This window comes from Artibeus jamaicensis, unplaced genomic scaffold, assembly GCF_021234435.1.
Source record: "Artibeus jamaicensis isolate MK-2021 breed Jamaican fruit bat unplaced genomic scaffold, CSHL_Jam_final contig_233, whole genome shotgun sequence".
In the NCBI taxonomy this organism is placed as follows: Eukaryota; Metazoa; Chordata; class Mammalia; order Chiroptera; family Phyllostomidae; genus Artibeus; species Artibeus jamaicensis.
In genome coordinates, this window is record NW_026521486.1 from 64,034,629 (window position 1) to 64,178,807 (window position 144,179).

At 39.6% G+C, this 144,179-nt stretch overlaps 1 protein-coding gene and 1 long non-coding RNA gene across 6 annotated transcripts; one reads left to right on the top strand and one right to left on the bottom strand.

The window, feature by feature from the left end:
* Positions 1–26,085: 26,085 nt before the first annotated feature.
* Positions 26,086–58,956, bottom strand: MDM1 (Mdm1 nuclear protein). Of its 5 annotated transcripts, XM_037133073.2 has the most exons (15): positions 58,809–58,911; positions 57,377–57,491; positions 53,674–54,047; positions 52,503–52,637; positions 48,295–48,462; positions 47,048–47,151; positions 46,867–46,966; positions 41,340–41,369; positions 40,835–41,010; positions 39,309–39,611; positions 38,434–38,546; positions 38,232–38,341; positions 30,518–30,770; positions 28,886–28,945; positions 26,086–27,712 (listed from the first exon to the last, which is right to left on the bottom strand). In XM_037133073.2, exons 1-15 carry the CDS (start codon positions 58,824–58,826, stop codon positions 27,600–27,602), a joined length of 2,172 nt encoding a protein of 723 aa, XP_036988968.2. In that variant the 5' UTR covers positions 58,827–58,911; the 3' UTR covers positions 26,086–27,599. The 5 variants fall into 5 exon arrangements, with proteins under 5 accessions (XP_036988968.2, XP_036988971.2, XP_036988969.2 ...); XM_037133076.2 differs by lacking the exon at positions 57,377–57,491 and having other exon boundaries at positions 58,809–58,956; XM_037133074.2 differs by lacking the exon at positions 41,340–41,369.
* Positions 58,957–59,233: 277 nt separating this feature from the next.
* Positions 59,234–76,423, top strand: LOC119040191 (uncharacterized). The gene is made up of 3 exons (XR_005080802.2): positions 59,234–59,319; positions 63,164–63,235; positions 74,232–76,423. It is a non-coding gene; the product is annotated as an uncharacterized LOC119040191 (long non-coding RNA).
* Positions 76,424–144,179: the final 67,756 nt, after the last annotated feature.

A 144,179-nucleotide genomic window follows, 5' to 3' on the forward strand; every position in this document is an offset into this window, starting at 1 on the left:
ATGAACCAACTTTCGGTGAGGAACCAACTGGAGCAAAGGTCAAATGGAATGGCTTGAGTGGGAGTGAGGGATGAGAATGGGGATGCTGGGGGTCAGGGAGACTATGAGTTTGACAGAGGCAAAAGGGAGGTGGTGGCTCCTGGATTGGGTCCTGATAGAGGTGGCCTGTGCCCCCAAGCTGGGAAACTGCTGGTGGAAACAAATACCTTGTTTGAGAAAGATTCTGTGCTCTCAGCTAGCTGTTTTGACAATTTCTTGACACAGCCTGAGCAAGATCATGTGTTGAGTAAGACCAAAACTTTTCTATTCTTTATCAGAGACTCAGACAATACAGACAAATGAGTAATGAAAACTGATTTCTTCAGCTTCCATGTCGACTCCCCCACCTCCACACATTGCCAACAGAGAGAAGCCCCTGGGAAAGTGATTGACACTGACATTTACCCCAAGATAAGACTTTCTCCAAACACATCAAGGAAGTGACCAGAGAAGTTCCTGCTGTAGTAGGATTTTTGGCATGACCCTTTTTTACTCTCCTACAAATGTCCCAGCCACAGCCCACCATTGGTCTTTTTCCCCCACCCCCAATGCTCCAGCCCCACCAGGACCTCTCTTTTCATATTCCTTAAGAATTGAGTTAAAGTTCTTTCCACACTTGGCATCATACTGGTCTCCGAACTGAATTGTACTGATCACCACTTGGATGTTCTCATGCTGTTTCAGGCAGTCTCAGAAATGTGCTCCTCATGGGCTGTCAGGAGTTCCACCAGATCCTTTGGGATCAAGAGAAAAGGAGAAAGTTAGATGATGTCCATGTGGTTTCTGTTGAAAGGAAAAGAGATGGTTTGTCTGTTGGCACAGCTGTGACACTGACTGGGTCATACACTTTCTAGTTTTTTTTTTCCTTTTCTCCATTAACACTAGGTCAGTCACTTGCACCTATAAATAACTATTTTCAGTTAAGATTGCTTTGAAGCCAAACTGTAGAATAAAATAAGAGTGCTTTGGAACCTTCATCTCCTTCTTCAACATTTTACTCACCAATGTCTCTCTGCTTCTTCCCTCCAGTTCCCACCTTCTACCTCAGTCTGTTTTATATTCATACTAAGTCATAAATCATAAAACTAATATCATCCATAATTTTCAAGCCACTCTCTTAGATTTCATCTCATTTAATAATCATAATAACCTATCTAATTATATTATTCCAATTCTCTACATATAAGAAATATGAGGCTCAGAAAGGTGAAATAACTTTCTCCAAATCATACTGTTACATGAAGACAACTTCAGGACTCATAAAGCATGTGTTCCATTCACCATGTTATGTCAGAGTGAAGTGTCAAGCTAAATGCACCTCTGATTACAAGATTTCAGATATTAGAGACTCAGGCAAAGGAACTATGTGGTCAACAAAGAGAGTTTCCTGAAATCCATGAAACTGTACCACTTCTCCTTCCCCTAAGTCACATAGTACCCTGTGTTTACTCTTATCATGGCATATATCGATCTAAATTAAAATATCCTGGTTGCTTCTTTAACTTCCTAACTATAGATCACTAGCTCCATTAGAACAGGGATATGGACAGGTCAATTTTTATTTGCTTCTCCTGGAATTCCATTCTCTCTCTCTCTTTCTCCCACCCCCCACCCACACACACACTACACCGCTTTATATTTTGCCTGGGGATGGCCTCAAATAAAATGAAAAGACTAAAAAGTAAGAATGTGACTACATCATTTTCAGTAAATTACATAATTATTAAAACTGAACATGAAAGGTTTTTTCAACAGGAAATCTCCCCGTTATGTGTGGAATAGAGATTGAGAGAATTATTATGAGAAGATGCCAAAGAAGAAGGACAGTGCCCTGGGGCACCATGGGGAGGGGAGAGACAAACTACTGGCTTCCTCATGTTGTGAAGAATAAAACCGACACTCACATGACCCAGACAGCCTCTTCATGGCCTAGCCTTTGAGCTAAGATCATGCCTGGAAGGATCACCCAAAGAAGGTCCAGTTGGAAAGGATGATGTCTTTGTGTCCCTCAAGAGTTGTTTCATTCTTCCCACCACAAGCAGGCATGTGTACCTCCAATGTAACTCAGTAGCAATGACTACCCACATTCGTCATTGATCTGCTCTCTCCACATAAGTTGCAGGGCCATCCTAAAGACACACTGGATGAAAACCCACAATGGCAACTACACACATATTCTTTGCTAGTTCAGTTCTCCACCTCTTGTTCAACCAGCCCTGGCCACCCTCTGTTGACCCCCATGTTATTCAAGGTCTCCAACATTTCCCCCATAGAGACACAACCTCAGTGGAAGCATCCCATGCTGTGGACTCTACATCTTGCCCCTAACTTATCAAAAATTCACCTGGCCTTTGTTGTTACTACCCAAGGTGGCACCACATCACTGAGACTATACCTATACCTGGGCATTAGGAGCTAAAAAAAAATTCAAAATGCAAACAAGCATTTTGCAGGATTCTTTAACATCTTGGCTCAAAGGACTGACCAATGGGAAATTTGACCACAATGACAGGCTTATAGGGGAAAGATTTTGAATAAGTGTCCCTAGGCAACTTTCTGTGCCTCTTAAATGTATATTGGGCTAGGCCTCACCCTTGACCCTCTGACTTTCTCATAACATTATGTTTCAGTGACCTCTTTGGAAATATTTGTGGTTGGTGACACTCATGGTAACTGAGGAAGAGTAGAGGGTGTTTTGATGCTTTTGCAGGATATCCAAGTTGATTTCAGGGACCTGACAGCATATTATTACCAGGTAGCCATTAATTAACTTTCCCAGGATGTCCAGAGGACCCTCTGTGAACATGTTTGCCTAAGGGATTCCCCTGTACCATTCTGGTGGTTTAGTATTCTCGACAATGACATAAAATGAAGAGGATTAGGGGAAAGAACTGGAAGCTAGCATCACTTTACCTCAAGAGCCACAAATGCTTCCTTCTTTCATCATTTTATACCCACAGATAGAATCAAAAGTCTACCTTAATCTTTTGAGATAATCCACTTTCCCAGATGTCTACATTTGTCATACTGTGTTGCTAGGTGACTTATTTCAGGAATTAGTAAAACCACAGTTAACCTAGCAAAAGCTTTTTTCATAATAATAAATTAAAAGTTCTGTCACTATGATACAAGTTTTGTCCTGAAATCCTCATTTAACTACAAAGGACCCTTTCAGGACTATGACAAAAAATCATTTCTCCCCACAGGTCATTCTCTCACAAGAGCATTTATTGAGTGACTTCTCTGTGCCCAGCCCTGTGCTAGCTGTCATTATGTAGGAGGGAAGAGATATAAGGAAAAATTCCTCATTATATAATCAAATTAGGGAGACAAACATAAAGAAGCAATTAGGAAGCCAAAGTAACAAAGAGTGTTGACATTAAGTATGATACAACATGTACAATTATAAATTTCTTGTTAAAAAATTCTTCTTTGTTTACTAAAATTCTTTTTAGTAAACAGATATGAATGCATTTCTGGTAAAAGTGACATCTAAGACTTGATGGATAAACGAGGAGTTAATGAGGAGTCTGGTTTGGGGAGTGTTGTGGGGTGGGGGTGGGGTGAGGTGTGGTAGAGTGGTATGGCAGGGAAGAGTGAGGTCTGGTAAGTTATTGGGTAGAGGAAATAGCATGTGGGAAGACCTGGAGTTGAGAAGGAAAATAGTGCATTCAACTACATGTAGTAAATTCTGTATGATCTCATTGCAATAGGAAAAGTAACAAGAAATCTTCCCCAGTGTGCATATGGCCCACTCCCTCACCTCCTTCAGGTGACTTCCCTCTCTCAATCTCCCTCTCTCTTTTTAAAAGTAAAATTTTAATTCTTAGCAACTGAGCAGAAGACACAGAGATTTCCCTTACACCTCCTGCCCTCACGCATGCATAACTTCCCTTTTCAACACCCTCCAGAAAGATACATTTGTTATAATTGATGAACCTACCTAGACATATCATTATCACCCAAAATCATCCAAAGTCCTTCAGGTGTTTGTTACAAGGCTCCCTCTCAATAAAACCCTTCCCAAGTCATCTGGGCAACTGCCAACACCACCATGTGTGTGTGTGTGTGTGTGTGTGTAGTCACTATTTTCTTTTCATATTCATTGTATATGACTATGTAACAAATTACCCCAAAACTTGGCAGCTTAAGACAACATTTGTTATCTCACGTGATTTATAAAGGTCTGGCTTTGGGTCGTTCATGAGGTTGTAGTCAAGATAACAGGCTGCAGCCAGAGGAGGCTTTGACAAGGGCTGGACCTCCGTTCTAAGAAGGCTCACTCACAGAACTGTGTTGGAGGCCTGGATTTCTCACCACATGGGGCTTTTCATAGGACCCACATGACGTAGTCACTAAGTTTCCCAGAGTGCGTGTGATCTAAGAGAAAGGAGGAAATTGAAGTGCCTTTCATGACCTACTCTCCAAAGTCACATACCATCACTTCTGACTTAGTCTATTCATCTGAAGTAAGCCACTAAGTCCAGCCCACACCTTGATGAAATGGGAATTTGACTTGACCTCTTGGAGGGAGGAGTACTGAAGAATGTGTAAACATATTTAAAATCATTACACCTTCTATGCTTTATTTTCTATCAGGGCCTTCATTGCCACCTGCATAATACATTTTACTGACTTGTTTACTGGCCTGTCCTAGTCCACTGGAATATAATCTCCAAAGGTATTTTCTCTTATTTTATTTACTGTTGAATTCTCAAAACAGTGCCTAAAACACCAATAAGTGCTTGGTTGTTGATGAAGGAATGGATAAATTATTTGATGAACACATGAAACAAAATTGAAGAGACCAGCAGAAGCCAGACCGTGGAAGATCTCCTAGACCACATCAAGGAGTTTAGATGTTGGGAAGAGGTCAAAGAGTTGGAAACAGTATCTGACATTTATGAATGTTGCGGGGGGACTCTGGCATCTGTTGTGGCATTTGAACTCTATTCCCTGAGGTTCTTTCTGACGTAGGATAAGTGTGGCCCATATGGTTATGGCACAAGCCCTCATCACCTTCACTGATGAAGATGCACCCACCGTACCCTCAGAGTACCACCTACTATTGAAGTAGTCTCACAACTTGGGAATTACTTTCTCTAAGTAAATGGCAAATTTTAGTTTTGGGGGGACATTATTATTCATTGGTTTTTGAAAGTCTCTGGCTTTTACAAAATCATATTATTTAGAGAATAATATATCCCAAAATATTTTAACAAAAGATACTTGCTTAGATAGGCTATATTCTGAGAATAACTTGTTCTTTTTTTTCCAGTTGGTAGCAATTGCATGACAAAGGGACCAAGCTAGAAAAAATTTTCCCCAGTGTTAAGAGAAAGTGGAACACTGGTGAATTTTACCAAACATTCTGAGAAGAACACCACTCCTTCTCAAACTATTTCATAAAATTCAAGAGGAGGGAAGGCTTCTAAACTCATTTAGTGAGGCCAGCAATATCCTAACTCCAAAACTGGATAAAGATATACAAAGAAAGAAAATTATAGGCCAATATCACTGATGAACACAGATGCTAAAATCCTCAACAAAAAATTAGCAAACTGAATACAGCAAGGCATCAGAAAGATTATATACCATGATCAAGACAAGAAGAAAAAATAAAAAGCATTCAGAGTGGAAAGGAAGTGCTAAAACTGTCTTTATTTGCAAATGACATGATTCTGTAAATACAGAATTCCAAGGACTCCACCAAGAAACTGCTAGAACTGACTAATAAATTTAGCAAAGTAACAGGATATAAAATTAATATCCATAAATAAGTTGCATTTTTATATGCCAATAATGAAACAACAGAAAGGGAAATTTTTTTTAAATCCCATTCACAATTGCTTCAAAAAATAAAATACCTAGGAATAAACTTAATCAAGGATGTAAAAGACCTGTACTCAGAAAACTATAGGACACTGAAGAAAGAAGCTGAAGAAAATACAAATAAGTGGGAGCATATACCATGTTCATGGATAGGATGAATTAACATCATTAAAATGCCCAGATTACCCGAAGCAATCTATAGATTCAATGCAAATCCAATAAAGATTCCAATGATGCATTTCACAGAACTAGAACAAATATTTCAAAAATTTATACAGAACTGTACAAGGCCCCTTCTATCAACAGCAATCCTGAGAAAGAAGAACAAAGTTGGAGGAATCATGCTACCTAATATCAAACTATACTACAAGGCCATAGTATCAAAACAGCATGGTACTAGCACAAAAACTGACACATAGATCAATGAAACAGAATAGAGAGCCCAGAAATAAATCCACATCTTTCTAGTCAATTAATGTTCAACAGAGGAAGTTAGCACATACATTAGGCTAAGGATAATCTATTCAATAAATGGTATTGGGAAAACTGGACAGATACATGCAGAATAATGATATTAGACCACCTTTTTACACCACACACAAAGGAGAATAAATTCAAAATGGATCAAAAACTTAAATATTAGACCCAAAATTATTAAAATCCTAGAAGAAAACATAGGCAGCAAAATCTCAGACATAGCAATTTTTTATCAGATATATCTCTCCAGGCAAGGGAAACAAAAGAAAAATAAACAAATGGGACTTCATCGAACTAAAAAGTTTTTGCACAGCAAAGCAAATCATCAACAAAATAAAAAGACAACCCACAGAATGGGAGAACATATTTGCCAATACATCTGATAAGGGGTTAATATTCAAAATTTACAAAGTACTAACAAAACTCAACACCAAAACAACCCACCTAAAAAGTGGGCAAAGGATCTGAAAAGATACTTCCCCAAAGGGGATATACAGATGGCCAAGAAACAATTGAAAAAATGCTCAACATCACTAATTATACGAGAAATGCAAATAAAAACCACAATGAGATACCATCTCACACCTTCCAGAATGGCTATCATCAGTAAATCAACAAACAACAAGTGCTGGTGAGGATGTGGAGAAAGCAGAACCCTATTGCACTATTGGTGGGAGTCCAGACTGGTGCAGCCACTGTAAAAGCAGTATGGAGATACCTGAAAATATTGAAAATTGATCTGACTTTTGACCCAGCAATCCCACTTCTAGGAATTTATCAAAAGGAACCCAAAACACTAATTTGAAAGAATATAAGCATCCCTACCTCTATGTTCATTGCAACGTTATTTACAATCGCCAAGATATGGCATCAGCCCAAGTGTCCATCGATAGATGAGTGGATAAAACAACTATGGGACATTTACACAATGGAATTCTACTCATCCATAAAAAAGAAGAAAATTTTACCCTTTGCAACAGTATGGATGGAACTAGAGAACATTATGCTAAGTGAAATAAGCCAGTCAGAGACAGACAAATACCATAGGGCTTCACTCACATGTGGAATCTAATGAATAAACTGAACTAACAAGCAAAATAGAGACAGACTCATAGATGGAGAGCAGATGACAGCTAGTTGCCGGGGAGGGAGGTTAGAGGTGGAGGGAATGAACAAAAAGGAACAAGGACTCATGGACATGAACAGCAGTGCAGAGATGGCTGTGGGGAGAGGGGTGTAAGGGGACTAAATGGTAATGGGAAAAAATGATAAATGTTGTATATTTTAAAAATTAAAGCCCTTATAGCTCTTGGAATGTTATCTATTCCTTATTCATTACTGCCTGGCAATTGATGGGCTTTACATATAAGCCCTGTATTCCTATGCAAACTAAACCCAGTAGAAGCCCATTGAGAAAGATGCTTGAGGCCCTTCTCCTCTGAGAGATTGACTACCTTTCCTGCCCAAGCAAAAAAAATAAGTATAAATAAATAAATAGAATTTTTAAAGAATTGTCTATAAAATGGGAGGGAGGTGGGCAGCACTGGGAGGGGTGGGCTAAAAAAAAGAAAACAAAAAAAAGAATTATCTTCTAAAAATTAAAAAAAGATGAAGTGGAATGAGGGTAGCAACAACAGTAATTAGCTAACTCATTTATTGATTCTTTTAGACAACACTTCCACTCCGAAGATGAAAAAAAGCAAAATAGTCCCCAGAATAAAGCTATAAATAAACATTTTTCCTAAAATTTTCTGCACATTTTTTGCAGAGCAAAGCAAGAAACCTGCAGTGTGGAAGTGAAGGTCCCCTGTGACCCCGCCCTCCGGGGAAGACATCTTCAGCAGCCACCCTCCACCATCTTCTGTAGACAGGCTGCCTAAATTACCCTGATGTGACCAAATTGAAGTATTGCTATACACTGTTTTGTATTTTTCTTTTTGTGCTTTATATTTTAAGATTTTCAAAAAATCAATACATGCTTTTTAATTTTTATTTTCTCTTTATCTTTATTGTTGTCACTAATATATGTGTCCCCATTGCCCCTCACTTTGCCTGCTTCCTATGCTTTTCATATAAAGTCCTGCTCAAACCAACTTAAACCCATTTCATAAAAGCTATTATGCCACAGTGAAGAAATATTTTCTTTCTTTGGTGTCTATTATCATATAACACTTGTTATCAAGTCTCCCAACTTGAATAGAATAAATAGAAATTACAATATATGCAAATCAAATGATATAACAATTCTATCAGTAAACCCATTATTTTTCCATGGGAAAAAATAGCAGCATAGAAACATTTTACATTTTACAAACATAGTGCAAAAGGTAATTTGTTGCTGGAACTCAGAGGACGAGACGAAGTATATAGGTAATTGGTTGTTGGTTGTTGGTAATTAGTAAAAGGTAGTTGGTTGTTGCTGGAACTCAGAGGATGAGAGGAAGTATATAGCTGAGCTTAGACATGTAACCAAAGGCCTAGGAAAGGGTTACAAAGCTTTTTCTGGTACGTGATTTCTCAGAGAATCTGAAAATAATGAGGATTTACTGTATGTGTATTTACTGTATGTGTGTATATATTAATAGAAGGAAAAGTCATTCTCAAAAAGATCAGTCTCCAGTAAAAGGAGAATACAAAAAAGTTTCACATTCCTCATAACACTCAAGTAAAACAAAGACTAAGAACCCCCAGTGATGTGAACATAAGATAATTGATGACTTTGTTAGAGAACTTTTGTGGGGGTAGATGAAACAAGAACATGGTTGCTATGGAATGGAGAATAATCGAGGTGGGGAATGAAGAACTGAACAGAGGTGAGACAGATCTTTTAAGGAAACTTGGTTTTGCTCTTCAGAGGAGGAGACATGCGACATGGAAATGTAAGCTCTATGAGGGTAGGAGTCTTCTTGTGCTCATTGCTGCTTCCTCCATGCCAGGGACAATGCGTGGAACATAGTAGGTGCTCAGTCAAATTGTTCCCTGATCTGTTAGAGGCTAGAGGGACCTTTGAGATCATGTGCCCACCCCTTTAATGTTACAAAGAAAAAAACCTGAGACCAAAGAGGCTGAACAAATTGTCTGCAGTCCCATAGCTAGCTAGTGGCAGAATTATGGCCAGAAACACAAGACCTCACTCTTACTTTAGTGTATGTTTTTCCTGACCACGGAGCCAAAAATAGGAGAATGGGAGTGAGAAGGTACAAAAGTATTTGGCCTCATCACAACAGGGATTCCAGTATCGAGAGGCTGGGTAGGCTCCCTGAGTGAAGAAAAAAATTGCAAAACAGTGTGAATAGTGTGACTCCACTTTTGTAAAATAAGAATAATGTAGCCAGCTTACCCTTTGGGGAAAAATTGAGGATTGCTAGACTGTTAAAGTGGTTTCTTCTGTAAGGTGGAATTACAAGAAACCTTCACTTCTAACTGTACCTATTTCTGCAGTGTTTGGATTTTATCTAAGGGTAGCTGTTACTTTTGTTAAGAAAAAGTAAAAGAAATACTTTTAACACCTATAGAGAAAAGCTCACCACATTAGAACTGTACAAGGTTGTCTAAGTGGTTTAATGGCTCTTTAGTCAATGTGTAGGACAAGGCTTGTGAGGACATCTGCCAAAGCCCAGAACAGCCATTGATGTTCTCTTCAAAGGCCAGAGGGATCTAGATGGAGAATGGGAGAAGATAGAATTGCTACTTCAAAGGAGAAAGAGAAGGTGGTGGGAAGAAATAGGAAGGTATTCCCACTATGGGAAGGAGCAGGGAAAGGGATGCTAAAAACAAACCACAGATGATCTAGGGATTAATAACATGGGCACCTACTGAGAAAAAAAATGACTCAGAGATTTGTAGTATGAGAAGCAGAGGGTTTCCTTCCCCCTCCCACCCCCACCTCCTTGCCCAGCTCACAGTCACACAGGCACGCAAAAACAGCTCTGCCACGCTCTTACTGCCTGCGCAGTTTGTAAATTAGTAAGTCCCTTGGAGCTAACTTCATAGGGCTGCGTGCCGATCCAGCAAAGGGATGCACACCAAGTAAACACAGCGGCAGACTCATAAAAAGCTACATCATGGTGGCTGAATGAAAAGGCCATCTTCATATTGCCTGCACCCTGGGGGAATTCACAGATTCATTTTATACTGCCCATCCATTTTCTCTGAATTAATTGCCATTTTACAGCATCATTTGGAATTGGGGCACATTGGGTGTGTGTACACACATCCTGCCTGAAAACAATGCCAGAGGATTTCCCACACAATGGTTCTGTTTTTCCAGAACATGGCAGACAAAAGATGGTGTAGGGGACTTGTTAACCAAAGGTCAGGGAGCACTCCCTTTTCTTTTCCAGGCTCTAAAGTAATCAAATCTTTGTGAAAATCAGTGAGCAAAAACTTTAGAACTCCGAGAGACAGGCCTCAAGCATAAGACTTCCAGCTTAGATGCCATTTCGTAGTAACAGATATTCTCTCTGTTGCTTTCTCAGAGCTCTTCCAGGGAGGTTCCTCTCCTGGAATTTTTCAAACATCCAGGTAGAACAGGAGACCACCTCCCCTCTCACGCTAACCCCATGCAATTCTTCCCTTGCAAATTGGAGGTTGTAAAAGAGCAGCCACCATCCAGTCCAGGTACAAAAGAGCTGCCACTTTCCTTGCCAAGAATTAGTGTGGAGACACCCTGCTACTAATACACTGATGTGTAAAAAGGTGAGATTTACAGTCAACAACTTTCTCTGTTAGGGCACTCAGAGGAGGACTTCCTTTCTTCCTTAAAAGAAGTGTCACAAATGATCAAAATATGCAATAACGTCTCAATAATTGAAGCAGCATGATACTGCAAGATGAATAGAGAAATCGAGTATTAGAAAAGAATAGAAAGTCAGAATTAAAACTAATTCCCCCTGGGACTTGCTGTATGACACAGATAGCATCTCAAATCAGTGGAGTAAAGATGAACTTCTTAATAAAACAGTGCTGAGGCAATTGGGTAGTTACGTGCAAAAAGACCAAGTTATTAACCAACATAATACTCGCCAGAATAAATCAAATAAGTCAAAGATTTACTTGGGGGGGACAAAAGGAAACATAAAATATAAGAAAATGCAAACGAATCCCTTTGTAACATCAGAATAAGGTAGGTCTTTCTACCATTCAAAACCCAGAGGTTATGAGAGAGAATAATGATGCCTTCAGGTACATAACAAACAAAAACCCTCTAAATGGCAAAATAATAGTAATAATGATACACCAAGAGCAAGTCAAAAGTTAAGTAACAAACTGGGAAAGGTATTTGTATCTCGTATCTCAGGGAACATAATCTCTCCACTATATATTTTTCGCAGAAAGGAAATACAAATGCCCTTGAACACACGAAGAGGTCCTCAACCTCAGCCACAAAAGCACAATTAACTGTAAGTCAGACGTGTATTACGAAACCATTTCTCGTCTGGTAGGTTGGCAAAAATCCAAGTCAGTGACAGCACAATACCAGCGGGGCAGCAGAGAAAGGGGCTCCTACAAAGCTGGTTCCAGACTCCTGTGAAGGGAAATTGACAATAACCATCAAAAATGCATCTGCCCTGCAACCTGGCAATCCCACTTCTGGGACTTTATCCTACAGATATAGATGTATAAGAACAACATTATTTGTACAGGTTTATTACTTGCAATATTATTTGTAATTACAAGATTTCAAACAAACATAAAGTCCATTGAGATTATCTTAATGTCCTAAATCCCCACTAATATGGACTAGTTACACTATGTATGATATTGCCACACATACAGAATACTATGTAGAGGTAAGCAGTCGAAAGTGTATGCTTTTTACATATTGATATGGAAAGATCAGCAGGCGTGATATCGTTATGTAACTAGAAACATGTATTCCTTCCCTGGTACCTGGCACAGAGCTCTGAAAACCTGTGTAGTTTCCTCCGCAACAAGGAGCATATTTTGTTGTATCATTTGTTTTTTCCCTGGTTTGTAACACAAGAGCTTCTAAGACCCTTGGCATCTCAGGAGTGAGAAGAATGTCTTTTTATATGCTAATGAGGTCGGCCGCAATTTAGCTTCTGGATGTGGCTGGTCCCCAGGGAAACCAGAGGAAGAAGGGATTGGAGGGTTTAAACTTTCAGCCTCATCCTCCAGACCTCCAAGCAGGGAAGAGGGGCTGGAAACAGTCAATCACCAAAGGCCAACAATTTAATCAATCAAGCCTTGGTCATAAAGCCTCCATATAAACAAAGGTGTTTGAAGAACTTCTAAGCTGGTGAATGCTTCCGCCTACTGAGCACACAGCATTATCCCAAACTCCACAGGGACAGCAGCTCCTGTGTTTGGGACCCTTCCAGACCTCTCCCTATGTACCTCTTCTTCTGTATGTCATTTGTATCCTTTATAATGTCCTTTACAATAAACCAGTAATAGTAAGTGAAGTGTTTTCCTGGGTTCTGTGAACCATAATAGCAAATTCTTGATCTGAGGAAGGTTTCAGGGGGACTCTCTCTATTTGTAGCCAAACTGAACAGAGGTGTATTCTGGGTAAGCTGGGACCCCCAACTACTTGCACCTGGCAACTGAAACTGGGGCAGTTTTCCAGGACGGGGGTTAAGACCCATGGCGTCTGCACTAACTCTGGGTGATGAGTGTCAGATTGTTTAATGTGAAAGAAAACCCCACACGTTTGGTGTCAGAAGTGTTCTGTGGGTAGAAATAGATCACAAGTAATATTACTGGGAAATGCATTAAGGGAAAAATGAGAAGAGTGAAGCTTTTGTGTAAGAAAGGAAAATAAAATAACATGTGTATTTATCTATATTTGCATTTAAAAAGTACAAGGTGAGTACACAAGAAACTAACAAAAATGCTTAACCAATTTGAAAGGAGAACCAGAGTGGAGGGGACATAAGTGGAGATAAAACAAATATATATGAGTAATATATATAAAATAATTCTATGTGTATAATTATTTTAAATTGCTCTGATTTTGAACCGAAAGAATATATGATTTTGTCAAACAGTAAATTAAAATTTTAAAGAAATCCAACATTGGCACAAAGATATAAAGACTGAAAAATACCCATGCTTCTGTCTCTTCGCTTATTGTTAACATATGAAAATCGCATCCTCAGGTAAACTTCTGACCAAGTCCCTCAGAACTTTTTCCCACCTAAGGAAGGCTTAGCACATGATGAATAGACAGGAGTCTCTGCTGATAGGATGGGTTTGTTCAAGGATCTTCAAGCACAGGAAGTGATCAAAGAAAGCCTCCGTATTTGAAAGGAAGGCAGAGCGTGGCAGTATGGGGTTTGTACTTGTGGATAAACAGCCATTGCAATCTCTCACCCAGGAAAGGGAGCCTGGGCTCTCTTGTGCGGGAATGCTGAGCAAAGCAGCACTCTATAGTCTTGTGGGTTTAGTCTGTTGTTTACTGGTTACATTTTCTAAGAGAGGCAATAATACCATGGTGTTTAAAGCTGAGGTCCCCAAAGTTGGGCTCAGATACCAGCCTCAAGTATGGGATGTGAACTTGGCTTAGTAACTCAATTTCAGTAAACCTCAGTTTCCTCAACTGCAAAACGCAGGTGATAATTAAGAAAATGATGCACACAAGTACCCTTAGCACAACTGGCACACAGTCGGGGCTTCATAAATAGTAACCATTAGCGTTATTAGGCCTGTGCTAAAGGGGGCCTGTTGTCCTGAATCTCATCAGGCAAAATAGCATGCAAAGTCTTTGCGGTTTTGAAGGAAGGATACAGAAAATGTCACTATTTCTCTCTCATTTTATTTTCAACTCATATTTAAATTAAGAGAGTGAAGCCCTCATCTGCACAGCTCCTACTGGAGCCATGTGTGAGAAGGTGTGGGTGTGAGTGAGACAATGCCTCCAAGCAATCCTATTCCTTGTGTTCCAGGCCAGGAAGTCTGCCCCTCTGAGCAGCAGCAAGCCACCTGCAGCAATTAACCACGCGTGGTAGAAAAATCTCACCTGAGGTTGGACAACTTTGACTGAGCGCAGTTTATCCTGTAAAACAGTTCAATTATTTGGCTTCTGAGAATCTTTTTACTACAGGTGCAAATAGCAGCTTAGCTTCCCCCGCCCCAAGATTTAATGATGTATTATTGACACATAATGTATATAAGTTCAAGGTGTGCAATGTGATGTTTTGCACATGTACAAATTGTGAAATGATTACACAATAAGATTAGTTAACACCTCCACCACCTCACCTTCTATTTGTTTTTTTTTTTGAGGTGAGAATATTTTAGATCTATTCTCTTAACAATGCTCAAGTATATAATACAGTACTGATAGCTACAGTCACCATGCTGTTCATGGAAGCCTCAGACCCACTCATGTTAGAGCTAAAAGCGTGTGCCCTTTGGTCAACATCTCCTCATTTTCCTCACCCTCCTTCCCCTGGTGAACCCTATTCTCCTCTCTATTTCTATGAGTTTGGCTTTTTTAGATTTTACCTATGTGAGATTATACAGTGTCATTCCCTGTCTGACTGATTTCACTTAGCATAATGCCTTCAAGGTTCATCCATATCATCATAAAAGGCAGGATTTGCTCTTTTTTATGGCCAAATAATAGTCCAATGTGTGTGTGTGTGTATGTGTGTGTGTGTACTACATTTTCTCCATTCATCCACTGATGGACACTTACATTGTTTCCACATCCTGGCTATTATCACTAATGCTGCAATAAACATAGATAGACATGAGTATAGCTCTTCAAGGAAGTGATTTCATCTCCTTCCCATGTGTACCCAGAAGTGAAATTGCTGGATCACACAGTAGTTCTAATATGACTCTGTTGAAAACCTCCATACTGTTTCCCACAGTGGCTGCACCAATTTCCATCCTTACCAACAGTTCATGAGGGTTCCCTTTTTTCACCAACACTTGTTTTATCTTTTTAATAATAGTCATTCTAACAGGTATAGGCAGTTTGTCTTTGGTTGTTGTGTTGCTCTTCAGTTTGGTTCTTCAATTCTCTTGTCCCATGGTTCAAGGTAACAATAATATCTGTATCCTAAAGGAGCCTCAGTAAATACCACACTTGGTGACTAAGAACCGAACCACTACCCGGAGAAATCATTTCACTGGTACAGCAGTGCAGGGGCGTTTATCGTTATCTTTTGAGACATCACAAGCTCTAAGAGGCTGGTGCTTATCTGGGAGTCTGGCTTAGGGAAATCCAGCACACTTCACTCCAGTTGCATGTCTATGGCCCTTTTGCAGCTTTGCAAGGGTGCCAAATTCAGCAAAACCTTTTTTGGAATCAATGCCCTTGATTGGCCTGGTTTCACAAGCAGTTTAGCAATGCTGAGTTTTCAAAAATCATCTGCAGTCCATATGTGTGCAAGGATGTCTGCCAAGTCCTTCGTGAGACTGGTTGCAGCATCAGAAAAAATGGGGGGAGGCTGCTTTGATTTGGGGAGGCAGGATAGAAAGGCAATGGAATGAACTAGAATACCTTCAGGGTCACACTCTGAGGCCCAAAACTAAACCTCATTTCAAAGTCCTCCTCTGCCCGCCACTAGTTTTGAGCACCTCAGAAAATTTCTATACCTCTCTTATCTCAGGATCCTCTCTGAAGAATAGGAAGAACAGTAGTGCTTATCTTATAGGGAATAAGTTCATTCATGTAGAACATTTAATACAGAGCTCAAAGCTCCCATAAATAAACTGATAAATCTTTCAAGTGGCAATATTAATAGCCCCTACTCATATGGTTATCGGGGTGCTCAGTGAATTCATGTGTATAATACCCTTTGACTAGAACTGAGGTCACCCTAAGAGCTCAGTAAGCATAAGCACAACACAAAGGCTCCTTGCCCTATTATGATACAAAATTATCATCCAGCCTACTTTGCAGAAGAGAGGTTCATCTGGAATTGCAATGTTAACCTGATCGGTAGTTTGCACTATATACATTGATTATTTGGGGCCTGAAAAACTGGAAATTTCTTATGGTCCAACCTAATTATTTAATTTAAACCTTTTAACTTAAACCTTGCTGTCTCAGAGAAGCACATGGAACTCTATCTGTTACAACCCAATCTCCTGTGTGATGTTACAGGGTTGTGCTTTTAAGGACAAGCCCCTTAGACCAGGTGTAGCTATCTAGGCCACCACTTTGGCATTGATGGAGCCGCCACCGGATGAGTAGTGAGTGGTGTCTCATCTCAGGCTCCGTGGAACAACCAGCCGGGCTTTCCCAGGCACAGCAGAAATATAACTACATGAAATACCTAGTATGCTTATCTCTACCAAGTTCCGAATACACTGTCACAACAAAGTGGCATACAACTTAGAATAAGATACTGTGATAGTTGTTTTTAAATAAAAATAAATACATAGGGGTTCAATCCCTGGTCGGGAGGCAAACAATGGGACAATGGGTAGATATCTCTCTCTCTCTCTCTCTCTCTCTCTCTCTCTCTCTCTCTCTCTCTTTAAAATCAATAAATATATATCCTCAGGTGAGGAACGAATAAATAAATACATACATACACACATACATACATTGATCTACTGTAACACCTTTCTTAGACTGAAGTGATTGAACTATCTTTGTTTAGAATAAACACAGTTTTCTTTATTCTTCTCTAATGGAAACCTTTCTGTTTTTTATTATATTTCAAAAGTCCAACATATTTTATGTAGCTCCTCATGATTTTAGAATCAGAATCTCTTGCAGGCAGTTTAACTACCATGTAACTATCGATTTGGCGCTGACTTGAGAGAGAGCTACAGCCACGTGCCCCTTGTCCGCTCCTCCGTGACCGCGGGGAGGAGCACGCAGGGCCCTGCGACTGAACGGTCTGTGTTTGGCTTCCAACTTATCTCAGCCTCGATATTTATTACCCACAGAAGAGGGACAACACTCATTTTTCAGAAAAATGAATTAAATAATACTGTTACTTCCCTTCTAATAATAGCTAGAGTTTACTGAGTGCTTGCTGTATACATGGCCCTGGGCAGGACCTTACCCAGAGGAGCTACTCAATGACATGCCTGGGAGGTGACATCCACACCACGAAACAAAGATCTGACCCAGTAAGTCTGACTCCACAGCCTACATGCGGAACCACATCACCCAAGGAGATGCTTTTTCCAAAAAGATATCACAAGTTGACTACTACTGTGTTGCTTTTACTTACCAAATGTTTAAAAGGCTTAGAGAAGTGGTTGTCAACTAGCTGATGCAGAGACACCCCAGAAGGTATTACGACTTTGTTAAGAGTTTAAGTGGCAAGTATAAAGCTCAGCTACAAGCTCAGGTGTGCAAAAATGCAATTGCACTCATTTTACTCTCTAATGGGACTTTCTTTCAAGTCCCGTTCAGGCAGGTGGTAGAATGGAGTCCAGGTAACCAAAATCACTTAAGTACCCCTCACATTACCATTCTTGCTCACCGGTGGCAGCGAGGAGACTAAGTCCTCCATCTTCTCTGCTCTTAGGTGCTGAGGTATACACGTCTTCCTGATTGGTTGTTGATCATCAAAGCCCACAGGCATGTCTCCATTCAATTTCTTCTGAGCCCCTCTCAAAAGTACAGGACAAATCTGAGTGTTCTCTCATGTCATCTGTGGCCATGGGAAATTCTGGGGCAGTGTCTTACAATGCTTCTGCTAAGATCCACCACAGGCCAGACAGTCATTTCTACTTTTTTTGCCAGACATGGGCTAAATATACGGCAGATCTCCCACAGTTTGCCACCTCTGTAGACTTTACCCAGGAAGTAATGCAGAGCCATCTCTGGCTACTTATAGATCCCAAACTAGTGGTGTGCTCATAAGTGTTTGTCACCCAGGTCTCCAAGGGCAGAGGTCTTGATTTGTCACAGTTTCCAGTTGCTGCAGGATAAATATTCTCAACATAGCCAATTTTAAGCTGCCAGTGTGAGAACACTGAATGTGGAACTGGGAGAGATGCCGTGCTTGGCTGCCATGAGTGGGTGCGGCCATTGCCCCAGGGCTGTGAATTGGGCTCCTCACTCCCTCAGTCAGCCCAGGGCTCCATCTGGCAGGGGCCAAGTCTCATCAACAACCCACCAACATCCACCCTTCTTCTTCCCATTTCTATCCCTAGTCCGGCTCCTTTAGGTCTTTTGGGGGCTAGAAGCATTGGCTTTGCCTGACCACAGAGTCAACCAGTTTTTCCAGGTTTTTTAAAACAAAATTCAAAAACTTGACTTTGTACTTCACTAGTTATTCATTCAATGGCAGGTACTAATGGCTTACTGTCTAGTCCTGAATTGGAAGAGAAAATATCAGATTGGAGGATGGGGGTAGGAAAGACTTACTATATCAAAATAATAGCTCGCTACATTACAGAAAATTCACTCCCTCTCTCACCTTGCAGAACACCCCCAGCACTGCTGCCAAAGATTATTCCCGCTCTTTATTCCCCACATAGCGAAGGCACAGCACGTTCTTCCGTGGATGCTCAGGCTACCAATTCAGGTTTGCAAAACACACGGTTTCATTTATTTTTCTCTATAATGGAAATTAACTTTATAGCATAGCACTCTGGCCAATTTTTAAAAATTTAAAATGTACACAATCTTTGACCCAACAATTTTATTTTTTATATATACCTGCTGTGGGTTGAATTGTGTCCTCCCTCCTCAAAATTTGTTGTTGAAGTTCTAATCCCAGTACTTTGAATGTGACTGCATTTGGAGAGAGAGTCTTTAAAGAGGTAAGCGAGTTAAAATGAGGCCATCCAAGCAGGCTCTAGTGAAATATGACGGGTCCTTACAGGCAGAGGAGATCGGGACTCAGAGGAAGACCATGTGATGACACAAGGAGAAAAAGTCGTCTGTAAGCCAAGAAGAGAGGCCTCCGAAGAAACCAACCTTGCCAACACCTTGATCTCAAACTCCCAGCCTACAGAAATGTGAGAAAATAAATTTTGTTTAAGCCACCCAGTCTGTGGAACTTTTTTACAAAAGTCCTAACAAATGAGTACAATATTTTAAAAAATACTTGCACATTTTTACAAGGTAGGTAGCTATGGGAAAGTACTCAGACTTTTAGAACTTGACTTCAATTAATCAGAACAATGGAAGACAAAAGAGCAGAGCGTGGAGCACACACTAGGAATGCCCCTCCAGTGCCCCCCAACATTTTTAGTGTACCCTACTGACTTCCAGCTGCAGCACCTGCTCTCCTTGGTCTGAGGGCTTTCTCATTCCTTCCAGGGCAGCAGTTGCCAGGGCACTGATGCAATTAATGCTCATTCACACCCCTTCCCATCCCAGCATCCTTCAGCCAGTGACTGATGGGAGCTCCCAGAACTTTCAGTGCTGAGCTATGAGCTCCTTGAGTTTTCCCAGCTGTACTAAGCTCCAGTTACTCAGCATGGTGGCTGGTTTAATAATACACCTGTTTATTGGATCCTTCTCTGATGTATCTCCAGAGCAGATGCACTTGCTGTATGTGTCTCCAATATGAAAAGTATCTTCTGTCCTCTCTCTCTTTTTTCTAACTTCTCATCCAAGTCCCATTCAGGTGGGTGGTAGAACAGAGTCGGTGGAGAGAACAATTGAGGTCCGGACAAAAAGCTGTTGATGTGCTATAAAACACCTGTTAGCATTGGCCCTCCTGGCCCAACGGCCACCTCCTTAAATTCCTGTCTCACTTGCTTAAAAGACTAAGTTAAAAGAATTTTTGGTCCTCTTGGCATTCCTCACCTTATTGAAAATAGAGCAGTTTTATAAAATGAGATAGAGAATAACACGAATAGTTGTGATTATTGAGTTCTGTGTACCAGCATTAAGTGTTTCACATGCTTAAAATTATTTAATTCTTACAATAACCACTGGAGACAACATATTACTATTATTAGTATGTTAGTATTTAACATACTAATTGACACTCAGAGTAATTAGGTAACCTACCCAGGATCACACAATTAACAAGTGGCAGAATCAAAATTCAAACTCTCATCTGACCCAAGAGTATAAGCTCTGTTTAAAATAAACTTTTGGGTGTTTCTTTTTCTAAGCTTCTTTGTGGTCTTAAGATTGTTAAAGAAATCTATTATAGGAAGCTGTTCAAATTGACTTATTCAGCTGGAGAAAAATGTGGTAACATACTCTAACACCTCTGACCTTGTGTCGTTGCTGAATCTGGGTTTGAGGCACCTTGTCGAGACCACAGGAAGGATAAGTTTTGGAGTTAACCAGTCCCCTAGACCCATGGAAAACCAGAAGGCAGAAACACAGCAAACATTTTTTTAAACAAATTGGTTTGGCAGAGGGAGAAGTTAACAAGATTTGTTATATTTTTATTTTAATTAATATGACTAAAGTGACTGCAGTGAATGATACGTGGCAGTGTGTTGGTGTTACACAAGTAAACACACATGCACGCACAAATCCCACATGGCGTATTCTATTGTGACTTGGGTTTTCATTGACAACACCTAGTAGTTTAACAAGGGGAACCTGACACTGGAAAAGAAGAGGAAGACTCGCTTGCTGGATATGCTGACATTCAGAGAGAAGCAATGGAAAGCATTTGTCATAGAAAATTTGAAAATTCGTGAAGCATGAGCAGCACATGACCTTTCTCCTTATATGGAATTAGCAAGAGACAATTACTACATGTCTAGTAAGTTATTTTGCAACTTGTGGCTGATGAAATTAAGTGGATTATTTTCTGAAGAGACACAAGATTCATGTGTTGTGCACAGCAGAAAATATCTGCAATTTTCACACATAGTTTTAATGAATGAACACAATCACAATTTATATAAAGTGAGGGTCATCACATGTTTTTCTAGGAGCTTCTCTAATCAAAAGTATTTAGCTTCTAGGTTTTATTTTTATTATATTAGTCTCTACTATTCTGTTTTTATATTGTTTCAAATTTGAAAAACAAATCTGAATGAAAATTTGTTTTCTTGGCTCCCATATTTTGATTCTGAAAGATGGGGAAATATTATGTTCTTAGAACATGGGTGTGTGATATCGTTAAAGTTTTGGCAGCTACCATTTGCAGTAATTAACTTACGATTAATTTAGCGTGATTGTTTGTGCCAGGTTATACTCTCTAATTAGTAAAGCACTTCAGATGTTTCAGCTTGCAAAAGTACAAGTTACAGTTTATAACATTATTGGTTCTTTAGGAATCAGAAGTGTGAGCATGGTCATACAAACCAGTTTTCAATTTTCTCTGATTTCTCCAGAACCTTAACTGTTTTGCCCTGAGTAATTTTAATAAGAACATTGAGTACGAAGGTACTCATTTTGGGCAAAATCTCCCTCAGTGACATACCCAAACTGTGGCTATAATTGGATTTTTGAGTGTAAAGCTTCTATATTTTCCCATAATAGGTGGCATTTACATTTTACATTTAGTTTACATTTTCTTCTTGAACTTATAAAACTTCAAGTTTTAATTCATCTTTTCAAAAAAAAACCCAACTTGAAGCAGGATAGGAAATCTTTGATATTGGCTGCACATTCATTCAGGGCCCAACCTTACTATCTTTCCTTTCATCAGTAATCACCGTGGGCCCTTTGTTTCCGCATTGCCTGACGCATGCCCGATAACATCTCCAATTCATGGTTACACTAATACAGTTTGCATACATCAGGTAATTGATTCCACCTTCTAGAGTTGCTGAGTCACAACACCGGAGTCACAGACATCTTTGCTTTACCACATAACGGAAGTAGACGAATCATTTCAGCTCCCCTGCCCCAAGCTGTCTCTGTGTTAGCTGAATGTAGGTCATCACAGATAACTGCAGTTGACACTTCCTCCCGCTTTCCAGATTTAACCTTTGCCTCTCCAACACACGTCTCTCGCTCCCATCATTTCAAAATGTGCCTTCAAATAGAACAAACATTTTGAACTAAATAACACTGGCTCTGTGAAACACCTTTACAGTCTACCAGCTGTGGAATCATACATTTTCTAGATAAGGAACACAGGCTCAGAGAAGTTTAACCAGTTTGCTCAAGCCTTATATAAACAAAGCCAGTGGTTTCCAAACTGCCTGAATATCGGAATCACCTGGAATCACACATACAGATTTCCAGGCCCCATCTCTAGTTAGTTTCATGGGTGGATCATGAGTGTTTTCCCACTACAGTCTATTATGTGTTATTTGTGTCTTATTTTTATTTTCTAGGTGGACTTCAGCAAAGAAAGGAAACTAAACCAATGTACTTTATTTTAATAAGTCGAGGAATATGTGAACGGTAGTGTAAACAGTAACTTATCTTGAGCCGCCTCTTTTCTCTGAAGGAGATTTTATCAGAAAATGCTACGGGAAGAAAAGCCAAGACTGGCACAGTGGCTGCGGTGGTGGGCTTGTCAACTGCCCTGGCAGGGAACTAGGAAGAAGCCCTGACTTACCGCATTTGCTCATTTCCATGGTATAAATACTCCCACCATGGCAAATTTCAAACTACTGATGGCTTAATAGCCTGCTCACAAAATTTCTAAATATTTAACAATCAGCCCCAAACTGTGCCAATTGTTAAACATACTACTAGGTTTAGAGTGTATTGGGGGCGGGGGGGATGAACGATTTCCCAACATTATCTAAACTGCCCATTAGGTGGTTCGAATTGGTTGGGAACTCCCCCAGAATCCCTCTGATGGTCTCATGCTCTGACCCCCAAAGGTGCCTGAGTGCCCTCCAGTCCTTATCTCCCACCCAGTTTCCAACCGCATGTTCTGATATAGGTCTGGGGCACCCTGATGGCCTAGGATGGGACTAGCAGATGGAGCATTTAGTGCCCAGGTGGCAAACACAAGGCCAAATCCGGCCCTCTGCCTTGTTTTATCCAGCCTGGCACCTGGTCCCTACCCGGCAGCAGTGCCGAGCTCTCGAGTAACTGTTAAGGAGTAGTTACATTTGTAAAATCCTAAAATTATTTGGCCCTTTGAAGGCAACCGTGAGGCTGATGTGGCCCCCAGTGAAAATGAGTTTGACACCCTGGGCTAGTGGAGGAGAAGTGGACGGCATCTTTAGTAGTAGGATGACGGCTCTTTCCTCCTTACCTGCTCATAGCAGGGGGAGTACCATAAGGGGGCTACACTCCACTTGAGAGGCTGCTATCCTTGACAAGCCTGAAAGACCAGGGTGAGAAGAAACACAAAATACATCGTGTTTTTAACTTGAGAGAAAAAAAAAAGAGCTGAGCCTTTCCATGTCCCCCTCACCATAGGAGAAAGACACAGTCAAAAGCAAGTGCGGGATCAACATTAATGTGAAGCTGTCCAGCAAAAGGCTGGAGGTACCACTGGCCTGCTTTTAATTCATGAGTTACACTAGAGAAACGGAGTGGCTTCTCGAAGCTCCCATGTGGCCAGGCCCAGCAGGGCACAACCAGAGCTCATCCAGTGACAGAGACTATTCTTTCCCCAAGTAGACTTTGTGCACCAGACTCCTCCAGGGAAACTGAGTGATGATGGCAGTCGGACATGGTGTGGGCCCCTGAGCCCACGCTACCACGCTACCACATGTAAAAAGCATCAAAAACACATTCTAAAACTAACGCTACCACGCTACCACGTGTAAAAAGCATCAAAAACACATTCTAAAACTAAATACTGTAAGTGATTGTAGGGTCACTTATATTTTAGATTACTTCTTTGGTAAACTTCCGGAAGTTGGGAGAAATATTTTCTGAGTGTTTGTACCACAACGAAGGCATAAAATCCACCCTTGCACTCCCTGAGTAGCCAAACACCGCACTGCTCTGGATAACATGTGTTCCATGTGAGCTCGGCTTCCTTCTGGCTGAACCCATTTGTACAATGTATGTGCATGCCCATATACTCTTTTTTTCGTGACTAGAAAGGTAGATGTTTGTTTCATTTGTCTTCTGTGAAGGCAAAGTTAAAATTTGAATTCCCAATGAATCAACCAGAGAACTGAATCACAGTCTGACTCTCACAACCAGCCATAAGATCTTGGTCCAGTCATTTAATGAGTATTTTCCCATCTGTAAAATGAACGTATTTATGCTTAAGTCTGAGGGTAACCTTTCCTACCATGTACTAAGTAATTTATCATGTTCTTTATCCTTAATTCTCAAAGTCATCCTTCAGGGGTTTTTAAGAGTTCAGATTCCCAGAGATCCAGGGATGAGAGCGGAAATGAACATGCAGGCTCTGTATATGCATATTTTGTGCATTTTTACCTGGTTTCTCAACCAGGGACACATGGGAATCTCAGCGTGAAGGGTGCAGATGGAGGGAAGGATAAAACTGGGGCGATAGGTTTGTGAACTTTGGAAAAACTTCCATTGTGATTTTAATGTTCTCTCCCCAGTTCAGCTTGTGAAATACCAATTTCTACAAAAATTACCACCAGTGCATAATATTGATTTGGGTATATACTGCCTGGAGGGATGGAATGAACGGCAAAAAGAGATGAGGAAACTTTTAGGATAATGGAAATGTAATGTTTCTTGGTTGTGGTGCTGGTTTCACAGACGTATACAATCTTTCCAAGCTCATTGAGCTCTAATTTTTTTAATGATTGCAGTTTATTGTACGTGAAAGTATATTTTAATAAAAATTTATTAAAACATTGAATTAACAGTCCCAGCTTCTAAATACCAACAAATCTCACGGAATATCTCTCAAGTAAACTACTTACCCACCGATTCAAGTGCATATCTTTTGAATTGCTCTACAGTGTAGTGGTAGAAAAATACTGACCCCTCAAGACTGCTCTCTCCCCTGGGCCACTGAGCAGGGCTTTTGAGAGGCAACAAGTAGTACGCTGCAAGGATTCACTGTCACACAGACACTGGGGTAATGGCCTTGACCTCATGAGAACCACACCATAATCCATCTACCACCCAATACATCAAGTTCATGTGGAGTGACTTACTGCAGTGGGACAACCCAGACTTTACAGTCGTAGGTAAGATAAACTGGGAGTTGTGCGCAGTTCCCAGCAAGCTAGCTGTAACTCGTTCCTTTACTGTAGATCAGTGGTCAGCCATCGGAAACTCTGTCCTGACCAACTTTCAGTCTCTAATTTACTTTACAGTATGCCTCAGTATATATTGTACAGAAGCTGAGATGATTTGTATTCTAAAAAAAAAGAATCCAATTAATTTCTAACTTATTTCCATCTTTAGTGCCTTGGTAACTTTTTAAAAAATCAACAAACTATTTTAACACATCAGTGGAATGTAAGCCAATCCGTGTATGCCCTCAGTTCTTTATAACCCCATGATAATGCTAAGATCGTTAACAAACTATCTTACTGCAAATCAATGATTTTGTACAAGCACTTTTGACCAAATAAAGCAATTTAGAACAGATTGTTTATTTGTTTTCTAACCTATAAGCACAAATAATCAGTTATCTCCGGTACCTTTTATGTACTAGTGTAAAGATTTTATGTATTGTTTTATTATGAAGTGTATATTTTTTAAAAATCAAATTTATCATGATTTGCAAGATAAAGAGTAAGAAAACAGAATATGTTCTACAAGAGAAGTAGTAAAAAAGTTTATGTTAAATTTTTTATTACTATTTATTTTTCAAGTACAGTTTTCTGCTTTGATTCTGCCTTGGAAATTCTATATTTTTCCTACATTTATGCAAAGATATTATGGGCTTTTGGATTGCTACAAAAGAACTATAACATTTAACTAACCCTGTTATGAGTAGAAAGTTTCTAAAAGATAATTATATTTTCCATGTAATAACATTCTGGAGAAACCAAACACTTGAAATAAACAGAAGTGAAATACTTGATTTTTATTTTGAAATGTCTACAAAGTTTTACTTTTCCATTATACAAATACTTTTTCAAAATTCAGACATTATTTAAATGTAAGCCAGTCCTCATACAAATAGAATACACACAAAGATAAAAATATACATATTCTTTCAGCAAACTTTGTTACATAAATAAGAAAAATATATACAGCTGGTCTTTTAAATCTAAGATAAAGTATCTTAACATTTAACCACACACAGAAGGTACTAAAAAACACTACAGGAAAACTTAAAAGCACAAAAAATTCAGTTTATGACATCTACAATTATAAAGATAATAGAACCAATCTTAGAGTAATATATATGAGGTCTGTCCAGAAAAAGTCCAGCCATTGTTAATATAAAGAGAACGGGTTTTGTGACATCGATTTAACCAGGCAGCCAAGGAGAGTGGACTAGAATGTGCATGTGCGAACGATGACCTCACTGTGTTAGTCAATGGAGGTAACTGACTCCATTGAGTGAGTGTGTGTACTGCATGACCATCACATCCAAATTGACTGAGCGAGTACAGCAATGAATCTGCATCAAATTTTGCAGTAAGCTTAACATTCCTCAGCAGAAACTGTCTGGATGATTCAGAAAGCTTTCAGGAACACTGCAATGAGTACAATGCGAATAAAAATGTAGCGTAAGTGCTTCAAAGATGGTCAAGGCTTTGTTGAAAGTGATCCATGTTCTGGAAGGTCTGCAACAAGCAGAACGCCTGAGAATGTTGAACATGTTGATGGGCTACAATCGACAAAGATAGGCGACTGGCAGTGTGAGAACTAGAAGCTGATCTGGGGATTCCCAAAACTACTGGCTTTTCCCAAAACTGAAATCTCTTCTGAAGGGGAAGAGATTTCAGACCATCGATGAGATCCAACAAAATATGATGGGGCAGCTGATGGCAATTATAACAAAGGATTTTGCAGAGTGTTTTGAACAGTGGAAGAAATGATGGGAGAACTGTGTGAGGTCTTCCCCTGCTTTGAAGGGGACTGAGGCATCATTGTCCTACATACAGCGTTTCTTGTATCTTGTACCTTCTTCAATAAATGTCTCTATTTTTCATATTGCATGGCTGGATACTTTCTGGACAGACCTTGTACTTCATATCAGGATCTTAATTTTTACTTCACTTTGTTCACTTTTTAGAATATTCTCTAGGTAGGTAAAATTCATGATTCTACCAGCTATCCATGACACCTAATACAAAAGTTAAAACGTGAAGAACTATGTAATCTATGTCTTTATAATTTGAAATAGATGTAAAAAGAATTCTTTAAAAGTTAAATTTGTATCAACGTGTGTTAAAATTTTCCAAGTAAATTGAATTGGCTATTGAAAAATCAAATAATTCTCCTTAAGTGGGAAATGTTAGGGGAAAAAACCCAAACACTTGAAGAGCCCTAACATAGCAAAGCTTATGAGGAAAAATTGTGCCAGTGGTTCCCTAGACAAAAGTGATTCGGCCAGGTGTATGTTTAATTATGTTTTGCCCCAGAAATTCTCCTTCCTTTTCTGAGCTCGTGCCAGAGTTTGAAAAGCCTGGAGACTAGAGGCTGCAGAGCGAGCAGAAATCTCAGATAATCTGTCCTCATCTGTAATGAAAGAATTATTGTCAGTGCAATATTATCTTACAGAAAAGCATCAAGCTTTGTAATGTCAATACTGACTCTGACAGAAAAAAAGTATCTACTAAAATATAAGCTGTTAACATTTTCAGGATAGTCCGCGGTAATTTTTCAAGTTGACCATGTTTAGAAGTCAAACATTTAAATGTTAAATGGGCATTCTGTTTCCTTCCTGAAGTCCCACAATGTCATTACCTCAACACATGGCTTATGATTTCACTACTACCTGGAAACAATTCATCTTCACACTGTCCTGTCCTACTTTAAAAAGTACAGCAAAAGCATTTTAGAACTTCTTAAAAATAAAATGCCAGAGCTTAACGTGGTACTTACATCACATTTCTAAAATAATCTTACTTAATGTAGAAATAATATTTAACTTTAAAATGCTACCCTTTCATTATTACTGAAATTCCTCACTCTGAGTAATCAAATCTACTATAAGATTATTTGTGAACATTGTTCTTCCATTAAAAACAGAAATGGGTTCAAATTGTCCAGATATTTGCATTTGAAAATGTAACAACTTGATTTCTATCTCGTTCAGTTCTGAAAAAAGTCCCAAACTTGCCAAGAGAAAAGAAAACCTTTAATGTACATGAACTTAAAATATATAAATTATTCATTCAAATTAATTTTAAATCCAAAATTTATAAATTCAATCATTTCATACTTCTAAGGATTAATTCAAATTGTAATTTCAATTGTTCACATCAAGAATTCAAGATTCCTCTTGCCACTATTAGAAGCAAGTGAATTTGTCATCATGAAAACTACACAGGGAGAAAACATTTATTTTCATATTTTTCTTGAGAGTTGAAAATTGACACTAATATACACACATTTGGAAAAATGATGGATATAATGCTAGGCCATATTCCTGAGCCCCCACCTAGACGGGGTAGAGAACAAAAAGGGGAGGGACCTCAGTGTGATATGAGGCTCAATTTCTTTTCATCTAATTGCCCCGGAGATAACTTCACCCCCTCACAAGATTCCAAGGATACAGTGAAGTAACATCTGTGAGAGTACTTTGTAAAGTCTACAGTGCTAATCAATTGTAAGATCATTATACTATTATAAGTGTCATATAATAAAACCTCATACTTTTTTATCTTGTGTTACAGACTATGGAAATACCTTCATCATTAAAGGCTTCATGCCGGGGTAACTGGAAATTGTTCTTCCTTGCTTTTCCAACTTAAAAAGAAAGAAACAAGAAGAAATTATCTTTCAAAGCTACCCAACAGTATATCATTTACAAAAACCCTTAGTGAAAGTAGGCTGTCAAAATTTTATTAATTTTAAATCTTTTATAGAAATTACTATCGAAGGGCCATTAATTCATAATGTGTTTATTATTAACAAATGTACATAACAATGGATAACCTCCTAGAATTGTTTTCAATGATTATATTGCTTTTCCAAATTTAAAAGAATGTAGCAGGGTTCTGTTTAAAGATACAGATAAAACACATAGATTTACAAATATGATATAAACCCATAGGAAAGAAAATGGGAGACAAGAACAAGCAACAAAATTTTAGAAAGTGGAAAGCAGATGAAGCAAGTTGAATCCTAAGGCAGCAGAAGAGGAAAACCAAGAAGCAACCACTTTGCTCCCCTAATGGCTCAGCATGTGGGAGTCCTGAGTAGCACTGAGGTTGGAGTGACCCTAGGACTGGACCAGGAAACTGGTTGGCTACTGAAAACATCGGGGGAACACTATGTATAGCATATGAGTGTCTGATCACTGTGCTGTACACCTGAAACTAATACAAAATATTAAAAGCAACTATAACTTAAAAATAAAACAGACCTCCTAGATCTTTCTATAAATTTGCACAGGTGGGTGACTGCCCATCTCTCAAAAGAGAAATGGAAGTTTCATCTGTAAAGGTTTATCAAAGCTACTGACTAACAGATACCAGGTTCACCTGCGGGCCAGGGTGTCCACATTCAAAACAGAGAGCTTATATAAATTTTTTAAAACCCAGAAAAGGTAGAACATAAAAATTAGTAACCCTTTCAAATTAAAATAAAAAGATAGAGATGGCACACAAGAGAGGTAAGGTAAGAAAATAAGATTGTGGTCAGCATGTCCAATACCTGAATTAACACGAGTGCCAGGAAAAAAAAAAAAAACAGAAAATGAAAGGGAAGAAATTACTGACTAAATGATTTAAGACAATTTCCCAGAAGTGAGGAACTGAGTTTCCAGACTGTAAAGGTCTACTGAGTGCCAGCAAAATGAATGAAAAGACACGCACTGTAAATTTCAGGGCATTAGGTATAAAGAAAAAATCCCAAAAAGCTGCTAGGAAAAGAAGCCACACATGAAAGATCAAAAATAAAAAGTGCATCCAATTTCACAAAAGTAATAGTGTAAGCTAGAAAAGAGCAGAGCATGCCAAATGAAACTAAAGGAAAACAATTTATGCCCTTGAATTCTAGATCCAGGCAATATTTGGCAATGTCTGAAAACATTTTTGGTTGTCACACCTGAGGAAGGGGTGCTAAGGCACCTAGTGCATCGCCTGTACACGTGTGGGAAAGAACTTGAGACACCTCTCACTTACACAAAAGTGAACTTGGGTACAGTACAATGAACTGCTCCAAAGTTGAGACTCTTCCTACTTAAAGAAATTACATTAATTTTTTAAAAACTAGATAGCATAATTCATTAACATAGAGTAGATACTTAGAGCCTTTGTACCTATGAGTGTAAGACTTTCATTTTAAAAGTCAAAAAATTGAAACCAAAATAATTACCGTTATGCTGAAATTCTGGGTCTCTCAGAGAGCCCTGAATTCGACGAGAAGGATGCCAGTAGGATGAAGCACAGGGTGGAGAAGGAGACTGTCCAGGTGTGTTTGTTGGACAGTCTTGAATTTCTGACACTGGATGAGCTGCCGCAGACAATTTGGGGATATTGATGTCAGAATCTTCCCTCAAAGGCAGGGGATCAGCTGTTGTCACACCAGCAGCTGGAGAAGTCACAAGGGCTACCGCATGACTTTCTTTCTAAATGACCAAAAAATAAAATAAAATAAAGATATATACATGTGTGTACATATGTGGTCTGTCTGGAAAAAGTCCAGTCATTGTTAGTAAAAGAATGGTTTGCGCCACATGGATGTAACCTGGCAGCCAAGGAGAGTGGACTGGAAGGCGCACGTGTGAACAAAGATGACTTCGCTGTACTAGTCAGTGGGGGTGGTAGACACTGTTGAGTGAGCATGTGTACTATGTGGCCATCGCATCAAAATGACTGAGAGAATAAAGCAATGAATCCGCATCAAATTTTGTGTTAAGCTTGAGCACTCCTCTGTGGAACTATTCAGATGATTCAGAAGGCTGCAGCTGTGGGCAACTGGTGATCGGCAGTTTCATCATGACAACACGCCTGCTCAAGTACCAAATCTCGTGTGGAGTATTTTGGCAAAACATCAAAAACCGCAGGTGACTCAGCCCCCTACAGCCCAGATTTGGCACTCTGCAACTTTTGGCTTGTTCCCAAACTAAAATCCCCTTTGAAAGGGAAGAGATTTTAGACTGCCAATGAAATTCAGGAAAATAGGATGGGGCAGCTGATGGCAATTGGGAGAAGGGTGTGAGGTCCCGAGGTGCCTACTTTGGGAGACTGAAGTGTTATTGTCCTATGTACAGTGTTTCTTGTATCTTGCATCTTCTTCAACAAATGTCTCTATTCTTCATAGCACATGGCTGGACACTTTATGGACAGATCTCCTATATAACTAAACCAAACATTTAAACACACACAAAAATATGTTGTTATAAACACAACAGGAGAAAATTTAGGGAAAACTTAGGTAACCTCCATATGGAGAAGACGGCATAAGCCTAACAGCCAATATAAACAAATTCAGCTATATAAAAAATATACAAACATTAAAAAAATTTTAAAAATCAAACTTGAGGAAAATATATAAATTAGATGACTGATGAATTACTATCATTGCTACATAAGTATTTCTTTTAAAATAACAAGAGATAAACCTAATTAAAAAGTCAATTTCAATACATATAAGTAATTCATATATACACAAAATATAAATGTCAAACATTCTACTTCATTTATAATCAAATAATTTCAAAATAGAAGTACTGAGGTACTAGTTTTTCACTTCGAAAATTACAAAGATTACTTTCTGAAAAAAAACAAACTATAATACCCAGAGCTGGCAAGAATGTAGGAAAATTGGCAGTACCGTGTTGGGAACGCAGTCTTTTGGGGAGCTGGCAAAACATGGCAAAAGCCTTAAAACTTTGAATTCTTTGGCCACACAATAACACTTAGGGAGTATTTACACAAAAAGGAATAATAAGAGCACAAACAAAAATGTAACTAAAGGATGGGCTTCAAAATAGGAAAATTAAGAAATAACAATAGGCATATACTTTTTAAAAATGTCATTCCTGGCTTGTATGATTCAGTGGATTGAGTGCTGGCCTGAGAACCAAACGGTTGCCAGTTCAATTCCCAGTCAGGGCACATGCCTGGGTTGTGAGCCAGGTCCCCAGTAGGGGGCACACAAGAGGCAACCACACATTTTTTATTTCTCTCCCTCTTTCTCCCTTCTTTCCCTTATCTAAAAACAAATAAATAAAATCTACAGAAAAATATTTCAATAAGCATCTACTTAAAACAACTAAAGTACAACTACAGACTGTATATCATGTTATTAAAAATGATATAGAAATGACATTTAACTAGATGGAAATATGTTCACAGTACACTAGTGAGAAAAAATAGATTATAAAGCCTAATCTACAGTATAATAAACAAAGACACTATATACCTAAATAACTCAAAAATTCAACAGTGGATATCTATGAACAGTAGGTGTGACATCATTTTTCTTTTTTATTGTGGTATTTTTTTGTTTTCTACAATAACATTACTATCCTAAAAGTCCTCATATAGTTTTACTTTTTAAGAGAATATAAACCAATAAAAGCAAATACAGTTCCAAACTTCCCTGGTTATTTCTTGTTGTTTTTAGTTATTAACTTTGAGTTTATCGATGCAATATTCAAAACACTGCTTCTGACCTTAGGAATCATTTTCTGCAATTAAAGAGCTTACTGCTTCAAAGTGCAGAGAGCCTAAGGTCTTATCCAACAATCATATATTTTTACATCAAAATCTAAGATAAAAACCACAAATCTTCTTGCTTCCCCTTTTAGCTATATCACTTAGGAAAATTGTTCTTTGATTTTATATGTGTGTGTACAAATTTTATATATGTATATAAATTATATATAAGGTCTCTGTCAAATTGGTTTTACTATTATTAAAAAGACTTGAATAAAATCTGTATATTTTGAACACAGAGGGTTTCCAGGTTTAATTTAACTGACTTAGTGATCTGCTTTTGAGCTTAAAGCCCCCTTATTGGCCTCGGTGCTTCCACTCACCCCCCAGTACAGTCTATTCTGCACTGAGTAGTGAGTGATTTTCCTTACTGTGTAAGTCACAGATGTGTACATGCTTTGTTGCTTCCACTCCTCCAAGGGCTTCCCAGAGCCATCAGAACAATACACCCACTCCTCACCCAGCGTCCCCTCTCCATCCCCAATCCCTACCCTCTCTTCTTCCCTCTCCAGGCTCCAGTCGCACCGGCCCTTTCACTCTAAAAACTCACTGTTGTACAGTTGGACTTGCTGTTTTTTCTACCTGGAAAACAATCTGTGCCCCAGATCTCTGTGGGCACCTCCCTCATTAGTCAGCTCTTAGACAAAATGTCACCTCCTCAGAGGTGCCTGTCCTGATGGCCCAAAGTAAGGCAGGCTCATCCCTTGGAAATCACTTGTGGTTTTAACTCACTCACAGCACTCACTACTACCTGGAATTGTCTTTCTTAAAACTTGTTTGTCTGTTTCTTCCAATAAAAAAAAAAAAAGCAAGCTTCATGATGGTAGAAACCTCCATCAGGGATTTTGTCCTGATTACCAATGACTCTCTAGATAAGAGCACCTTAAACACTGAGCTGAGTGAATGAAAACAAAACCCCTGATACTCCCCTCAAAAGACAGGTCCCGTCCGGTGTTCTCTTACTCAGTACGTAGCACCCGCTATCAATCCTTCTGGGCAAGCCAGGAACCCAGAAGCCATTCGTGGTCTCTCATCCCCTATTACCCAACCCAGCACTAAGCCTTCCCACTGTTCCCCATATACGATTCTTCAGTTGCTTGCGCTTCTATCTACACCCACCCTCCTCAGTTTCAGTCTATCCACATTTCCTACTAGACTACTACAATGGCCTTTTTCACAGGTATCCGCAGTCTACTCTCACCTTCTGTGGCAACCAAAAAGATCTTTAAAATATTTCAGTGGCTCCCCACAGCTCTTGAGAAGATGGCAGACATTCTCAATTCGGCTGTCTTTTCCAGCACCATCTTGTACCTGCTCCCTGCCACACCTGATACTGATCTGTTTCATAAAACCCTGCATTGTTTCTCTCTATGGAGTCTTGGCACATACTACACTTCTCCTCCCACCCTTTCACCTGGTCAACTCTTCCTCTTCCTTTATTATCCCAGCTAAATTATGACTTCCAAAAAGCTTCCTGACTCCTAGGACCATGCGAATTCCTTCCGGAATAGCACCATATAGCACTCTGAAACTCTTGCTAGTTTTAACTTTACCTTTTTAGGAGTGTAATTCTTTGAATAATGTGAATCTCTCTCACTGGGCTATGAGTTCCGTAAGACTCTGTACCATATCTATTTTGCTACCTCGTCTAGGTAAGTAGATAAGAAAAATCTGCTAAATGAATAAACAAAGTGAGCTAACAGACACTGGGTTTTTAATAACATTTATAAAATGTGTAAATGGTACTTGATTAAAACAATACCATGAGAATTCAACTCTAAAGTTCTGTGAGGCAGTATTGTTTCGGGATTAAAAACGTGTGCTCTGAGATTAGACTCCACCATTCGGCAGCTGTGTGACCCCAGTCCCATCATCTGGCTGAGAATAAAAACACCAACCTCCCAGAGTCCCAATAAAGACACGTAAAACACTTAGCACGAGGCCTAGAAAAAAGCAAGCACTCAGGAATGCTACCTGTTATAACCACCCCCATGTAAGTTACCCAACTTGCTGCTGCCCCCTAATACTCCCACATTTCAAAGTATGTCATGAAAAGTTAACAGTGAAAAAATGTTTGGACATTATGATAATATATTCTCCCTAATTTCTATAGTAAAAAGTAAATGATATGAAGTAATCAATTAATTAATCTACCAGAAACTGAATAGCCTATTTATTATATAATATTAGCTTTTATAAGAAAATAAAGGGGAAAAAGTATTGCTGCCTCCCAGCAATCAAGGGGTAGACACTGGGAAATAACCAAATCTAGCTCCTGGCACAGCCGCAGGTGGTGCAGGTGGCAGAAAATTCACAGGGAGGGAGTGCTAATCAAGTTGTTAATAAGAAGCCTGCTTATTTTAGAGGAGTTTATAATTAAAATGCTACAACTATATTATACACATGATCAGGTGGAAATTGGCATTAAAATGTTAAAGGACAGTATTACTCCATTTTAATTAATTAAAGTAATTTTATTATTCAAAAAATTAATTCCACAATAAACGAAAATACATATAAATCTAGCTGCAAATATGGAAATATGGATTAGGGCCACTCATTTTAGCTGAAGATAGTCAGCCCTATGGGCAAAGCTAACTAGACGCTCACACCTTCCAGGTGACAGACAGGATTCCTGAAGAAGGAACACAATAGTCCACAAGAGATTCCAAAATCTGGCTCTGAGCAAGCCTCTAAACTGCTATTGTCACATTTCTTTTAATAAACCAATGTATACGTAAGCAACAGGAAGCAGTTTAGATAATCTGTCACCCTGATAACACTCCTTCAACACACTGGGCCAGGCTCTAAGTCCCAGGTTTGGGGGTCTGGACTCTGATCCCATCTCCCACCTCTCCCCAGAACCCTCCACTATGCCCTGATGAACAGCCTTCAGCCAAACACCCTAGAGAAATTCAACCTTTTCTCTGAATATTCTCTATTCTAATTCAGTCACTTACCCTACATGTTAAGTCTTGTCATTACTAGTAATTGCAACCTCTTCAGAATCTAATTTTAAAATTAATCCACAGGTACCCCAAATCCAACAAGTCCTTAAGGCTGACAAGACTTCCCCCATCTATTGAACCCGGCGTCTCTGCACTGAACCTTACTTTCTTCCGTTCAATTTCCCCTCCCTGACCAACTCGACTTCCATGGGTACTCATTATAATCACTTCCCTACGAATACCTTAACTCCCCTACCCATTTTCTCACTTTGTCTTACTCCCTTGACAAAACATGAACCCCAGTCAAATCCAACTCTCTACTCATCCTGCACCTCTGTAGCCAAACATGCCCAGACAAAAACACACAAACCATCCTGACTGGTCTTACATCAAAGCTGTGACCTAAAAGGGCCCCTTCATGCTGCCCTGCAGTATCTCACATTCCCTCGGCTCACTGACTGTCCCACTCTCTGGAAAGACTATTTCAGCTTTATTCTCTTTCCTCAAACCTCCAAAATTTTCTTCCCCTACCTCATTCCCAGCAAGGATCTTTCTTCATATTCTGCCAAAAGCAAGAGACTTTCCAAAAGCTCCCGCCACATTTTCCTATGTTTCATCAGCAGTGCCCATATAATCTACTCTGCCTTCCCTTTTTTAACAATGAAGGAACTGTCGCAGTGCCCAAGGCTAACCTCTCCACACCTCCACCAGACCCTATGCCCCTTCTCCTACCCAGGAACATCTATCACACAATTTTCCTCCCACTCCTGCATCACCTTTTCCCTCTCTTTAAAATTGTTTTCATCAACATACAAATGTGCTATCATCTCCTCTTTCCTGATTTTACTTCTTCCAACTCCCACTCCCATACTCTGCTCCCTTTCATGAAAAAAAAATCTTCACAGACTTGCCTGCCATGCTCCCCTCCTTTTGTTCTCTTGAACTCACACGAATTTAGGCTTTTATCCCACATTAGCAAAACCACCCTCTGTCAAGGTCTCCAATAACCTCCTTGTTACTAAATCCAATAATCAATTTCCATGACTTGCTCTCCTCCTCAACATCTCTAGGACACCACGGTCCCGTTTCCCACTACTTCAGTCTCTTTGCTGCTTACTCAACTTCCCAGTATCAGAAACCTGGGGCTCAGACCTCTCTGCACTTACTCTTTTCTGTCTAAATCCACTTCCTGATGACCTTCCCCAGTCTCAAGACCTTGCACACCTGTATGATAAAGAGCTTCAGACCTATATCTGAACCCAACCTCTCCTCCACAATCTAAAATCAACTGCCTACTCAACATGTCTACTTGTATGCCTAAAAGCTTCTCAAGTTCAATGTGTCCAAAACAGGACTCCTGGTCTTCCCTGAAAATTTTTGTCCTCATACTGTTATCCTCTTATCAGCAAAATGGCAATTTGGCCCTTATTGCTCAGGCCAGAAATCCTGAGTTATCCTTGATTTTCCTCTTTCTCCCACCCCATATCTTATACATCAGCAAATCTTCTCAACCATACTGTCAATGAATATCCAGAATCACACTTCATCACATCACCTGCATTACCACTGCAATGATCCAAACAACTGTCACTTTTGCCTGGATGCTGTCACTGACTCCTGTCATCCCCGCTCCTCCAAAGGCTTCCCATCTCCCTCAGACTAAAATTGGAAAACCTTTGCCATGACTTATAAGGCCCTGCACAATTTAGTCGCCCATCATGCTCCTGAACTCATTGTCCACACTATACTCCCTCTCCTGCTCTCTACTCCAGCCACGCTGCGCCTGGCTATTCCTCAAAAAAATGAGCTATCTTCTCACCTCACCGACTTTGTGCTTGCTGTTCTTTTGCCTAGAATGCCTTCTTAGATATACATACGGGTCAATCCTTCACCATCTTCAGATTCTGCTCAAATGCCACCCTTTCAGAACTTTCCTAGGCACTTCCTATTCACTTCCCATCTTATCTTTCTTCGTAGTATTTATCATCATCTAACAGACAATGTACTTTACCTAGTTATACTATTTATTGTATCCCTCCTCCACTAGAATGTAAGTTCTCTAAGGGCCAGGATTTTTGTCTGTTTCTTTCACAGTTACATCTCTGGTGCTAAAATGGTGCCTGGAACACAGTTGGAGCACAAATGCCTCACTAGATGCTCAATACATAAAATGGTTTCTCTCCTCTCTCTTCCTGTTGAGTCACTAATGACAAGATTTGAAAGTGTATCAGCAGAAATACAATGTCAATACCAGAAAAAACAATTCAATGCTTCTGTCTTACTAAAAATAGGTTAACAGACTGTCTCTACATATGATACACAAATTCTGTAAAATCTGAACCTATCACTCATTTATGACATGTGACTAAAACAATAACTTCCTGAGGAAATGTTTTTCCCCCAAATAACAATATTTACCTTCCTAAAATCACTCTTTGGCGTTTCTAAGCCATCCTGAGGAGACATTCTTTTCTTCTGTTCTGGGACTGGAGGCTTCACCTTACATGGAGACACTAAAACAGCACCACCTAGAAAAATGCAAAAGATAAGTTTCGATCAAGCTAAATCTTCGTGTAGAAAAGGCAGGTGAAATAGGAACTGCATGGTGTTTGCCTATTACCAACAGCCGGAGTGGTAAGATCATGATGAGTCCTTTGGACTCCCCCAAGTTCTCTCAGCTTCGGAGTAGGAAGCCTGCCTCCTTTTTCTGAGGATACAGAAGAAGAGTCCGACCTAAAAAATTACAATAATCTATTATGAAACCATTCTTTTATGAAATATGACCAAAAATACTTTGATGCAATATTATTGCATCATTATGCAATAATAAAGTATGAAACTTTTAAGATAAGACCATTTTGTTGCTGAAAGTAAACCCACATGCAGGTAAGAGGGACTGAATATTGGAAGCGTGAAGATCACTGCAAGTCAGCAAGAACACGCAGAAAATTCTTCCACTAAATGAGGGCCTAAATCCCACATTAACCGCAAAACTCATGAAAGAAAAGCACCGTTATCAATGGTAGAGAAACACTCCCCAAAGAAACCTACATATAAACCAACAGGAATTAGCTCTTTGCCAAAATCACTTATTTTAATATTATAAAACATCATCTTTTCTTTCTCTTTTGGCATAGCCATCTGATATTTAAGAATATCAGCTATTTTTCTTAAATCATAAAGAAAGTCATTCTTCCAGGCACATTTGCAAATCTAGCAAATCATAATTAGCAAGATATTAATGAAAATAATACTAATTATTCCCTCCCGCAGCAGCTCAGTGTTCAAGTGTTCAATTACTGATTAGTGGTGACTCAAATACCTGACTGACTCAAGTTATAAATCATATAGAACGCCTCCTTCCTGACATTAAAATAAAATCTCTTTATTAGTCATAAAACCAAAAGCATAAACCACTATACTTAGTGACAAAACAAAATATGTATTAGCCATGCATAATAATGCTGCTATATACTGATCAATTTAAACTCTCACCCTTCTTTTATCTTGCCTGCCTTAGATTTTTCATGTACTTTCAACTTCTCTAACTCTCCCATATAAACCTGCTTGTCCCTTTCCCTTTCCTCCTCCTCTTCCTCTTCTCTCGGCTGTTTTTGTATATCTTCATTGGTGTCCTCTGCATCCCAAGCCAAACGCCTTCTAACAGGTACAGTGGGAGCATCTGACACGCCCAATTTTTCTGTGGTATTTTTCTGGGGCTGTTCTTCCAAGATAGGTCTTTTTTCTTCTAGTTTTGTAGAAGGATATTTCTGCAAATTCTTATGGCTTGTAGGATCTCTGCATAACAAAATAAGTTTTATTTTAAACAAGTAGTTTCAAGTTCCTAGTTTATACTAATTTTAATGAGCCATCATTCCCTTCTACTATTCACAATTATATATTTCCCCACAGATATGGCCTAGCCCAGATACTGAAGAAAGAAATCTAATTAAGAGTTCACTTGAGCCCTGACCAGTGTGGGTCACTTGGATCGGCATCGTCCCACAACATGAAAAGATCACTGGCTCGATTCCCAGTAGGAGCACATACCTGGGTTGCAGGTTTGGTCCCCAGTCGGGGCGCGTAGAGAGGCAACTGATCAATATTCCCCCTTCACTCCGATGTGTCTCTCCCTCTTTTTCTCCCTCCCTTCCCCTCTCTACAAATAAAGAGTTCATTTTACATTATAATAGTGTTATGATCTGGAGTTGCTATTAAAGTACTCCGGCGTAAAATATAGTTATCTCCTCTTACTCCCACCTTCACACATACATGCCTGCACCACTACTGACAAAACTCACACATGTCTTACACATGTCCCCTGAACTGGCATTTGTATGTACATGCAGTCTAACTTGTTCGGTTATTCAATTACAGTTTGTACACATACTCGAGTGTACTTGCGGATCTAGAAGCTGGTTCAAATTTTATAATTTAGATAGAGTAATCTTTTCCTGACATTAATTAAAGAATAGATTTTGTGATGAATTTTTAAAATCAGATGTTACAGGTCAATTTGGTATGTGTGACTATATTAACATGCTGTAACAACTAAAAATTATTTTATTTGTGGCAAATCAGTGTGCTATTTCTCTTATAAAAATTTAAATCATTTCTCTTTAAAACCCAACATAGCAGAGAATTCTCCCATAGAAGCAGGACCTAAGTGCCATATCGACCATGAAAATTTATTAATAAATGATCATGGATATGTACTAATAACTTGCTTTTAAAGTTCTTTTACAGCTACTATACAATTATTCCTATTTTATTTTTAATTGTTAACAAAAAATATTATAAAATCCAGTCTTCCAGATTTACATTATGTATTATTTACACACAAGTGCTTAAAGTGGGTATATAGTCTTATTTTTCAGAAATAAACTAAAAATAATGAAATATAATGGCTATCGTATCTCCATTTAACTAAATGAATTTCAAGTCATGTGTCATTCGCCTATATAATTCCATGGTCTACTTAAGCTACAACATACTTTTCACCATATACAAAAGCAGCTCACCCAGCAAGGTCTAGTGCTCTAATGTTACTACTAATAGTTCCTTCTGAACTCGTGGTCGAGGAGACATCCCAAAAGCAGTTCTTATCAGACAGAATCTGATTCAGATGGTCCCGAGAGAAATGTGTTCCCTGAACTCGTTTCCTATAAAACTCAGCCTTCTCTCGGAGCTCTTTAACCTGTACAGGAGAGGTAAGACATCATGTATTACTGTAAATGCTCCTTCACAAATATCACCAGGTAGCATATCTAAGACATTGCACATGTACAGCCAGAGACCAAAGAGAAAGGAAGGCAAAACTAGCCACATATATTCATCAAACTATGTGCATTTTTAAGCAGAAATTAAAATAGTCACGCTATAGCACAATGCAGTTATTTCAGGCCAGCAGGCAGAGAGACATTTGTAGCAGCTAAGAAAAATATTGACATCTACTTCTTATTTCGACTGAAATTACACATATTCTATGCATTATTACAGTATTTTAAAAACTCAAAAGCAACCAACCTCTGCATACCACATTGCATTTAGAGAACCCTAGGGAAGGAATACAGAAACATACTTAATGACAGGTTAATGCCATAATGTAATATTAATGGGAATCAATGAAATACCTATTTTTCTTCTTTCTAAATGTATAGATACATGAAACTTGTCAACCAACATTTTTAGTATTTTTTAGTAATATTTAATTCAGTAACCAAGACATGTTAATATTACTTTAAAAACCACCACAGTACTGTATGGCTGGGATGCTGTCCCTGACGGGCTACCTAAGTACTATTCCTACTCCCCCACTACTGGATTATCGAAATGCCCCAAACCCCTAGCCCCGGTCTTAATTTCCTAGTTTAATATACAGTTGCTACCAGCAAAAAACCCCTCCCACATGTTGTGAGAAAGTCACAAGGTTCCCCCCTCCAAATACCTCAACATTTCCTTGGAATCAGCAAAATCTCAACTTTTAAAAAATGTATTAAGTACATACTAATTTTTAATCCCACAAAATAGTAATTATAATGCATTTAAGAAAGTAACAGAATACGAAAATCTGTTGTGATGAACTATAAAGCAATTTGAATTCCCTAATGTACTAATTACATAATTTGCATATGAACTGGAGCCTTTTATCCTCATCTGAAACCCTTACATTTTATGCATAATACTGCCACCTGCTGGCTTCTAATAAATACAATTCCACAATGTAAAAAAATTAAATTGCACCCCAAAATTCTGTTTAAAATAATCTGTTTAATTTTACGAACCAATTTTAACTCAATCAAAATTAAAATAAATAAAATTAAGTAACCTTTATTTATAAAAAACAAATTTTTTCTATCATAAAGATGAAATGTTAGCATTAAAAGGATATCTGGATACTGTCTGATTAAATTGCTTTGCCTTCACTTAGAGACAAAAAAACAAATACTAAAACTTAACATTGCAAAAACAATTGGAGAATCATATCCTTAGCTCCTTAATGAGACATTATAGAATACAAACAAAAAGTTACATCTGTAGGGACTCAGCCAAACTCAAAGGACAGCACTAGCCACGGCACAACAAACTATATATACATAATGTATTTTATATACTATATATATGTATATACTTCTCAATAAAGCTGGGGGAGAAAAATAATAATTAAGCCAAATAACAGTCCTCATGTTCTAATAAACCAAACCTGAAACATTACTAAAAGATGACTCAAAATATTTTATTCACTGCCAAAAAATTGAGCCATGTTCATTTATCATTTCTGTCAACTACTATACTTTGAAGAAAATTATGAGTATAGCAGGTCCTCAAATAATGTCATTTCACTTAATGTTTCATTATAACATCCATGAGATGCCACAGGAATGTAACTCTTTTTTATATCAATTAGCATATGGTAAAACTGGTTTCATGATAGTGATTCTGCTTAAAGTCACAGAACCCATCAACGATGTTAAGTGAGGACTTACTTTAGTGGATTTTGCTTTTAACAGATAGAACCAAGACACATGGATTAAGTGCTGAATCACCAGTACTAACCAAGGTATTCTGAATACACAGGACTTATTACAACATGCCTTGATATAATCCAAATTTCCAACACATATCCCAAATTTCAAGTGTTTCGTCCAAATTTCAAGTGTTTCGTGGCTACTCCATTACCTACATGATAAAATCTGCAAGCCTTAGCATCTCTTCCTCCTCTGTAGTCTTAAAGCCCTTCATGCACAACTCTATTGGTTCTTTTTTCTCATATTTTTCCCCCCTTCCCCCCAGCAATCAGTCACCACACTGTTGTCCGTGTCCATGAGTCCTCTTTCCTTTTTGCTGAATCCTTCTACCCCGTAACCTCCCCTCAGTAGTTCGTATTTTATCCTTCTGGAATTGATCGCTCATGTCATTCTCCCCCATTAACCTATAAAATCCTTGAGGTGAGGAAGAATGCAAATTTAAACACTATTTCCACAGCCTGTCCTGAGTGTGCACCTGAGCTAAAAGGCTGGTAGTTGCAGGTGAGCAAGAAAGTCCCTGTATTCAATGTGCCCACAGTTTGGTAGAGGAGATAGATCTCCTCTATGATAAAAGTTGTTATCATAATAATGGTATGGTTTATGCCATAATAAATAAATGAAATAGAAGTTGAAGGAGTCCATCAAATGGGGAGTCTATCAGTCCTGTGCTATGGACCAGGTGGAATGGGCAGGAGCAGTGAAGAAGGCTGCATTCTCTCTATGTGGGAGGACCTTACTGCTTGATAAATGAGGGGATAGACGAATATCCCCTCCATGTACAAGGTGATCCAGTTTTAACTGACATCAGTTTCTTTAAAGGAGGGAGAGGAGATACAGAAATACTGTAAAACTTGGTTTACTCAGTTCTGTTTGTTACTGACATTCAAAACAATGTTTTAAAAACATTTAATTTACTTTATTAAAAAGTAAAGTAAACATAAGTAAAGATAAAACATTAAAGTAAACAAATTTACTTTATTGGCAATCTTTATTAATATTAGTGCTAATGTTATATTTTGTAACTACATAATTTTAAACTTCTATAATCCTATACTAAGATAAAAAATCAGGAGGTTGATATCTCCCAAGTAAGGTGTTCTACTAGAAAGAGTAAAAAGAAAAAAAAAAAAAGAAATCAGTGGTGTGAACTCAGTATTAAGAACAATCCCCACAGCCAAGAACCAGAGGCACTAAAAAGAATATAAACAGACCATTCCAAACGCAATTAAACCAACACACACCTCTCTCTCCAGGTAATGCGATCCAATTATATGACATAATGAGCACTATAAGTAGAAGGTTTTCTTTTCTGAATCTTTTCCCAAATTAAGAATTTAACTAAGTCACTTAAAATTCATATATAGAGAAAATTCAAACTTAGAAAACTGAGGAGGTAAAAAATAAAAACTCTTTTTTTTCCAAAAATCATCCCCCCAAAATGAGGAGTCATCTTTATACCTAGTAGTCCTTATAATGACCGTCAAATTACAGAATGTGGGATTTTACCTTGAAAGACACATGAGAAAAAAATTACCAAGAGAACAATTTGATGGTCGTGAGATGAGGGCTTGGGTAATTGGTGAAAAAACTGAAAGGGATTAACAAGCAGGAACTGGGCATAAAATGTCACAAGAACATAAAGTACAGCACAGGGAATACAGTCAGTAATATTGTAATTACTATGTATAACCACTTCATAAGGTATATAAATGTCTTACCACTATATTGTACACCTAAAATTAATATAATACTGTACATCAAGTAGAATTATTTGACAAATTTTTTAATTACCTCAACCAATGTAATTTTAAGTATTAGATTACCTAACAATGAAAAACGGGAAATCTAACAGATTCAGGAGCTATTCTCAAGAAACGAGCTAATGATCACCATATCTGGTTATTATTAAAAATAATCAATTAAGTAAGTATTTTAAAAAAGAAATAGTGCCAGTGTTTATGTTATGGAGATAAATATACAACCACTGGATGAATAAGACCAAATACCCCAGTGTTATATAAACAGCTACTGGGAACTCAGGATTAAATACCCAATGACTAGACTATAAACAGATTTTAAAAGTACAATATCACAAACAACATAGAAGGAAATGAAAATGATATATGGGCGAGAAAACTATAACATGATTCAGAAAAAATGAGTTAACATTCTAATGATAACAAAGTCATTGATGTCCAAGTGAGTGTGAATAATACTGTTTCATGAAACGTTAGGAATGGGAAAACGGGGGAGTACCTTATGTTTAGTTACTTTGTAAGCAGCCACACACAGTTAGCGTCTTACAGTAAAAAATATACATACAAGACTTACATAAAACATGGCCACATTAAATGTCTGTGACAAAGTGACACAGACTTGGTCATAGACATTCATCACCATCAGCAATCACTGGCCTCTTTACTAAAAATTCTTATTCTTTTCTAACTCCAATTTACTTTTTGAATTATTTTGCCCATAGAAGTCAAAGCAAACTATACCATTAACTGAAATATTTACAACCACCAATAGAAATTAACAAAACAAACTCCCTCCAAAAGTCACATTACCAAGGTGTCGTAAGAGGAATCCTTGAAAAGACAGATCTTTAACTACAACAGTGTTCTCTTCCACCAGGGCAGCATAAGGACTGTCAACTTCTAACTTCAGACATAATCATCTCCTCAGTTCATTAAATGTTTAAATCTGAGGTCTAAATACCAATTCATCTTAGTTTAAAGAAGTCTCAAAGACTGAGGTAATTTTTCCAAAACAAGGAGCTTCTCGGGACAGGCTGCAGGCGAACGGCTGACACCACATTAGCCCTCTACAGCCACGTTCCCCACCCTGCCTTTGCCCCAGGTTTTCCTTACTCCCCATCAGACTCTAGACACAGAGCTACTCGCCAAGGTCCGGCATGATCATCAACTGTTCAATGCATACATTTTTAACTTGATCCCACCAGGGTGAATACATGAGTTTTGCCCCCAATAATCTCTGGGATAGCCTTGAGCTTTGTCTCTTACTTGCCTGTATTGCCTCTGAGTCCTGTTCAAGTAGGGAAGTAGAGAGTACCAAGAGCAGCCACGGTGGGAGGAATCACGTAACCTCTTAAAACAACATTTGGAGCACAGGGGTCACCAGAACATGGGTCTGGGAACTGAGGGTGCAACAAGCCAGCAGCTAAAAGTGCCAACACCTTCTCCCAGAAACTGATAACGTGTAATTGTTAGCCATGGTTTTAAGTATGGAGCTAAATAAAAGATTCATTCCTCATACAAATCATCCTTCCCTTTACAATGATAGGAAGAGGGAGTGTTTACTGATGTCTAATCTAAACTGTTTTAATTTGGTTAATTCACACAGAAAAGGCAGACAACCATCAAGATATAATTTAAAAGATGACAAATTATTCAATAACCAGAAAAGCTCCAGTTTATCCTTTGACTATAAGAAGTTAGTACTAAACTAGCACTTCCCAATTCAAGGATTACCCTTTCCCTCAAACCTTTCTTCAGGATCCTCAGAACTTCCCCCTGTATGTCAGGGTATCCTGACAACACCGTAACTCAAATCTCTATGAGCACAGGCCACTCCTTCCCTGTACTTACAAACTGTAACAGCACACACCGATAGGGGTACCACTGCCAGACAAACTAATCTTGAAAATTAATTAACCTTCAGCTGTGAGGGTGGAGGTCTGGATGTTATAATCAAATCTATCATGCTATAATTCTCTATAAGCTAACTTTATTAATATAATCAAATATTGACTATAAAAACATCTTTAACTTTAAGGATTTTATAATAATAAATATAACTTCTAATGAGCTAGTTGTTATTTAAAAAAGCAAGCACGCTGATAAAGTATATCCTAATAGATACAACTTTAATTTCCTAATACTTATATTGCTATTATTATATCATACATCTTTAAACTGTCTCTATTACTAAATTAAACTCATTATAAAATTAAACTGATAAAAGCTCAAAGAAAATGTGGGCTTACTGAGCTTAAGCATACTCACCTGACTTGGTATGTTTTCCTTCACACGTGTCCAAGCCCCAGCTTTATATAAATACTGGGCTGGACTCAGATATTTTGCTCTATATTCAGAATTCACCTTCCTGACAGAAATAAAATAAGGGTAAATATATCACCATGTCAATCATTTAAATACTATACTGTTTATCTTACAAAATACATACCCAAGTCTTTGATGTCTCCATGGGGTGAGCTTCTTTTTAGGCTGGTTTAAGTCTTTTGATTCCATCTCTACTTCTAATTTTAAAGAGTCGTCTGTTTTATTACACTAAAATGACAAAATTCAAATTTTTTATACTAAAAATATTTTCTACATTAAAGTGAAAGCATAAATGTTATAAAGTATAGTGAGTACTGTATTACAATTCTGTTTTTAGAAGATTTAACTATGAAAGATAACAGAGAAATCAAAAGAAATTAACAAGCAAGTTTTGAAACTAGGATATCCAGTTAGTGTTTCTGAAGTATAACTCAGGATATAGTTTCAATCTCTAACAATTAAAATTTTCGATCATTAGCTAGGAAAAAATAACTAATTAACAACTAAATATCTAAATAAATAAACTTTATGTTACTACCTTTAATTAGTAATCTTCCATTTGCCCTTGCTATTCTAAATTTATATTTAGTTGTGTTATTCTAAGTTTATATGTAATTGTGTTATAGTAATTCAGTGTAAGGCTCCAATTATTAAGTTACCACGTTGTTTAGTGAATCTGTTAATCTCTCTTTTTTTCTCTGCAAGGTCACAGGCTCAAAAAGATTATATACATATACAAAATTTTACTCTAGTTATATAATTTCTACTTTTAGCACCCATAAAATATCAGAGATGACCTTCCAGGAAATTAAATAATAAGACTTATATCCTGTTTCCCTATAATTTACAATAATTTTAACCCGATGATGCAATGTAAATAGCTATAATTTCACACAGAAGCAGGTCTTTGTATATCCTGAGATAAATCATGTGAATTATAGTGGCTATAACCTGGCATGCTATAACTTTGGTTTAAAATGCATGTACATATGTATGTTTGTGTTTGATTTCCATTATTTAATTTAAAGTACTGTATGTGTTTCTGTCACTACTGTTACCCTGGGAGCCCACATTACTGTAAAGTCAAACATTTGATATTAGACATAGCAGACTTGCTAAGCATTCATTACACGGTATTACATTTTACTACTTCTAGCTCTGTCTCCCCAATAGCCCAAGAGCTGCTTAAGAGCCTAAGGTGGTTATCACTGTATTCTCACTAGCTACCCAATGAACATCTGGCATTTAATGAACAAACAAGTGACTGAATGAACTAGCTAAAAAACAAAAATTTCAAGTGGTACTAAGTGAACAAAAACCATATAGAGTCTAAAATGAGGATTTTGTTTTGTTTAAAGAGTTGATAAATACCTCTTTCTCAGGAGATACTATTTCCAAATGTTCGTTTTCTTTCAAATCGTTTCTTAATTTTGGTTCTTTCACCGGAGATAAACCCTTGAAATTTCTTTTGTATTCCGTTTCATGGATTATTGAGTTACCTTTGAATTGTGGAACAAATTTGCTTTTATTGTGGAAAACCTTAAAACAAAAATTAGTTTAGTTTTTTGTTGGTTAAATATACAGAACTCAGTTTTTCAAATGCCAAAAAAATTTCACACATTAAGTTGAATCATAGTATACAAAAAAAGGCAAAATTATATATGACTCTGTAATTTCATTTGACATGTCTAATTAATATCCAAAGGGCAACAAAAGCAAAAATAGACAAATGAGATTGCATTAAACTAAAAAGCTTCTGTAAAGAAAACAGAGTAAAGAGACAATCTATGGAATGGGAGAAAATATATGCAAACCTTAGATCTCATAAGAGGTCAATATTCCACATGTATTAAGGAACGGAACTCAACTCAACAGCAAGAAAATAACCCAGTTTAAAAATGGGCAAAGAGGCATAAAAACAGACACCCGGATCAATGGAATACAATAGGGAGTGCAGATATAAATCCACACATATATGGTCAGTTAATTTATGATGAAGGAGCCAAGAACATATAATGGTAATAGGACAGTCTCTTAAATAAATGCTATTGGGAAGACCAGGCTGCATTATCCAAAAGAATAAAACTGAACCACACAGTCTTTCACCACACACAAAGATCAACTCCAAATGGATTAAGACTTGAATATAAGGCCTAAAAACCATAAAAACTCCAAGGAAAAAGCAGGGGATAAGCACCTTGACATTGGCCTTGACAATGATTTTTTTTTAATTTGACACCAAAACTAAAGGCAACAAAAAAGTAAAAATAAACAAGGAGGACTAAATCAAACTAAAAAGCTTCTATATAGCAAAGAAAACCATCAACAAAAACAGCCTATGAAATGAGAGAAAATATTTGTGAATCAAATATTTTTAATATATTTAATAATGGATTACTATATTACAATAATAGTAATAGAAGTCATACAACTCAAAAGAAAATAACCATAAAATCCAATTAAAAATGGGCAGAGGAACTGAAGAGACATTTTTCCAAAGAAAAAATATAATGGCTAAGGGGGTGTACAAACAAGTGATCAATATCATTAATCAACAGAAAAATATAAATCAAAACCACAATGAGACAATCACGTCAGGTCTGTTAAAATAGCTATCGTCTAAAATACAACAGATAAGTGTTGGCAAGGATGTGGGGGACCCCTGTGCTCTGTCGGTGGGAATGTAAGTTAGCTGAAGCATTATGATGATATTCAAAAACAGTATGAAGGTTCCTCAAAAAATTGAAAACAAAACTATCATATAATCCATCAATTCCATTTCTGGGTATATTTCCAAAGGAAGTGAAATCTGTATCTCAAAGTTTATCTGCACTCCCTTGGTCACTGAAGCATTATTCACAATGGCCAAGATATGAAATGAACCTAAGTGTCCATCAACAGATGAATGGATGAAGAAAATGTGGCATGCATATACAATGGAATATTATCCAGCCTTAAAAAATAGAAAAAAATCTTGCCATTTGCAACAGGGATGAACCTGAAGAACACATGCTAAGTCAAATAAGTCAGGCACAGATCAATGAATACTGCACAACTGCACTTGTATGTGGAATCTACAAAAGTCGAGCTCATAAAAGCAGAGGAGGATGGGGGCTGCCAGGAGCTAGTGGGTGGGGAACAGAGGGAGGTGCTGGTCAGAGAGTCTCAAATTTCTAGAATTCAGGACAAATAAGTTCTGCAGACAAATAAGTACAGCATGATGACTATAGTTAAGAATAGTGAATTACATACTTGAAACTAGCTAACAGAGTAGATCTTAAGAGTCCTTGCCATGAAAAAGGTAACTCTGTGAAGTGTTAGATGTATTACTTTGATTATAGTAATTATTTCACAATATATACATATATCAAGACATTACTTTCTATACATAAATACATTATATTTGTCAATTATACCTTAATAAACCTGGGGAAAAATCCAAAGGTCAATTTTCTATATTCATTACTACTATTTTTTGAACAATAGCTACTGTTATCAAAATCATGCTTAAGCCAAAAGAAATAATGAACCATATCTTTCCTCCCTAAAATCTCTCATCAGTTTGGTAATGGGACTAGTAGAATAGGCATATTTTAATAATATGAACATAGATATTAGCTTTATAAGGCAACCCTGTTGTCAGCTCTACAGGTTTTTTCCCTCAATGTGAATTTTTTTCTTCCTACAAAAAATAGAAAATTCTTAACATTTTAATTGTCTGGTATGTTTATTTTTCAGTTTTTGTCTCTGTGCTTGCTTATTTTTAGTATAAGGCAAGGGAAAAGTCATGTAATTATTATGTTTCTGTTTTTAAATGTTTCGTTTTATCCTTAGTACTTCATAGTACGTATTCCATTTTATGGCATATGATTACTGATTATAAGGAAAGCAAATGAAAAAGATGGAGCTCAAAGTATATTATTGCTTCATAACTCTACATAGTATTATCTTCACATAGATTGAATCCTAACAGTGTATCTTTTTAAGATACTGTATAACCTGTCGTATTTTTCTAGCTAAAATTGCTCTGACTCATTTACATGTTAATACAAGACATCCTTTCAGAAAACAGGTGCTGATAAAACAGAACTAAATAGCTCTTTCAGAGGTCCCCATCAACAAGCATTCAATTTCTGTCACAGAGCTCTTCAGTCCATAGCCCTGAAATTGATACGCTTTGAAGTAACAAACAGTATTTGCATCCCCCTCAAACTGTTTGAAACCCTCATAATGAAAACAATAAAACTACTAAAGTGTTGCTAATGATTTGTATTATACTTCTGATCCTATTAAAAAATTTTATATACTACTTCACTGAAATATGTAAAAGTTGTTAATGGGGCTTTAATTTGAATCAGCTCTATTTTAAAAGTGAAATACTCTATGAAAACTGAAGAATTCACAATTTTCACATATTAAATAATTTTTAAGCATACTTACTATCCAAGAATACTAATAAACCAGTGAAAGAAGTACGGATCCTATTTACTAAGTTCATAAGGTGTACATATCACTTTATATTATTTCGTATGTTCCTAAAATGTTATATAAATTTTAGGTTTTTTAAAAAAACTGAATAACAAGTAAATAAGCCCAGAGGTTCCACAATTTATACGATCACTGCTATTATCATCGTAGTGTAAGATGACTGATTGCCTTGCCTTGCTGAATCTAATCATCCTCTCAGGCCTCAGGGGTATAGAGTAAACGTTGCGATACAGAAGAAAAGGAATGTCAGGGTGTGTGAAGGTGTGTGCACACTAGTACGTTTACAAAGAAAAACACAAAGATGGGGAGAAACAAAAGTCTGAGCTGTCATGAGCCTCTGGGGATATTCTAAGTGGAAGTGTTTCCTACCCTGGGCCTCAGAGTAGGTTTAAGAATGTAAATGAGAGTTAAGAGCTGAAGAACAGTTTAGAGGAAGGCAGCAGGAAAACAAAAAAGTATTTACCAGTACCGGTAATCCAGTACTAAGATTGCGCAGGCATACAATGCATGTAATGTCACATTTAGTTATCATTATAGCTTTTGAATTTTATAAATATATTTACACTATCAGTGTAACACTAAAATTTAATAAAACAATAAAATTATGTATCTTCTATTACTCTAAAAATATTTCACATTTATTAACATAAATATCCAAACCAATTACAATACAAATATATGTTTTCTGTCTATTTTTCTGTCTGGGTTTCGGTCTTTCTTATAGGACAGAAAACATTAATATATCGGTCAACCGAACACATATTATAATCAAACCAATTCAGTATTTTTTGATAAATAAAAGAACTCCCAGCATGCAAAAAATTACCAGTGCCTAGGTTTTCATTACCTGTCTCATGCTTGTTATATATGAAGGACCTGGCCACAGTGATGAGCAGCAGCCTAGGACAGTACACTGTCACTACTCCAAATCACGAGTAATAGAGTGATTTTAGCAACACTCTCATTTTCACTTCTCTAGAACCTACCTCCAGGCCTATTTAAGTATCTCAGTTCTTTCAGCAATTAGTTCTATATAAATCTGCATAAGTATATTAAACAATGATATTCAAAAACTACATTTATTGAATTACCTGATTGGCTGCAAAAACTGGAGCAGTTTCTTTAGGGGTCTTCCAAACAAACTGCCTTTGATATTCAGAATTTCTCAAGACACTATGTGAAGGAACAACAGTCAATCCAGCTTTCTTCTGCAGAAATCTATCCAACTGTTAGGGGAAAAAAATCCCACTCTAAGTCATTGAAAATTTCCATTCAAACTCTTTTTTTTACTGTGGTAAAATAAACATACAGTACAGCATTAATTATTTATATCCACATTGTTGTACAACTAACTTTTCTCATTTTAAAATCTCCCTTTTAAATTGTCAAACTATTTAAAATTCCTTTTTTAATACTGTCAAGAAATTATTATGCATCCCACAAAAACATTAACATCTCTCAATTCCTTCTTACCAATTATTTATAATTAAACCTATTACTAAGAAACAACAGCCCTTTGCTTTATGCACACATTGCTTCTGGGACACCCCTTCCCCTGCCCACCAGACTTACACATCACCTTCCGTGACCCTCCCTAGGCCCCCCAGTTTGCACAAGCCATGGGTTCTTCTCCAACACTTCTGAATGCCTCTCCGTGGGTCCACTCAGCAGGGGACATGAAAGGGGAAGAAGCACAGTGGAGAAAAGTGTGCGAGGCCGTGAGATGACTGCACAGGGCCCTGCAGCCTCCACTTATGTGCTCTCAGGGACCTTCTGCAGGCCAGCTATGACATAAGAGAGAAGAACTGCAAGGTCTTTGAGGTCCAGCCAAAACTCCTTTCTTTTGCATTTCATCAACTGAGATTCTGTTGTTGTTGGTTGTTTTTCTTTTTCCTTGCTGGTATACAATAATAAATTGAAAAAAGCCTAGGTAGAAGCCAGCTCTCCATCCCTGCCAGAGCTAATGACCTACTCCCCTTCTCTGTCTCAACTTGATCTCTCCCTCAGGACTCAGACGCTGATATATGATAAATAAAATCTGAAGCAGGCTGTCCACCCAATGAAGAGATTACCTTAGTATAACTAGTACAAAGTGACTATTAAGAATAGAACTAATTCACAATAAAAATCAACAGCCTCTTAACTAGTCTATAGACAAGAAAACAATAGAAAAATTTTAAGCACAAAATGTAATATTTTGAAAATGATGAAATCTACAAAGAATTCTATGCTTTTGTAAAGAAATACGGTGAATATACTTACCTTATTATCTATGTTTTCTGAGAGAAGCTTGGTAGAATGTTCCCCTTCCACATTTTCTTTAGCTGGTACATGGTTTGCTATGACATCCTTATTATTTTCCACAATATCAGAAGCCCCTTCAGCTTTGGATTCTGCAGAGTGAGACCGGGTTCCCTTGGGAACCCTGGAGGCTCCTAGTGCAAGAACTCTTTCTTGGTTAATGTCTTCTTTGTGCTCTGCCTGCTGTGACTCTGGTGTTTCTGGGGCTTCAGGCTGCGGTGACACAAGCACGTCATTCTCTGAGAGAGCTCCATTCCACTCAAGAGATTTTGAAATCTGTGGGTCATGGTAAGGGACTCTTCTTTTGGAAATAAAACTTGGCTCTTTCGTGATTCCTACAAAACAGAGCAAACAAAAGTAGCAGCTACCAAAAAAGTTGCAAAGACAACTTTTAGTTGCAAATACCTCTGAGAGGAGAAATGAAATTTAAAATTCAGTTGAGAACATAAGCATAGTTGTCCAACACGAAATCTTTAATTTTGTTTCAAAGAAATATAAGTTTGACCATTAAAATTTTTTAAATTAGGGTCACAGTGTTCAAGTTAGCCTCCCACAAGCCACTAGAACTGCAACGTGATGGATCTGGCAAGTCAGCCAGCACATGCTGCCTCCGTTTCTAATTACTTTCCTGTGCTACTTAAGGGAACAATGGGCCCTGGTAGTGTCAAAATTTGGAACTTTTCACAAAGCTTCTCTTATGCAGAGCAGACCAAGATGAGAAGGGATGAGATGTCATTATGCTAGATCTTGGTTCTACATTTGCCTTGATTTCCTGAGAATTAAGAGAATGAACCCTTTAAACAAGAGCTAAGATACTATTTCTCTATATTTCTGTCTGGCAAGCAAATGTCCAAAAAACTTAACCTTCTGCCCAGGTAAGAGGAGCTCTGTGGAATGACAGCCACTAAGATACTGCCCCAGTTTGGGGCCATTCTTTAAATAGAAAGGAGACTGGACAGCGTGGGGGGAAAAAGATAAGACCAGAAGGGAAGGGAAGCAGACGCGAGTGGAGAAAAAATCTGGCAGGAGGTAAATAAAAGCCAGGGTTCTTTAGCCTCTGTCATGGATGTTTCGGCAGTTGAACACAGAGCCCCCAATCTTACAAGGTTTCCCTAGACCAGTGATCTTCAAACTGAGTGCACACATGTCTAGCGGCACATACAGACATTGAGGGTGGGGACGGAGGCGGGGATGGGGTGGGGGGTGGGCAGCTTAGGGGAATCATTTTCCAGATCCTAACTTCCATATGTCTTACTTCCTGACACTGATCTCCCTAAGAGATCATCTGACATCTGTAGTTTTATTTCCCAACACCCCTTTCCTAATCACCCCTTTCCCACTTCTCAAAAGACAGACACACCTCTCGACCAGCCCCAGGGAATAAAAAATTCTCATAGGTGGGGAAGGAAAACAAAGGGACAATTCAAGAAAGCATAACTCCTGAGGGAGAACATTTGACAGAAACACAAAGAAGGCAGAGATCAGAAATAACAAAGGATCTGCATGTTGTTTTATCCAGTTCCACATCTTTACATCTACCTAACTTAGAATTAAAATTCAGGTGTAAGAGTGCCATCATGTGAAATGCATATATGCATATTAACACATTTATTTGGATTGAAAAAGTTAGACCTTTTCCCTCACAGAAAATAATTTCCATTAGTTTTGCCAAGGAGGACCACCTTTACCAATTCTATCTATGATGAACATTTACGATAAACTGAATGAGCTAAGTGGCAGCCTCAGTTTAACAAAACACATGTATAATATTTAATATTCTTCAATTTAATTTGAAGAAATCACACTCTTCAAAGCTATGTTACATTTATGATAAAAAAAATTAAATCACCTTAAAAATGTGAAGCAATACAAAGATCTTCTAAGTTCTTTTAAAGAGCATGAAAGCTTAAAAGTTTGAAGACCACTGCCCTAGACTTCTCTCTGCTTTATCACAGAAGGAGGCTTTAGGTAGCAGAGCAAACAAAATAAGAGGGGATGGTTCACAAGTGGCCAGCCCTTGTCTCCCAGGACCATCAAAAACACCCTCTGGGGACAAAACCCACTCTATTAACAGAATGTCCAGCCAGGCCCAGCTAACACTGCTGCTGCTCCTGGCTTGCCTCCCGCCTTCCTTTAGGAACAGCCTGGAGTTTGAGCTCTGGCCTCTGCCTTCCTAATATTTAACATTCTCCATTAACTTCTCTCCTCCCCTAAACCATCCGTCCTTTTGTAATGTATCCTTCTCCAAAGTGGCTTTGCCCCCACCGTGTCACTTAATCACCTCTCAACCCTTAAATACACCTCATCTAAGCTAAAATGTCATGGAGGCAACTATTTGCTTACCCAATTCCCAGTGTCATAATATCCCTTTAGGCCCTCAGTGGGGCATTCACACTTTGTTAACGGAGATTTATTTTGGATTCTTAATCTAATGGAGCCTCAAATTTGTGGAATTTCTGGTCATTGGAGAGGATTATGAGCACCATCCTGCCCAAGAAGTAGGGACATGCAGCCTTTGAAGTCAGGCTCTGGGGGAAGGATCCTAGCCCTTCAAATGATCCCTAAAAGAGCCACCCTTCTAGCCAACTCTTCCCTTTATTCTCCAAACCTAATCCTGGATACACTCTCATTTTACTAATTTCCCAGGCTTGGCACCCCACTCATAAGCCTATTCTTTTCCTGACTTAAATATCTAACATTTGTGGAACTTATATACCACACAGAGGCACTCTCAGACATCACCCGTGTGGCACTATCACTCATTCAACTGTACATATGCATCTGGCCCTTAACAGGCAACATCTCATTTAATCCCTCCCAGCCATCCTGTGCACTGCACTTCCTAAATCCACTTGGGGAAACAGGCCAAATTTGCCCGAGGTCACACAGCTAACGTGGATTCAAACTCAGGCTTATTCCTTCATTCTAGTTTTAATAAGCACTAGAATGTGTCAGATACTGCATGGTAACGAGGTGGAGAAGACAAACAGACAAGAGCCTTGCTCTTCCAGATCTTATACTCAAGTGAGGGAGAATTAAGCAAGCAGGTAGAATAAAGTCAGTCTACCTCTTTTCCCCTCTAGTACGCTCCAGGAAACCTTGCCTCAGGATTCTGATTTAGCTGGTATACAGGGAGGAAGTGTGCATGATGACAAAAATGTGGCCTCTGAATGCATGGGTTTTCAACAGTACAGATTTGATTTCAAATCATGGTTCCATTATTTACTACCTTGCACAACCAACTTTATCTAAGCTTCAATTCCTCAACACCTTGGGAATACTCCTTCGCAGGCTTACTACTCTCAGCTTTCATGTTTCAGCTCAAATATCAAATCTAAAGCATATCTCCTCCAACCCATCCCTCCCCAGTTATCTATCATGCTAGTCTACAATTTTATATAACAACCTGAAACATCATAGCTTATTGAGTTACTTGTTCACTGTTCTTCACTACAGTTAAAGGTCTTTATCTAGTTCAAGGCTATATCCCTAGAAGCTAGGAATACTCATGGCCTATAGTAAAGCCTCAATAAATATTTGTTAAATAAACTAAAGCATAAGTCAACCAGGCCAGCTGACAAATGCTTCACAATTTTTTAATCATTTTGCAAACTTACCCCAAGGCTTATTCAAGTTACAATGAATGTCAGTTTGCCCAACTTACCTAATTGATCTGATCTAAGTCCAGCCCATGGGTACCTTTGCCCCACTGAGGAATTACAGGACTCTGACAAGTATGACTTTTTCCACAGAAAGTTCCTCTGGTATTCACTCAGCCCCTGGTAAATGCAAAGTACAATCTGACTACAATGCAATCAATGAACGTTGTTTTAAAGCAGGCATCAGTAAAAATAAATTCTGAACCTCTAAAAGTTGCAAGAGTTAAGACTGATAATTAAACAAAAATCTCCTTAATAATAGCTAATAGTTCACCAACTGGCTTAACTTACTTAGCATAATACTCTACAGATCCATCCATGCTGTTTGGAAGGGTAGGAATCAACAAAATAAACAAGTGAGCAAAATAGAACCAGAGACAAAGAACAAACTAACAGTAACCAGAGCGGGGCTTAACAGGGAAGAGAAGGGGAAGGGTCAAGTCAAGAAACTTATATAAAGAACCCATGGACAGAGACAAGGTTGGGGGAGGATTTAAAGTGGAAGGTGGGGGGTGGGTAGGGCAGGGGAGAGTCATGGGGGGGATGGAATGGGGACAACTGTGTTCTCTGCACAATAAAAAGAAATTTTAAATAATAATAGCTAATATTTACCCAGCCCTGTACTAAGCAGTTCACATGTCATATCCTTTAAGCCTTGCAACCACTTGAGGCAGACGCTAGCCGGAATCTGAGGCCAGCAGTCTACCCTGTTGCTGGCTGTCTGATTCCAAAGCCTGAGCTCTTCTCTAATTACAGTGACAAACTAAATCTTCTTTACTATAATTATCCTAATTAAGGTCTCGAATACACAATATTATGTATTTCGCCTAGTAACTTTCAAAATTGTGTAAAATCAACAACAAAAAAAGACAAATTCTCCTCCCATTCTAGATTCAAACCGTTAAGGCGAAGACAGAATTGGTGGAAAGCTGTGGTCAACTGCTAATGTTGAGGGGTGCTTGACCCTGTCACCTACCTGGAACTTTTAACAAACCAAATACACAATTATGAATAATGTGTATTTCTTATACCCGGTCTTTATCCTGGCAAGGGCCCATCTCTCAAGCCTTTAAAAGGCATTCGCACTTTAAGTTTTAAAGGGGAGAGGTGTTAAACGTCAAGAGGTGTGAAATGGGCCACCCGTGTCCCAATCTGAAGCCCGTTATAAAGTACGCTCCCTCCATCTCCACTCCTCTGAGCCTCCCAGGCCTATCTCAACACCATCTAGCTCTACCACCGGGCGAGAGTGAGCGGAGAGACAGCTAGGAGAGGGGAGATGAACTTCCTCCAGGTCGGTGGCAGGCAGACTAGGGGGCTGACGGGCTCTGCGGGGCCGAGGGGCGCGGCGCAGGAAAGCCTGCGAGGCCCCCGCGCCCCGCACCCGACCTGCCACAGCTCCCCCCCATCAGCCTTCGGTCCCGGGGACCCCGGCCTCACCTTGAAGCGCGCCGGCATGTCGCCCGGCGCTGGAGCCCCCCGAACTCCGACAGTTAACGGGACAAAAAGCCCTGAAGGGGCGGGGCAAACAACATCCGTTCCCTAGCAAAACCCTCTGCCAGGCGTCCCCAACGACGCGCCGGCGCATTCCGCGCTTCCCCCCTCGAGTCCTGCTGCTCTGCCTTTCCCCGCCCATTCTGAAACCTAAAAACCAATAGAAATTTGGAAAACTGCTTGCCGTCATGAAGATTTCCCCAATCGTTGCCCGAAACTGGGACGCCCGCCTTCCGCGCCGAATCCGGAGGACGAAGCCGGAGACGGCGGGCGGAAGGCCAGCCAATGGGGCTCCCGGAACGGCGGTGGGCGGGACCCCGCGGGAGCTTCGTCCACGGGATCGCTCTCAGGCTGCTGGGATCGCGGGCTCCAGCGCCACAATGGCAGTCGCTGCTGGTGGAATTTGTGTGTCGCCGGCCTCGCTGAGCCAGGGTTCCTGACGTCACAAAGCATGAAGGTGTGTTCTTAATTACATAATGTATGACGGACCGAATGCTTGTTTTTCTCAAGTAAAAATGTTTAGGTATATTCCCCTGAATATCAGTTCCTACAACCGAAAGCCCCGTTAGACTACTGAACTGTCACTTAGATAAGGAAAGACCAAAAAATAAATACAACTTAGGCAGGGCAAAAAAAGAAAACGTTTTTATTAAATCTTGAAACGCAAACTGCCGACTTTCCAGTAGTGTTCTTGCCTCTCATAATCCCTTCAAAAAATGTACATACAACTCAGATTAGAAAACATTATTGGTGCTGGTAACTCTCAAGTGTCTCTTTTTTAAAATTCCCTTTGATTTTAATAGACTTGCTATTAATAACATAATTCTACCATTGACAGAACACTGTGCAGACCCTGAGAATTGGTAAGAAGTCACCTAGACAGTTATTTAATATACTTGAGAATATAGATTTATTCAATAATAGTATACTGTATCATGTGGTTAGTTTCCAAATGATAGGTATAAGAGATGGGAGCTTATAAGAATTGGAGGAGGGGTCATCCCTAAGGGCAGAGATGATCAGAAAAAGCCTCCAGAGGAAATATTCAGACTCAGCCTTGAAGATTAGAGGGACTGAAATAAGAGGGAAATGGGGTGATCGAAGGGCAGATAGATGTCTGAATGGAATAGTGCCAGGCTTCTTCCAGGAACAAGGAATTCAGTGGTTTTTACTTTTGTCATTTTGTTGGCTGAAGAAAAGTATATCCCCTCTTTTAAACTTTCAAAAAATTAATGCCAGTGCTTGGCCCGGGGGGGGCGGGGGGTAAAGCATATTGTGCAAAGGCTTGTCTTCCTGAATCCTGATTATATCTCTGTTCTTCTTCATCATCACTAAGATATTTAAAAATTCATTTGAAGGATCCACCTGCTATCTGAAACAAAGAGAATATTAGATTAGTCCCCTTGTGCCATGCATCCAAGGAGGCCCTTGAGAAATGTTAATTGGTGATGACAGCATCTCTGCTGTGTCAATTAAGAATGGTGCAAACAAGGCACAATGGAACATAAAACAAAAGTCCTCTACAGGAAAGCAGCCCAGATCTTACAGGGCAGGAAAGACACAGCTCTGGTTGAGCACAGCTTTGTAACCACGTGATCCTGGGGTGAACTCAGTAAAAGCAAGCATGTGGAATGGAGCCTTTCTACTAAACAAGGGCAGTAATAACTGCAGTAGTAGAGCCCTGCTGAATAGGGAATAATTGACAAGAAAACCAGGCAGCAGATGGTAAAAATAATGTGGTCACAACCTGAATTTGCTAATATGTGTTGAAGGAAGAGAATATTTTACTTTGTTTTTAAATGAAGGCCTACCCCAGTTTTTGAGGCAAAGATGTAGAAATGAAAAAAAGGGACAGCCTTAGCAAATGAGAGTTGAAACCTATTACCTGCTCTTACACTCTCCAATACTGCTGGAAACAGACCCAGTATCCTACAAAGTTCCACCCAAGTGTTTTGGGGCATCCCTAGAAAGTGTCTCACGTGTGCTTACAGCTACCACATAAATGATGCCCAGCAGCACTGCCAATAGCTGTGCTATTCCAGTTGCCACTTATCTGTAGATGTCACTCTTGCTGCTGGCCACCACGGCCACATTTGCCGGGCGCTAGTCTCCCTGGCACAGCAGGAAACCTCCTCAGACAGCCCAACTCTTGGTGATCTGAGGTGAGCCTCTCTTCCTTTTTTGTGTTACCCTCTATTAAGTGAGTACCAAAGTATTGAAAAAAAAACTTTTTCATTTGTATTTTATCCTCCCTTCTCTCCAAAGGGCTCAAAGTGAAGTATGTGGAGTCTGGGCCAGAAAGTACATCTCATTCTATACTCAGATGAGCTTCTCTCTTCCATCAGTTAATTCCCTCTTAGGGGGACAAGGGCTCCCTCTTCCCTTTGTGAATTTCTCTGTTTCTCACCCAGGTAAATTTCTGTTTATTGCCTTCAGGAGACTAAATTGGTACAACCTCTACAAAGAGTAATTGTGCAATCCTTTCTTGCAACCCAACAATTGTAACTTTATCGTGAAATTATTCTTGCCCATATGTGGAAAATATTTATCTGAGCTTGTTTACTGCATTGTCTACAGTAACAAAAATTAGGACCAATGTAAACATCCATCTGCAGGAGACTAGTTAAATACATTACAGTTTCTTTAGGATCCAGGTTCACATGCCAGTGCAGGTGACTCTGCTCCTTCAGGTCTTCTAACCCAGCAGATCCAGGGGTGGTCCCTGTTGGGGTGGACCCCCTTCAGGTTTTAAGTACTATATTCATCAGGGTCCAGCCAGGAAAACAGAAACTATCAAAAACATTTCAACAAATAAAACTTAATATAAGCGTTTGGTTACTCAGTTATCAGAGAACTTTAAAAAGCTGAAAGGAGAAAGAGAATATAGTAATTCCAGGAAGCACCCGGGCCACTGTGTTGGCTGGAGCACTTCCCTGTAGACTAAAAGGTTGTGGGTTCATATCCCAGTCATGGCACATACCTAGGTTGTGGGTTTAAGCCCTAGTCATTTTGTTTACAAGAAGGTAACAAATCGATGTTTTTCTCTCTCATCAGTGTTTCTCTCTCCCTTACTATCTAAAAGCAATTTTAACATGTCCTCAGGTAAGGATTTTAAAAAAACTTTTTTTTAATATTCCAAGAAGCAGTTCACACCCCTGAGGCTGGAAGAATGGAGGGAAATGTTGAGACTACATGAACACAGAAGTATGCTAGAGAGGCCTCATGGTCAGCTCTGAAAAGGGGTTGGTCGCTGGCTGGCTCATGCTGGTACCTCTGAGGGGACAAAATTGGAAATGACAAAAAAAAAGGAAAAAGAAGGAAAAAACCCTGGAGACTGCACTGAACGGCACACAATGGAGTAAAAGGTTACTGTTAAGGTGTTACTGAGAGAAAAAGCATTCTGGTCACGAGGGTCCTTTCTTAGCAGACCGAATAGGAAGCTAGCAAGGTAGGAGCTAAAAAAAAACAAAAACGCAAGGTATAGAAGAGTGTGATACTATACCATAAGTTGGAGTAAACGAAAGATGAAGAAAAGAAAGAAAAAAAATATCATGTAATGACATCTTTCACAGACCCTTCCCCCTCACTCATGAGTTGAACTCCATTAGTAGCAGCTATGAAGATGAAAAACATTTTACTCAACTTATAAATAAATAGAAACTTTAAGGTATTGGTAACTATTATTAGGGCTTTCCTCTTTACATAACTCCTTCCATCGAAGCTTCCTAAATTCACTTTGCTTTATATATATCACAATAAGGCTGTTGCTTCTTTGAGATGAAAACATCAAAAGCCTTTAAAGCAACTTTTATTTGCACTTGAAATATAAATATATTACTCATTCTATTAAAAACAGGAAATGATTGACATCACAAATCTAACACTCTCCCGTTATTTTTTCAAGTAGCAATTAAAACATTGGATGATTTGTAATTGCCTCTAACTATATTTGATTTTATTTAACATACAAAAATTTATTGGATACAAATAAAAGCAGAGTTGAACAACAAGAGTTAAAAGAAAATATACAAAAATGAGTTAAGATGTGGCCCCTGCCTTCATATCTGATTACAACCAATTTGGGGGTACAGACACAAAGACCACAGGAAATGAAAGAGGGAAGCAAGGAAAAGGCTAAATGTGAGCACCCTTCTATTCTGCAGATGCTTTTAAATCTAGTGCCAGAAAGTTCTATGACTGGGGACTAAAGAGCAGACGGGATAAGGGAGCTGCTTTTAAATTCCATCCTGGGAAACACCTGATCTGGAGGACCTTTCACTTCCTCTTTTGTTCTGACCTAGGTAGCTGAATCCAGGCCAGATGATCCTGGGGAAGATTTCACTAACATTTTCTCAATATTGGTTCCTGAAAAGGTAAATTACTTGCTGTCTGTTGTCTGTCTTTTATTTCCTTGTTGCTTCAGAAATCAAAGTAAAGCAGAAACTACAGTTTTCTCAACATTTCAGCCTATATATATGTACTTACATATATATAACTTTCTCGGAAATACTTTACAAGGTAACTTGAAATTTCAATTTCCAGGCTTAGTAAAGCTCTTCAGCTTCTCCTCTGGGGTCACACTTAACTGGACTTCCCTTGGTAATCTTGAGCTTAGCCTTTTGCCAAAAGCTCTCAGTCTGAGAATCACCTAGAAATACTTTCTTTGTCGTTTTCCCATAGGTATTAACTTCTTTTTCTTCATATGAATTTGTGATTTCACAACTGAAAAAAATGAGAAAATTAAATCAGTGAATTCTGTCTCAGAAGCAAAATTGTTGTTGTTGTACCTCAACAACAGTCAGTAAGAATAAGCAGGGTCTATGATTAAGACTTACCAATGAGCCAAGTGCAGTTTGCCCTCCAGACTTACAGCCATGGGTTGCTCTTGTTAACAAAGAACCATCTGCCTTTTGAATCAGTGGGGCACCTTTTGGAGCAATCTAAATTCTCTCCACAACATAAACACAGATACATATATAGATTGTTTGTGTGTGTGTGTGTGTGTGTGTGTGTGAGCCTGAGGGACTCCTAGCCATACGAGGCTATACTGAGTGAAGTCATTCTCAGTAAGGCATAAACCACCGCAGGCCATCCTAATAATATGTTGTGTCTCTGCTGAACAAATCATAGGGAACAAAATTTGGAGGCATAAAATTCATTTTAACACCTTCAATGCTGATGGTTCTGTTGTCTAAGAATTGCCTTCCCTTTTCTTCACTGATTATTCATTGTCTTTAAATTACCATCTATACAAAAGCACCTACAGAGACACAGATTTTTGTAGAATTGCCTACTTTGCAGATTTAGAAGCATTTATTCTCTGACCACTTAAAACCAGATGTCATGGTCAGATCAGAGGACACTACCTATACCCCTTCCTAAGAATCTTGGCCCTAGAGTTGATTTAGCCTTCCCAATGATGTAAGATACTTGTATTAATCATCTATTGCTACAATAATGCTGTATAACAAACATCCCCAAACAGCAACTTAAAACAATAACCATTTGTTGTTCATTAATCTGCGGTCAGCTGGCCAGTTCTACTGGTGTAGGTAGAGCATGTCTGATCCCACTGAGCTTGATCATGTATTCATGGTCCGCCGATAGGTTAGCCAGGGAATGACTGCTCTCAGACATCTTAACACTACTCTGTGTGGGCTTTCATCTTCCAGCAGGCTAGCCTGAACTGTTTTCATGGAGTTCCAAGTGGAAGAGCCAAGTATGCAACATCCCTTGAGAATTAAGCCTAGAATGGCACATCATTTCTAGAACATTCCATTAGCCAAAATCAAGTCAAAAAAGTCTAGCCAGGATTCAAGGGGTAGAGAAAGAGAGTCGACTCCAGAATGGAAGGAGTTACAAAGTCACATTGTCAAGGAACAATGAAAAATTGGGGCCATTATGCAGTAAATCTGCCTCAGCACTGAATATCCTGAAAGTAGTCTTTCTGTTTTAAATAACTAGAATAAATTATGTTCTCTGCAATTTACCTTTGACCAATACAGTGGCAGGTCAGACACTTTCATTTATATCTATTCCCTCCTAAAACCCTCATAAAATGATAATAAATGAGTAAATCTGATGAGGTCAAAGAGAGTAGCAGAGGAGACATGGGAAATAGAAATATTGACAAATATTGGTGAAATGGAGAGCAGTCTGTTGCAGGCTGGGTTCTCTGGGAAGCAGACTACACAGTGAAGTTGAACATGGCGAATGTTTATCAGTGAGGGCTTTTGGGATCCACAGCTATAGGAGGGACAGCAAGGGAACAGAACTGAGGAGAAGTCCAGCTGCAAAGCAGGCCTGACAACAGCCTCAGCTGACCCCACAAGAATCCAGAACTAAAATGGCCTGTCACCGTTGTCCTGCATTGGGCCATAAGGGACTTCCCTAGAGAAGGCATGGCCTTGGGGAAGACAGCTCGTTATAGTGGAAGTAATCCCTAAAGGGCTGACATTGGAGTACATTCCCAGGAGCCACAGCCACTATCTTTCCTTGGGGCAGGATGTGAACAGTACGTCATCATAAGCTCCTAAAGCAACTCAGTGTTCCTAACAAGCAGCACGTATTTGAAGCCATGGACAAAAATACCTGTTCCCACTGGAACACAGGAGCCAGTTCCAATGCAGCTCTTAGTCTCAGTCCCCAAAACTTTAGGAGCCAAGGAGGGTACCTGTCAGCACCAGTGCCCTTAGTCCTGGCTCAGAACCCCAGAGGCAAAACACTAGACCTGAACCTTGCTGTCTGCTTCCCTTCCATTGGCTGTCTCTACCTTTTTCATGTGACACATCATTATGCTTTGGCCTGTAGCAGACCGTCCACAACTTTGTGCTTCCAGAGATGCTGGTAGTGTTGGTGCCCTTCAAACAATTAGAAAAGCCACATGCAGGGGCCAGCAGGACATTCTTTTTATGAATTTCATAGGAAAAGGAAAAATGGAGCTAAGAGGAGCCTAAGAACTCCAACCCTAAAAGGGAGCAAGGGAAAAGGAACTGGACCTGAGGAGCTGAGCCTAGGACTTGTCTTTCTACTTATAGGTATATAAAACACAATATTAAACTGTCAATATCAATGAAGCAAGAAGGAAAAAATATTGTCTCTATAAGGTTAATTCCAACTATTAGTCATTTATAAACTAGCTACTACCATTTATGCCAAATTACCATGCAGCACAATAGGAAATGTACATGTCCTAAAGCCTGTTTTATAAATCTATCAGAGTCTTAAACCCTGCACTACATGGACAGCTGTTCCTTGAGCTCCAAGGCTCCCCCCGCAACACTAGAGGGCCCGTGAGTCAGATCAACTTCATTCTCTTGATGAGGGAAAACTCCGTGAAACAATTCGTGTTCCAAATAAATCTTCCCTTTACAGTATAAGCCACTTTCCTATTGGCATTGTGATACTCTCTTGATCATGGGTTTTTGCTGTTAAGCAAGCATCCATTTCCAGTGATGCTTCATCTGAGCCAAGTTTAGCAAGGTTTGTACAAATACATCATGAATTGAAAAGTGATATAGAAATATGAGCAATTTTTAGTATTAGTCTGCTTTTGTACCACTCATCTTTGCTGTTCTTAAACAGTGGAACTCACATTTGAATCTCCCAGTCTCAAATTTATTATGGACAATACCTTTTCTTATTATTATTGTCTAATATTTATGGAGTGCTTCCTACATGTCTAAGGCTGTATATTCTGTATCAGAATGTTTCCATTAGGAAAACAGTCACTGTAAGTGGATCAGAGTTTCATATATAGAAATGACAACTTACATGGATGAGAGAGGAGTTGGGGGAGTAAAGGTCAGGTGGCACCCAGATGAGTGCAGAACGAGTCACTGACGTCTTCAGTCTGAAGCCTTGGAGTGTGGGTGCAGAAACTCAGCTCATGGTTGGGGCGAGGGTGGGGGTGGGGGGAAGGCCAGTGTTGTCCAAGAATTCTGCCATAGCTACAGGCTAGAGCATATGCAGAGGGCTGTCAGCCCACGTCTGGTGAAGCCCTGATGAACCATAGCAACCATTATCCCCCAAACAATGGTCTCTCTTTACTTCTGCATTCCAAGTCTTGCACAAGTCACAGACTCAGTCTCATTCACAAACTCCAACCCAGAACCATATAGAAAAGGGGATTTGGGGAAAGGTATTTTCCAGCCTTAGCTAGGAGTGACTTTGATGGTGCCAAGTTACCAACAGGCAATGCAGCACACAGACAACTAATATCTAGGAGGTAAGTGCTACCATTAACATTTTTTGGCCGTTAAAATTCTGAGATGTTCAATAACTTACCTGAGGTCACACACTAAGAGGTGGCACAGCCAAAACTCATACCCAGGTCTGTCTGATGCCCATGATCATACTAAACTAGTATTCTCTAATGGCCCCTCAAAATACGTATAAATACTGATTATCTGTCACAACCTTTCTCTTAATGTTACTTCCTGTCTCTGTGTGTAGGAGAGGCATGTTTTGACTATTCTAGAACATTGTGAGTAAGAGGTGCAGACCTCAGAATTAAAGGCATGTGTCAGGGGTACATGTCTCCTTTGGCTGGGGCCAAGCTGGGACATTTCTGCTGCTCATGGCATGGGGTGAACTGCTAGGCAGCTTACAGAGCTACATTATTAGAAAGTTTCTTTTCTTCCATTAATTGGAGAAAAATTAATGTCTATGCTCCTTACTACCACAGTCTTTTTACATACTGTGCCCTACACCCTGCTACCCCAAACCCTCCTTTGGAGAAAGGGAAGACTATGCTCTTGATTCCCACCAGCTGAGTGAGAACAGCTCCAAGGGGACATGCGGAGAGCTGGACTTTGTGAAACAAAGGCTATTATCTATTTCCTGCCTGAGGAAACACAGTGTTAAACTATTACAGCCACAGTTGCTGGCGGAATGGCAGAATGAAGAGAGTTGGATGCATTAGGAACAAATAATACTTCTGCCCACAGTAGGACAAGAACATCTATTTCCTTGTGGATCAAGTTAAACAGATGGGAGGGAGCCACCTTGGGGTCCGTTCCCTCCTACCTAAGAGCATTGCCGAGAGGGTAAATGTGACACGCTGGCAAATTGCCAGACGTTCAGGTGCAAGGGTAAGATCATGGTGGCTGCAGGGGTGCAGCCCTGCCCACACCACGGGAGCTGCAATCAGAGGTCCTCAGTGGGCACACCTCCAACACATCCCTCAAGGGAAAGAGCCAGCAATTGTGCACCTGCCACCTCGGAGGAAGTCATCGTTTTACAGACTGCACAAGCCACAAAAGGGCTATTTCATTAATCCCCTCTTCTTCTAAGCCTGGCCATGGAAAGGTCAGAAATGGCACCCAGAAAACAAGGAGAAATTGAAGGAGGAGGTAAAACAAGAAGTAGAGAAGTCAGTTATGCATCTCTCACCAGTCAGGCGCAATTTGGGGGGCTGGGAGGTGGCAGATGGAGAGAAAAAAGGAACTGCTTCAGAGTATTATTCTATATTGGAACTTTAATAAAAATCACCACTGGGCCCTGGCTGGTGTAGCTCAGTGGGTTAAGCATGGGCCTGCGAACAAAAGGATGGTGGTTCAATTCCCAGTCAGGGCACATACCTGGGTTGCAGGCCAGTTCCCAGCAGGGGACTCAGGAGAGGCAACTATACATTGATGTTTCTCTCCTTCTCTCCTTCCCTTCCCCTCTAGAGATAAATAAATAAAATCTTTTTTTTTATTTTAAAAAGAATCACCAATGGGAGGTTATTTTTGTGACTAAAAGTGAACAAGGGTTTTTTTCCTATCTAAGAGTTACTGAAAATGTTTCATAGTTAACTGAGATTACATCCAGGAATGGGATTTAACAGGGAGCAATGGGAAAGAACAAAGTAAATTTCTGCTTTATTTTTTTCAGTCCAGCTAATAAGTAAAATGATTATACCAGTTCAGTATGAACAATGGGAGAACATAAAGGAATTCTTAGCAACTAAAAACATAGCAGAATCTTAAACTGCCATATAAGAGAAAGTAAAGTTGAGGTTTTCTTCCAGAAGTTAGGTCAAAAAGAAAAATTCTTAAAAATAAATTTAAAAAACAATAAAAATCAACAGTCATTGGGAAATTCCAAATTCTGATATTATACTAGGAGTTTGAAAAAGAGAAAACAGGAAAAAAATGTAGAGAAAGAAACTATTCTTTTAAATGCAAGAAAAGGCCCCAGAATGGAAAACATGACTTTCCAAATTAAAAGTGCTCACCAAGCACATACATTACTTTATTCAGCAAATATCTGAAAGCACCTTCTGTGTGCTGGGCCCTGTTCCAGAACCACAGCAAAGACTAAAACAAGCAAAGGGAAGGTCTCTCTGATCAGGCGGCAGTTGAGCAAAGGGAACAACAGATACAGACGTGCTGAAAACATAAGCACAGCAAGGACAAGGTTGTTTATCTATCTTGTATGCTGATGTATCCCAGCTACCCAGAATAGTACCCAACACATAGTAGGCACTCAAGAAACATTTGTTGCATGACTGACTCAAGGCATAGGGAAGAGCGTGTGTTTTACAAAGGTCCTGACACAAGAACATCCTCGGCTTGTTCAAGAATGCCCGTGTGTATGGAGCAGAGGAAGCCTAGGGAGAAATGGTAGGCAATCACCTCTCGGAGACAGACCATGGCGAGGACTCTGGATTTTATTCTGAGATAGATGAAAATCCATTGCAAAGTTCTGGGCATCAGAGTGGTGTGAAATGATTGACATTGTTGCAGAACTGCTCTTGCTTCTGGAGGCACATAGACTCTAAGGGAACTGGGGTGGAAAAAGGAAGACCACACTAGTCCAGGTAAACGTAATTGGTGGCTTAGAGTAGGGCAGTGATTTTCAACCTTTTTCATCTCATGACCCATATAAACTAATTACTAAAATTCTGTGGCACACCCAGAAATACATGTTTTTTTGCCAATCTGACTAAAAAAATAGGTATAATTTTGATTGATTTACAAAAAAAAATAGTAATTACCCCACTTTTTGCACCAAAGTGACTTTTTAAAAAGTCAGGTGCCTATACTTATATATACAGATTTCTGGTACCAAGAATTGACCGGACAGGACCTTATCATGTGATGTGACCAATAACATAGAAACTCTGTTATATGACCTATATAGGACATGGCATTCACACCAGAGGGTGATTGTTGTGTTGGCTGCTGTCATTTTTTTTTATTTGACAATCTAAGGGAAAAGAGGTCAGTGCCCCTGACTAAATAGTCGGGTATTGCATGCTTTAAAAATTCTTGCAGCACACCAGTTGAAAATCGCTGGAGTAGTGTATCAGTGGAGACAATGAGAAGTGATCAGATTATCAATAAATCTTGTCGATGGACAAGACTTGCTGATGAATTAGATGTCATGTGCTGGAAAAACAGATAAGTTAAGGATGAAGCCAAGCTTTTTAGCCCCAGCAACTAGAAAGATGGAGGAGAAAAGTGTTCAATGCCAGATACAGATGCAAGGGTGAAAAATTGGGAGTTATTTTGTACTTATTAATTTGAGATGCCTAAAAGACATACCAGTCAAGCTGTCGCGTGTATTTCTTTGCTAAATAAACAAATTTAGGGGGGATGCACATTCAAGTTTATCCTTCTCTATATAGTGCATCTATCACAAGGGCCAGACTGGAGACCAGATTTTAAGGTCCATTTCCAACCCTGAGACTTGACATTTCAATAGTCCTCACAGCCAGAGTAATAACTATTGATTTTTATGACTAGTACAAGATCTTTTTTTCCCTATATGTATTCCCTTCTTCATATTGCCTTCTCCCTCTTTCCTCTAGCTTCTTGAGTTATAGGTCTCTCTTATTTGGGGGGAAAACAAAAAAGAAAAGAAAAACAAACCCTTTTTTATTCTTCATTTCTCTGACAAACTTAGTCACTTCCCTGTCCAGTCTGTGCTGGAAGTTTTCTCTCCTTCACCCTAATTTCCATCTGCAGATCTCTGCCCAAACCAGTCCTTCCAAGGCCAAGCCTGCCGCCTATTATCTGATCTGTTCACCCTGACAGGCTGGGGGCCTGCAGGCTTGGGCTGGGCGCCATCCCTATGGTTGACTTCTCAGTGTGGACCTCCCTCAGCATTCAGTCTTGGCCATCTGCTCTCCTTCCTGCACACCTTCTCCCCCAGAAAGCTCATTCATTCCCATCAATAACACCTCTTTGCTGATTAACACCTCTTTGCTGATGACTCCCAACTGTTATTTTCAGTCTTCACTTCTTTTCAGAGTGGACTTCCTGAAAGTGACTGTAGTGGTTAATGTAAGCATCAGAATCAGAGGCTTGGATTTAAATCTCAATTTAACCTTATAGAATCTCAGTTTAACCACATTTAATTTTTCATCCTTCAATGGTAACAATAGTAATAACAATTCCAAATACTTTCCATGAGTATTAAATGAGTTTATATGTGGAAAACATGTAGTACCAGGCACATAGTAAATAAATGTAAGCTACCATATTTGGAGATCACACTATCACTGCACACTCAATTTACACAATACCAAACTCCTTATTTGCTTCTCTCCCCCTTTAATTACTACTCTTCCAGTTTTTCTTTGATATCTCTAATTTGCAGACCCACAGATTTGAACATTATGCAGTCAGCTGACAGACTAGGTCTTGCTAACTTTTCTACTAATTTCTCCTTGAAATGCCACTTCAGTCTTTTTTCCCGCCTCATCCCTCTGCTATGCTCCAGACCAGCCCCCACACTAACACAGTCAGAGCAGCCGCCTCCTCCCTAGTCTCTGGGACTGAGCCTGCAGCCCCCAAACCTCGGAAATCTTCTCTAAGACCTTGTTTATTTTCTCTCCTTTACTCAGAAACTTTCACTCCCCCCTGTTTCCATTCCTAGCAGACAAAGAATCCTCTAAGTAGAGAGAACTTTCTAGAATTTACATAATACAACTCCATTCTGCACAACCTTGTTTTCTTCCACTCACCTGCTTTGCCAGCTCTGTACCTCCATTGCCCCAAGATTATTTCACGCTCTTTCTGGCCTCTCTGCTTTCTTTCCTGTTCTCTGGCGCCCCTCCCCCCCACACTTCTCTCTACCTATCTCAACCCTACCTATTCTTCAGCCAAGTTCAGTCTCCCTGAGGTGTATAATCCCACTTGATCTCATTCTTTCTATTACTGCAGCACCTGAAATCAGCCGTTGATACCAAATACCTATTATAGCATATTAATCCACGCAGTTCTCAATATATGTCATTTTTTGCATGTAGTAGATTATAAGATCCCAGAAGGTTGTAGTGTTTCCGGAACTTCAGTGTCTCTGCTCCTCTACTTCCCTATCCTGTGCCTAGGAAAGCCATAAGTAAATAGTAGAACCTTGGTGATAATATAATAATAATAATAATAATAATAATATACACTATACTATATGCCAAGTACTCATCTAAGGGAGCTTTACATATCAATTTGTTTAACCCTCACAATAATTCTATAAAGTAGAAATATTATTATTCTTGTTTTACAAATGAGGAAACTGAGGCGCAGAGAGGGTAAGTAACTTGTCCGTGATTGATAACTGACCCAGAGTAATCTCTACATACAGAGATATGCAAAATATAATCAAGGAAGACTGTATTTTGAAAAAACACTGAAGAGCCAAGAAAAGGAAATTCTAGCGCTGTACCCTGACATCAGTGATACAAAACAATTTTTCTTGGTCATAAAGAAAAAGGAATAAATAGGAAGCATACTTTTTTAAATAAAGATGCAATATGTCAGGGGGGTTATTTTTCTGATTCTAAATAAATCACAGAAAAGACATAAAAAAATCTGGTCCCACCCCCTAAACCCCTACTCCTGTTTTATAAATGAAGTCACTGGAATCGTTTTGACAATTTAGCAGTCCATCACGAAGTAAGCCTGCAGGCAAACTGGCCACCGCCCTGCCCTAGGAGACACGTGAGACAGGGTGTGCTGCAAAAGTCACGTGCTTCTCTTCGTTACAGTTTGAATATGCACAAATAATGAAGTGCTGTATTAATTCATGTCTTTTTGAAAATCAGTCAAGTATTCCCCACAAATACCATCTTGCACATGCACCTACCTGAACTCTCAGCAGAGAGTGCCGCACTCTCTGCTGCCTGATCCCTTGAAGGCTGGCCGAACAGGCTGCACTCGCACTGAAAGCAAGAGCCCCCAAAGCCGGGCCCTCCCCTCCAACACTCATCACCTCTCAGTGTGAAGGAAAGACAGTAGCTTGACTGCAGCGCATGACAAATGTGAGTTGAAGAATCGAACAAATTCAGTCATTTTCCTGTGGCCTACGTTGGAGTTTGTACCTCTTGGCTTCTTGTTACAGGAGGAGGGAAAAACGGTGGCCTGTTACCTCAGAAAACTCTGCCCAGTGAGAGGCTGGCCCTTCAGAGTGTCTGCCCTGGTTGCCAGACAGAGGCTTTGGAAACCTGGTTTAAAAGTTCTCAGAATAGTCATCTTTGCTTACCGTAGTAGGTAAAAAGAAAAAATGAAATGGGAATTAAGAAAGCGTGCAACAACTAATGATTTTTACCACCTCATTGGTATTCAAATATGCTTTTTCTAAGCTCAGATGATTTCCTTATGGGTGGAGGGCTTTAGATTTAATTGTATTAAAGACAATTAACAACACTTTGAAACAGTAGTTATCTGTATGCCATTCTACCTCCAGCAAGGTACCATTTGTGTGTAAAGATGTTTCAGCTGCCACATACATTCTTGACTCGCACTCAAATGGATTATTAGCTATCTTGCCCCAGCATCCATTCTGCCTTAATGGAAAAGTTCTTCATCTTTTGGGCCTGATTGTCTTCAGCTCAAAATAGTCTACATGCCAAAGCAGCACATTCTGGGGAGACCTGTTCTGAACCCCTTCAGCTTCTATCCTCCACCACCACCAAAAGTGACCTGAGGCCCTACAGAGTCCAACAGCGTACCAGATGAAGCAGGAGATCTGCAGGAGGTGTACATTTTGAAGGAAAAGTGAGTGCTGGTCCCCTGAGATAGGTGTGCGTTAGTGTAACCATGGTATTTAATCTCCTCCGATGCTCTCCCTGTAACTGTACATGCCTTGTATAGTACATTCGAAAGAAACATAATAATGGCTAACAGCTGGACTCTTTCTAGCACTTTCTCATTTAGAGCTTCCCAGAACAAAGGGCTGGTAATGCTTAAGTCCAGAAGCTTGATTTATAAACTTCATGTAATGAACCCTGCCAAAAGTTTATTACCAATTGGTTTGTATCATAATGTATTTATGAGACAGCTATCTATACAAAGATGACTTATTTTACTGCACTAAAACTTTTTATTTGTTAATATTCTCTTAGCTCCAGGGAATCACAATGTCTCCTTTGTTTCTGTTTAGATAGTTGCCATTTAGCCAGCTGCCATGAAGATAGCCATCTCCATCTGATTTCTTTGGAGCTACAATTTACATATTCAACTGGAATATTTTATGTACCTCAGGTGGTAAACAGAAAAGATCCCATCCACAGCAGGTCTAACACCTGTGTGTTCACTCTCATTCAAGGCAATCCCAAGTTAAATCTTGGACAATGTGCAATCATTACAGTCCTTCTGGAACCCACCAATGCCAAGGCATTTGTTCCACAAGACAGCCTGGAACCAAGATGTAATCAAGCCTTTCACTTATCCCACTGGACTGGGCTGTGAATCATCTCCCTTTCTTACTCAACTGGCACAGATAAGTAGCACCTGAACAGCATTTTGTCTTCTGAAGAGTATAATGTCCTTAAATTACCATACGGTACTAGTTGTTGTATTCACTTGCAGCTTTTATAAAGCCAGACATATCTCAGGAAGGCCAAAGTAATCTCAGGAAGCAGCCCACATGTGGAGAAATCCCACTGCAGAGATCAAAACCTCTTAAGGAGATAGAGTAAGCTGAATCGTCGCCACCGTCACCTGCCTGGGAAACTTGAGCCCATCGCACCTGAACAGCACAGTGGCTCCAAGCAATGACACCACTTTTTGTTCTCAGCTTTATTTCACTGCCTAAATCCTTCTGTCACCTGCCTCTTCCCTAGGGACTGAGCTAATAGAAGATTGTTACATCTATCAGCAAATCCATCTGTCTCACTGAAATTTATCTCACAAGTAGCAGCTAATCAAAAGATGGGAAGAACAGCACAAAGTGGTCTAATTTCTATGAGTCCCCCCTAACTTTGTTGGGAAAAAAAAGCACTAGCTTCTTCATTGCAGCAGCAGCCTGTAAGGTAATGGATCCTTTCAGAGCATTCAGATACGGCCTAAATTAGGTCTCTTTATCTGGCTTGTCCCTGCCATTTTATTCAGGTTAAAATTGCAGTGCTTCATTCCTTCACTGAAAGTGACTTTCTCAATCTTCCTAACCCAGACAGAGTACAAATCATTTAGGCATATACAAAAGGTAACAATGCATTGACAATATACACAAAGAGCAGGGAAATCTTTACTTTTGCCCGTAGATGCCTGCTGAATATTTTACAAGTCAGTGGGGATTGTGGTTCTTCTTCATGCCTGGGTCACATTTGCAGCACTGCCCCCTGCCAGTCTGTGGCTAGAACAGTGTCCCAACCATAGGCTAGAGTGGTGAAGAACACGCACTCTGGAGCCACCTGCCTGGGTTTAAATGCTAGCTTCAGTTCACTAGTATGTGGTTTCGGACCAGTTACTCCATCTCCACACGCCTTGGTTTCCTCATTTGCACCATGGAGACAATAGTGCCTCTATCATGAGATGGTACTGAGAATCCATTTAGTTAACATGGGTGAAATATTTCAAAGTAACTATCTCATTGTTAAGTGCTAGATATTATCATATTTAAATATTCTACAGAGCACTAGTTCTAAGAGATGTTCCTGGGGAAACAAGAGTCTGTAAGCAAATAAGATTAGAAATGCTTCACACTAACATATTTTATCAAACCTACAAAGCTATCTAATAGGTACCATTACGAAAGAAAAAGCAACGTCTTTTCAACTAGGACACAGCATTCTGCCCGGGATTTGCCAGTTCTGGTTCTAGGGGGATTGCTCTCTCTGCGTGTGGTAAGCAATCCTTTTGCACCCATCCCAGTCACAAAATATAGCCTCAACTAAGAACCTAAGGACTTTCTTAAATCCTATCAAGCACTTGGTCATTCCTCTGTAACAAAATATGGAATTGTTGTTCACCCGGCAGTAGTGAGTTTTTGCTGCTCTGACATCGTAGTACACCCCACTGCTCTGCTTCCATACCTTGGGCATATATAGTTGCTTTCCATTTCAATGCTAAATCATGGCATGATTTCTATGATTTCTTTAATTGCTTTAAAGAGCAATTAAATATATATGTTCTAAGTATGTACTTAATTGCCATGATACAACAGAAATGGCTGTGACCAAGTTCATATATGTCCAAGCAATGACCGACCACCAGGGCACAGCTTCTGCCTGGCCAACAGCCACTGTAAGATGCCAGTGTTGTTAAGAAATACCGTATTTTTAAGACTATAAGATGTACTTTTCCCCCATCCCCCCAAATTTGGGAGAAATAATGGTTGTTAATGCTGCTGTTGAGTGCTATTTACATTTACATTGGTGAAATGTTATGTTATTTATGTTATTAAATATTTTACCACATTTTTTGCTTCAGAATTTTTTTTTTATATTTTCCTCCTCTAAAACCTAGGTGCATCTTATGGTCCAAAAAATACAGTATCCTAGTTTCTTTCTTCTTCTTTTTTTTTTTTTTTTTTTTCAGTATCCTAGTTTCAAAGAAGATAAATTGTGGGAGGAAAGTACTGCTTGGAATTGATGAAATATTTATGTCCCCCTTTCGGAGAGTCCTGATGCACATTAACATATTTAAGGTGGGAGGAAGCCCTAAAGTAAAGACACCGTCTTCCCTGGTTTAAGCCAGTAAGTCGAACCATAAAATTTACAAGTTGCACCTACCAACATGCTGAGGCGCGCTGAAATAGAAGCTGACAAATCTGAGCCTTACAAAGGGACTGGGAGGGATTTTCTCCGCTACTTTACAATCAAGCAGCAGCAAAGAAAAGGAAGACTGACCCTGATGGGGTTCAGGACACGCTTCCCCCAAATATGGCGCTTTGGCATATTGAACATCTTAAACTGAAGGAGTCTGAGGAAACTGTAGAAGCAGGAAGGTCACTCTGACCTTTCCTCCCCCATTCACTTTTCTCCTCTTAAACAGGTCAAACCTGCATGAGAGGTGCCCTCCCTACACCCAGAGGAAAGGAGTATCCTTATCTCCAAAGAAAAATGAAGAAGAATCCTAACAAACAGGTCTTGCTAAGTTCCCCCGTTTACTACACTTATTTCATGCTCCTTCGTCTATTGTATGTCTACACAACTAACTGCCTACTCTTCATCTTCATTTCCTTATGAAGTCTCCTGTATCGCTTAAAACTCATATTCAGAAAGTCTGTGTGCTTCTTCTCTCCTGTTAATCTTTTCCCATTTAATTTTCAGACCCAGAAAGCAGACTCTAAGAGGGTCAAGGAAAACTTTTTTCCCCTACAACTCTGTTGTGGGATCAAAGACATAAAAGTAACGCTCAAAGAGCTCCTAGAGACTAGTAGTAATGAGTCCATATCTCCATACTTTTACAGAAAACACTTTGATTCCAGCCCAGGGTTTCCATCATGATGAGACTAACTCCTTATAACTAGTCAAATTCCAGTTTAATAACAAACATTATTGAGCCCTCAACATGTATCAAACCCTGAGCTCAACACCAGAGTTTAAAAAATGATATGGAAACTTTATTCCATCATCTGTAAATATAGTAGTAATAAACTAATATAGTTAGTAACAAGAATATGTTATTATACATATGCCACAAAGGAATGTATATAAAGTACTTAATACAGTACCTGGCACAGTGTGTTAGAGGGTTCATTCCAGGGAGTGTGACAGAAGGGAAATTAAAGAAATGCTAAAAAAAAGCATGGACCACTGTGAGCCCTGTGGGCCACTACAGCTCACTCTTCCTGTCCCTTGTTCTAAAAGGGCATATTACCATAGAGGCCACCAAGCAAACGGCTTACTATCCTCTGATTTAGCTTAACTTTAGATTCAACTCATTCTAGTTCCTTTGCACTTGCAAAGCCACAAAAACTATATGAGTTTTCAGCCTGCTTGGCATCTGGTTATCTGCCCCCTGCAAATGCTGGCATATGGCAGGGCAAGGCAATGATTTTCTGTACCTTCAGCCAGACATTTGGGATGAAAACCAACAATGAAAAGGTCATTTCATAAGGGAAGAGAAAAGGGGCATTCCAGCTCGGGGAGGTAAGCCAGACACAAAATTCAAGGCTTTCACTTCTAACCTCAAAATGAGGAGTTTTGGAAAGATGGCCCCTCAAGTACTGCCTGTGACAGCCCCCACTGAACCCAGGGCCATGGGGAAAATTGTGCAATATTTAGGCCCACTTTCATCGGAATTAGAACCACATGAGGTACAGAGATTTTACAAACAAGGATACTGTGCTCAGGGCACCCAATTCATATCCAAGCTTTCAGTTCTTTCTCCTTGTCAAAGAGGCTCACCCCCCCCCCCCACTCCTACAGTTTTGGAGTGCTTCTCACACATGCACAGCCACTGCAGCGAGATGTCGGCCCCTTCGCTGCTTAGCCTTCTGCTTAGAAAGAGAAACTAAAGTGAAGGCACACTATTGGAGGATGGGAAAACTTCAGCATATTTTTCCTATTTTTCTTCTTAAGAGGCTCAAAAGAAAAGGAGGGGGAAAGGGGACAAGTGAATACTGAAAAATGACTGCTGGCAGAAAGTTGCAAGAGAATTGGTTCTGAATGTTCTCCTCAAAGTGAGATACTGTTTTTTCTTACTGTGGGGCCAGGCCTCGCTGTATTAGTTTGATAACTGAAAGCTACTTGGTAGCACATTTCCAAACTTATCTAAAATATTCACTAGGGAATTCGTATGCTTCATCACTCCAGGTTAAGCGGTTGTAAAAGGATAGCTTGTCTTCATGGGCCAGATCTCAAGAGAACAAAGAATACCAGATTTTCAAAAATTTAACTGAAGTTACTTGCAAAATGCTAACTAACACAACAACCTGCTATAATACTCATCTGATACCCTGTAGATAACTAGTGTTATTAATTTGATTTAACTCATCTTCAAGAATAAATTAGAGCCATCTATTTATGGTGACTTCTTAATGATTGAAGCAAACCACCGCACCGACATTGCAATTTCAGTAATTGGCAGCCGTGACAGAGTAGATAACTTTAAGTTGGCTTGGCTTCTCCATGGAGACATCAGTAAGGATATGGAACAACTTGTTGAATCAACAAAGACTGTTCCCATGTGCAAGGTGGAAAGGAGAGGCAAGGTAGACGATAACAAAGGAAGAGTAAAACACACTGCCCAGAATCACAGCAGTGAGAATTCGTGGGGGATGATACAAGAAAGATGTAAATGGATGCACAGCTCGTCATTCAAGGAAAAGTTTACTAGAGAAGGTATTTTCAAACCAGTGAAGGAACTTAAAAATGGTAAGAAAGGGAAGCTAATCTTATTTTTCCTGGCAGCCTCTGGAACTGCCTGGATGAAGGAGAGGGGCCCGGGAGAAAAAGATGGCGTGTGTCATTGGTTTCCATGGTGATGACTAGCAGTGTCGCCATCAGAGCATGGTGACTTCAGAATAGGAATGGGGGTATAAAAAATAGCATGTACCGTACTAACATATCCCTTTTACATCCTTCCCCGAGCTCTTAGTATTTATTTGTTCATTTTTATGACACCTCCAAAGTATTACTGATTTTATTTCAGAGATTAAGAACCAAAATAGTAGCATTCTAAATAGACACAATGCCTGAATGATATATTGCTGCTAATCATTTACTCTACAGTATAAACTTGTAAAATAACCGATACAAAAGGCTGTTTCATGGGTTTCATGTTAAGTATTATGAGTATGTTGAGCTAATCGTTTTTGGAAAATGTGCTAGCATTGTATGGAGGAAAAACCATGTCTAACAGCTATTTTTGTTTTTCCTTTGCTTACAAAACAAAGACGTTTCAACTTTTTTTTTCTTTCTTTTTGCCTTGAAAAGCCACTTTTATTATCTCACAGTTCCTGTGGGCCAGAAGTCTGGGCATGGCTTAGCTGTGTCCTCTGCTCAGGGTTTTACAAGGCTTCAGACAAGGTGTCAGTCAGGACTGTCTTCTCATCTCTAACTCAGGATCCTCTTCTGAACTCCCCCAAGAGGCTGTCAGAATCTACTTCCTTGCAATTATGCTACTCAAGACCTCACCTCCCAGAGGCAGACCCTTCTGCTAAGTAATTTGCAACATGGCTCTGAGTCTTCAAGGCCAGCATAAGAGCACTTCTCTCTTCAGAAAGGGCCCAGTCTCTCTTTTAGGGTCTTTCCCTTGAATAGGTCAGGCTCACTAGGATACCATCCTTCTTTTTTTTAATTTAATTTACATTTCAGCTTTCTCAACAGCTCATCATTGCTTGCCAAATTTTTGCATCAAAGGCTGCTGGCCCATCTTTTCCACACGTTACTTTTATTGCAACTGGCATTCTTTCAGGGTTTTTATATTTTACTATATATTTTTATAAGCTTTGTTTCACTTTAGTCTTCTGTCTCCTTCTCTCCCCCAGCTTCATTCATCTGTCCTATAAGCTCCTTCAAACACATCCACAAAACCAGCAGTGGGACCTGTGAATTTATCACTGTGAAGTTCTTAGAACACTAACTTACATGGAGAGGAAGTGTATATAGCAGTTAAAGAGACTTCAGAATCAGACAAAATGAGTTCTTTTTTGTTTGATTTTTTAATTTTTTATTTGATCTTTATTGTATTTTTTAAATGACCTTTTTAGTCCCCCATACCTCTTCTCTGAGCAATCACCGCGCTGTTGTCCATGTCTAAGAGCCCTTTTTCCTTTTTGCTCAATCCCTCCTCCCACTAACTGTCACCTGCTGCTCCCCATCGATGAGTCTGTTCCCCTTTTCCTTGTTACTTCAATTTGTTCACTAGGTTCCACATATGAGTGAAATCATGTGGTATTTGTCTTCCTCTGACTGGCTTATGTCACTTAGCATAATGTTCTCCAGGTCCACCCAAAGGGTAAAATTGTCTTCTTTATTACAGCCAATTAGTATCACATTGTGTTAATGTCCCATAGTTGTTTTATCCACTCATTTATTGATGGACACTTGGGCTGCTTCCCTATCTTGGAGGTTGTAAATAACACTGCAATGAACATAGGGGTGCTTCTGTTCTTTTGAACTAGTCTTTAGGGTTCCTTCTGACATATTTCCAGAAGTGGGATTGCTGGATCAAAAGGCAGATCCACTTTTAATCTTTTGAGGTATCTCCATACTGCTTCCACAGTGGCTGCACCAGTCTGCATTCCCACCAACAGTGCGAAAGGGTTCTCCTTTCTCTGCATCCTCACCAGTACCTGTTGTTTGTTGATTTATTGATATAACCATTCTGACAAATGTGAGATGGTATCTCAGTATGGTTTTAATTTCCAATTCCCTGACTATTCATGACATTGAGCATCTTTTCATATGTCTATTGGCCATGTGTATGTTCTCTTTGGAGAAGTGTTTATTAAGGCCCTTTGCCCAATTTTTAATTGGATTGTTTGTATTTTTGGTTTTGAGTTTTGTAAGTACTTTGTAAATTTTGGATATTAACCCCTTATCAGATGTATTGGTGAATATGTTCTCCCATTCTGTGGGTTATCTTTTTATTTTCCTTTGCTGTGTAAAAACTTTTTAGTTTGATGTAGTCTTATTTGTTTATTTTTTTCTTTTGTTTCCCTTGCCTGGGGAGATATATCCGATAAAAAATTGCTATGAGCAACATTCAACATTTTGCTGTGTATGATTTTTTTTATGATTTTATGGTTTGGGGTCTAACATTTAAGTCCTTGAGCCACTTTGAATTTATTCTTGTGTGGTGTAAAAAGGTGGTCTAGTTCTTTTTTTTCTGCATGTATATGTTCAATTTTCCCAGCACCACTTACTGAATAAACTATCTTTACCCCATTGTATGTGCCTGCTTCCTCTGTTGAATATTAATTGACTATACATGTGTGGGTTTATTTCTGGGCTCTGTGTTCTGTTCCATTGATCTATGTATCTGTTTTTATGCCAGTATCAAGCTGTTTTGGTTACTACGGCCTTGCAGTATTGTTTGATATTAGGTAGTGTGATTCCTCCAACTTTGTTCTTTCTCAGGATTGCTGTTGCTATGTGGGACATTTTGGGATTCCATATAAATTTTTGAAATATTTGCTTTGGTTCTGTGAGATATGTCATGGAATGTTGATAGCAATTGCATTGAATCTATAGATTTGGGGGGTAGTATGAACATTTTAATGATGTTAATTTTTCCTATCCATGAACACAGTATGTGCTTCCACTTATTTGTATCTCCTTCAATTTCTTTCTTCAGTGTGTTATAATTTTCCAGGTATGTTTTTTTACACCCTTGCTTAGGTTTATTCTAGATATTTTATTCTTTTTGAAGCAATTGTGAATGGGATTGTTTTCTTAATTTCCCTTTCTATTGTTTCATTATTGGCATATAAAAATGCAACTGATTTATGGATATTAATTTTATATCCTGTTACTTTGCTAAATTTATTGATCAATTCTAGCAGTTTCTTGGTGCAATCCTTGGGATTTTGTATTTACAGAATCATGTCATCTGCAAATAAAGACAATTTTACTTCTTCCTTTCCTGTTTGGATGCCTTTCATTTCTTCTTCTTTTCTCATTGCTGTGGCTAGGACTTCCAGTGCTATGTTGAATAAGAGAAGTGAAAGTGAACATCCTGTCTTGTTCCTGATCTTAAGTGGAATGCTTGTAGTTTTTGCCTGTTGCGTATGATGCTGGCAGTGGGTTTCAGACAAACAGAGTTCTCATTCTGTCTCTGCCACCTCCCAGCAGGGTGACCTTGGGCCAACTCCTTCTCTAACCTTAAAATAAGATTATATTAATACATGTTTCACAGGGTAGCTGAGGATAAATTTGGACAGTGTATATAGAATATTTACTAATTTTATTGATGTATATTTGGCAAGTAATCCATTAGTTTCAGATGTACAACATAATGATTCAATATTTATGTATATTGTGATGTGGTCACCATATCTGATAGTTCATTATTGGTGTAAGCCTAGTTAACACTTGTCACCATACATAGTTACAAAAAGTTTTGCCTCTATGATGAAAACTCTTACAATCTCCTCTCTTAGCAACTTTTAAATATTCAATAATACAAATATCATTAACTATAGTCACCATGCTGTACATTATATCCCCATGACTTATAACTGGAAATTTATATCTTTTGACCCTCTTTGCCATTCTTATCCACTTCCCCACTTTCCACTCCCACCTCTGGCAACTGCCAGTCTGTTCTCTGTATCTATCAGTAGAGCACTTAGTAATTATTATTCCCAGGGTTATAAGAAACCTGGAATCTCCTCCTATGGCTCTCCTTCCACTTCCTTGTATCCTACTTCACATTCTTCGCCTTGGCTCTTTCTTAGCCTTTTGACACTAACCTACCTCATTTTGGAATTTCTGTTCATATCTTGAGAATAAAGAGAAAGAGTGCTCAGAAAAGCTGTGATCATTCTCAGTATTTATGAAAACTTCAGGAAGTGACTGAGGGACTATAGATCCAGAGATCAAACTTTTCTTTCTGTGTGTCCCTCCTACCAATCATGTGATCTTGGACAAGCTACTTAACTTTTTAGACCTTCAGTTTCCTCTGCTATTCAAATGACATCGCAATACCTACTTGATTGGTGGTGATAGGGATCTTATGAAGGTTAAATGTGATTATGTATGTGAAAATTGCCTTGAAAATACGGTATATAATAGGTGCTCAACTAAATGTGAATTGCATGTAACTGAATTAAAATATCTCCTACCATTTTCACTTTCCTCAATTTTAACAGTAATTTATGTAAATTCTGGTGTATCCTATGATGAAGTTACTGACATCACATGGTAGAAGAATATTGACGTGAGAAAATGCTCATGATCTTTTACTAAGTGGAAAGAAGTATTTTATATCTTTTTTGTTTTGTTTTTTTTTAAAAACTACACACACACACAAATAAGGAAAAGGGGGCTGTAAGGGTTTTTGTCAAAGTGTTAATGACAATCCCTAGGTGTTGGGGGGTGTGTGTGTTTGTGGTTCTCTCTGTCTTCTATGTGTTCCACATTGTACATGAATTCTTTTCCTTTTAGGGAGAAAAAGCAAAAATGAAACTGAAAAAGGAAACTACAAATTTTTAAAAAGCATTATATGGTGATTCTTAGGTTACATAAAGCAAGATCATAGAAGAAAAGCAGTAAAAGCAGCAGGGAATGTGGAGAGAGGAAGGAACAGCCAAAAAGTGGAGGAAGGGAGCAGGAGGAAAAGGGATCAGAGAGAGGACACGCATTAAGTCAGGGTGAACTCAGTGAGAGCCCGTGTCTTCTTCTAAGCATTTACTGCCGGGGCTGCCACAAAGCCTGTGGGGACACAGAGCTGTGTCCCAGCCAGGCAGGCCGTTGACGTTCAAAGTTCACTGGGGAACTGGGAGACCAGAGGCTGCTGAACTCCAGCGGCTCTGAACTGCCATGTCTTTTTTATCTCGGGTCCCCAGAAAGGGTGATGTCCTTGCCTGCTTAAGTAAAAGCTAAAAGATGACATATTTGGCTGGCTTCTCGTGTGTCTTTCAAGCCTAGGAAACTGATTTACTAGGCTTTGGTTTACTCCCTTCCTGTGAGCAATAAACCAAAGCTGTCACCACTAGGTGGCGTTCCCCAAATACTGTTTCACTTTGAAACGGGACAAAAATGGTGGTAAGTCAGGACACCCTGAAAGTAAAAAAGAATTGTAGCAAGCAACAAGGTTTCAGTTTCTCCTTGTTAAAAACAGATAAAAACAATCATCACCACCACCACAACAAACACTATTCTCTCCAGAATAATAAATTCAGTGTTTTTCTCATGTACACAACTGAGGGTCTCCTTGGAAGACTTGCCCCCTATTCCCACCTCCATCAGTGTCTACAACCAACAACCCCATTCTTTGTCAACCAAAATAAATTAAATGCCCCACATAATTCCCCAAAAGCGTTACTTCTTCCTGTTTCTGCACACGGTACGTGCTTCCACTTACTTGCATCTTCCTCAATTTCCTTCTTCAGTGCTCTATAGTTTTCTGAGCATAGGCCTTCTGCCTCCTTGGTCAAATTTATTCTTAGGTGCCTTAGTTTTGGTTGCTGCAAAAGTAAATGGGACTATTTTCTTAGTTTCTCTTTCCAATAATTCATTATTGGTATATAAAAATGCCATCGAGGGGGATGGGTAGGGCAGGGGAGAGTAATGGGGTAAAAATGGGGACAACTGTAATTGAGCACTAAAAAAAATAAAAATAAGTAAAAATGCCATTGATTTCTGAATATTGACTTTGTATCCTGCTACTCTGCTGAATTCATTTATTAGGTCGAGTCGTTTTTTGGTGAAGCCTATAAAATTTTCTATGTATAATCTCATGTCGTCTGTGAATGATGACAGCTTTACTTCCTCAAATAGACACTGCCCCAAGGACATACAGATGTCCCATGGACATAGGAAAAAGTGCTCAACATCTCTAGCCATCAGACGTGCAAATTAAAGCCACAATGAGATATCACCTCACGCATGTCAGAATGGCCATCGTTAATAAGTCAACAAACAACATGTGTGGGCAAGGTTGTGGAGAGAAGGGGACCCTAGTGCACTGTTGGTGGGAATGCAGACTGGTGCAGCCACTGTGGAAAACCATATGGAAGTTCCTCAAAAAATTAAAAATGGAATTACCTTTGACCCAGCGATTCCAATGCTGGAAATATACCCAAAAAATCCCAAAACATCAACTCAAAAGAATTTATGCACCCCTATATTCATAGAAGCATTATTTATAATAGCCAAGATTTGAAAACAGCATTAAATGCCCATCAGTAGATGAGTGGATTAAAAAAAACTGTGGTGCATTTACACAATGGAATACTACTCAGCAGAAGAGAGGAATTTCTACATTTTGCAATGACATGGATGGAACTGGAGACTATTATGCTGAGAAATAAGCTAGTTGGTAGAAGACAAATGGCATATAATCTCATAAGAGGAATCTAATGAACAAAATAAACTAGTGATCAAAATAGAACCAGAGGCATGGAAACATAGAATAGACTGAAAGCTGTATGAAGGGAGGAGGAAGGTGGGGACTGAATGAAGGAAAGTGAAGGAATTAGTCAAAGAACATACTTGAAGGGTGGTGGACATGGACAATGAATATGGGCAATGGTGAGGGGAGTGATTATGGAAGTGGAGGTTGGACTGGGGGGAGGGGAGTGAAGTGGGTAAAAGTGGGACAACTGTAATAGCATAAACAAAATATTTTTTAAATAATACTCCAAAAATGGAAGTAGGTCTGTGATACCATAATAGAGTAATGTACAACCACAGATGTAACATTGGCATTAGTTGGAAAGATAAGAAAAGTCCCCAGGTAGCATCTCTTACAGTTGAGGAAGAACTAGAATGGTATTTAGCCCAAAATAAATACACTCCTCTTGATCTAAGTCGCTTCTCTTTCTAAATGTCAGTACTACTGCCAAAACCTCTATATTTGGCCAGGGCTCTCTCTCACATACACCTTGCTGTGGATTAGTTTTCTCAGCTATCTGTTCTCCTAAAACTTACATGGTATTGGTTATTCTGTGAAAATAGAGTTTTGGTCAGATGGCTAAAAAGAGAGAAAATTGTGAAGCCCATTCAAGGTATACCTAGAAATGATGAGACAAAGTAGAACCTCGAACACGTGGGCTCTGCATGTGGCTGCTGAGGCTCACTGAACTCCTGGGGTTTTTGAGTGAAGACAGAAAAGAGTAGATGGAGAAATAATTAAAGGGAAGTGCTGAAAGAAAGGGATGTAGCAAGACACATTTTGCATAATTTGCAGATTTGCCTAGGACTATCTTGACTTTAAAGTCCAAGTGGTGAAATGTGAAGAAATATAGGCAATGTAGTATTTTCTGCTTATTTAACTCTAACAGGAAATCCTTTGTTATTTAAATAAAAATATCCGAGACGATAAATACAAGGGCAGATTTTTTTGTAAGCAAACACACCAATGGACCCTACCCCTTTCAAAGCAGAAACCGTAGCAAGCTGACTGATACTCATTTTGATGATGCAGACCATTTTGGGGCTTCCTCTTTTTCAAATTGATTTTAGCAATAAACACATATCTTTTGAAAAACCACAGTGCCAACAGAACATCATTTTTTAAGATGGATTTCATTTATTGATAAAGCAAAAATCATTTAGAGCTAAATTTACCAAATAGGAAGGATGACCAACGAGAATTTCCATTTCTGGTCAAAAATGAGGTATGACTTTGAAGAATGGGTTGCAAGTGTATGCTCTGGTATCTAGTTGGGTCCCAGTCCCCATTTCACTGTTTTATTAGCTTTGTGAATGTAAGCAAGAAATGAGATTATTTTGTGCCTCCATTTCCTCATCTATAAAGTGCAGATGATAATAGCACCTACCTGATAATGCTATCAGATAATTGCATTACCTGATAATGCAATTATCAGGTAATGTAGCTACGCAATTAAGTGAGATAATGCATATTTAACACATCCATAATGCTAGTACATATTATTTACTAAATAAATAATATTAGTAGTAGCAATAGCAATAATAGAAGTAGTGTCAGCCACAGTAATATGTGGCTTATGAACCCAAAGAAGCAATTTAAAACATATAGTCTCCCAAAATAGCAACTTTCAATAACCACACTAATCTGCATGTGTTCTGACATATTTTGTCATCTTTTTCATTCATTAGCCAATCCTTATTTAAACACTAGCAGTACATATTTTCCAAAGAGCTTTTCTAGTCAGTGGAGAATATTCAACAGGCAGTTTCCACAACAATGGTTTTAAGTTATTGTACCAATGTACTAGGAATAATTAAGATGCTCTGTTACTCAAACATGTCAAATTGTATGTCTTGTCAATTCACAATAAAGATGTTCCAAGCTTATGCAAAGCATTTTAAAACTGCTAAAATAGCCCTGGCCAGGTGGCTCAGTTGGTTGGAGATTGTCCTGTACACCAGAAAGGTTGTGGGTTCAGTCACTCGTCACAGCACATGCCTAGGTTGTAAGTTCGATCCTTAATTGGGGCACATACAGAGGGCAACCTATCGATATTTTTTTCACTTAGGTGTCCCTCTCTCTCTCTCTCTCTCTTTCTCTCTCTCCAACCCCCTTCCCTCCCTTCCTCTCTCTCATATCTTCAGGTGGGGATTAAAAAAACTGCTACAATAAATCTACTTAGTCAATCAACAAATAATTATTGGCCATGAATTTTGAACCATACCGGCTGGCCACTACACCAGCCACCAGAGATACACAGATGAACAAAACAGACATAGTAGGACAGCGGGAAGTCATTGGATTCCTAAAACTACTTCTAGCTAAGGCGTGCGTGCATGCATGCATACACACATGTACATGGGACCTCATTTCTGGAAGAACACCCAAGACACTGACAATAGTGGTTGTCTCCGGGGAGTAACCATTTTATTCCATTTTGTACTATTTGAGTTACAGTGGGCATGCATTCATTACCTTTGCAAAAGCAAATAGAAGCTAAAAATTAAAACTTTCACATAAATTAAGAAATTTAGTAGTGTATATCTATGACCAATCTATGTATTCTAACTATGTGAGATCTTTGCAATTTCCTCCTAACTCAGAAAGAAAATTAAATCCCTAAATTAAACACTGCAATACAGTACTGCTATTGATCCTCAGCTCATTAATTACTCCTAATCTCCCTTGTAAGTACATAATAACAGCTGTGCAATCAATTAATCATTCAATCAATCCATGTGCCATAGCGACAGCCTGTGGAAATGCCTTGCTAACTGAACTCAGTCCTGGCCTGGACATTGGATCTTGCCGTCTGGCTGGAGAACCATTCCATGGCCAGCTGGCAGATTTGTCCAGTGGATGTTCTTCATCCACCAGCAGCCTGTTGCCCAGAGGTGCCAAGCAGTGACCTTCCCTGTGGCTCATGTTCCACTTGAAAGCTCATTGCTATGTGCTTAACTCCAGAGAGCAATGTGTCCTTCAGCTTTAACCTGGCCAAGAAATACATCAATCAGCCCATCAGCATCCAACCATTTATTAATCGTCTCCCATGTTCAAGGCACCATGATGGATGCTTCAGGGGATGTCAAGAAATATAAGATGTGGTTTCTAACCTGTAAGAGTTTATTATCTAGTTTAAGATAGAGAACATTTAATAGTTCAAAAGGTAGAATCATAAAGGTTAGAATATTAAAAGTGACAAAACAAGAGGTGAAGGGAGAAAGACAAGTAACATTTATCAAATGCTTGTATACTGTGCTAGGTGCTTCATATATGCTTTTCATTTAATCATCTTGCCAGCCCGCTTTTAATTCCACTTTTTAGACTTAGAAATGAGAGTTGCCTAAAATCACACAGATAACAGGAATGCCTGTACGAAAGCTTCAGTAAGTCTGATTCCAGGGCTCTGCTCCTTCGACTTCAAAGCCTTGCTCTACCCAGCAGGTACCATACTTCCCCCCAGGAAAGAAATGCCCTAAGATTTCATTGGAGTGATTTATCACTTTGAATGGTAGTGAAAGACATCTTGAATAGAATGTGAAATTTGAGGAAAACTTAAAAAGGGTTTAAAAAGAAACAAGAGTAGATAGAATGCTGTGAAGAAAAACAAGAAAGGAACGTGTTTCCATCTGTAGGAAAGGGCCTGCACTGTTGTGTAGAGAAGGAAAAGCCCAAGCTGGTGAGAAGAGCATGGGATGCTGCGCCTTTCCCTGTTGCTTGCTCTTCTCAGCACAGGCACACCACATCGTCCTGAGAGCAGGTAGGCACTTCAGGGACCAGCCAGTGCATGAGTAAGTGAGCTCTTCTCCAGGGGCAGTACTGCTGGGTTTATACTGAGAATGGCATCTCAAGACCTTATGTCTCCTTTCGGATTCTTGGTGTATGTCAGGGACCCATCATCCAAGACCAACAATTTGATTTGATCATAAGTAATGACACAAACATAAATATTTAGGAATATAACCCAACATTACACTAATGTTTAAAATACAAGACATTAACCCAATGCCTTGCTCGTAATGGGAGGCACTACAAGTTTTGGGCCCTGGCCTGGAAAACTGGGGATAATAGGTTACTTTACTCTGCCACTGAGGGTCTCAGGGTAAGGGTTGACAAGGGTTAGTGTAGACGAGACACATACATGGCATAGCACATGGTATCGCAGGAGAAAAAGATAAGGCTCTTGCAGGTCTGCATATTCTGGTCTCCCTTGTTATCCATCCTCTCATGTTGTTTTCATTTCCTGTCCTGACTGACTAGTAAACTTCTCCTCAGGAACACAACAAGCATTGTTTTGTCCTATGAATCATCCTCAGTGTTGCTCTTTGTCTCACACTCCACATCTGGGCATTAATCAAATCCTATCATCTCTCCTTTGGAAATGTACCCAGAATCCAACAATTGTCACCATACTCAACGCCAACACCCTGGCCCAAAGCTTGTCTTCATTCGCCTTGAGTTGTTACAGTAGCCTTCTCGCTCATCTCCCATGTCCGCTCTTACCCTCCATAGTCTGTTCCCAATGACAGTGGGAGCGTTCATGTTATAACCTATATCAGATCATGAGAGTGCTTGGCTTATAACCACCACCACCAACACCCTGTCATTCAGAGTAAAGCCCAAGGCCTTCCGATGGCCTACAAGGCCCACATAATCCTTTCCATCCACTCCTCTGTTCTCCCTGTCTTCACTAGTTCCCAGCCACATTTGCATCGTTACTTTCTGAGCAAGCCAGCATCTCCGTCCTCAGGATTCTTGCAGTTTTCCCTCATCCCGTGATGCCCTTTATTCAGATATCTACCTAGTGTTATCCAGCCCCCACCAGAACTCAGCTCAGTTGTCATCACTTACTCACTAAGGCCTTCTTGTTGTACACTATATGGGTTTGAACAAATGTTTAATGACATTGTGGTTCTTTTTTTTCACTGTAAGTAATTTTTATTTTTCAATTATAGTTGACATATATTAGTTTCAGGTGTAAGACCCAGTGATTAGGCATTGCATAACTTATGAAGTGATCACCCTGATAAATCATCCATCTGACACCATATGTACTTATTCCAATTCCCTATGCTGCACTTTATATCCCCATGACTGTTCTGTAACTGCCCATTTGTACTTCTTAATCCACTCACCTTTTCCACCCATCCCTTCAACCCCCTTCCTATCTGGCAACCATCAGAATATTCTCTGCATCTATGAGTTTGTTTGTGTTCTCCTTGTTTGTTCATTTTGTTTTGTAGATTCCACAGATAAATGAAATTATGTGGCATTTTTCTTTCTCTGTCTGACTTATTTCACTCAACAAAATACCTTCTATGTCCATCCATGTTATTGTAAGTAGCAAGATTTTATTATTTTTTCATGTCTGGGTCATATATGCATTACTTCTTATTCATTCATTTATTGATGGACACTGAAGTTGCTTTCATATCTTGGCTATTGCAAATAATGTTGCAATGAACATATGGCTGTATATGTCTTTTGATTTTGTGTTTTGTGTTTCTTCAGATAAATACCCAGAAGTGAAATTATTGGGTCCTTCTTTGTCTCTGTTTTAAAGTCTCCTTTGTCTGGTATTGTACTGCTACTTTAGCTTTTTTGCTGTTGTTGTTTCTTTTTTCATGAAATATCTTTTTCCACCTCTTTACTTTCAGTCTGTGTGTGACCTTGGATCTGAGGTGAGTCTCTTATAGACAGCATATGTCAGGGCCTTATTTTGATACCTATTCAGCCTCCATGTGCCTTTTGATTAGATTATTTAATTCATTTGCATTTAAAGTAATTGTTGATATGTATTTATCACAATTTTAAGGACTTTTATCATTTCATTTACATCCAGCACCTTGACCAAACCTTGATACATAGTTGACAGGCAACAATAATAGTTCAATGAATGAATCTGGTAGTCTTTGGCTTGAAAAAAGTTTTGGATTTTTTTCTAATAAAGCACAGATCAAACTAAACTAAACTACCTGCCAAGAGGTAACGAGAAATTGCACTTAAATAAAATTTAAAACAAGTGGCAGAATTTGTATAGTATAATCTCAATTTTTAACATTATATGTTTGGATATATATTATTGAACACTAACTATATAAGCTATGTAATGTACTCTTACAGAAATGTTTGTAATTGTATGAACAAAGTTCTGAAGAGTGGGAGTAAGGTTTGAGGGACCAAGCAAAGACTAGCTTCACTTTATACGTTTCTCTATTAGTTGAAGGATAAAAATGCAAATGTATTATTTAACAATTTTAAAAATTGTTAAAAATCTGAAGAAACTGAATATTAGTCTCATTTCTATTTTTAAAAAAATTTTCCATTTTCATTTTTGAATTCTCACAGAATTCTCACAGATTTCCTTTGGATTTGGGGCTTGTGCTAATTTGAATGGTTGTACTCTCTTAGGAATACTTTCTTGGCTGTTATAGAAAATAAAACAAGTGTCAGTGCTATCCAGAAAGCAAAAAGTTGAAATGATTTCTTTTTCTCTTTGGGTTTTATTTTTTTTTAGATTTCTTGTTCCAATTGGCATGGTTATAAAATGAAAAATAATACATTAAAAAGTCCCACAATCCCCATTTTGAGCCTATCTCTGTTCCACACATTCTTAAGATTGCTAGCAGTATCTGCAATTTCCACATCTGTAGCATAATAGCATGGTGCAATTGTCCTTTGCAATGCTGCAGACCAACAGCAAGATGCCATGCCCTGCTGTAGTTTCACAACACACAGGGTCTTTCCACTGCAGCTGGACAGATGCCCAGAAAAGCTAAGAAAGGGATTCTTAAGATCTCTCTCTACACAGAGACCAGGCCTGTCCGAACTGATAAGGCTCTACCCAGTCAGCCAGGGACCCTGTATGTGAGGCAATCTGCCTAAGTCTTTCTGGGATACGTGTGTTGTTTAGTTGGGCAATTCGGACTGTTGTTCACAGGGCAACAGAGACTCCACCAGCTATTACATCTGCGCTCTCACTGCTGTGCTAGTGAGTTACTTCGGCCTCTCAGTGACCACGCCCTTTCCCAGGCAGGGCCCACAGGAAGTCAGGCTGGGAGGGGAGGAGGCGTTGCAAGTTGTGGGAACCACACAGTTGCCTGTGCTGCTGACTGAGATCTACTCCACCCCTCACCCTAGAAACTGGCTCAGAACCAGCTTTTCTCCTCCCCAGCCCTCTTGTCCTGAATAGTTGACTTCGGTGATATTTCTGCTCATTTTTTCATACTTAAGTTTTCAGTACAGAGATGAACTTGCTCACTACTCAGACCACATACAAGAAACCTTATGCTGAAACCTCCATTAATCAGGTCATGCAAATGGAAAGAAAACTAGAATCATATATATTATTTTTATGTGTATATTTATAAAAATATGTATTTTTAATGGTAACAGTGGTTGCCAAATATTTTTCAGTTGACTGCTGGAGTATACAACCTCAGTACAAACTTTCTGAAAGGGGATTTGACAACATATACCAAAAGCCTTGAAAATGTGTCTACTAGTTTTTCCATTTCAGTAATTTAATCTAAGGAAACCCAAGATGTACATTCAAGGATGTTCATCTCAACTTTATATCCATAATGATGAATACTTTAAAGCCATTCAAAATAATGTATTATGCTTTTTTTAAGGTTATAAGGAAGTACTCATGATAAATGAAGAAGTCCTTATATTTGTTTAAAAATGTACATATTCTATGTAAAACTATATTTATAGTATGGGTAAGTGTTTTTGTGTATACAGAGAGGAAGCACTTCCCTTCTCTTGGACTACCCTCTGCCCTGGGCTACCGACCACTGCTCACTCTCCTAGTTTTAGTCCTAGAGGCTGGCTGGCTGCTCCTTTTTTCCATCCTCTCATGCTGATGATCCTAGGATTAAAATCCCTAGTCCCATCTTCTTCCCCATATATATCCAACTGCCTAATTCACTGGGATGTGAAATTTTCACTCGGACATTTCATATCCAACGTTAAACTCTTGATTTCTACCATGCCACCCACCCACGTACTTGCTTCTCTCTCATTGCTTCCCATCTCTGGAAATGGATTATCATTTTACCAGAAAAGGGACTAAAAACCTGAATATGATCCTTTTTATGCCTTCCCTCCTTATATCCAATTCATTAGCAAGTCCCATTATCTGTTAAACGTACATGCCAAATCCAACAGCCTCTCACTGGCTCCACTACTCAGCCCTCAGCCCAGGCCACCAGCGTCTTTCCCGTAGACTTCTATGAGAGCTTCTCAATGATCCCTCTGCATCCCCACTGCCTGTCTGCAATCAACCAGTGATCATTTAAAAAAATAATAACTCAGATCAAATGGCGAGAAATCCATAACCAAAATATTAAAAGTTATCCAGAAATGTTGAGATTATGGACTTTTCTTATTTGTTGTGCCTGCTTCCATTACTTGTAAAATTTCAAACAATAAACACATTTCACTTTTACCAGCAAGAATCAAAATGTTGCTTTATAAAAATAAAAGCATGACAAGTTTCAGCCAAGAATGCTAAGAGTTTATCTCCCATGAATCAGTGTGAGCAGACCAGCACCAAACAAGCTTCAGGACAGTAATGAATGCTCAACCTCCAAATGCAACACAGAGGCCATGGAGGAACATCCTAAACCAGGTAGCGAATGCAGGCACTTGTGATGCCACTTCTCCCTCCTGTACACATAGCAGACATCCCTAAATGATCGTCCCCACCGCTAGGTGAGCTTAGATGCGCCCTCAAAATCCTCAACACAGAGGCAGCCACTATCACTCAATTAGGATTGACACTTAAAGAAGAAATACATATATTAGTCATTGTAATGAGCATTCTATCTGAAGACTGAGAAGTGAAATTATTATGCTCCCTCTTAAGTGAACATAATGCACTGAATATTTCAAATCATGTTTATATCTAAAGCCTCATGTATCTTCACAAAACTCCACCAGGTAGGCAGGGAGATATTTTTATTATCATTTTAATGAACCCGAGGGCAAAGTCACACAACAGAGCGCTGGTCTTCTTATTGCCGTACTCCCTGGTGCTTCTCTGCGGTTCCCATAAACCTCTGCAGGCTATAAGAGAGACCAGAACCATACACCAGTAACAGACCACGGCGGAGAGGGAAGTGGTGCCCAGGTTAGCCCCAAGCCTGAGCAGGACTGGGCAATAGGTAATGACTAATTCGTTACTAGTAACAACTTTGAAAATAAATAGTGGGGAAACAAAGTTTATAAATTTCATAACGAAAGCCAGCATCCTCTTCCGGGGCAGGGCCTCTGGAAACCAAACATATTTGTTGGTTACTATAGCGACCGTGACTGGTTTGCCATCCACTTGACCTGTTCTGAAGTAGTGTTTTATTTGGGGGCTCCAAAGCCAACAAAGAGCAGATTGCTCAGCTGGATTCAGTGGCTTTTCACGCTTTCCTGTCACTTCTTCTGCAGCTGTACAGAGGTTCACTGACCAAGAAAAAGAAAACACTCACATGACCACCATAAAATAGGGTATGAGTTCATACTGCTGTCTGAACTGTCTGAAATAAGCAGCTTACTCCACAGGCCGCGATGAACTTCTGATTGCCATTGGAGATAGTGCGACCTCTGTCCTTGGCAAGACAGTTAAAGGAAGTTTCATGGTAGGAAGTATTGTAAGTGGAGAAAACTTCTGTTCCCACAGGAATAGACATGGCATTCTAAAATAGAAAAGACTAGTGAGAAGATGACATTTTTTGTAAGGTGCCAGGACCCAGTGGGGAAGTTTGTGGTCTCTTACACATCCATTTGGCCACCTCCCTCCATACACACCTCCCACTAACTGCCCCACTGGCCCTCCAGCCTCCCAAGGCATTCTTCCTAACCCCTTCCAGTCAGATACCCAGAGGCTAGGTCCTTCATATTCGTAGCCACATTTATGGCCCTTTTTCTAGATTTGGAATAAAATGCTGTGTCTCTTTGAGCAACATAAAAGTGGGAGAAACCATTCTTTGACCACAAATTTCTTCTTCCTAGTGTTACAATAAGGCTGACCCTGGAATAGAGTTGTTTACGTTTTTTAGGCGCAGAGTGGGCATAGGGGGCATACAGAGCATTTAGGTTGTAAGGTGAGCCCCACTGCCTTTAACATTTACCCCACCCCTCCCACCCTTCTACCCTAAGACCATTGACTGCAGAAATCCAAAACTTGATTTCACTTTGCTGCAAGATTATCCTTACCCTCCCCAATGCACTCCCCTCTGCTGTTGGCAAATGAGGTCCTAAAACCTTCAGGTGTGTGCTAGGTAAGAGTGATTATGCAACAGCACACGATACTGTTGAGCGAACGATGGGCTGAAATCAGAAAACCAGTGTAAGAACACAGTGCCAAACCCTTCACTTGTTAACTATGCATGTGGACTCTGTGTTTAATTTCCTCTACAGGCTAATAATCACTACAAAGTGTGATGTGCTCATGGGGTAGTAATCTAGCACTATCATAAAATACCATCAATGCCAATTATAGGTGCTAGAGAAGCAAAGTGAGCAGAGGAAAACAAAGTGTGGATTAGCTGGATAAAAGAAATAATACATCAGTAAATTGCTTACAAGGTGTGCCTAAGTGCCATGCAACCCACTAACACTTAGGTGTATTCTATTATATATGCGTCAGACTAAGTCTGTTGTAAATTTAACTCAATTACAATACTTAGATTTATGCAGGATCATTTGCTCACAATCAAAAAAAAGTATTCCTCCAGGAAGGGGAGAAATGGCATCTCTATCGTGCCTCATGTTGCAGTCTCCTGACTCTGCCAGCTGCCCACTCTCCACCCGTACTGTCTATTTTACTCTGTGCTACTCACACACCTTCCAGTTGCATTGATCCCACAGATTCCCAGGTTTAGGCAAAGGGAAACAGGTCTGGCAGGGGCAGGGAGGAGCCGACAAATGCTGGACCAGAATGTCTGGTGTTCCCTAGGGGGAACGGCAAGGTAAAGGAGACCCAAGCAGCAAGTAGGTGGAGAGAAGGAGGTTGTTTGCATCTCTAATGGTCAGTGACAGGAAGAGATGCCTGTGGAAGGAGCCAAAAGCAGTGGGCACTTGTGGGGGGTGCTAAAGGATGAGCACTAAAGAAAGCTGCCGAGGTCGGAGGCAGGAGGAAGGTGTTCCCAGAAGAAGGCTGCTGATGACAAGGGCTGGGAAGCAATGGGCCTTTCCACTGCCCAGCTCTGGAGTTCTCCCTGTTGGGGGCCTCTGCTGCTCTTGCAGAGCCTGAATTCTCACAGCAAGACCCTCAACCAGACCCCAAACCATCTGAGAAACAAACCAGGCTGGACAAAATTCTGTGCCATCAGACCAGAGGGCACAGTCAAGGGAAAGCCATGACTCCTCTTGTCACGTTAACATTACAAAAGGCAATACAGAAGATGTTGCCCCAAGTTGCCCAATTTGGATGGTGGCTACTGTCATCCTAAAAATGACAGCTCAGGACTCCATCTTAGGGCTGAGGTTTCCCATATGGGTCAACCATTAAGAGGCTGGATATCAAAATATGAGGAAACATAATAACAAGGACAGTATAGTTGCATGATAATTACAAGGTCCTAAAACAATAGGTTTGGAAGAAGTCTGGTCCTCCACACCCACCAGGGAGAACATAGGTCACAGGGCGAGGCCAAATCTGTGTACAGGAACTCACCGTGAGAACTACCCCCATCTCATCCCCACCCCACCCCACCCTCACAAATATTTTAGTCACCCTCTGCCAATGCAGGGAGGCATAACCCGGTGTCATGTTAAAGCAAAGCTTTCAGTGGCTTCTCATTGCCCTTGGAATGAAATCCAAACCCCTGACGGGGGCCTACAAGGCCCGGCATTATAGGAACCCTGCCTGCCAGTTCTCATCATTTCGCATTGCTTCCCCCTTGCTCATCCTGATTCAGCCACTCTGGGCTCTTCTTCTTTCCTTTTGCCTGCCTCGGGGTCCCTGCTCCTGCTCTTTCTGCCCCCTGGACCTCTGACACCAACTCCGCACACAAACAGCTCTGTCTCTTCGTCAGGCCCCAGTTTCACATACATGTCCCTGGAAGGCCTTTTCCACTCATGAAGCCATCCAGCAAATATTTATGGAGACCCTGCAGTTGGCCAGATGCAGCAGTGACTGCAAAGCCCCTGCCCTCCTGCAGTTTACATTTGAGTTGGGGGAACCATAGTGAACAAATAAACAGGAAAATATTATACATGTTGTGTCAGATGCGGTAAGTGCTACAGAGAAGGCACAGTTAAAGGGTTAAGTGAGAAGAATGGGAGAGGGAAGGAGGGAAATATTAGTCTTCCTAAAGATATTTTTCATTATTCTCTCAGCCTTTGTTTCCTTCATAATGCCTACCTCAATGGGTAATATTTTACTGTATACGTGGTTGGTTGGTTTTTAATCTAGAATGTAAACTCCATGAAGGCAGGAACCACTCCTGCTTTATTTCCTGTGTATCGCAACACTTCTGCCTTGCCTAGTAGGTACTTGCTAAATTTGTTGAATAAATGGTTGAAGGAAGAAAGGAAGAGAAGGAGGGAAAGAGAGAGGAAGGAGGAAGGGAAGAAATGAATTGGAACTACAGAAAGAGCAAAGGAATGAGAGAGCCAAGGAAAAGATGAGGTGGGGGGAAGGTGTCCTCAGTGGATACTGCCCTCTGGTAGACATTAACGTGTGTGTGTGTGTGTGTGTGTGTGTGTGTGTGTGTGTGTGTGCGCGCGTTGATGGAAGGGTGAGCAATGAGGGCAGAGGTTGCCCTATGCCCATCTACAGGGTTTGAAATAGAATAAACAGAGCAAACTCAAAGCTATCTCACCCCCAACCAAGAGGAAGAAATAGGTGCTCAGAGTGACTGCACGGACTAGTGGGCTGAAAGCTGGCAAAGTCTGCCTTCCACACGTGGGCTGGAGACACTGCCCTTGGACGGGGGTGAAGGGAAGGGCAAATGCTGGGCCTGTGTCCTTGGTGCTGCTGCCGTCAGGGGAGGTACATATTCTTTGAAAGTTTTTTTAAGATTTCATTTCTTTTTAGAGAGAGGAGGGGGAGGGGAGAAAAAGAGAGAGAGAAACATCAGTGTGGTTGCCTCTCACATGCCCCACACTGGGGACTCAGTCAGCAACCCAGGCATGTGTCCTGGACTGGGAATTGAACTGGTGACCCTTTGGTTTGCAGTACTACACTCAATCCACTGAGCTACACCAGCCAGAGAAAGTTTTTAATGGTAGAAAAGGAAGTGACTTTGGTGAGGGTAAATGAAATAAGGCCTCGCATAAATTGCTAGTGGCAATATAAATGAATAAATAGTGCTTCATGAAGGCAGTTAGGCAACATGTATTGAGAACTTTCTTTAAATACTCAGTGACCTTAAAATTTTACTTTGGGTGTTTTAAGGAAATAATTTAAAAGATGAAAAATTTTATGCCCTTAGATAATTATAGCAAAATTATTAACACATTTTAGCAGGCAAACAATCTTAAATATCCTAAAATAGATATTAACCAGAGTATACCCACTTGATAGAATAGTATACAGTCATTAAAAATAAAGTTTATGAAGAGTGGGTAAAATTGAAAATCCTTCATATAATGTTAAATTTAAAAAACCCATAAAATCTAAAATAAGATTAAAATGATTATATGATATAGGCTTTAACATAAAATGTTCATGATTAATTATATTCATGTAAAATAGAAAACACATGATTAAAGCAAAAGTCAGGAGGAAATGTTTCTAAAATGTAAACAATGGTTCACTTTAAATCCACTTCCACAAATATTTACTGATCTGTGTGACACGAACCAAGCACCATGCTGTGCGTTGGGCATAAAGAGATGCTCTTACAGACTAGGGCTAAAGTGGTGCACAATGAGCGATATGGTGGGGAAATCTGTGGGCTTTCGGAGGCAAACAGGAGACCCTACATGCTCAGATTGGGCGGAAGAAGGGGAAAGGATAGGCAGGAAAGGTTTGTCAGGGGAAGTAGCATCTAAATTCTGAATTGGGGAGAGAAGAGATGAAAAGGCAGGCACAGACTAGGAAACAGAAGAAAAGAAAGAATAGGACCAAGAGACATGGAGAGAGTTCCGAGCAGAGTGAATAGCTTGTGAACGAGACCAGAGGCAGCCTGAGAAGGTGCAGCTCCTTTAAAGAATTGAAGGAAATTCCATTTGGCACAAGTGTAATATGATAGGGGCTCGGAGGAGTGAGAAGTTGAAGAGACAACCAGATCCAACCCTACTGAGTAGTTTGGGCCCTGAGCACAATGGGAAGGAAGCCTTTGAAGTGTTGCAAGGTGTGTGTTTTAGGAAGATCTCTCCCTGGACCTGCAACGAGATTGAAGGATGGCAACGGTGGAGGGAAGGGGGCAGATTTAAAAGCTGTTTCAAAAATCCAGAAGAAAGGAAAGGATAGGTTTGTGCTGGGGTAAAGAGATAATTTTTCCACCTTTGTATTTGTCTAGCATTTTAATCTTCAGTTAACAAGCATGTGTTATTTTCATAATGGGAAAAAATAAGTTTTTTAAGGAAGATGAAGTTTATAGTACTCTGCCTGAAAGTCCCTCTGAGACCTATGGACTATCTGTTAAGGCCAGGGCCTCTTTGTCTGTACCAGAATCCACACCCACATGCTGACCCATAATGCACTGGGAACCACCCACAGTCTCTACACCGAGAGGGTGGGATTTTCCATAGGCCAAGGACTCCGTGTAGACTTGGCAGAAGCAACAGCAACTGAGAAAAGAGAGAGATGGTTTCTGTCTCATACATAACACCCAGTGTTCATTGATTCATTCATTCATTCATTCACAATTATTAAGTACCTGTTATGTGCCAGGCACATAGGCACCAAGGATACAGAAGTGAACAAGATGACGCAGTCCCAGTTACACATTCTCGGGGGCAAGACAGATCCTCTACAGATAAAAACCCCCATCCGATGGGCCTTGTGTCATCCTGCTACTTATTGATGAGAATGGCTTGGGAAACAGAAATAATTGCAGATTAGATTTGCTGATTTATATCCGTATAAAATGTGGCACCTGTTCACAGAGACCTATGTTGCCACAGTGTTTATCAATGGGTGAGGGACGCCCCTCCCTGGAATAGTGCTTTTAATATCGATTTCATATGCATGTATGTATATTCACAAATGTTAACTCAAATTCCCCCAAGCCGCCCCAGCTAAAGGGTACAAATGAGGTTACAAAAACAGTAACAACTCACATCTTATTAATGTGTTCTCCTGACCACATAAGGAGGGCCCTCAGTAATGTTTTCTCCTGTGTGTATATTCGGGACCATCCAAGGACATCTCATGTGTCTTCACAAACAGGCTTCTTTAAAAAAAATTTTTTTCAATTACAGTTTGCATTCAATGTTATTTTGTACTAGTTTTAGGTGTACAACATAGTGGTTAGACAACCACATACTTTACAAAGTGTTCCCCTTACTATTTCTGGTACCAACTGGTACCACACATAGTTATTACAATACAGGGTGAGGCAAACATAGGTTTACAGTTGTTTGTATGGAAAATGATACAATAATTAATAAATAATAATACAAGAATAAACTCTGTGTTTTGCATACTCACAACCGTAAACCTTTTGCCCCATCCTGTACCGTTGATTATATCAAACAGGCTTCTGCTCTTGCATCTCAGCCTCATCAGTGAGGTCTGCTACACAGGCAACCCTTCGGAGTATCATCTCCCCCCAGCCCTCTATAAAAATTCTGCTTCCCTGTTCAGGGGTCAGTCTACAGAGATCTGAAACTGAAACTGCTGAGGTAAAAACTGTTCAATAGGGAGAATGGTTTTTGTCCCATAACACTACGGAAAGACCCAAAACCTGAGCAATTAATTAAGTGCTCAGGACTCTGTAAGCACTAGTTCTAGAAGGGATTGACAGGGTCTGGGTGCATTCTGAGTAGCCTTTTCTTAACAGGACCCTGAAGCAACATTGCTTGTGGCTCTTGGCCTCAGAGTTCCTTGTTAAAAAAAAAAAAAAAACAGCTCTTTCGGCTTCTGCTACAGAGCCCTTTCCACTGAGCCCAAATCTAGTCCACAATCTGGTCTTGGAAACAGCCCTGCAGTACCCTCTTCCACATCCTTTTGTCAGCTCCAAGTCCCGAGCACAAATCTTCCTTCAGGCCAAGAAACTCAGCTGGGGCCCTGTAGAGTTACTAGATAAGCCCAGATATGGTTAAATTTCATTTAAAGCAGGTGAAATGGAGAAAAATTAATGCAAAGGTTAAGCATGGTTTAGGAGAGTATTAGAGCAGAAAAGCCATCCCTTACCACTGAGAAAGAAGGAATTAGCAGAGACGATAGCAAGCTGGAACCAGTATTGTGCCCTTCAGTACACCCTGTGTCAGGATGCAAATGCCCTGGCCCAGGTAAGGTACCTACCTCCCTTCATACCTCCTTACTGCTGGGCCCACTACATCTCACACACATGGTCCTCTCATTTAGGAGCCCTGCTATGGCAGACAGAAGGCCCCAGGGAATCAAAAAAGGAAGAACAGAAATTTCCAGGAACCATTTCTAAATTTATATTCTAGGGCTGTAATCCAAATTTCATTTGACGGCAAGCCTTGCCCTATAGGTTCAGGGTCATTTCAGATGGCAGCTTTAGGACCCTACTCAGAAGGTCAATTCAGGAACCTATCATCAGTTCCAGTACCATGGATTAAAGTTAGTTATAAAGTAAACCCCACCACCCCCAACAAGCTGACGGTTTGGAAGGGAGCACCCAGAAACTGAAACATCTATCTCAAAGGCCAACTCAAATGCTGCTTCCTCCATGAAGCTCATCTGAAGCCCCCACCCCCAGATCCAAACTCTTTATAATCTTTTTCTTCTCCCTATAAAGCTCTACAAAACTTCATTTGCCTCCCTTCAGCTTGTGGTCTAGTGATTTGTAGGCTCATTTTCCCTACTAGAGGTGGAACTCTCCATGGCCGAGGCCAAACTTTACTGCCGTAGCCCCAGCAGCACCATGCAAAGTCCCTCCAGCAGCAGACACTTGGGTGGCCATTTTGAGCCAAGTGGGTCCCCAGAAGGCTACTTACAAACAAAGGCCGTTTGCCTTTGGCCCTAATATGGTAAGTCCCAAGTAGCAGAGAATTCTCATCCAGTCGCTAACACAGGGTGGGGCAAAAGTAGGTTTACAATTATGAGTACACAAAAGAATTTATTCTTGTATTATTATTTATTAATTATTGTATTATTTCTCATATAAGCAGCTTTAAACCTACTCCCACCCCACCCTGTGTTCCTTAGGGACAGGCCGTGCAGGCTGGGATGACTTGGCTCAGCATGAGGGCTCCTCAGTATTTCTGTGACTCTGGCAAAAGTGGTCAAGGGTTTTCTGGAGCTGTCTTTTCTCAGAGTCCCTGCTAGCACATATTATGATATTGTCAGGATGTTTTACAAAAAGGGATAATGACCCGCCCAGAGTTCATAACCACCCACGCCAAACCTCTGTGACATAAAGGCCGTGTCTGTTCCGACTGGTCAGGGTCTTGTCCCTGGCCTGTCCCACACATCACTGGGGTCTGGTTTCCCTGGACTCCCCCGAATTGTCCACTGACTTTGAGTACCCTGTTTCCTCATCACTCCATCAGGCAGACCCACATTCATCAATGAAGTCTAGCTGAATCCCTCCAGCATCTCCTCGGAGTGAAGGCTCTTTCCTGTGCATTCTCCAGCACTCGGCATATAGTCTCATGCAGACTTACTCTCTGCTGAAATTGCTGTTCGTTTCCATCTCCCCCACCTAAGTTAGCTTACACTTCACTCGTCTTAGGAGATCCAGCAAAGAACATGGCTTGGCAGAAGAAGTAGCAGCTCAGCAAATGTTTTTTGAATGAATGAATGGTCATGACCCTTACAAATATTTTCCGAGAAATAAAGCAAGGAAATCCCCTGAGGCACTCAAAATTAAAGTTCTTATTTTTATCTACAGGTTCATATCTTGCTTTTTGTATTTATTAATAATAATAATGGCTAAGATTTATTGAGCTTTTGCTGAGTACATTATCATGTTAAAATCAAAAACAACCTCTGAAGCAGAGAATATTTTCTCATTTTGCAGTTGAATCAATGGAAGCAGGTTAAGATGCGTGTCCAGATTCATTTGGCTGGTAAGCGGAAGTCTGTTTGGTTTAAAAGACTATTTATTCTCTCAACTACCGTGGTTTCCACACAGCCTTGCTACCTACCATGAATTACAATATGAGCATTTTCTTATATCATTAAAGTATTTTAATGCCTTTATTATGTAAAGAATAAATTTCTATACATGATTTTAGTATCTTGCTGCTCCAAGTATGGTATGCTGACCAGGAGCACTCATATAACCTGGGGGTTTTTAGAAATGCAGAAGTTCAGGTTCTACCCAAGATCCACTGAATTAGAGTCTGCATTTTAACAAGATCCTTGGTGGTATGTCTGTATGTTGAAGTTTGAGAAGCACAGTTTAGATCAGGAGTCAATGAACTATATAGCTCACGGGCCAAACCCAGCCTATCTCCTCCTGCTTTTGTATGGCCCATGAGCTAAAAATGATTTTTACATTTTTAAATACTTGACTTTTTTCCAAAAAGGAGTGATATTTTATGATGAATCAAAATTATATGAAATTTGCATTTATTTGTTTATTTACATTTGTGGTTGCTTTTGCGCTACAGTGGCAAGCTTGAGTATGAAGATATTTACTACCTGGTCCGTTACAGAAAATACTGGCTACTGCTTCCCAGCTCTGTTCCACACCTACCACCATCGGCTCTGTGGTTCATGATAGGTGTGGGGAAAGGGTAGCTGCCACTCAAGAGGACTAAGAAGGAAAGAGAATCCCCAGAGAGAGCCAGGGTTCAGCTGAGGCCATAGGCTAGGAATTTGGTGAAGGGGGATTTACCCTGCACTAGAAATCCAGAGAGAGAGGGGATAAGGCTGAACAGGTGTGGTAAGACACAGGTGCTTAGGAAGAAGACGCACAGAGCAAGGAAAAGACAGGAGTGCAGGGGAACACAGATGACCTGGAGGGGAGGGAGCTCCTCAAAGGTGCATGGGAAGGCTAGCCAAAGACCAAGGATGCAAGGTCAGGTGGAGTTCTCAGCCTCGAGTTTTCCCACAAAGCGCAGTTGCAGTTGCTTTGAGACGCTTCGAGTAGAAGGGCTGGGTGGTGTCCCAGTTGTTGAAACTGGCAGACTGTTCCTGAGGTTTCCAAACCATGAGGGTGAGAAGATTCTCTCATCCCTCAAAAGAAATCCTAAGCTTGATGTGTACACGGATAAAATTAACTAGTGCTTTGCACCTTGATCTTGAGATGGAATGAGCTGCCTCCCTAAAGAGTTTGTTATATATGCAGACTTGAGAGAGCCTGACTGAGTGGGAATCTGTGTTTTAAGCTGCATCCCAGATAATTCTAATGCTGTGAGAAATATGGCTTTAATGAATGAAAGAATGCAGACCTCTGGAAGGAGTTTGTTTGAATGGGAAATACTAAAAGCAATCACTTATATAGATGAGAGATTGTTTTCTGGGTTCTGATGGCTCATAGGACTTCAGGAAGAGGCGGCAGCATTAGAAGGAATTGAAGGCCTCTGTCTGCTGATACGAAAAAGTGAGGAAAGCTGTGTTGTAGACATCCGGTAAACTTAAGAAAAGGCATTAATTAGCTTGTAGAAGGTGTAGGAGGAGCTGGGGACGGAAGCTAAGGGTTCCAGTCCAGAGGACCACCGAATGAGATTCAGAGCACACAGTGCCAGAAACAAAAATGCCTGCCTGTTCCTAATGAGGATCTCTTGTGAAACTTCACAGGCTAGGGTGCTGGGGGATCGGGCTTATCATAGTCAAATGGTGGATCTAATACGTAGTTATGTTGTGTTCTGAACTTTGTTAAATGTGACTCCAACTGCCACCACTCCCACGGTCTTATATGACTGTCCACTGATTGTGTATTTTCTCAGGTGCTAGAGGGGGGCTCAGTGCAAAGTAAATTATTATATGGGTGCCCAACAAATCTCTGGCACCAGGGTAGATAAGCAGTAACAGCTTATTTTTCACAAGTCACAAAAATAAAAATATCAGGTAGCATGAGCACAATGTCTCTTTCATGAAAAATTCAGTTCCCCCCCCCCAAAAAAAGCTGGTAGGGAGGAGAGGATGGGGAATTAGTGCTAGTTTTAATCTGCTTTGGAACTGCCATGGAAAAGCAGTCATCTTCTCTATTTTTGTGTGTTTCCTGTTTATTTAAGGTAACTATGCTGAAAACAGCCACATTTGAGACTCAGCATAAAACATCTGTCCTGTTTTGGCTTCCAATTGAGATGTTAGTTCAGCTTTTGCAGGCTGCACCCTGCTGCCTTGAGATGAAAATTAAAAATCGTTTCCAGGCCCTCTGAGCTATTATGCAGAGTTGATATTAGGAACTGGGTGCAATTAGACTCTCCAGCCCACCCAGAAATATAGTTGACCCTCAAGGATAGTAAATCAAGGAATCAGATCCAAGAGAGGCGGACACTCCCTGCCCAGCTATTTTTAAGCCCCAGAGGCTGCTCCTGCATATGATATCACTTACGCAAGGACCCCTCTGCCGGCCCGGTCAGCTTCCACATCCCTCCCATCCCATAGCATCCGTGCAATGACACATGTGCTGCTCCACCCAGCCCTGAGTTTCCCAGCAGTTTAAAGATGTGGACGCTGAGTAAATAAACACACAAAAATAAAATTGGCTTTTGTGCAACCAGTTTTCAGGAGTTACATTTTGTTCCTTTAGGTTTAAACTTTCAGTGCAATGGGACAAGAAAGTTGCCCAAACAATATTGCAAAGCTGATTAGGAATTTCCATCACTAGAAATAGCATTATGTTACTTTGGGATGAAAGATTTTTAACTCCTACTGCAGCTTCCATATAAGGATATGAATATTAATGTAAAATAATCCTACTAGTTTCTCCATACTGGGTTTATAAATGACTTTACAATTAAAACCATATAATAAAATGTTAAGTAAATTCTAACAATAATTAGTGACCATCCACTGTTTAAGAAGTGGAAACTAACTAATGGGATTTTGCTTCAAAGAACCTGACCTATTAAATATGACATTAAATATTCATCTATTTAAAAAGCTGCAAATGCCAGTGAGAAAGCAAAGATGTCAAATGTCAGGAGCATTTTATTAAGAAAACAGCCTCAAACACTGGTTGGATTTTGATGAAGACCAGGACGCAGACAAGATTTACTGGCCAGTGAGGCAGCTATTGATACTGTTTTTGTTGTTACCAGATTGCAAAAAGAGCAGGAAAACAGCAGTATGGTGCCCTGAATTGAAATGTCTTCTTTTCTACATTTCTACTAGTCCAGTTTTATTGTAAATAAAATCTTTATATAATTAAATTAGCATCCACTTCAATGGAAAATGGTGACATCACTACTGTAGTCAACATGATTATCATGGCCAGGTTAAGAGAGGAATAGAAAGGATAATCAACACATCTAGTAATTTAGAAGGGTCATTTCAGCAATTTCTTTTCATCTCTTCTGTTGCTAAGTGTTTCCAGTAGGAATGCTTTCAGCCTCACATACAGAACATCCAAATAACAGTAGTATAAAAAACTAGGGCTGTTGCTTGTGTAGCTCAGTGGATTAGGCCGCAAACCAAAGGGTTGCCAGTTCAGTTCCCAGCCAGGGCGCATGCCTGTGTTGCAAGCCAAGTCCCCAGTAGGGGGTATGTGAGAGGCAACCACACACTGATATTTCTCTCCCTTTCTTCCTCCTTCCCTTCCCCTCTCTCTAAAAATAAATAAATAAAATCTTTATTTAAAAAATAGGGTATTCCAGTTTTCTATTGCTACATAAAAAATCACCTTGAAATTTAGTGGCTTAAAAAAGTATTTATTTTGCTCATGAATCTGCAGTTTTGGAGAGGCTTGTCTGCCCCCCTTGGAATCAGCTGGGGCCGCTTGAAGACCGGAATCATTTGAAGACTGCTTCACTCACACATTGGTCTGTTTTTGATGGGAAAACTGAGAGATTTGGGGTCTAGAACAGCTGGGGCTCCTTGGACACCTCCTTCTCTGTGGCCCTTATATGGTTTCTCCAGCATGGCAGTTGATGTGTCAACTTGGGGGTCCCAAGTTACATGTACGAGAGAGGGATAAGAAGGCAGAAACTGTATCCCCTTTTATGATCCATAGAGCCTAGGGAGTCATGTGGTGTCACTGTTACTGTCTACTGGTTGGACGCAAGTCACTAAGGTTGACCTATATTCAAGAGAAGGGGAACTAGACTACATCTTATGATGAGAGGAGTATCAAAGAACTTGTAGACATCTTAAATACATCACAAAGGGGTTTGTTTTTCTTTTTTTTTTTTTTAGATTTTTTATTTATTTATCTTTAGAGGGGAAGGGAAGGAGAGAGGGAGAGAAATATCAATGTATGGTTGCCTTTCATGCATCCCCTGCTGGGAACTGGCCTGCAGGGAACCGGTCTGCAACCCCAGTATGTGCCCTGACTGGGAATCGAACCGCGATTGTCTGGTTCGCAGGCCCGCGCTCAATCCACTGAGCTACACCAGCTGGAGGGGGTTTGTTTTTCATATACAATGTCTAGAGGGAAGCATTTCTGTATATTTGGGGCTCCATGATATAATAAAAATCAAGGCTTCTCCTACAGTTCCTGTGCTACCATTTTTAGTACACTGGTTTACGGTCTCAAAGTCTCAAGATGACTGCTTTAGATCCAGACATTGTAACCATGTTCAAGACCAAAAAAAAAAAAGGTGCAAGGAATAGTGCCAGCAGCTTCTTGTCTCTTTTGTCAGGAAATAAAAGGCTCTTCCCCAAACCCTTCTCAGCAGAATTCCACTTACGCTTCAGAGTTGTTGGCCAGAATGCTGTCAAAATGCTTCCCCTTGCTTCAGAGGAGATTCGGACAGAGACTAGCTTCTCCATTTTCTACTGTAGAAGTAGGAAAGGGTGAAGACATCTGGAAATGGGTTGAGTCAACCATGCCATGCTTCTGCCCTAGTAAGCCACTACATATCAGACCCTTAAAATCATGAGTAGGAGGAACTTCAAAGAGCTTCTTTCCCCCTCATCCAGCCTTAACAATGAAATCATCCAAATTCGGTCAGCAGAGAAAAAATGAATCAGCTAATGAATGCGATCATTCTCAACTATGTATTTGCAAATTGGATCAAAAGCTAGATATTGAATCAAATGTATCATTTATACAGTTTGAACAGGAAGCAGAATTGGGTCACCACAGAAGCATTTGCCAACAAGATAGGGAGGACAAAGGAGACAGGAGACCACTGACTTCTGATAAAAAGTTAAAAGCTGCCTTGCAGTACTTCGTTCAGAGGCCCAGGGACTAAAAATAATTTAGGGGCAGGGTAAAAAGGAACTATTAACTTATAACTCTAACCCAAATTTTATATCTTATTTTAGAATATCTTTTTAGGCTTCTGGAGTTCACTAGTGACTGGAAACAGGGAAAATACTGTGAGTTGATGGATTTTATTTAACCCATCTGTAACAATTACTCAAATCTAAGCTTTAAAGTTTTATAACATTTAGCTAAAGAAAAAAATCAAAACTCTTTTCCTCCCTGTAAGTGCAGGGCTCCCCAGCTCTGTTGTCTCATGCTCTGGTCTCATACAAGAACAAAGAAATTACACTGTAGCACGTATTTTCTGGATCCTCTATGCGCACAAGCTTTAACACATGGTCTGAACAATAACGAAGGCTGAAAAATGAGACCACTGAACTTACTGACTCTAATGGTATTGAAAGCTCTTTCCCAGGTAAAAACAGATGGCTCATTGAAAACACATATGCTTAAGGCAGAGGGCTGAACATGAAGAAACAATGTGCCCACAGTGAGAACTCCAGTATATCCCAGGCTCCAACTTGCAATGAGTATAAGGGGTAAATGAATGGCTAATTCTCAGAAGAAAAAAAAGGATGCAGATTAGAAGATCTTTTATAATGAAAGAATTCTGACATAGGAAAAGAAGTTATTCAAAGTGTCAGAGTGACGCATGCACTGGCCCGCAGTGCACGCAGCGTTACAGATGGAAAATCAAGAAAAATTCCCACAGACTACCAAGTCTTGTGGAGGAAAAGGGACAGCACCTCCCTCAAGGGGGGAGCACCTCAGAATGGCCTGGCCACCCTCTCAAGGGGAGAGCGCACTGGCCCTTGCCTAGACAGGCTCTTATTGGTTTTTTTTTTTAACAGGAGTTCAGGTACAACTTATTAATCATTGTCAGGCAGTAAACAGTAAATAGCATACAAAGAACTATTAGGGCTTTTTCTGAGTCAGGGTCTATCAGCTAAAAGGCCACAAAACATTGGGAAAACAAACTCATTTTCTTCCTGGGTCTTTATCATTTAACTAAGATCATTCTTAGCAAAGTAGGCTTCACAGGATTTTACATATGCTTTCTCAGGCCTGATCACCCAGGGAGCCCACCATTCCCAGCACAGGGCTGCACCACCCTCAGTCATTGTTTTCAGGCTGAAGTCAGGCAGAGGGGGCAGATAGCCAAGGAATTCTCAGAGACTTCTCACAGACAGACTGACTCAGGCTTCATCAAAGCTGGGGGGGTGAGGGTCCATCACCCCCTCTTTGCTGCAGTCCCCCAAGTCCTTCCTTGAGGGCCTCCCAAGTGATCGCATCTGGCTTAGGTTGCACCCCTCTGAGGGGTCGTACCTGTCATTGACTAACTGACCAACCCTTGGGGGCCAAAGATGGATGAAGCAGAATCAGCGCTCCTGCCAGGGAGATAAGCTTTATCTCTTTCGTGGCTCATAGTCTGAAGGCCGCACACTCAGCCTTAGCCATGGGGGGTTACAGCTCCTGAAACCAAGCAGGGCGGTTCCCAAGAGCAGCATACATATTAAACAGAAAAGAAGCCCAGTTACTTGCAAGCATTCTCATTTATAGTTAATTTGGAATAGAAATTTATGCACGTCTCTATTCTGAACAATGACTAACTTGATCTAGCATGAAATAGCTACTTGTTAAACAAAATCACAAAACATACATTATGGATTTACCAATTATTTTTATCATTTATAATATCTTCTTCAATGTTTCTAAATTTTTGCAACATTTAATTAAGAGGAAAAGAACAGGCATATAGAGATCATGACTCCACATATTTCTTACTTGTATTTCAAATTAGAATCGTATCATGATGACGTGTGATCCTCATAGGGTACAACAAAATAATACATTTGAAATTTCCCTTTAAAAAACACCAATTTATAGACTTACTATAAGATTCTCTAGAATCTCCCAAGCCACATACCAAAATTCTGCAGTGCAGCAGCTGTCATAAACGTCTGCAGCTCTCAGAACCAGCTGTCAACTGTGCTAGGCCCATGACAAGCGTTCAGTTTTTGCTCACAAAATTTCATTGAATATTCAACATCTCTCACAAATACATATATATCCTGCATGTAGGGAAATATTTTTGAGATCGAGTATTTCCCACACTCACTTCTAACTGGAAATTCCCACTGACTTGTGAATGAAAGGATTTATTAGATATTACTCAATTAGGTAACTATCAATAGTCCTAATTAAACAATCAAATGCCTTTTGTCCTGCAAGACTAACACAGATGTGAAACAGCTTGGCCATCCCCAGAGCACGCGTCTTAAGACAACACGAGGCTCCCTTCCCACTGCCACTTTTGCCACAAATTAAATTTAACAGCAAATGCTTCCCTATTCTATGCTATATCCAGCTTCCTCGGTGCTAGTAGTTTTAGGACACACATGCATGCACACACGCTGAGTTTAGAGCAAAAAGCATTTATTATGGTCACTGCCAGGGCCCACGCAGCTGTTGTAGACACAGAGCCAAAAGGTGCAGCCTTGAGAGTCAGGCTGTCTTACTTCACACCCAGCTCATTACTCACTGGCTATACAGCCTCAGGTGAATTCCTCAGCCTTTTTAAGCCCTAGCTTTCTTATCTACAAAATGAAAATATTAATAATACCTACTTCATGAACGTTTTGTGAATATTAAATAAAATAATTCATATACAGAGCCTGGTACCTAGCAAGTGAAATAAGCTTAGCTATCATCACCGTCATCATCACCACCACACCATGGTCTCTGTCTTTGTTTTCCTTTAATCTTTATTATGTTTTTTTTCATTACCTTTAGTCCCTTTATACCCCTTTTCCTAAATAATCCCCACACTGCTGTCATGTCTGTGAGTCCTTTCCCCTTTTTGCTCAATCCCTTCACCCCTTCACCTCTCCTCTGCCACTAGCTGTCCTCCTGCTCTCTGTCTAGGAGTCTGCGTCTATTTTGCTTCTTAGTTCAGTTTGTTCATTAAATTCCACATATGAGTGAAATCATATGGTATCTGTCTTTCTCTGACTGCCTTATTTCACTTAGAATAATGTTCTATAGATCCATCTATATTTTCACAAAGGGTAAAATTTTCCTTTTTACAGCCAAACAGCATTCCATTGTGTAAATGTCCCACAGTTGTTTTATCCACTCATTTACTGATGGACACTCGGGCTTCGGCTGCTTCCATATCTTGGCAAGGTATTATTATCTCCTTCCTTTTACTTGCTTGGAGCTTTGCTTGTTGTTCTTTTTCAAGTTCCTTTATCACCCAGTAAACAGATTATTACCATTTTTTGTGATGTGGTAAGTGAAGCTCAGAAGAGAGACACTTATCTCAATCTGTAATTCAAGGAAGGTCCCTGAGCTGAGAGTTGAAAGATGAGGAGATTTAGCCACAGGAAGAAAGATGTTCCAGAGGGAAGAACTTAGCAACATCACAGGGAGTATACTGTATACAGGAACTGAATATGGTTTGCTATTGTTAGACATGAAGTTCAAAGTGGGGAGTAGTTGAAAATGAGGCCTATGAGAAAGGTGAGGACCGAGTCACAGAAAATCTTATTGCCACATTAAGATAACTAAATTTCTTTCTGTAGACCAAATTTCCTAAGCCAAGTTATATGAAGTACTAGTATTCATATAGGTATTTCATGGCACATTCTTGGTGTTCCTTAAAATAATAACTTCACTGTGACTTTTGGCTAGAAATACCCTTAATTTTATCTCTGCTTAGTGATTCACAATGCATATGTTAACATATTGAAAGTTCCAAGGAGTCCTGCAATAAAAGGACCTCTTTATCACAGATTAGCCCAATATTTTTAAATTGATTTTACACAGGACATTACTTTTAAAGAATGCTGGATAGGTTTTGCCAGATTTTAATCAAAGTAATGAATTGACATTTGTAGCTTAGTGAGATTATTTAGCTAGAGATGGATTTTAAAGGAGCATGACTGGAAAGTATGACTACGATGATAATGATCCAGGATGGAGAGAAAAGAAAGATTCAAGAAATGTTTAGGAGGTGAAATCTGCACCTTTTACTGATAAAGTGGAATTAGGGTAACTAGACTTCTGTGTCTAGTTATCAAAAGGATGGTAGTGCCATTCATTTAAAAACAAATACAAGAAAGCATGATACAGAGTAAGGAGTGAGGGATGGGTAAGACAAAGAACTAGTTTGGGACATGATCAGTTTGAAACACCTATGAGACTTCCAAGATGAATTACAGGTAGCAATTAAGTCAATAAGCCATTATTTAACCCCATTCTAAACTTGGGTCTTCTGACAAATAACTCCCTGATCTTCGTATTCAAAATTACAAAGTTAATTCAGGATTCCATAATGCATTATGTTAATTTTAACAGAAAATGTATTAATGTTAGTATCTAGTTATATTAAAAATTCAGAGTTTTCTTAATTCATTTCCAAATTAAAATGTGCCAATATATATATATGTAGACAGGTGAATCTCAAATTATTCAAGGTAAATTACTTAAGTTCTCATAAAGAGTGAATTCACAAGAGGGTTACTGTCATAATTCAGATGTACTGCTACATATTTATGTAAATAAATTAATTTTATATATGTTGTAGTGAATCATCTAATAAAACTGATTTCCCTTTTGTTCTATGTCTAAGCTTGTAGACGGCTGGAGACACACTTTCATCTTTCTGTTCTAAGGTTCATGAGACAGTTTCTGACACACAGAAAATATACAAGTATACTAAAAGTTTGTTGAATAAAATTAATTAAAGCAGATCACAGTAATAAATACAGAAGTAACAAGTTTCCAATTCTATTCTAACCCTAGTTGATCTCATCTGCCCTCCTGACTTTAAATATACTGTATATGCCAATGACTCCCAAACTGGTATCATCAGAATTCAGGCTTATATTTCGAACCTTACTTGACTTTACCATTTGAATGTTCAACTGAGACCTTAAACTTATTGTGTCCCTAGTGGAACTGTTGGTTGCCTGCCTTCATAATATCCATTCACCCCTTACTCCTTATTAAAATGGGGAATTTTTGTTCAGTAAACTAAGGCGTCCAGCTAAAAAGCTCAGCCTCCCTTGCAGCTAGAAATGGTCACTGACCACCTCTAATTTTGGTCAACGAGATAAAACTGGAGGTCTTTGGGAGATTTCTGAAAAAGTTTTTGCTTTCCTGACAGGCATTATGCCTTCCTTCTTTCAGCTTAACCTCTTCTCTCATCTGAAATGCTGATGCTATGCCTGAAACTGCATCACTCTTCTTTCATTGATTAGAATAAAAGACATGGTAATGAGGGCTGAGGAGGAGAGAATGTCCCTAGGATCTCAGTGGCATTCATGAGCTATCATACTAACCAGTTTATCTTTGAAATCCTTGTTCTGTGGAAAATAAATAAATTGGTCAATCAATTATTGCTTGACAAGCAATATTGAGTGATTGCTTAAGATAGGGTTTGTCAAGTTTTTGGTTCCTTCCAGCTGAATGCAATCCTACTTGACATCACATCCAAATAAAAACTATGATTACCATTTCAAAGATCACTTTTGACCCCCCTCACTCATCTCTCAGGCTGTTCATTTCCATCATACACATCTTAATTTCTGCCTTTACCATTCATCCAGTAGCTTAAGAAAAAAATCTAGATATACTCTTGATATTTTTCTTCTAGCTCTACCTTTAAACCATATCTTTTAACAACCCATTTTTCTCTCTCCATTTCCACCATCCAACCAGCTCATCATGATAGCCTAACAACTGCCAACACTACTACAATCTTGACCACACGCCACACAGCATCCAGAGTGGTCATTCAAAAACACATTGAGTCTTGTCACCCCTTATGTAAAAACCTTCCAGTTGCTTCCTATTTTACATCTGGACAATAAAGTCCAGATGACTGCCGATAGCTTGCAAAGATTAGTATGACCTCATTTTGTGCCCTTTTCTTCTTGTTCACTGTACTCAAACTGTACCACCTTAACTCTGTTCCTCAACACCAACAAATGTATTCCTACCTCACGGCCTCTGTACTTGCTGTTTCTTTGGCTGCCAGTGCTCTTCCACCTGGCTCTTCCCATGATTGGCTTCTGATCATCAGGCAGGTCTCAGTTTATTTTTTGTTTGTTTTTTTTTTATTTTAATTGTTGTTCAAGTACAGTTTCCTGTCTTTTACTCCCATCCCAGTCTACTCCCCTAGGGATCCCCACCTCCCTCCCATTTCTACCCCCCCTTAGTTTTTGTCCATGTGTCCTTTATACTTGTTCCTGTAAACCCTTCCCCTTTTCCCCTAAAATTCCCTCCCCTCTCCCCTCTGCACACTGTCAGCCTGTTCTCTATTTCAGTGTCTTTTGTTATATTTTGCTTGTTTGATTGTTTTGTTGTTTAGGTTCCTGTTAAAGGTGAGATCATGTGGTATTTGTCTTTCACCGCCTGGCTTATTTTGCTTAGCATAATACTTTCCAGTTCCATCCATGCTGTCCCAAAGGGTAAGAGCTCCTTCTTTCTTTCTGCTATGTAGTATTCTGTTGTGTAAATGTACCATAGTTTTTGGATCCATTCATTTACTGATGGGCATCTAGGTTGCTTCCAACTCTTGGCTATTGTAAATTGTGCTGCTATGAATATTGGGGTGCATGGGTTCTTTTGGATTGGTGTTTCAGGGTCCTTAGGGTATAATCCTAGCAGTGGAATTGCTAGGTCAAAAGGCAGTTCCATTTTTAGTTTTCTGAGGAAATTCCATACTGTTTTCTATAGTGGTTGCACCAGTCTGCAATCCCACCAACAGTGAACTAGGGTTCCCTTTTCCCCACAACCTCTCCAACATTTGTTTGTTGCTTTGTTTATGATGGCCATTCTGACTGGTGTGAAGTGGTATTTCATTGTGGTTATAATTTGCATCTCTCTGATAGCTAGCGAAACTGAGCATCTTTTCATATGTCTCTGGGTCCTCTGTCCTCCTTGGAGAAGTGTCTGTTCAAGTCCTTTGCCCATTTTTTAATTGGGTTGCTTATCTTCTTAGAGTGGAGTTGTGTAAGTTATTTATGTACTTTGGAGATTAAACCCTTGTCTGAGGTATCATTGGCAATATGTTTTCCCATATGGTTGGTTCTCTTTTTATTTTAATACTGTTCTTTAGCCATGCAGGAGCTTCTTATTTTGATGAGATCCTATTTGTTTATTCTTTCCTTTACATCCCTTGCTCTAGGGGACGTGTCAGCAAAGGTCTCAGTTTAGATATCACCTCCCCAGAAAGGTCTCTGACTACCCCATCTCCCCTGTGATTCATCATCCCTACACCCTGTGTTATTTCCTTTATGCTTGACGTTGTCTAAAATTATCTTGCTTATTTAGTTGTTCGAGTATTGTTTCTCATCTCCCTTCTAGATTGTAAGCTTCATGGCTGCAGATACTGTGTTGATCTTGTTCACTGCCCCATTCCCATGCCTAGAACAACATCTGGCAAAGAGTAGGCCCTTGATAAATATTGTTTTTAATAAAGACATGAATTTTTTTAAAAACAGCAACACAGTCTTGGACTTTTATAAATCTGCCAAAGTTTATGACTCTGAAAACATATAATTTTCTTGTCTAAAATTTTAAAAAGCAAAACAGGATTTTAGACTTAAATAAAAGCTTATTCTAGGATGTTTGACTCAGAAATAACTGAATATACTTAATCCTATTAATTATCTTCTATCACAGGTAAATATTTTTGCTCACCACATATCCTCTTTTACCTAGTTATAGTAACATATTAAAGGATTAGCCCCTTGATACAAGTTGCCAAGTGTCATGTTTTTATATGCAACAAGCCCTCAGGAGTTTGGAAGGGAGCCCAGCAGACTCACAGTTCAGAGCTTCCAGATCTATTTGCATGTGGTAGTGCTAAAGAAAGACCATCCTTCGGGCTATTCCTATGGACAGCATAGAAAGCCAGGAATTCTTTTTCTAAACTCTTCAATTACAATCCAGCGAAAATAAAACGTGTAGGAAAAATGTTCAGAGTATTCAATACAACGTCTTTAAGGGACAGATGCTTTCAAAACCACAAGGAGAAGAGTATACATTTCTGGTCAGTTCTATTTCTAGATGGTTTATTCAGCAATTTGGATATTTTACAGGGTTATACCAGTATTTTCATTGGTAAATTCTTTAGGTTGGGAGGAAATAGAAAAGAATCTTTGACACCACCCTTCCTAGCACTGCTGTATGGGCCAGTGGCAGAGCAAGTAAAAAGGCTCGCCTCTGAGGCTCCCAAAGACATTCTTGTTTTGCATTGTGGACAGCTCAAGACAGAAGAGGAGGAGTCTGCAGGTGCTGGGGCAAGTCAGGGCACACACAGAACTCAAGGTGCTAGGCAGCAAAGAGGAACACTCAGAAAGCAGGAAACGTTCTCTTCCCTTGGATCCTTTCAGGTCCTCTGCTCTTTAACCTTCTCAAAGTGTCATCTGCAAAGTCCTGGAAGGATCCTTAAAGGGGATCTGTGAGATCAAAACTACTTTTGTGATAACGGTTAAAAACAGATCTACCTTTTCCATCATGTAGACATTTACAATGATGGTGCAAATGTAATACTGGGTCAAACTGCCAACACCTTAGTACAAGTCAACGCAGTGGAATCAAACTATACGTAATAGTCATCACATTCTCATCCACCATGGAAGGAAGGAAGGAAGGAAAGAAGGAAGGAAGGAAGGGAAGAAGGAAGGAAGGGAGGAAGGAAGGAAGGAAGGACAGAGAAGCAGTTTTACTTAAGGCTGTCCTTGCTAGAGTATTAAAAATTGTTAATTTCATTAAATCTCAACACATCAGTGAACGTCTTTGTAATATTCTGGGTGAGAGACTGGGAAGTACACATAAAGCACTCCTATTTGCTACGAAAGTGGCATGGCTGATTCCAGGGAAGATGCTTGTGTTATGGTTTGGGTTGAAAGCTGACCTGCTTTCTTCATGTAACCTCACTTTTACTTGAAAAAACAATTTATTCAGATTTAGGTATGTGACTGACTTTTTTTTAAGTGAACAAAGTGAGGCTGTCACTTCAAAAAAAATTCTGTCTATATTCATTGCCAAATAACCTTTAAGGAACAGTCTCTTGCTAAAGTTTGGGGTAGCATCTACAATGACCAAAAATAGCTATTAAAATACTACTCCTTTTTCTAACTGTATATCTCTGTGACGCCAAATTTTCTTCCTGTTCTTCAACAAAAACAACATATAGCAGATTGAATGCAGAAGCTGATATGAATCCAGCTGGCTTCTATTGTCAGACATTTTAAAAATTTCAAAAAATATAAAACAATGACATGCTACTCACCAACTACTTTAATAAAAATATGTTGTTTATGCTACCTGTAGTGGATTTATTATTTTCAAATGAATTAATAATAAATATTTTTAAATGTCTGTCTTAATTTTTAATATGGTTCTTATGTATAGATAGAACCCAAATAAATAAAAGTTCTTGAAGATGCTCAATAATTTTTAAAAGTATAAAGGAATCCTGACACAAAAACCTGATATATTAGATAGTTATCATAGAAATGTATAATAGCAATACATAACAGAACTATGTAATAGAAATAGAAAATGTATAGTAGAAATATATAACAGAAATGCAAATCTTACATTTCTTTTTTTTAAAGATTTTACTTATTTATTTTTAGAGAGAGGGAAAGGGAGAAAGAAAGAGAGGGAGAGAAACATCCATCAGTTGCCTCTCACATGCCCCCAGACACGTGTCCTGACCAGCAATCAAACTGGTGACCTTTCAGTTTGCAGGATGACACCCAACCCTCTGGGCCACACCAGCCAGGGCCAAATCCTACATTTCTAATAGCACAGATGAGATCATTTTTATCTCACTGCAAAAGAGAGTTGTATTAAAGTAAAAATTCAAGCAGCAGACCCCAGGTTTTTGCCTACCATGTCCTCCCAATGGCTTGTTTGAGTTAGAAAGCTGTCAGGGTACAGTGGCAGGGGGCAAGTGGCACAGGAAAGAGCCAGCAGTGACTGGACTGGGAAATAAGAAAAGGCATAGTGGCCTAAAACCTCAAATGACTGATATGCTCACCTGGGCACAGAGATTTGAACAAGGAGAATAAACTGTGACAAAAGCTAACACTCTTAGGTCAACTTGTGCTTCCCCTTTTGTTTTTCCCTTTGGAGATTCCCATCATGTGCTCCCTCTCCTCGGGGGAAAATATTGAGGCTTTGTTTTCAAAAGCCTGGGGGCATTAAGGAGGATTGGTTAAATCTGGGGAGAAATGTCCCCAGTATAAAATGAAAGTTCCTCTGGCTTGGGGAAGAGTTAAAGTCTAGGGTCCCCTGTGACCTGCCTTACTTCCTGCCAGCGCAAGGACCCAGCCGGACCTCAGTGAGACTGGCCTTCAGTGCACCAAGAGGTGGAACATGGGCCCAGGCTTCCCCAACCAAGGGGAAGGTGCTTCAAAGGTGGCAGAGGGGAAACCCTTAAATGACCACAATGGGGAACACAGTGGCATCTCACCAGTAACCAGTGGGGACAGATGACTAATACCTTCCTGGGCCTCTGAAATGTCTTAACTGTGCTTGAAAACCTGGAATCTCGACACAGCCTCCGATTGGAAGGCCCAAGAATGACAAATTGAATTTCTCACTAGCCCCTTGGAATGGGGGCAGAGTGTTCAAATTAACTATTGAGTTAAAAGTAGAGAATTGTGAGTATTATTTGATGATAAAAAGAAATGAAGTACTGATACATGCTACAACATGGATGAACCTTAAAAACATTATGCTAGATGAGAGAAGTCAGTCACAAAAGGCCATATGTTGTCACAGTATATGATTCCAGTTAAAAGGAATGTGCAGAATAGACAAGTCTACAGACATAAAGAAGATTTGTGGTTGCTAGGGGAAATAAGGAATAAGTGCTAAAGAGCTGGGTGGGGGGTACAGTTGGCTGGGGGGGTGTGTATGATGAAAGTGTTCAAAAATGGATTGTGATCATTGCACGACTCTGTAAATATACAAAAAAACATTAAATTTTATACTTTAAATGGCAAATTATATGGTATGTAAATTATATCTCAAAAGCTGTTACCTACCTGAGTTATGTATTGAGATTCACACCCATTTTATGTACATGATGCTTTGCAAAGTTATCTTATAAGACTATGTCAGGCTGACATGGTAACTTAGTGAGCACATGCACTACACAGCTCAGGACCTGGTCAACAGGCCCGAGACATAAGCCATGGGGGAAGGTACAGCAGAGGGTACAAAACAGGCTCCAGGGAACACGTGACGGAAACAAGTGGTCTAGGCAAGTGGAGGGCACCACCGTGGAACCACATATACCACCCAGGCGCCATCGTGGAGAACTCCATAGCACACATTATTCAGAAATGTGGGAGGGCCACCAACATCAAGGATGTCCTCAACAGACTGTAAGGCAAGTCAGGGAAAGGGGTCCGTGGCAGGAATTCCACCCTAGTGCATGACTGCAGTGAGGGCTGCAGCCCCCAAGAGACTGGGCAAGGTATCTGGGGAGGACCTGAGGCAACCAAGCAGGGAACAAATTATTGTAAATAACAATATAAGTATGCGGCTGCTGTCATTTATGTGCAATAATGTAAAGTATAAATCACTTCAGTTCTATAATAACAACAGACACTATCTGCCAAGCACTATTACATGTACTTTATATTTTTAATTTAGATCTTTATAATAACCCTCTGAAATTGCAACTGTTGTTCTCCTTATTTTACACATGAGAAAACTGAGTCACATAAAGGTGAGGTCATTTACCCAAGCTCATCAGTAAGGGCAGAGCTGAGATTAAAACACAGACAGTATGCCCTGGCTGGTGTAGCTCAGTGGATTGAGTGCAGACCTGCGGACCACATGATCTCGGTTCGATTCCCAGTCAGGGCACATGCCTGGGTTGCAGGCCAGTTCCCAGGAGGGGACTCAGGAGAGGCAACCATACATTGATATTTCTCTCCTTCCCTTCCCCTCTAAAGATAAATAGATAAAATTTTTTTTAAAAAAAAACACAGACAATATGATCGCAGGGCCCATCTTAACCACTATACCATGCCACATTTAGGATAGCAGCCCACTTGCCACTGATGAGCCATCAGGACCAGCAGGAACTGTGGTTCGTGTTGAATCCCCCTCAGCACTGAACTAGTGGTCATTAAAGCCCTTCCCGCAGAGGAAGGTTCGGTTCTGAAGCCTGGGCTGGGGCCAAGCCTGCAGTTAGTGGTTGTGTGATGGCCGCTCTAGAGAGAAGCAGGATAGAGAATCAGGCAACTGGGGACACACATCTTATATCTTTTCATTTTCAGCACAGTACTCTGAAATAGGTATTATTTTTTTCATTTACAAATGAGCAAACTAAAGCTCATAGAGGTAACACAGTTTGACTGATGACCCAGTAAACAACAGAAACAAAATAGGATCTCAGACCTTCTGATTCCAGAATGGGAACCTGTGAGCTGGCTTTTGGAGATTGGCAGTCAATGTAAAACAGCAAGTGAATCGGGGAGCAGAACAACGGAATGGTTAAAAACGTGTGCTTGATGGCCACACTCCAGCTATGCCAATCACCCTAATGATCTTAGAAGAGCTACCTAACCTTTCTATGTCTTAGTACCTTCATCTATAAAACACATTTAATAATAATACTCTACCTCCTGGAGGTGCTATGGGAATTAAATGCACCATTGTGTGTAAAGGTCTGATAGAGCACTCAAAGTATAGTAGGTGCTCAATATATGGTAAATACTTTCAACAGTCATTTTTCTTACTATGGTGCTGAGCGCAGACAAGCTCTGAAGTAGCCCAGATCATTCTCCTGTGCCATTCTACATCTTTCAGAAAACATCATGCTGAAAGGAACATTGGAATTGATGTCATCTCATTCTCTTTTTTAACAGAAGGGAAAATTGAAGGTTAGAGAAGTTATATGAGTTGTCCAAGGTTTTATAGTTAGTTATCAGGAGAGCAAAACCAGATCTTTTCTTTGGAACTTAAAGTTGAAGCTGTTAGGATGAGCTAGAAAATAAGAAAGCATAAGAAGAAACAATTGAGGTGATGTCAAGTAGCCCTTCAATCCGGTCTCCAACTTAGTAGGAAAAGAAGACCTGCCACACCTGAGAAGAGCAGAATGACTAACCATTCTCTGGTGGGCCCCTCTCCTACTGTCAGTGGGCACAAGTGAAGGGACACTTCCCCAGGAATCAGGAAGTATTGCTTTCAGATATTCATTCCATATCGTTCCATTTCTGCCCTGCGGTATTGTCCACACTGAACAAAGGAAACTTGACCTTGGGTGATACACAAGAAAAATTAACAAAAGAATGGGAACCAGTGTCTTGGAGAGCATATGGTAGGTATGTGATTAGTGTTAGTAAAAGGATCAGAGGCAGAAAAAAAGGGAAAGTCCTTTTATATCGCTTGAGTGGGTTGCCTTCACTTGCTAAAAGACTAGCTGAGAACTGAATGAAATTAACAAACAGGTGTTCGATGGGGGATGCAGAATATTAAAACAGGTGTATTGAACTGAACAGGTAATAAAGAGCTTTGAAAATAAGGTTCAGAGAAAACAAATTATGTGTTTGCACATATATACACTCATATATTTATCTGAGAATGCCTATCTTCTTCCTTTGCAGTTAATTTAAGAGCTACCCTCAAAGGCAAATGAAATTTTGTCCACTGTGCTATTTACAAGTGCCGGGGGTGGTTCTCAGGCATGTTGGGAGATGCAGTGGGAGTAGGACAGGGCAAGGCACTTAAGGATTATTCCTAGTAGACTCCAAGCTGAAATTGCTGGATCCACCTGCTACGCACTAATTAAGCAACAATTACTGTCTATTTAGTGTCACGGCTGCATTTTTTAAGAGAAGTACATTTGGGAAACATTTAACAAATCTACTCAACAAAGAAAGGAAAGTTTAGAATTTTGCATGTTTTTAAACCACATATTATTAAAAGAAAATAACCTTACCCCATTTAATAAAAATGCACTGATTATCAGGCAAAGAAATCAGCCTGGACTTCGAAGATTTTCTACTGGCTAGAACCAGTGTTCCTGTTCTATTTGCCTGGTGTTTTTAAACACCCAAGTGATGTTAGCTTGCATATTGTTTTGCATAGATTTGCATTATGGGTAAAAGAGGCACTTGGTACAAATATGCAAAGGAAAAGAGCAGTTAATGTTGAAAAATACCCACTAATGTCATCAGCTGTGACATCATACATGAATAAGATTGATCTCAAAGATCACTGGTGTTCCTGGAGATTCTCCCAAGGGGAGAACTGCAAACATTATGGGAAAAGAGAATTGCTCCCAAATTGAGGGGAGTTGACATAAATTACAGGTGATGCAGAATTCCAGTCTAAATATGTACTCTGATGAATGATACACGTGTTCATCACTCCAAATGTCACCGACCATTCGTTGCCTGAATGCTAGGGTTACAGGTTCTCAAATAGAAGGTGTTAAAGTCAGGTATTCTGCTCACCAGCCTTCTTTTCTTGCAGAGTCCTCCTTGGGGAAGTCCAGTTTTGTCTTATATCCTCTAGATATATCCTCTTATATCCTCTTCTTATATCCTCTAGACTTGGAATGTTGACAGTGCTTGTCCTTTTGTCTTCACAGAACATTTGCACACTCATCAGCAACCCTTTCTAAACTCTATCCCCCACAACTCTTTCTTTCACATATTTTGTTTTATTTTGGTGGGCAGCTATTAATGTTTTCCCAGAGGCTCCTGGGTTTACTGGATTTTGTGGAGGTTATCTATGTTATATCAATCTATGTATTTATTTTTTTTTGTCTGTTTACATCATTGCTTTGATCATTTCAGTCATTTTGGGGAGCTTATATATATTTTTCATTTTATTTATTTATTTTTTTAGAGAGAGGGGAAGGGAAGGAGAAAGAGTGGGAGAGAAACATCAATGTGTGGTTGCCTCTCATGAGTCCCCTACTGGGAACTGGCCTGCAACCCAGGCATGTGCCCTGACTGGGAATTGAACTGGCAACCTTTTGCTTCACAGGCCCACACTCAATCCACTGAGCTACACCAGCCAGGGCTTGAAGAACTTATATTTAAACACCCATCCACAACTAGACTTACAAGCACCATTTTCATAATGTTTTTCTAGTCTCTCTCACACTTTAAGTTGCCTTAGACACATAAATCCGCATAGAAGTAATTGGCAGATTACTGTATTTTTCAGAGTGTAAGATGCACTTTCCCCCCAAATTTGGGAGGAAAATGGGGGTGCGTCTCATAGTCTGAATGTACCTTACCTAGCTCATTGTGGGCAGAGGGGGCAGTGATGGTGGAGTGGGGTCACAAGTTATTAAATATTTTACCGCATTTTTTGCTTCAAATTTTTTTTCCTATTTTCATCCTCTAAAACCTAGGTGCATCTTATTGTCCTAAAAATACGGTATTTCTGTACACCTCTGTTAGCTATGTTGGTCTACTTCTAAGAAAAATGTTGTCAATGGTCTCTTCCTTCTTAAGTAAAATAGGAAGGAAATCAGAAGTATCTCTCACTAAAGGGAAGATTGGAATTGGAGCCTTCACTGACAGGATTAACTCTCCCCTCATCTCGTGAACTTTTGCATCCAAAATACCTAAGCAGCGAGAATTTCATTGGCATCAAAGTTGTAGAGTTTACAAGGTATGGGGAAGGACCAAAAGGATAAAAAATTTCCTTTGTGATAAAGGGTGAAGATTCCAGAGCCAGGGGACATGGACAGTAGTCTGCAGGCCTTAGGAGGGGTCTGTAAGGAAAGAATGGGAGATTGAGGAAAGAAAGACCAACATTTCAGAAGAATCCTCTTCCCAAAACCTCAATCCTGTGAGTCCTGGTACCTAAACAGTACTCAGTAGGAAGAAACAAGTTTAAATTGCGGCTGCCTCTTTTCCTTCACACTGCAGCAGCCTTTCTGAAACATATCTGGCTCGGGGACCAAAGTCTCGGGGCAGAAAAGAACAATCTCCAGATATGGCAGAACAGTGGAGTCTTTGATCTAGTGATGTGGGTGGCCCAGCAGCCCCCAGCCCTCTGCCAGACCTAACTAGAACAGTTCCTCCATCTTTCTTGGTGGAAAAGCTCGTTAAGTTAAGCATTTCAGTGATCCATGGAATATCAAATTCTTCCTGAACCTGCATGAATTTTGTCTTTCCATTTTCAGAGCCCTTGGGAAGCCAACATGCAGATTCTGAGAATTTCAAACTTTGTGAAGTTCCTAGGAGCCCTCATAGAAAAAAGATGTGTTTATCCACTGCTGTTCTTTGCGATTGTAGAGTTTCTTTGCCCAGGTTTTTTAAAAACCTTCAGGAAATAAAAAATCTAATAGGAAATATAGGACTGTCTCCAGAACAAATGATAATCCAAAAAAAAAGAAAAAAACATACTCATTTGGATTACACAAACAGAACATACTTACAATATCTTAAATCAAATAGTAACATGACTAGATGTAAGATAAAATTCATGGGGAAGGACATTGCTTTTCAAATATTGATGTGTTTCAAAAATCACCTGTGGGACTCACCAAAAATGAAGATCACAAGATGCCAACCCCTGAGCTTCTGGAGTGGTGTCCCCCAAATCTATTGTTTTAACAAACACTGTAGTTGAGCTTGTTGCAGGTGGTTCAGTAAAACCAATTCTTGAAAGACATCAATATTCCAAAAGAACTCAGCTTCTACCCTCTCCACATGCTGTCCTTTCACTCTCCCACTCCACAGAAACAACTCTCATCAAGGCCACCAATGAGCTCCATGTTCCCAAACCATGGTCAACACTCAGTCCTTATCTTGCTTGACCTCAGTTGGCAGGATTTAACACAGTTGGCCACACTATCCCCACTGAAACACTTTCTTTGCTTGGCACACAAGGCATTCATCTCTCTTGGTTCTCCTTATCCCTTTCTAATTTCTCTGTCTCAATCTTCTTTGCTGACTTTATGTTCCTAATTTCTATGCCTTGGAGTGCCCAAGAGTTTCAACCCACAGGTATTTTCCCTTCTCTATCTACACTCACTTCAGTATTTTCATCCAGTACATAGGTTTTTAAATACCTCCTTCTGGGAATTCCCAAATTTGTAATTATAGTCCACTCCACTCTCCTGATCCAGGCTTATATATTTTATTGCCAACTCAGCATCTCCACTCGTACATTTGCATATATTAACATGTACAAATCCTCCCCCAGGATTTATACTTCCCCTCTCAAAACCCACTTCTCCCCCAGTATTTTTCAGCTTTTTCAGTCATGTCACTCCTTTGCCCAAAACCTTCCAAAGCCTTCTCTTCTCAAAGTAAAATCCAAATTCCCCACAATGATGCACATAAACCTACATCATCTAATCCAGTGCTGCCGCTCTGACTTCATCTTACATCACTCCTCCCTCAGCCTTTGCACTGGCTATTACCTCTGCCTAAAACGCTCTTCTCCTGGATATCCATGCTTGCTCCCTCCCTTTCTTCCGGCTTCTGCTCAGATGTTACCTTGTTAGAGAGGCCTGCCTAAATGTGATGGACAGTTTCTAAGGTGGTTGCCAGTGATTCCCACCTCCTGTATTCACAGCTTTATATAACACCTAATGCTGGAATGTGGTCTGAATTTAGTGACTTGCTTCTAGAGAAAAGAATTGGAAAGTGGTGATGAGATCATGTTACAAAAAGACTGTGCTTCCATCTTGGGCACACTCAATTTTTCATCTGCACACTCACTTGAGTGAGAGCAACCACCACATTGTGAGCTGCCACATGGAGAGGCCCACGTGGCAGGGCCTGAGGGAGGCCACCAGCCAAGAGCCAGCAAGGAAGTGAGACGCTCAGTCCAACATCCTGACACACTAAAAGCAAACTCCTGAAAGACCTTGACACGAAAACCCTAGTTAAGCAGTATATACTCAGAATCTTGACCCACAGGAACTATAAGATAATAAATGTTTGTTGTTTTAAGCCGCTACATCTCAGGGAAATATTTTACTCAGCAATATGCAACTAATACATTGACCATTCTGTGTAAATTGAAATCCATAAAAATCCATCTGCCCTTGCTACCTACTATTCCAATCTCACCTTGCCCCATTACTCTCTCTCTAGCACTGATCTCCAAAGCCTCACATCTTATATGTTTGTTTGTGTGTGTGTTTAGTTCTGCCTCCAACCACTAAAATGAAAGCTCCATGGGGACAGGGACATTTGTAGGTTTTGCTCACTGCTATATCCTCACTACCAAAACATGCCTGGCACATAGTAGGCATTCAATAAATATTTGTTGAATGAATACTGAATCTGAGTAAGACAAAGAGCTTTGTGAAATGGTGAAAACACAACACACAAGGCTGTGCTGAGTGTTAAATAAGCAAACTCCGTAACATCTCTGGTGCTTAGTAGGTGCTTAACAAAGTATGGTTCTCCCCCTCAAAAAAAAAAAAAAAACCTTCATCAAATAACATTGATATAGACAAATAAAACTGTAGAATTTTTTAAGACCAGGGTGCTTATCTGCACAATATGTTCCTGCCAAAGGAAAGAGGGATGACTTTAAAATTAAGATGCTAACCATCATTTCAGTGGCTATGTTAATTGTGCATCTGACCCAGCTCCTCCCCATTTCAATCGGGATCTCTGAAAGGAAACTACACTCTGCTTATGGATGAGCCACACATTTAGTTGTTGTATTGTTCTGTAACTCAGTCTGCTTTCAGCTTTAAGGACTTTGAGGTTATCACTGAAGTTCTATCAGAACTTTATGGGCTCTGAATTAGATTCTCACTTTCAGAATCATTCAGAGAAAAATATAAAATAGTTCCTTCTGTCACTCTTACTGAATGGCCTCTTAAAACCCCACTGTCTTCATAACTATTGCCAGACAATAAGATAATCCTGAGAGCAATAGGCAGTTATTATCGTCTCAAAATCATTGTGCCGTTGCCTCTGAAATGAAATCATTGGGTTATATGATGTTCAGTCATTATGGGCTTATGCCATTCTCTGGGAGAAAGCAGCGTAAGTGGGCCATTTCTGTAGGATAATAATGTTTAAAACTTTCCTGTTGGCCAAGCAACAGGAACAATTTTCCTAACAGGATTGAACTGAGGATAAATGGGATGTTTGACAAGCTATTCTGCTGCACCAATGCTTCTAGAACCTTTCAGGAACTGTATTTATTCATTGTTTTATTCCAAGTCTAGCACAGTTCCTGCTATGTGGGACATGCTCAGAAAGTGTTAGTGAATCAGATGGATGAGTAGGCAAATGAAAGGGTTATTACGAGCCCCTGGATGAATGGCTACATGTTTTGTAAACTAGTCAACCTGGGTACGACTTCTTTCTTGCCTGAATCAGCCGGCGGCCTCCCTTGCCCTGGTAGTTAAACAGGCCTGACTTTCAAATCTTGGCCTGCCACTCCCTAAATGTGTGACATTGGCCTGTTACTTAGCCACTCTCAGCCTGTTTCCTCATCTGTAAAACTGGCTTCATAATATTTATCCCCTAAGTGTTATTTTAAAAATTAAATTAGATAACACCCAAAATACCAGGAACAAACACACCTAGGCAGTCAATATGTAACTGTTGGTTAAATCCAGCTCTATCTTCTTTTACTATGCACAACAATGGCCCACTTGGTCTGTTCTATCTCAACCAGTTTCGTGTCCCAAGCCCCAGCTAGGTTGGCCCTTAGTTTAGAGAAACTTCTGCACAAAGTATATTCATTAATGTGTTTGCTAATTCCTCTTATATCAAATCTTTTCTATTTACAAAGTGCTCTCAAACACTTCATTTCTTTGTGCTTTAAAACAATCTTAAAATGTTGGTAGAACAATAGTTGAGGCCCTGATATACATATGAGGAAACTGAGGCATTAAGAATTAAATTACACAAAGTTAAATTACACAAGGTTACACAGCTACTGATAGCAAAGTGGGGGTCCTGGACTCAAGCTTGGAATCTTTTCATTATATTATAAAGCCTTTAGCAAGTGGATACAGGCAGAAAAGCCAACAAAATAGCCCAAATGCATCTCTCAACCACCATCCTACCTGAACCAACACAAATATTAGGCAGGTCACCCCTTCGGAATCTCAATTCTGGGTCTTTATAAGTTGGTAGACCAGTGAGCATCTATGACCAACAGGAGCCCTTGAAAGGGTGGCACCAAGCCCTCTTATATTCTTTCTCTGAGTATGAGGTAGCAGTGCTTGGCATGGGCCACTCCCACCAGTGATTGCTCTGGGTGACAGAACTCTTAATACTGAGAGGTAGTTTCTTGTGAGCATCACAATCCTGTCTTCCTGGTCCTATAAGTGCACAGCCTGAAATACTGAAGAGGAAATCTTCTCTAACCCCATATCACTTTGCAGCAAAGCAAACAAGATCTAGGAAGGAAGAGTAACTTAACAATCATGGCCCACCTACTCTGTGCCAGGCACTGTGTTAGACCCTTTATATGTATTATCTTAGTCGATCTAATTCTTCAAACAACCACAGCATCCCTGTAGTGGACAAAGTGGCACTTCCCCAACATCCAATCCCTCTTATCCTGGTAATCATTCCAATTTCTATTAGTGTATCCACACCTTTTCAATATAATTTATATGTTCTGGAAAAGGTGACCTGCCCTGCCGCTAGAGGTAGGACAAGTGGATGGGGATTAAAATGATGCATATAAGCCCATTTTCTGGTCACAGATCAGAGAAGACAGGTGACCAAAATTGGGTCAATAAGAAGTATGCTAACTAAGGATTTTGAAAAGAAGACCAATTGTTCTCTCTCTCTCTCTCTCTCTCTCTCTCTCTCTCTCTCTCTCCCTTCCCATCTCCCTCTCCCTCTCCCTCTCCCTCTCCTTCTCTCTCCTCCTGGAAGGTGTACTGAGCTAATATGCAGCCTGGAATTGCTATAGCCATTCAGGATAACCAGCTGTAGATGAATTTGACTCCACAAAAGCCAGAGCAAAGGGATGGAAAGAAGCCAATTCTTTGTTGATGTCACTGAATACTGAATCAAACAATGTTGTTTTCCTTACTTCTTAAATATTCTGTTATGTGGGGATCAAAATCAAATAAAACCATTTATTTATTTGCCTTGTTCTAGTCGGTCATTATATTACTTGCAACATAAAGAGTCTTAACTATATTGGTTTGGGTAAGGCCAAGTTGTCCTAATAAGAAGAGTCAACAGTAACAGAGTGGTTTGAAGTCAGATCTCATCTTTCTCTTATGTAGTGGTGGGCAGATGTTCCAGTTGAGCAGACAGCTGTGCTCCAACTGTTTATTTATGGACCTGGTTTCTTCCAAAGTCATTGCTCTGCCATCTCTACAATCTTACTCTCATCTCCATGGTCAATGTTGAGGTGCTCTTGGTTCCAGCTTGTAAGGAAAGGAACATGAAGGAGTCTTGTGTCCCAGAGCCAAACATGTCAAGCAGCACTCTACTGGTAGGAAATTAGTTCCTTGGCCACATCTAACAGCAAGGCAGAGCTGGAAACATATTACTAGCCACATGTCCAGCTATATGCCTATTACCACAAAAGAAAACAAAAATGGATTGGGGTGGACCACTAGCAGTCTTAGCCACATTAGCCATTAATTATAGAACTCATTTTATAGAGGAGAAACGACGTAAAGCTAAGAAAACTTGCCTAAAGTCACATAACCAGTAAGTCACAGACCAAGAATCTGAATTCAGACCTCCAAATCTTGCTACTGCACTCTTCATAGGGCAGACTTCTTGCTCTTCTATATACAATATGCATTTTATCTCTTAAAATAACATTAGCAACATACATGGCATAGATTGCTAACTCCCGCTCTGTCAGTTGCCTGGTTCCCTGCAGAGAAAGCTAGCTTCCTTCTAAACTTCCAACCATGACTTTATTTTCTGTTGTCTAGAGGAAAACGTGTTGAATAAGGATTGACATGATTGCCCCTGGCCTGGCACTTAGAAAACAAGAACTAAACGGTGAACAAGCCAAAGGGTTGTTACCTGACAACTGCAGGAGAAATCAAAAAACAAATTGAGGTCAGAAGTAGAGAGAGAAAAATGCACAGCACCTAGAAGAACAGGGAAGTGCGTGAGTGGAGGATGGATGGCCACTAAAGTCAATAATGAAAGAGGATGAAAGGAAAAATTGAGAATGTACTACAAACTGGGTAAATTTAGGTCATTCAGATTTAATCTGTGTCAGAACACTCCTCGTATTAATTTGAATTGTGAGTGCATTCCCCCCAAAACCAAAGGGGTTACAAAGTAAAAAATGAAAAATTCTCTCTCCTACCCTATGCCCTAGGCACCTAATTCCTCTCCACCAAGGGACTAAATATTATTAATTTATTCAATATCATTCTGGACCATATATATATATATATATATATGCTCAAATACATATGTATCTGGTATAAATATTCTTTCTCTACCCTTATGTTACTCAGTTTTCTGTAACTTAATTTTTTTCACTTAAAGTATCTTAAAGATCTCAATGTGTGTACATAAAAAGTATCCTAATTTCTAATGGCTACATTATATTCCATTACATGGATATGCCATAATTATTTAACTAATCCCTATTGGCAGGTGCATAAATTGTTTCCAATTTTTTGTTATTACAAACAATGCTGCAATGTATAACCTTGTGAACTTGTCATTACCTATATGGGACAAATCTGTAGGATAAACTCCTAGAATTGGCTTTGACTTATCAAAGGGTATAGATATTCATAATTATGAAGGATGTTTCCAAATGACCCTTCATATAATTATACCAATTTATTTTCTAACCACTCACGTATGAGGGCACTTTACTCCTCATACTCTTACCAACACAACATGGTCATGTCTTTTCTCATTGCCAATCAAATACATGGTGGCTGTGTAAACTGAATTTCTATTTCTCTTATCATAAAGTTAGTTATCTTTTATTTTTTTATTTTTTACTTTTTATTGTGGTAAAATATATATAACATAAAATTTACTGTGATAACCATTTTAAAACATAAAATTCAGTGGCATTAATTGTATTTACAATGTCACACAACCATCACCATTCTACTTCATTTTTTAAATTATTTTAGGACTCTTTGGTTTACATATAGAGACCAAAATTTTCAACTCATGTGGTGTAAGAGGCACACTGGTGTGCCATGAGAATTTTTAAAACATGCAGTTCCCAACTATTTAGTCAGGGACAGTGACCTTTTTACCCTTAGATTGTCAAGTTAAAAAAAATGACAATAGCCAACACAACAATAACCATCTGGCCCTGGCTTGTGAACCAGAGGATACTGGTTCGATTCCCAGTCAGGGCACATGCCTGGGTTGCAGGCCAGTTCCCAGCAGGGGACATACAAGAGACAACCATGCATTGATATTTCTCTCCCTCCCTTCCCCTCTAAAGATAAATAAATAAAATCTTAAAAAAAAAACAATAACCATCTGGAGTGAAGGCCTTGTCTTGCACCACAAATATACAGCTTATATAATAGAGTTGCATCTTATCAGTCCCATCACATAAGTTTGCATCTGACTGGTCCTTATACACAAGGACAGGCACTTGATCTTTTTAAAAGTAATTTTGGAGGGTAGTTATCTTATATGTGTTTAAGAAACATTTGTATTCCATTTTCAATGGACTTTCTATTTGCATATTTTTAGATAGGGCTGTTTGCCTTTTTCTTATTGGTTTGTAAGACCTTTTTACATATAAAGACAATTAGTCCTTGTCTATTAAATGAGTTACAAATATTTCCCCTTTTTATAATTGCCACTTACCTTTGCTTGTGATAAGTTTTGCATTTCAGGAAGGCATTCTTTTTATTCACTCTCGGAAGCATCTCTCTTAATTGGGAGGAGCTACTTAAACAAGCCAAACTGTACTGGACAGATAGGAAAGGAGCATGAATTTAGGAGAACTTCACCCTTAAAGATTCCCTCTCCTGTCTGACTGACCCCATTTTTTAAAGATACATTTTATTAATTATGCTCTTACACTTGTCCCAATTTTCTTCCTTTTCCCATCTCCACCAGGTACCCCCATTCTCTCCAGCCACCCCCCACTTAGTTCATGTCCATGGGCCATGCATATAAGTTCTTTGGCTACTCCATTTCCTACACTGTTCTTAATATACTCCTGTCTATTTTGTACCTACCAATTTGTACTTTTTAATCCCTGCACATTTTACCCCATTCTCCCCTCCCCTCCCAGCTAACAACCCTCCAAATAATCTCCATATCTATGATTCTGTTTCTGTTCTGCTTGTTTGCTTAATTCATTTTTATAGATTTTTACATTCAGTTGTTGATAGTTGTGAATTTATTACCAGTTTAATGTTCATAGATTTGATCTTCTTTTTCTTACAGCATTCCCTTTAACATTTCATATAATAATGGTTTGGTGATGATGAACTCTTTTAGTTTTTTACCTCGTTTGGGAAGCACTTTATCTGACCTTCCACTGTAAATGATAGCTTTGCTGGACAGAGTAATCTAGATTGTAGGTAGGTCCTTACTTTTCATCACTTTGAACACTTCTTGCCAGTCCCTTCTTGCCTGCAAAATTTCTTTTGAGAAATCAGCTGAAAGTCTTATGGGTATGGTGTTTGTAGGTAACTATCTGCTTTTCTCTTGCTGCTTTTAAAAATCCCTCTTTATCTTTAACCTTTGATATTTTAATTATGTGTCATGCTGTGGTTCTCTTTGCGTCTAACTTGTTTGTGACTCTCTGTGCTTTCTGGATTTGTTTGTCTATTTCTTTCACCAAATTGGGGAATTGTTCTTCAAATAATTTTTCAATTTATTGCTCTTCCTCTTCTCCTTCTGGCACCCCTGTTTCAGATAGGGGTATGTTTGGAGATGTCCCAGAGGCTCCTTAGTCTGTCCTCATTTTTTAAAATTCTTTTTCTTCTTGCTGTTCTTAGTGAATGCTTCTTGCTTCCTTATATTGCAAATTATTGATTTGATTCTCAGCTTTATCCCTTCTACTGTTCTTTCCCTGTAGATTTTTCTTTATTTCATTTAGTATAACCTTCATTTCTGCCTGAATCTTTATTATGCTGTTGAAGTACCCAGTGAATTGTTTGAGCATCCTAATAACCAGCGTTTTGAGCTCTGCATCTGATAGGATATTTATCTCCATTTTGTTTAGTTATTTTCCTGGAGTTTCGTTCTGTTCTTTCATTTGGGTGATATTTCTTTTTCTCATCTGGCAGCCACTCTGTGTTTGTTTCCATGTACTAGGTAGAGCTGCTTTGACTCCTCATCTTAGTAGTGTAGCTTATTGTAGAAAAGTGCACCTGTAATTATATCGGGCAGAGCCTTAGGTTATTGCCAGAGCTAGGCAACCCATGTCACTGCTCTGTGATTCTATGTAGGACAATACTGCTCCCTGGCCTCTGGAGTTTTGCCTGGGAGGAAGCTGTCTCCCAGCACTTGTGCTGTTGCCAGTCACATCAATTTCTCCTTGAATACCTCTGGTGCCCTTCCAGCTGTTACTATGGAACTGAATCCAGGAGTGGGTGGGTCTGGGAACTGAATCCCAGAGTGGGTATAAGTCTTAAGTCCATTACAGGCCCTTTAAGAAAAGTCTCCTATGAATCCTGCAGTTTCTTCCACCACCTGAACTCCCACTGGTTTTAACAGCCAGAAGTTATAGGGACTTATCTTCCTGTTGCTGGAACCCTGGGCTGGGTGGTCTGGTGTGGGGCTGGGATCCCTCACTCCTGAGGTATCCCTCCCAATTTTTATCCACCACACGTGGGTGTGGAACCACCCAATCCACATCTCCATGACTCATTGCATCACTCCTTGTCTCCATGCCTCTCTGAGCCTCTTCATCTCTCCACATCTCACTGCACATCTCCATGTCTCCACCCCTCTCATCCATCTGGATGAATATGGTTTCTTTAAAGCCTTGGTTGTTGGACTTCTATATAAAGCTCAATTTTCTGATGAATCTGGGTGATACTTGTTTTACAGTCTAGTTGTAATTTTTGCTGTAGTTGTTTGAGGGGGCAAAGTGTATTTACCTATATTTCCACCTTGACTGGAAGTCTGATCCCATTCTTATATATCCTGATAATATTTTCACAGAACTCACCCCTCTGAATAAAATTTAAATTATTAATCATGACTTATGATAGTAACAGAGTGCAAAGGAAGCTCTTCCTGCCCTTTGACTTCCCATTGTGAACCCTGAGAAGAAAAGAAGAGATATAAATACCTTCTAAGAAGGGCTTCTGGTGGCTAACTTGGCTCAAATTAAAAAAGCAGAGCCCAGCAGCCATTTCTGCTCAGAGGCCTCTTGTGCAAACCGCACTTTGCGGAGAAGCCTCTGCACTGGCCTGCCTGTTGGCACTGTGTTTCTGTCTTCTGAGCCAATACTTACAAAGGTTTCCTGGAATCCTATTTGAAGCAGTAGGACTGATTCTTTCCCCATTCAACTGGAGCTGTGCAGTTCTGACCAGAGTGACTCTATTCTGACCAATCAGGACAGTGCCTTTGGACAAATCAAACTGTGATGATTCAGAATCCTCATTTGCATAAGGACAAACCAACCAGGGACCAGGAACATGGACTTCTGTCTATATAAGCCGGCTCCCCTCTGGCACCAGGGATGTATTTTCCATGAATACTGAAGTTTTCGGGAGCTGAGACACTGAGGACCGGAGCAGTGGGGCAGAGCAGAGCAGTTTGTCATGGAGCAGAGCTGCCTAGATGAAGGGGAATCCGGTCCCAAGGCTGCCTGGCCCAGGGGCCACCTCACAGCAGTGCTGTTTTCACAGCTGCCCTGTATTATCCTTGAGCTATTTGCTCCAAATAGTTTCCCTCTTCACCACACCCCATACTGGACACATCAGCTTTCACTCTTTATGAACCTACTTTCTCCATACAATTCAATTATAACGGTCCTTCATAGGTAGTTATTCAATGAATTGGATTGACCTGAACACAAATGGGCTTTTGAATAGAGTTATTTGATGGATGGAGAAAAAAAATAAAGAAGGGAGGGAAATGAATAACAGGCGACATCACACTGTTAGTGAGGGTGTTCATGACAGGAATGCAACCGCATCTGTCACAGACAAGCAAACACATTTCCTCACACCAGGGAAGATGAAGCACCTCCTAAAAGACCAAACATCAGTCTCAGTGGTGTGTTTCAGGACCCCAGAGATTGTGACAGTATGGGGTGAAGTGGAGGAAGCCCCTTTTCAAAATCTAGTGAAAATGTAAGCAGTATTTTTTTAATGAAACCAAGAAAAGGCGCTGAAGCAGCTTTGGAGAAAACTCTGGTTCCTTCTGAATTTCTCAACCTGATCCATGGCAGTTACTGAAAACCCTCAATGTTCCATCTCAGCTAATCAGCATCTGAGCGAATTCTGACACTGCCTTGCCAGACGTTTCCCTACCCCACTAATGAGAGAGTAGTCCAGGACTCCAGAATTAGACTGCTGCCTCTCTCTGTGCTCACCACTTGTTCCCAGGCCTTCTCTTCCTCTCCACCCTAAAGCACTGTGCTTCCAGGCCTGGCTTCTGCCTGGCTTCCTGACTCGCGCTCTGGCGCCTGCTCTCCCTGGAGCATTGCCCTGAACTTCAGCCTCCTTGGCAGGGGCATTGACAGCATGACTGGCACTCAGCCACCATCCTGTTCCTCTCAGCAACTGGCCAGAGTCCTCTTTCAGCCGGATGGTACCCCTCCACAACCAACCCCACCCCCTTCTCCTGACCACCAGTGTTTGCATTATCCAGGGCAGTTTTGTCCCTGCTGTGCTTCCCTCCCTCCACTAGATGGGACCCCATGGACACCTGTACCAGCCAGATCAAGCTCAGATTCCCTGCACACAAATACCAACTCAACCCACTTTAAACAACAAGTATATTTATTAACTTATGTCATTAGAAGTCCAGAGATGGGACGATTCTAGCTTTGGTTACTTCTGGAGCTCAAGGCGTCATGAAGGATCTAGTCCCTTGTCTTTCTCTGACATTCCTACCATGTTGCCAACTCCTTTCACAAAATAGGCACAGTAGCTCTGAGCAATGAAGAGTGGACAGGAGTAGGCTCCTATGGGCTCCTAAGATCCAAGCGTTAAAATTTCCAGCCAATTATTGAGATATTGGTAGCTTAAAGTCAGCCATCCTGAGAGAATTAGCACCACAGAAATGGAAATAGGTACACACTATAAATCAGGGCCTTTTGTTTTTGGAGAGGGGGGTTAACAGCATCTTAATACTGCATCACATTCTCACACGATAACTTCTAGAGACAGTAAGGGTCTGTTTATCGAATACATCTTTTTGAGGAGAAAAGAAACTTCTGCAAGGCCTGCATAAGATTCCCCCACTCTCACCTCCTTGGTCTGATTGTGTCACATGCCTAAGTTCCAACCAAAGATTGGCAAATGGATGCATTCTGCTAACTCCCCTGAAGCACTTTGGGTACCTGCTACCTGAAAACCAGGGTAAGCCAGGGTTCTGTTTGCTAGAAGTAAGGAAGGTAAGAGCCTTTGGGCGGGCAATCAGCCGGGTTTGTCACACACACACACACACACACACACACACACACACACACACACACACACACACCATCCACCCTGCTATTGAGAGTTTGTCTCTCTGTCCTGGTTCATCTTGGAGGTTTCAGCAGGTTTACAGGGCACATGGGTTATGACAGCTGAGATGTTTGCAAGCCTATCTCACTAGAAGAATGAAAGACAATAGCAGAAATCGGAGAGGTATTTTTTTTCTTAGATTCTAGGCCTGCAATTTACCCAAGTGGTTCAAAACAACAAAAGAAACAAACAAAAAACCTAACTTTGTTTAAGCACCATCAAATGAATAAAAGTTATCCTGTTTCCACTTGATAATGTTATTTGTATGAAGAAATTCATAATTTAAAAGGATTCCATGTTAGCCAAGAAGAAAATTACCTTAACTTTTACATGTTGACATGCAATTTAAATTGAGTTAAGTAAATATAAGACTGGATCCTGTTAAGCAGTTCACTAAAAATTAACTTTTCTCAATTCGGATTTAACCTAATTCTGTTTTCTCTCCAGCTCAGGTAGACTATAAGCTTGAACTCACCTGAATCTATTTTTCAGAGTTATTCCCTCCAAAGGCTTGTCTAAGGTTGCAAAATTGTCAGTGATGCTGTGAAGGGCCACAGTCCATGCCGTCTGTCTTCATGGTGGCTTTCCCAGGAAGGGATCGAGCCTGCTCTCTGATAATTTCAAGAAAATATCCAAATTGCCCTTCTCTGCACCCCATCCAACTTCTTGTACCTTTTCCCTTCCATATTTAAAAAGGATATTTGCCTAAAAACCACAATACCTTTATCATATTAGCAATAATTCTCTAAAATCTAGTCAATATTAAACTTTCCCCAGTTGCTCTCTCCCCCAAAACATTATAGTTTTTACAAGTGAGGCTCATACATTGCATTTAGTAGTTACATCTCTTTGGTTTATTTTAAGCTAGGAGAGTTTTCCTACTCATTTCTTAAAGGATATTTACCTTGGAAGACACCAGACCAGTTGTCTTGCAAATGGCCCCAAATTCTGGATTTGTCTGATTGTTATTTCAAGGTGTTGTTTAACTTGTTTTTCTAGCCCTGGTGTCCTGTTAAAATAAAGGGCTGATTTAGAATAAGGCTGAATCAGTCAGTCCTCACAGGACCTAGACAGCACACTCAAAGGGTTCAATTGAAGGGAGTTGAGTAAATGACCATTTGCAGACTCCTGCAGGCACAGGGAACAAGGGGCCGGGGTGGTACTCCAGAAGTACCACCTGGGACCTGTCATCTGGAGCTTTGGGAGAGCGGCCCTTAATAGGAGCTGTAGATGTAAAAGGGCACAGTTACTGCCCAAACTGTACCCAGGGAGGCAGGCAGTGAGGTGGTAGGAAATAAATACCCCAAATCTCTTTTTCATCCTCCAAACTTCTGCCAGAGGCTCCACATTAGCCAAATCTCATCCGAAGCTGAAACACAAGGGATCCTGGGTGGTACATCTGCAGAGGGATGTCTCCAGGGGCATAAAGCGGATGGACAAAGGCATCACGTCGCTTTATAAGGGCAAATGGAGAATAAGCAACACACAGCTTAAACATTTTTGGCTAGAATATTTCATAGCTCATGCTGCGAATTTCAGATTGAATCACATAGGAGAAACATGTTAGGGTGTCTCATCATTAGCAAAGCTAAGTTTTACCACTTGGTTAAAATGATGACAGCAAGACTTCACCACTGAGATGTAAAGCTTGTTTTCATTTTCATAATCAGCAAGTAATCCAGGAGGAGACTCTTTGGCACCAGGAGAATGTTATTGTTCCCCAACAAATTTTCACATAATCATTTCAGCACCCACTAATGATTCCAATCAGAATCAACTATTTCATGGTGGTTGCAAAGCCATGAGGGTTTCTAATTCTTCCATTCTATGTTTGGTTGAACCCAGTGAAATTTTTTAAATTAAAAAAGTTGAATATCAATAATTTTGTAGGTTTCAAATTAAAGCATTCATTGGAAAGAATGTATGTCTCTCCTAAACTAGGGAAAAACAATTTCTCCTTAAAAGATGAGGTAAATGCTACTTGTTTTCCTTTATATACCAATTGTCAAAGTAAAAGTAACCACCAAATGAGTGAAACTGCTGCAACTCCTGATTTTTATCTTTTAACTTAATCTTGATTGTATTTTTTCCATTACCATTTAGTTCCCTTTCAACCCCTCTTCCCAGCAATCACCGCACTGTTGTGCATGTCCATGAGTCCTTGTTCCTTTTTGCTCAATCCCTCCACCCGCTAACCTGCCCCCGCCACAACCAGCTGTCATCTGCTCTCCATCTATGAGTCTGTCTCTGTTTTGCATGTTAGTTCAGTTTGTTCATTAGATTCCACATATGAGTGAAATCATATGGTATTTGTCTTTTTCTGACTGGCTTATTTCAGTTAGCGTAATGTACTCCCGGGCTATCCATACTGTCCCAAGGGGTAAAAATTGTCTTCTTTTTTTATGGCAGAGTACTGTGCCATTGTGTAAATCTCCCATAGTTGTTTCATCCACTTATCTATTGATGAACACTTGTGCTACTTCCATATCTTGATTGTCAATAATACTGCAATGAACACAGGGGTGCTTATGTTCTTTTGAATTAGTGTTTTGAGTTCCTTTGGATATATTCCCAGAAGTAGGATTGCTGGGTCAAAAGGCAGATTCTTTGTTTTTCATTTTTATTGTTTTTCAAGTATAGCTGTCTCCATTTTCACCCCACCACACCTTCCACCCCACCCATACCCACCTCCCATGCTTGAACCTACCCCCTTTGGCTTTGTGTTTATGCCCTTTATACATGATCCTTGATGGCCCTTCCCCTATTATTCCCTATTATCTTTCTCCCCCAGCCATTTTTAATTTTTTTAGGTATCTCCATACTACTTTCCACAGTGGCTGCAACAGTCTGCATTCCCACCAATAGTGCAAAAAGATTCCCTTTTCTACACATCCTCACCAGCATTTGTTGTTTGTTGATTTATTGATGATAGCCATTCTGACAGGTGTGAGATGGTATCTCATTGTGGTTTTAATGCACAATTCTCTGATAATTAGTGGTGTTGAGCATCTTTTTACATATTTTTGGGCCATCTGTTTTCTTCTTTAGAGAAGTATCTATTGAAGTCCTTAGCCCATTTTTTTTAATTGGGTTGTTTATTTTTTTGGTGTTGAGTTTTTTAAGTACTTTATAAACTTTAGATGTTAATCCCTTAGCAGGTGTATCAGCAAATATGTTGTCCCATTCTGTGGGTTTTCTTTTTATTTTGTTGATGATTTCCTTTGCTGTGAAAAAAAATTAGTTTAATGTAGTTCCATTTGTTTATTTTTTCTTTTGTTTACTTTGCCTGGGGAGATATACCCAGTAAAACAATGCTATGAGCAACATCTGAGATTTTGCTGCCTATGATTTCTTCTAGAATTTTTATGACTTGGGGTCTAACATTTAAGTCTTTGATCCATTTTTAATTTATTCTTGAGTGTGGTGTAAGAAAGTGATCTAGTTCTTTTTTTCTGCATGTATTTGTTCAATTTTCCCAGCATCACTTGTTGAATAAACTATCTTTATTCCATTGTAAAAATCATTGTATGTGCTTGCTTCCTCTGTCAAATATTGACTATGAAGATGGGGGTTTATTTCTGCACTCTCTATTCTCTTCCATCGATCTATGTGTTTGTATTTACACCAGTACCATGCTGTTTGATTACTATGGCCTTGCAGTATAATTTGATATTAAGTAGTGTCATTCCTCCAACTTTGTTGTTCTTTCTCAGAATCGCTGTTACTATGTGGGGCCTTTTGTGGCTCCATACATATAAATTTGTGAAGTATTTTTTCTAGTTCTGTGAAATACATCATTGGAATCTTCATAAGAATTGCATTGAATCTATAGCTTGCTTTGGGTAGTATGGACATTTTAATGATGTTAATTCTTTCTATCATGAAAATGGTATATGCTTCTACTTATTTTTGTCTTCTTCAATTTCTTTCTGCAGTGTTTTATAATTTTCCATATACAGATCTTTTATGTCCATGGTTAGATTTATTTTATCCTTTTTGAAACAACTGTGAGTGAGATTGTTTTCTAATTTCCCTTTCTCTTAGTTCATTGTTAGCATATAAAAATGTAATTGATTTCTGAATATTAATTTTGTATCTTGCTGAATTCATTTATCAGTTTGAGTAGTTTCTTGGTGGAATCTTTGGGGTGTTCTATGTACAGTATCATGTCATCTGCAAATAAAGACAGTTTTACTTTTTCCTTTCCAATTTGGATGCCTTTTATTTCTTCTTCTTGTTTTATTGCTGTGACTGTAATTTCCAGTACTATGTTGCATAAGAGAGGTGAAAGTGGACATCCCTTTCTTTTTCCCAGTCTTAAGGGGAACACTTGTAGTTTTTGCCCATTGAGTATGATGTTGGCAATGGGTTTGTCATATATGGCCTGTATCATGTTTAGGTAGGTTTCTTCTATTCCCACTTTGCTGAGAGTTTTGATCAGTAATAGGTGTTGAATTTTATGAAAAGTTTCTTCTGCATCTATGGATATGATCATGTGGGTTTTATCCTTCATCTTTTTGTGGTGAATCACATTTATTGATTTGTGAATGTTGCACAAACCTTGCATTCCTGGAATAAATCCCACTTGATCATTGTGTATGATCTTTTTGGTGCATTGCTGTATTCGGTTTGCTAATATTTTGTTGAGGATTTTAGAATCTATGTTCATCAGATATTGGCCTATAATCTTTCTTTGTAGTGTCTTTAGCTGGTTTTGGAATTAAGATAATACTGGCCTTATAAAATGAGTTTGGAAACATTCTCCCTCTTGAATTTTATGAAATAGTTTGAGAAACAGAGGTGTTAGTTCTTGGAATGTTTGGTAAAATTCACCTGTGAAGTCATCTGGTCCAGGGCTTTTGTTTGTTGGGAGTTCTTTGATTACTGCTTCCATTTTATTAGGTATAATATGTCTTTCCAGATTCTCTCATTCTTCTTGATTTATTTTTGGGAGATTATATTTATAGGAGTATATCTATTTTGTCCAGATTGTCCAGCTTGTTTGCATATAATTGTTCAAAATATATTCTTACAATCCTTTGTATTTCTTTGTTGTCTGTTATTATTTCTCCTCTTTCATTTCTGATTTTATTTATTTGGATTCTCTCTCTCTCTCTCTCTCTCTCTCTCATGAGTCTAGTTTGTCAATCTTCTTTATCTTTTCAAAGAGCCAGCTCTTGGATTCATTGATTTTTTTGTATCATTTTTTTTAACTCTATTTCATTTATCTCTGCTTTGGTTTTTATTATCTCCTTCCTTATACTCACTTTGGGCTTTGTTGGTTGTTCTTTTTCAAGTTTCTTTAAGTGTGAAGTTAGATTGTTTATTTGAACTTTTTCATGTTTTTTTAAAGATAGATAGGTCTGTAATGTTATGAATTTCCCTCTTAGGATTGCTTTCCATGTCCCATAGATTTTGAATTGTTGACCCATTCATTGTTTAATAACATGTTTTTAGCTTCCATGTCTTTGCATGGTTTTCAGTGTTCTTCTTGTGATTGATTTCTAATTTCATAGCATTATGGTGAGAGAAGATGCTTGATATGATTTCAATCCTCTTAAATTTATTGAGACTTGTTTTGTATCCTAACACGTGGTGTATCCTAGGAAACACTGCATGTGCACTTGAAAAGTGCATATATTCTGCTGCTTTGGGGTGAAATGCTCTCAAGATACCAATTAAATCTATTTGATCTAGTGTGTCATTTAAGGCTGTTGTGTCCTTATTGATTTTCTGCCTGAAAGATCTAGCCATTAAAGTCAATGGGGTGTTAAAATCCTCAAATATGACTATTTCTGTCAATATCTCCTCTTATGTCCTTCAAGATTTGCTTTACATATTTAGGTGTTCCTAGGTTAGGTGCATAAATGCACTAGAGTTATATTCACTTGTTGGGTTATTCGCTTTATCATTACATAGTGTTCTTCTTTGTCCCTTACTATGGCCTTCATTTTAAAGTCTGTTTTGTTGGATATAAGTACTGCTATCCAATCTTTTTTTTTAATATTAAATTTTATTTAGTTACTTTTCAAGTACATTTTTTTTATCTATTTCTCCCATCCCACCCCAC

Bases quoted from the DNA above. Each gene is read 5' to 3' on its own strand.
- MDM1 (XM_037133076.2), bottom strand. From the start codon at position 58,956: ATGCGCCGGCGCGTCGTTGGGGACGCCTGGCAGAGGGTTTTGCTAGGG. The intron at 48,463-52,502 runs GTAATTCAATAA...TTTTGTTTTAAG, and splicing joins CAGTTTTTGCAGCCAATCAG to GTTTTCCACAATAAAAGCAA. The intron at 38,342-38,433 runs GTAATAGGCAAA...GCATTTTTCTAG, and splicing joins TCTTACCACTCCGGCTGTTG to GTGGTGCTGTTTTAGTGTCT.